A 111105-nucleotide genomic window follows, 5' to 3' on the forward strand; every position below is an offset into this window, starting at 1 on the left:
TCCCAACACCAAAAAAAAAAAAAAAAAAAAAAAGCATAAATTCCATGACTACAGGACTTATTAATAGTGCTCACTGCTATAACTCCTGCATCTAGAACACTGTCCATCTCATTATAAGTAGATCTTCAACAAATGTTTTCTACATAAATATGTGAACATGTATGATATATATTCACACTATGAAGATGGAAATTGTACCTGGTTTTCCAATACATAATCTCTCATGGGATCTAAAAAGGATAAAAAGCTATTGCTAGTAATCAAACAAGATAAATCCTTCACAAGAAGAAAGGGAAGGAAAGAATTACTGTTTTAACTTGTTGCAAAAATAAAACACAGGTTAAATCAAATTTTAATTCACATAAATTTTTAATCAGTCAAGTTAATGAAAATATCAAAATTTCTGAGTTAGTGTATGGCAGCAGAAGTTTAACTTTTGTTGCAAATAATACAGTATTTGGTATTTCCATCATCAACAAGCTATGCTGCAGAAAGAGCAATTGCATTAAATCTTAATTCATCAGGGTCACGTTCCATAAACTTCTTGCAAACTTCTATGGCATCCTATGGGGAAAAAAAAAGTATAACTTTTCAGTTTTTAAATATATGTTTTACTTATGAATGATAAATAAGAATTTCACATTTTTCTGGTACTAATTTTATACTGCAGACTTATTTTTCCAAATGAAAAATACAAAACACCAAAAGATGGAACAGTTGATGGCCCAACTTGCTTAGTACAAAAGTGTAAGATATAGCAAGTATTCGTTCTTAAAATTTTTACCTTTTAACCTGAAAATTACATATCTCACTGATTCTAAGCAACTTGAGAAAAGAGTGAATATATATGATATATATTCATACTATGCAAATGGAAATTATGCCTGGTTTCCCAGTACATAATCTCTCCTGGGATCTAAAAAGGATAAAAAAAGCTATTGCTAGTAATCAAACAAAGGATAAAAAAAGCTATTGCTAGTAATCAAACAAGATAAGTCCTTCACAAGAAAGAAAGGGATTTAAAATCTTAGAGATTTAAAATCTCTAAAATTTGGATCATGATACAACTCATGGTATCTTGAGACTCAAATATAGGATATAGTGAGTGACTCTTTCAATACTATTCTTGTCTTTTTTAAATTTAACAATTGTTCACATAAAGAACACAAGCAACCTCCTTATCTGTTGTAGATTTTAAATACTAATTCAAATTTTTGTTTTTTAGATTTTCTGAAAAGAGCAAGGACAAAGAAACATCCAGATTCAGAGAAAATATTATACAAATAATCTTTAGAGATGTCTTAAAGATGACAGGAATATAATTTATACTCAAAATAGGCCAACATGTTTTATCATTACCTCTAATAAAGTTTCATCACTAGTTTTCCCATGGTTAATAGGAAATGGTTTCCGTCCATCTGTGGAAAATAGACAAAAAGTTGAATGCTTAGCTGTTTTTACAAGATAATGGACTTTACCTCACACTTTCCTTTTCCTGAGACAAGAAAAGTTAAAAGATACATCCTAAAACAAATATTTTAAATGTGTAACCATGAATATTTTTTAACATTAAAGGTTAACAGAATACTCATTCATTCATTTTGCAGTACTGGGTATGGAACCCAGGGCCTCACACAGGCTATGCAAGTATTCTACTAATGATTTAAATCCCTGGTCCTTTTTAAAGTTTTTTATTTTGAGGCAGGGTCTCACCAACTTGTTGGGGGTGGCCTCAAACTTTCAATCCTCCTGCCTTAGCTTCCTGAGTGGCTGGGTTTATAGGTAGGTACCACCATGCCTGACCAAGAATATTCTTAGCACCTTGTTTCCACATTTAAAAGCCTAAATTATTTTTATGAATATAATTTATTATAAATGAATATTGGTTTTAACTTCCTGAAAATTTATAAAATTAGTAATTTTTTGGAAGTTATGAACTCAGTTTTTATCCCCAGAAATATAAAAGATATGTATTTTTGCTTTAAAACTAAGTCAGAAGATCTTAAATAAGACTGTCAAGTTTTTTTCAATGAAGGGAGTTATACTGTCATAGCTTATGTATTTTTACTAACTATGTACCACAAATACAGTAATATAAAGCAACAATTTAAATACCTACAATTATTTTACTGACCACCAAAACAACTAACCAAATTGACAATCATCTTGAATAAGCTGGTATTTTTTTAATATTATGAAAAAAATAAAAAGTCCAGAATCATAAAAATTCTTGTTAACCCAAAGTTAAATGATACTACTTTTTATGCAAATGTATAATCTTAGATGTCTAATTTAATTGGTACTTAATCAAGTTCAATCCACAAAACACAGTACTTTCTTATAATACCATGGTTTCTAAACAATAAAAATTTCTGGATCAGGACTGGGATTGTGGCTTAGTGGTAGAAAGCTTGCCTAGCATGTGTGAGGCACTGGATTCGATCCTCAGCACCACATAAAAATAAATAAATAAAACAAAGGTATTGGGGCTGGGATTGTGGCTCAGTGGTAGAGCGTTCGCCTAGCATGGGCAGGACCCAGGTTCAATTCTCAGCACCACATAAAAAATAAAAAAATAAAAAGGCATTGTGTTGTGTCCATCTACACCTAAAAAATAAATATTAAAAAAAATAGTTTTAAAAAAACAAGGTATTGTATTCATGATTTACAACTAAATATATATGTGTATATTTTGAAAATTTTTGAATCAATATGCACAATGATAGACTTTGATTAACAGATACTACTATTAAAGAAAAACAAGAGTGAAAATGAACAGATATAAATTTCCATGTAAAGTGACATTAATTTAATCATATCATCAGAATACATGCTGTATATTTTTGAACTAAGACATGTAGTTTCAAAATACTAAATAAGTAATATCCTTACATTACAGTGCCTGGGACTTAATTCTTCTTCTTCTTCTTCTTCTTTTTTTCTTAAGTTTTTAAAATTGTAGTTGAACACAATACCTTATTTTATTTACTTTTATGTGGTACTTCACATGTGCTAGACCAGTGCTCTACCACTGAGCCACAACCCCAGCCCTTAATCCTTAAAGTCTGTAAAACCCAAAAGGAAATACTTTCCTCTAAGTAAATATTACGTATGAATGCTTAGTTATCCATATTTCTATAAAACATATTCTCTTTATTAATTGAATTATATATTTCTTAATAATACATCATAGAACAACTCCTTAAAATATCCTTTTCTAGCAAAAGCTTATTCCTCAGTAGCTCATTTATTCTAAAGTTATAAGACTCTATTACATTCTTGATGTGCTACCTTCATTTTATATTATTTTATCTTTTAATTTTTACATAAAAGCAAAAGTATAATAAACATTGTAAGCTACAGGTTTTCCCTCCTTTCTTTTTTTTCTTTTTGATACTGAGGACTAAACTCAGGGGTGTTTTACCACTGAGTTATATCCCCAGACCTTACTTGCAATTCTCCTGCCTCAGCCTCCTAAGTTGCTAGGATTACAAGTGTGAGCCAGTATGCCAGCTGGTTTCCCTTTCTTAACAAAATTTTTTATGTATGTATTTAATTATTTATTTTTCCTGGTTCTCATCACTCATTTCTTCATTCATTAGAACCTACTGAGTGATTTTCTTTCATATGCAGATGTTGTTTAATGTAGAATTACTTTCAAACATTATTATAGACTAAGATTATTAAATAATTGATCTTGAAATGTCAAAAGAATATAAACAAAATGAAAGCATATACTACTTTGTTATAATAACAGTTTAGACCAAAGATTAATTATGATTTTATTATATTTCTAGTCTTGAGGTTATGCTAACAATAACCAATGGTCCAAATCCAGCCCCTTAGCCTATTTTTATACCTTCCTTAAAAGTGGTTTTTACATGTTGAATAAGAAAAAAAAAACAGAAGAAGAAAGAGAAAGAGGAGAAGGAGAAAGTGGTAGAGGAGGAGGAGGAGGAAGAAGAAGAGGAGAAATGATAAAACAATAAACAAAACCTAAAACATTTGTTACCTAGTCCTTTAGAAAAAAATTTGCCAAAACATTAAAATGCAAAAACTGCCATTGTTTGGTTGGAACAATAGCAGTTTTTACATTTTAATGTTTTGGCAAATTTTTTCATAGACCTTGAAACTTCCATTTCCCAACTACTTTGGGTGTAATTTAAGCAAATGCCTATCCTAGAGAAGAACAAATGAGGTTAGAGACCATCAAACCATACAGAGCCTTTTAAGACCAGGAAAATCTGTATATCTTGTACATGGGTCCAGTAACCAAGACCCTGCAACTTTGGTCTAATTGGGTTGTTCCACTTATAGGCTGGATAGGAAAGAAGACAGCAGCCTAGTTCATTAGCAGTGGCTAACCAATTCATTCAGATCTTGTCTTTTGGATAATCTGATCACAAGACCCCAGAGATAGCTGCAGGCAGTAGAACTGTACAAAAGATCTTATAAACACCATAAAACAAATGAGAAAGCCTAGTATAAAATATCCTCAGATATCCAAGATATCCAAGGCTAATCTCAGATATCCAAGGACAGCCATCAATGATGGAGCTCATAAAACTATACAAAAAAATAAAAACTTTGAAAAATACTGCCTATGTGTTAAAATGGAATGTGATATTTTAAAACATAAAAGTTCAGAGAACAGCTAGGTGTGGTGGTGGATGCCTGTAATCCCAGGGACCCTGGAGGCTGAGGCAGGAGGATCACAAGTTTAGTAAGCCTCAGGAACTCTGCAAGACTCTCAGTAATTTAGTGAGCTCCTGTCTCAAAATAAAAACTAAAATTGATTGGGGATGTAGCTCAGTAGTAATAAAGGCTCCTGGGTTCAATCCCCAGTACCATAAATTCAGAGAACAGTGGGCTGAAAGTATAGCCCAGCAGTAGAGTGTATGCCTAGCATGCATGAGGCCCTGCACCAAAAATAGATAATAAATTAATTCATTTAAGTTTTTTAAAAAATCAGAAAACTAAAGAGTTCTTTAAAATTAGAAATGATAAAAGGATTTAGAAATTTGTAACAGATTGGAAGAAAAGTTCCAGAGACCAAAACAAGAGACTATGATATACAGGAAAGAAAAATTAAGGAATTCCAGAAAGACAGAATAATGGAAAAGAGAATCCAATGGAAAAAACAAATAATTCCCACATTGAAGCACAAGAGTTTCTAGATTGAAAAGATCCCCTGAAGCCCAAAATTATTGATATAAACAGACCCAAGCAAGACATATCATCAATAAAGAGAAATACCATGATGATAATGTATACAAGGCATAGAACAGAAAAGAGAGCACTGAGAGAGGTATCGCCAAGAAGGGAAAGTTAATAGAATGCCAGATGTTCCAATTCTAAGTATTGAGAAACTCAGACCAATGAAAAAGAGCCCAGGAGAAACTTAGCATTAAGTACATTAAAATAAATAAATAAAAATTAAAAAGCCAGGCATAGTGGCACCAATAATTCCAGCAACTTGGAAGGCTAAATCAGGAGGATCCCAAGTTTAAGGCCAGCCTGGTGAATTTAGTGAAACCATCTCTCAAAATAAAATATAAAAGGGGTTGGGATGTAGTTCAATAGTCGAGTAATACACACACACACACACACACACACACACACACACACACACACACAGCAAAATAAAACCATTATTAACTGGAGAAATAAAAAGGAAAAAAAGTATGTTTGGCTCAGCTAAGAATAATGTTTCTGTGGTAAAAATAAACAACAACCCTAAGTATCCTGGGAGAAGAGTAAAAAGAAAAGTAATGCATTTTTTTTTGTGTGTGTGTGTGTGTGTAATTGAGAAAGAGAAATTAACTAAAGAGGACAATAAAAGAAAGCTAAATCCTTATCTTCCATTTGGAGAATTCAAAAAATAAAAATTAGGCAACTTCTACCTCCAGCCATTATGGAACTATTGGTGTTAGATAGGGCTCCCACTGGAAATAACTAAAAGCCTAGGCAAAAAGTAAGCCTAGACTTATTTTTAGACAATGGGTAACAAGTTGCCCATAACTATAAGTACATCCTACAATAATACTAGCTTTCTTCTAGGAAACATTTACTGAACACCACTGCAGAAAAGAGACACTCAAACACAGCACAACTATTTCAATGACATAAAGAGAAAGAGAATGGATTTCAAGGAGGCTAAGGCAGCTGAAATTTGCAAATGACCAGAAAGCAAGCTCTGGAGAGCTCTTGATTTCTCTGGGCCAGGCCAGGATTGGTGAGGCAGATGACGGTGGTAAGCAGTGGGACTGGAACTAAGCTTGCGACTGGTGTGGCCAAGAAGTTGTTTACATTAAGGATGAATGGATAAACCAGAAAATACACAAGGGTCATGGGGACAAGATTTTTCAGCTTCAGAAAACAGTCACAAATGTGGAGAAGAACAAAAGAATAAATCTATGGCAATAGATTAGAATTGGAAGTGTTTTAGTGTTTTTTGTTTATTTTGTGATGTTGAGGACTCAAACCCTGGGCCTCATGCATGCTAGGCAAGCACTCCACCATTACTGAGCTACAAATTCAGCAAAGAATGAGAAGTATTAATATAAATGAATAATTGTTAATATGCAGAGGCTAGAAATACATGTAATTGTGTGCATGCATACCCACATTCACATATGCATGTGTTTATATATAGTACATAACCATATTTCTAGCTGTATTCTCTGGGAGAACTTAGAAGTATTGATACCTTAGTAGCAGTGAGCACATCCAGTATGCTAATCTTGGTTCTAATCACTATTTTACATTAAAAAGAACACAGGTTCCTTAGAGAAGAGGCTAAATATAGGACAAACAGAACAGAAAATAAGAGCCTGAAGCATTCTGTTTCAAATGAAAGAAACTACTCAAAGAGTAACAATGACATATCAACAAGATGCAAGACGCAGCTTCTCTTCAAAGGCCAAGTCTGGGATGAATTCAGCATCAAAATATGAAATGTAATATCTTCAAGCCCTTTTTTCTTGCTTTATTTTTTAATGTTTTATTGCTTTATGAAAATGTTTAACCCTAATAACCCTCTAGATGACCTAATACTATATAAAGAAGCAATTGCCCTTAAACTGCACTCTGGCCTACTTTTCTATTTTACAATTAAATATCTTTTCCACATTAAAATACACACACACACACACACACACACACACACACACACATATACACACACACACACACACGGAATGTAATGGGCTGTAACTTTTTAAGTAAAGTGTGAGTTCTGGGGCTGGGGATGTGGCTCAAGTGGTAATGTGCGCTCACCTGGCATACGCAGGGTGCTGGGTTCGATCCTCAGCACCACATAAAAATAAATAAATAAATAAATAAAAATAAATAAAGATGTTGTGTCCACCGAAAACTAAAAAATAAATATTAAAAAAATTCTCTCTTTCTAAAAAAAAAAAAAAAAAAAGTGAGTTCATTCTGATATAGATGAGTGAATGAATGAATGAGAAAAAATGATGTCAGAGAAATGTATTTTTTTTCTTTTTTTTTAATATTTATTTTTTACTTTTAGGTGGATATAATATCTTTACTTCATTTTTATGTGGTGCTGAGAATCGAACCCAGTGCCCCATGCATGCTAAGCAAGCGTGCTACCACTTGAGCCACGTCCCCAGCCCCTGGAGAAATGTATTTTAAAAATCACCTTAGGAAGGAAACAAGAATATAAAGAAAGAGCTTATAGAATGGGAGAAAATCCTGGCTAGCTACTATTTTGACAGAGGATTAATATGCAGAATACCAAAAAAACAAATAACCCAATTAAACAGACACTTTTCAAAAGAATATATACAAATGGCCAACAAATATACACCATTAGTAATTAGGGAAATGGAAATCAAAACTACCCTGAGATTTCATCTCACTCCAATCAAAATGGCCACCATAAAGAATACACACAATAGTGGAGAGGATGTGGAGAAAAGAAACTATTTTACACTACTCATAGGATTTTTATTTTTTTTTTTTTGAGAGAGAGAGAAAGAGAATTTTTTAATATTTATTTTTTTATTTTATGGAGGACACAACATCTTTGTATGTGGTGCTGAGGATTGAACCCGGGCTGCACGCATGCCAGGCAAGCGAGGTACCACTTGAGCCACATCCCCAGCCCATAGGATTATTAATTAGCATAACCCCATGGAAATTGGCATAGAAGTTCCTAAAAATATTAGCAATAAGTCAGATGTGGTGGCACACCTGTAATCCCAGAAGCTGAGGCAGAAGGAACACTAGTTCAAAGCCTCAGCAACTTGGTGAGGCCTAAGCAATTTAGCAAGACCCAGTCTCAAAATTTAAAAAGGGTGTGGCTGTGTTAAGCACCACTGGGTTCAATCCTCAGTACCAAAAAAAGAAAAAAGAATAGGATATGACCCTGCTGCTCACTCCTGTTTAATTCTTAGAGAATTAAAGTCATCATACTATAGCAAAACATGCATATCCATGTTTATAGCAGCATAATTCATAATAGCCAAACTACAGAACAAACCTAGGTGTTCATCAATGGTTGAATGAATAAAGAAAATGTGGTATTTACACATAATGGAGTTTTATTCAGCCATAAAAAGAATGAAATGAAATTATGTCATTTGCAGGAAAATGAATGTAACTTGGAGAACATTATGCTAAGCAAAATAAGCCAAACTCAGAAAGCCAAGAGTTATGTTTTCTCTCATATGTGGCAACTAAAGAGGAAAAAGGAAAAGAAAGGTGGGGATGGATCTCACTGAAGGGAGATCAGTAGAGTAGAAGAAAGAAACCAGGAATAGGGAAAAGACAGGAAAAGGGGAAATACTAGGAAATGAAATTGGCCAAATTGTATTGTTAAGATTGTGTGCATGGGGGCTGGGGATGTGGCTCAAGCGGTGGCGCGCTCGCCTGGCATGCGTGCGGCCCGGGTTCGATCCTCAGCACCACATACCAACAAAGATGTTGTGTCCGCCGAGAACTAAAAAATAAATATTACAATTAAAAAAAAAAAAAAGATTGTGTGCATGTACCAATATGTAACAACAAATCCCACCATTATTTACAACCCATATGTACCAATAAAAATATGGGCAAAACAAGAAAAACAAAAAGTGACAATACATACACAGCAAATGAGAGGTAAGAAAACTAAAGATCACAGTATGCAGAATTACTGAAAAGAACATCCCCTTTTTGTTTCTTTATTTGGATTTTTTTTAACTCAGAAGGTCCTACAAAGAAGCATAAGACTCATAATTATAAGATCATGTACACCAATCATGAAACATATATAAGGAGTTTCTTCCATCTGAATAACTCAGTTAAAATTATGAGTATTTCCTGGCATATGCCCTGAAATAGTCCAAATAACAGTAACATTAAAAGAAAAAAAAAAAAGTTCAGCCATAGGCCAAAACATCAAGTAACTAATTATGGTACTTTGACATAAATCCAAAGGAACCATTACCAGTAACCAGAGACTTGTAAAAATCTTTTTAAAAATCAGATAGCCTACCATAGGGACAGTATAATGGATTGAAAACTAGTAATATTTAGTATATAATAGTATATTTAGTATATAATACAAGTATATTTAGTATATAATACAAATACTAGTATATTTAGTATATAATACAAAACCTGGTCTTGAGGAATATTACACATCTTTCAAAAATAAAGGCAGTTCACCCAGATATTTTCAACAAGTAACTCAATAATTTAATAAGGATGATTTCCAGAAGTTTCCTGTAATGATTACTTTTCTGCTTTGCCAAAATGCAAAGACAGTATGTAAACTTTCTTGAATTATAAGATACTTGAACATCAAAACAATTATTTTTTCTTAAAAAATATTAAAAAGAAAACTGCCATTATGTAAACTCAATTTTATAGGGTAATCATTTAATTTAAGTAAACACAATATATATCAGCAGTCCTGTTTATCATAAATAGAAACTTTCCCATTTACCATTTTGATCCCCAAGATAAATTAAAATAGTTCTTACCTAATTCATAGAGGTGCCCATCTACATGAACTAATGCAATAAAATGAAGATCTACTTTTTCATCTATACTTGGTGCCTGGAATAGGAGGGAAAAATACGTATTATATACATTAGTAGTCAATCACTTCAAGGACATATATACATACACAAATAATACCAAGTGACTGAACATTTACCCAATATAACTCAAGGCTTAATCCTTGATATGATGGACAGAGTGACCATGTTTGTGACAATGTGTTCATCCATCAATAAGGAAAACACAAACTAAAAGCATATTTCTCTTAGTCTCAATTGATCTAAGTCTTGTTTACCTTAGAAGCCCTACTGTCAGCACAATGCCTGGTATATTGTATGTACACAATACATACTTGTTTGAGTAAAATGAATGCATGAATGAATTGTGTAATTTTTAAAATTTAAAAGCCTTGGGTTTTAATATTTCATAAACAACTAAAGCAACACAAGTTAAAATTTAAGACATCAAGAAAGCTAGTTGGGTTGTCATATTAAACAAATTAGAGTAAATAAATGAATGTTAAAAATAAAATAAGACATCTAATACAAAATAAAAAGACTAGGAAACAAAAACAAAAACAAAAGCTAGCTGGTTTCCTTAATGACTTGAATTTAATAATATCATTTTTTGAACAATGTAGAGTAAATAATCATAAAATAAGTATTTGAACTCATTCTAGATTAAAAAGCTTAAAAATGAATAAATGCAGGGAAATAGCCTTGAAGATTAAAAGGGGAGAAGAAAAGAGGATAAGAACAAATTAAGATACAATAAGGAGCTGGGGTTGTGGTTCAGTGGTAAAGTGCTTGCCTAGCAGATGTGAGGCCCTGCGTTCAATCCTCAGCACCAAATACAACTAAAAAATACATTAAGAAAAAAAAGATGCAATGAACTGGGCTAGGGTTGTAGCTCAGTGGTAGAGAAGTTGCCTCACATGTGTGAGGAACTGGGTTTGATCCTCAGCATCACATTAAGAAATCTAACAAATAAAGGTATTAAAAAAGGAATTATAAAATAAGAGAGAAATGAAATTTAAAGAAACGTACAATGAACTGTAGCTAGGACTTTTCTCTTGCTTTTTTTGACTCTTTTTTTTTTTTTTTTTGGTGCTAGTGATTGAACCCAGGGTCTTATGTTTGAGAAACAAGTACTCTACCAACTGGCTATACCCCAGCCCCATTTTTTGGAATCTTAACAATTTGAAATTTAAACTATACCTAGGTTTTTTTTTAATTTACCAAATTTAATTTGCATAAGTAATATTTACATATCTTAGACATTCAAATAACTAATGTAAAATTGATACACTGATTAACTAATACTTTCTATGATATGTACAACTAGTACTAATATATGTTAGCTATACATCAATTTGAAATGAAATACAATCACTGTTAAATACAGGTAGAACAAAAATTTTAGAGATAAAAGTTTTCAAAAGGCATAAATTTTATCTTATATCACCTTAAATGGTTTTAAATAACATAGTAGTATCTTGACTCAAAAAATACGCTTTTTTCATGCTCAATAATTATATATTTTCTATTAATTATAATGTGGAATTTTCTGATGCAGAAAAGGTAGAGATTAAATGTTACTATTTTATTCATTACTGTATTTTATTTTCTAAGATTTATAGAATGCTTCTAAAATATTTGCCAATACAGTGTCTCATCTAATCTCTCAGTGTTCTACTGAGATTATTTCTCTCAAATTATAAATGGAAGAAATTGGCAAATATGGCAAACTAGCTCCTCCTAAATTCATCAAGAACTAAAGAATTACACAGTAGAAATCAAAGTTTTTATCTAGTTTTACTATTGCACCAACATAAGACTCCTCTCTAGTGTGGTCGGGTATTGTGGTTGCTCCTCAAATGCCTGGGAAATGCAACGAAGTTTTGAGATAGTCCATTCTATAGTTAACACATTTTTATTAAGAGTTTTATTACAATGAGACTACAAAAGGTCTCCAGGTATTTTCAATCATCTTGGAAAAAGATCTAATCCTTCTTTAATACAATATGTGTAAAGTCAGTGATAGTGAGTTCCCTTACTTTCCTGGTTAGGGAATAAAAAAAAATTAGTAATCACTTAATCCAATATCTTCATTTCATTCATAAATACAGGAAAATCCAATTTTTCAAGCCCAAACCTAGGCAATCTACAAATTACAAATTCATTTCTGTAAGAAAAATGCTAAAAAGAATTCCTTATTTAACTAGAAAAAAAATCTTCTTTTATTCATTTTAAGATAATTTTACAATGATAGTATAAAGGTTTTAAAATCTTTTAAACTATTGTGTTTTCATAAATTATCTTAACATCTTAAGAATTATTATTACATAGCTTTTGTTTTTCATGTTTTGCCAGTAAATACAACCATGCTAGTGGTAAAGACAGTATACTTGGAGTCAGAGAACTAAATACGTGCCCAAATCCAGGAGCCTTGCTTGGGTTTCTATCCATTTAGAGGTTTAAGAAAGATATAACTGTTAAGTGTGTAATCTGTTAAGTGTGTTATAAATCTTATATAATATTACAATATTAATACAAACATTTTCACAAATATGAGTAGTTATCAAAGTAGTGACTCAAAATTTTGTGACATTGTTCCTTTTCTCCAAAATGAATACTAAAAATATAAAACTCTACAGTGGGTATGAAAAGCCTTCAAACTATTATAAAAGATTAGTAAAGCTCAAAATGTTTAAGCCTCTACAAAATCTAAATCTTCATTTTAAGACTTTTCCTTTAATCAACTTCAATTAATCTAAATTTGCAATTATTCAACTGCTTAAAAATTATTCCACTAAAACCAAGAATAAAAGAAAATCCCAACAAGTCTTCTGTTGAAAAAAAAAAGACCAACATATAACTATACAAAAATCATAAAACAGTGGCTAAAGATTGGATCATTTGCCTATATTTATATAACTTTAAGTTTTTATTTATATAACTTTAAGTTTCCTAGTTTAGAATATAATACTTGTCTTGGTTAAAAAGTGATATAACAAATCAATTAGAAATCAAACACTAAGTATAAATTTCACATTATAAAAATGCAGTTTAAATTTAATGGTATTTAATATATACCAAGCACTGTTCTAAGTGCTTTTATGTTTTATTGACCAATGAATCATCATACAAACCCAATAAGGTAGGTAATATGATTTTATCCATCTTACTCTCAAAAAAACTAAGAGAAGCATTAAGTAAGTGTTCTAGGTTACATTGCTAGTAAATGATGGGATTTAGGATAAAATCCAGGCAATGTGACTTCAAAATCTATGTTCTTAGCCACTATGCTATGAAAATACTTATAAAGCTATAAAGAAATAAAATTAATATGTGCAAAGATGAACATTACATAAAACCATAAAACTGGAAATACCAAATTTTATCACGTGCTCATTTACATTTAGAATGGTTTTAGTACAAAAGAAATTATTCCTATGTAGAATTAAATCAATTGTGCCCCAGTCAGAATTTACAAAATTATGATTTTATTCTATTTATCAAGTTCACCTTGTAATCTCACTGTGTTAAACAACATATAGCATAATACGAAGCAACAAATATCAAATGGATGAATGAATAAAAATGACAAATGAGTACGGTAACCCAATGAATGTAATGAAATAGAGACACCGTTTGTTGATACTCATCACAAATGGAAGGCTATTTGATGATTTTGCTGATAATTGGTGAAAGCAAATGTTTAAGGAAAAGTGTCAAGACTCCACTTTGCAGTTTGAGTACAGCTCTAGAAGGGTAAATAGGGGGAAGAAAGAATCTTTGACGTCATATTTTAATTGTTTTAAGAGCTAAAATACATGCATAAGCTTATACTAGCTTCAAAAGTCATGATGATTTATAGAAATGTCAAGTTTCTTATAAATGTATAGCACACATCAAAGATTTCAGATACTTCATTTTTAGATAGACTCTGCCAAACCACAGTTATTGTCTTTAAAAGTATAGAACATCAGAAAGACAAGAACTGTACTTGCTTAATTCTGCAGTTTATTTCCATTGTCAGAATTATCAGAATTCCATTGTCAATCTCAATATTTAAGATAATTAGGAAGATTACAAGAACAAATGTACTTTTTAATAGTTTGCTAATCTTTTTAGCCTATAAAAGTGAAACCATAAAATTTGCAGGAGGCCTACATTGATACACAGGAGAAAAATCTTCACCTCCTACTTGGAAAAGATCTTCAGAAATTAAATAGGCAGGGAAGATCAGATCAAGATTAAACCAGTACCTGAGCCACCTCAGGGAATAAAACAGCTTAGATGAAATACCCTACACCATGAAGAATTTAGATTAAGGATAGAGTAAGTAAAGTGACCCCAGAGCATGGCAAGAGACTAATGCTGTACTCAGAAACATGAAAAATAAATAAATAAAGCAATAGATGGCAAAGAACTCAGAAGGAACACAGCATTTGTTGACCCAAGTCAACTAAATGAAACCAGAAAGCTGAAGGGTAAGAAAACACACATTCACTTTAACAACTGAGAGGAACTTAAACATTATCACAAATGTCGATCAGAACTCATCAACAGGCAGGAGCCCTTATTTTTGCAGGGTATGGAGTGGAAAGATGAATGTTCACCAAGGCAGTGGTGAAAGTCAAGCTAGACTGCAAAGCACAGAGTTATGCTTGCAATCTTACTTGGGGGGAAAAAGCTAATGGTTGAGTGAACCAAGAGAAAAGCCCTTTGAAGACTGAAGACGTTTAAGGGGGGAAAATAAAAGGACTGCCCTTGCCACTGGAAGAAGAGATGGAAGATTGACTACACTTACAACAGAATGGAGACCCAAAGATGGTAGGCGTAAGAAGGGTCGCCAGCGACGAAGACGGAGAGATGGACTGGTAGCCTTTGCAGGGCCTACATGGTTACGTTTGACCCAGGGCAGGGATGCATGGTGACACAATGATGAGGACTTCGTTCTGCAGTGGCTAGAATGAGGCTGTGATGAGGATGGCGAGGAGGACTACATAATTAAAAAAGAGAATATTTTACTCAGACCACGTTACTGGGTGATCATTTTTTTCTTAAAAGCAACGTATGGTCATACTTGTATTCATATGATCTAGTAACAATCATATAGTAAAGGATCACATATGAATATTGTTTAAAAATGGGTAAAGTGGAAATATATAATCAAGTATCAGGTTATATGCCATAGTTTCTTATATGTACATTTTAAATACTGGCATATCCTCATCTGCTATACAGCACAGATTCATGGAACTGAGTTATTTTAAAGCCACTAAAATGGAATCATTATATTAGATCGTTTTTAAAACTGTAACACACATACACGCACACACAAACACAAACACATAACACATACAAAACATAAAAAGAATAATGGGTAGAAGAAAACTATATGTCAATAGGCATTGGTAAAATTCCTTAGAGGGTAGAAACCAAGGTGGCGGGGGGACTTTAAAATCTAAATAAGAATGAAATAAACTTCTCTAAATATGATGACCTGAACTAACCTCTTATTTAGGCTGACAAGCTACCATGGAAATTATCATGGCCTATTAATCATCTTTTAGTAAACAATACTATCAGTTAAAATATGTATCACTTATTTTATGCCAGGCACCGTTTTAAGCACTTTACACACATCAATTCATTTATTCTCCAATGGCCTGTGACATAGATATGACTATTCCCATTTTACAAATGAGAAATCAGTGTACAAGTAGTCTAAGTGACCCAACCAAGGTCACACTGCTGCAAGTAGTAGGGCTGGGACTAAATCCCAGGATATCAGGTTCTAGATTCAATGATCTTACTCAGTATGACGTACAGACTCTGATCAAGAGAAAGATTTTTAATGCTAATTTATGAGATTAGAGTCTACTGAGCAGAAGAGTGATTCTAATAAAATTAGATGTATGGGGAATAACCTTTTCAAACACTACTTCTACCAAAGCCAAATCTGGCCTGATAGTTTTCCACAAAATGTACATGGATACAAAAACTAATAATAGTGGTAATCCAGATGATCTTACAAATGTCACCTTGAATCAATAACACCACTATATTAAATTAAAAATGATTTAAAGCAATATGATGAAATTATAATCAGTAAAATCATAGTGAGAATAAAAAAGAATAGTCATAAGGCTTTGATAATAAATTTCACTAACCATGGTGTAGTCTGAGTTTGCTCTGAATGACTCTAAAACCTTTTTTAATCTTTTTTTTTTTTTTAGTTGAAGATGGACACATCTTTATTTTTAACGTGATGCTGAGGATTGAACCCAGTGCCTCACACTTGCAAGGCAAATGCTTGACCACTGAACTACAGCTCCAGCCCTCTGCAACTCTTTTTAAGTTGGTACTTTTGATCTACATAAACAATACATTAACCTAAAATAAAACTATCATTTTGATGGGGGTTTTAAAAAGTTTGTGAACAGCTGCTCATAAGAATCAATTAGAAACACATAAATGATCCTATACATGGTTCTATGTTGAAGTAAAGGTACATATAACAAAATGTCTACTCTCACAGACATAGTCTAAGCAGAAATTTGTTATATTCAATCTACATTTAAATAGGAGGAAAAGGGAAAGGGAAGTTAATAAAAGGAAAAAAGAAATGGAGTAGAGAGAGACAGGAAGGTAGAGTTGATGATGAAGAACAGAAAAAAAAAATCTTTCTAAGAATCTGAGGAAGACACATTATTAAAAGAGAATTATAAACTGAAAGAATGTGAATGGCACAGGTAAAATTGGAAAGGTAGCTCTGGCCAAGAATTTAATGTGAGAAAAGGAATGAAAAGAGAAATAGCAGAACATGTTCAGAAGACTAGATTGTCAGGTCTGGATTTCATTTTACTCTTTCAGGCTAGCAAATTGGCTATTACTTTTTCATAGGTGTTAGCAGGACATGAGACTCCTGGATCAGAGAAAAAAAACTTTATAATTCATAGTACAAGGTACATGATCATAAATATGCCTGTGTCAATTCACATGAGCACAATGCAGAGGGCCCAGAGGGATGGCTGCACATGCAGCAGGCTACATGACAGGAGAGGAACATGGAGCTGGGGAAACCCACTGTCATACAGTAAGCAGTAAGCAAACCCACATTTGTCCTGGAAGCGAAGACATCGTCTCTCATAGTTTAATTTGTTTACTACCAACACACTTGTGAAACGTGGTATTTCCAACTTCAAGCAGTGAGGCCTCCTTCTTCTGCCATTTTTTAAGAAAAAGTTTAAAACTTTAAAAAAATAATTTCATACAAAGAGTTACAAAAACAAAATAGTACAGGAAATACTCAGATATGACTTTTTACCACCATGTGCTTTATTACCTACACTTATACTCTCCTCCTCTCTACATAATTTTCCCCTTGAAGCTCAAATTCCTTATATAAAATTTCCACAAAACCTATGCATATCCTCCCATATACTTTAAAACACCTCTAGATTACCTATTATAATACCTAATAAAATGTATATCTAAAGTTTTAAACATATTTTAAGGAATAATAACAAGAAAAATCTTCACACATTCAATGTGTTCAATATTTCAAATAATATTTTCAATACAGGGTTGATTAAATCTACAAATGCAAAATGTATATGGAGGGACAACAAAACTTCAGTATTCCCTATGTCTAAAGAATTCTCTTAGAGTAACTGGAGTGAAGTTATCACTCCAAAGTTTTAATATTGATATAATACTTTCATCTGAGATTCCATTCATATTTTAATTTTGTCAATTAACCTAGCCATGTCCTTTATAGTACTCCTCCACCATACCCTCCACCCCTTTCCCAAGGTCTAATATATAAGCAGATAGAGAATTTACTTGTCATGTTCATTTATATCCTTTAGCCTGGAACATTTCTAACAGCTTTCTTTGTATTTTATGAACTTTTAAATATCCTTCTTTATTTTTTAAAATAAAAATGAAGAGTAAAAAGTCATACTCTGTGACTTTATTTCCATTTCTTGTTCTATTGTATTAGCTAGGACTTCTAGTACCACAATGAATTTCATTGATTTCTTTTATCTTTATTTCTTCTTTCTGCTTTCTTTGGGTTTAATTTGTTCTTTTTTTGCTACTGTAAGGTAAAACTTCAAGTCACTGACTTGAAGTCATTTTTCTTTTCCAAGGATGTAATGATATAGCTTCTCTCTAACCTGTTTTTTCTTTTCTACTATAAGCATTTCTTGCTATGGATTTCTGTCTAATTTGTACTTTAGCCATATCCTAGAAATTCTGACATTTTAAAAATTGTCATTCAATTCAAATTGTTTCCCAATTTCCTTTATGAGTTCCTTTTTGATCTATGAGTTATTCAGAAGAATTTAAATTTTTATATATTTGGAGACTTTCAATTATTTTGGGCATTTCTTTTTTATTCATTTCTTAATCCCATCATTATTAAACAACAACAACAAAAATTCTTTGTACAATTTAAAATTTTTTTGTGATTTATTTCTTGAAACAGAATATGGTCTATTCTGGAGAATATCCCATGTACATAAAAAAAAAATACATTCAGCTGTTGCTGTTTATGTATTCCATAAATATTCAAAGGGTTAAGTTGCCAAGCTACATGACAATGTTGTTCAGGACATCTATGCCCTTACTAGTTTTCTTTGTCTATTGTTCATGAGATGAGTACTGAAATATTCAACTATAAATGGGGATAAATACTATTTCTCCCTTCATTTTTATCAGTTATTTGCCTCATATATGTAGAGATTCTGATTTTAAGCTGCATATACCTACTATGTTATGTGAATATCATGTTTTCTTGGTGAGGTAACATCTTTATCCTTATGTCTTTCTTTATCACTGGTAGTATTCCATGTTCTGAAGTCTACATCACCTAATGTTAATGTGGCCACTCCATTGATTAATATTTGTAATACACATCTTTTCCCGTTCTTTTAACTATTATTATCTTTCTATGCCTTTTATTTAAAGTGACTTTCTAGGGCTACAGATGCAACTCAGTAGTACAACACTTGCCTAGTGTGTGCAAAGTTCTGGGTTCAATCCCTAGTGTTGCTAAATAAATAAATAAATAAAGTGACTTTCTTATAGACAGCATTTGAGTGTTTTGTTACTAAAATGACCATCTGTTTTAACTTGCATGTCTACGTTTTTATCATTTACATTTTATCATTTGCATAGTATTGTTTTCTATGGTTGAATTAAAATCAACATTGTCAGTTCGCTATTTTCTCCATCTGTTCTTTGTTGCTCTTTTTGCCTTTTTAAAAGTCAGTATACCTTCAAGTAATCTTATATCACCTTACATGTAGTATAAAAACCTCATGATAGTATTTGTGCTATTGTCAAAATATTTTTTGTGTGTGAGGGGTGGGCAGGTTACTGAAGATTGAACTACTAAGCCACATTCCCAGCCCTTTGTTTGTATTTTACTTAGAGACAGGGTCTTGCAGAGTTGCTTAGGGCCTCACTTTTGCTAAGACTGGCTTTGAACTCAAGATTCTCTTGCCTCAGCCTCTTGAAACACTGGGATTACAAGCATGCACCACCACTCCTGGCTTATGCTTAAACATTTTTATATGTGCTATAAACCCATAATACATGGTTACATATTTTATAGACAATTTTCTTTTAGAGCAATTAAAAATGAGAATAAAACTTATTTTATATTTACCTTCACTTGTTTTATTTCCAGTACTTTCCAAATCTTTGTATAGATACAAGTTTCTTTCTGGTATTATTCTGCTTCTGCATGAAGAAATTCCTTTATATTTCTTGTATTGCAGGTAATAGATTCTCTTAGTTTTTGCTTGTCTTAAAAAAGTTTCATTTCAGCACTTAAAAAATATTATCCCACTGTCCCAGTTTGCAAATTTCTGAAGAAAAGATTGCTCTAATCCTTATCTTTGTTTCTCTGAATCCAATATATCTCTTTCTTCTGGCTGCCTTGAATGTTTTTTAAAATTATCTTCAGTTTTCAGCAGTGTGAAAACTAAATGTGTTGTGATGTGTTTGTGTGTGTGTGTGTGTGTGTGTGTGTGTGTGTGTGTATGCACGCATATGTATATGTTTGAGGTTAGGGGTATTTATTCTACCTAGTGTGTCTGAGATTCTTGAATACATGGTTGGTTGTACTCAATTATTTACGGAAAAATAGTTGGCCATTGATTCTCCAAATATTTTTTTTCTATACCAAGACGTCACTCCTCTATCCGCTTCCTGTCATCCCTCTCTCTCCTTTTGAGATTCCACTTTCATGTATTAGATCAGTTGAAACTGCCCCACAGTTCTTATATATTCTGTTTTTCTGGGGGTTTTTTTCTTCATTTTTCACTATTTCTTTTTTATTGTCACTCATTCTGGTACCTTCTAGTGATTTATCATCATATTCACTGATTGTTTTCTCGATTTTGTGGCACCTACTGGTGAACTTCTTAAAGGAATTCTTCATCTCTGGTATTATGTTTTTCATTGCTACCATTTCCATTTGATTCTTATTGTTTCCAACTCTGCTGATGTTATATGTTGGTACATAATGTCCACCTTTTCCACATGAGCCTTCAACATAGTTATTTATTTTAAATTCTGTCTGATAGTTCCAACATCTGGATCATATTCAAGTTTGGTTCTGTTGATTGCTTTGTCTCTTGACAGTATGCTTATGTTTTTGTTTTCTTCTTTGTCTTATAATTTTCTGGTTAAAGGTTGGGTAATTGGGTGTTGAGCATTGATACTAATTTATTTAATAAGCCTAAGAATGGGCATGCCTCATCTTCTGCTAGGACTTTAGTATGGAGGACAATTCAATCTATTCAGGAGTTGAATTTCACTGCTGCTATGGTTACCCTTAGCCCAGCACTGGCTTAAAATTTATCTATCATTACCTTGTATTTATGGTGGGATATGGGTTGCTGGATTCTTTTTCAATGCTCTTGTTTCATCAATAGTTTTGGGATATTCCTTAAAGCTAATGCCTCAGAAGAGGTCTTTCTTCATGTTATTGACTTATATCCATACTTTTGATACTTGTCTATGGTGCTTATAGTCTAATGATGGAGATATGGAAGCATTCTTTATTCATCTGGTTCAGCCTCTGTCACAGGCATTTCCTTTGTCCCTGAATATCAAGGACAAAGCTTTCTGAGGGATCCTCTCCAGTGGTAGAAGATATCTCATACAGAGATTTCTAGGAAGTAGATCAATTCCCAGGAAGGACTTTCTGTCCCAGGATCCTTAGGCTTTGTTCTACAGGAGATTAGAATCCAGGCTAGGTATCTTTCCCACAGTGGCTGCTGCTCCTCTCCCTCAGGCCTATACCATAAGTCTCTTTCCTGCCTTTTCCACAGTCTATCTCCATGATAGACTCCACATATCTCATGAGTACCCAGTGAGGTATGTGGAAAATGGGTGTGAGCTCTCCCCATGGGGCTACTTACAGGGATTTTTAAAGTCTTATGATAGCCTGTAGTTGGTCTTTCATAATATGTTCAAATTTCTAGCTATTTTGTTGTTTACAATAGATGATCAGATTCTTCATGCTGCCTTTTTCATTATCCATGTATTTTGTCATCTATCTCAATAAATATAGCTCTAGGTAATTTTTCATGGCATATTACATAGAGGTACTATAAAGACATTATTGCACCAGAAAGACGTTTTTGCATCTTTAGATTGTTTTTGGATTTCTACAATTATAAACAATGCTTCAGTGAAAACATTCACACAAGTATCTTTATATGTTCATCAGTCAATAACTAACAATGAGTGTTTACTATTACCTACCAGAAATTCTAAAATATAGATGCTATAGAGCCTCACAATAATCCTATAAGTAAAAATTACTATCATTTCTAAAGATGAAGATATATTTTTTGACAAAACTCTTATCAGATTATCTATGTGTGATTTTAGCCTTCTTTTTGCTCATCATATTTTCTAGTATAAGCTTATATAACAAAGGAAAGAATGAAATAAGAACAGAAGATAGGTCCAAAAGTACACCCTATAAAGTAAGTTTCATACATCAAGGACTGTGTCTGCATGTGTTTATTTGGCTACATTAAAAATAGGATGGCACATTACTATATCATGCTTGTTTTTTTGTAACTATTAGTGGAATGTTCTTTATCCAAAACGTTTGAGAACATTTCAGACAGATTTCAGAGTTTACTGAACTTGGGAATATCAGCATAGATTTCACCAGCTGAGCATCTTTAATCCATTTCATATTCTGGGTTTTTTGGATTAGGGATGCTCAAGCCTGTACTATGTATAGCTCTTGAACTGTGAAGCTTTTAATCACTTATTGCCACAGTGCCGGCATATTAAGCATTTATTAAATAAATGTTATTAACCATTAGAAACAGTAGGCTAAATTTTTAATCTAATCATACTCATTCCTACCTTCTTCTGCTAAAGGATATATGTACAGTCTGCAACTCTATAATTTCTAAAGATAATTCATAATATAGACTGTCTGTACATCATATACATTTTCAAGTCCAAATAAAGCTTAATTTATATGACAATCCAGAAAAAGATTTCCAAGCAATATCTTTTATTTGGTATAGAATCTTTATATTCTTAGATTTGCTTTTTAGAATAAGAAAGATTAGACACACACCAACTTTTAAATCTTCATAATTTTGGCTGGAATGCAATTTAAACAATTAACCTAATTTAAATTAACCTTGCTTTTAAATATGAAAATTGAAGCCATAGCCTTAATCTTGGACCAAATATTTAATTTTTCAAATTAACTAGAAGTCTTCCATACTTACTAGAAAAGATAAAATATCTACAGTTAAGTCTTTCAGAAAGTTGTCTTTCTTGTACGCTTTCTTATTTTCTATAACTCACTTCTTCACATTTTTGGTTTTAGTAAGGGGTCCAAAATTACTAACAATTACTATTTCATTAAAACTACTAATGGGCTGAGTGAGGTAGGAGGTTCGGTAGTTCGAAGCCAACCTCAGCAAAAGCGAGGCACTCAGCAACTCAGTGAAATCCTGTCTAAATAAAAAATACAAAATAGGGCTGAGGATGTGGTTCAGTGGTCGAGTTCAATTCCTGGTACCAAAACAAACAAAAAAAACTATGAATGGGTTCAATCCTCAGCAACTCCAAAACAAACTTTGAAAGTACTAATGACACAGTATTTTCCAGGACTTTAACACTGAACTGTGTGCCCTCAGCTGACTGTATGGGTATTGTAAAAGCAAAATGTGATTTCACATACATCACTTTACATGTAATATATAGGCATACCTCAAAGACATTGTGGTTTTAGTTCCCGATTACTGCAATAAAATGAATACTGCAATAAAGCAAATAGCATGAATTTTTCTCCAGTACATGTAGAAGTTATGTTTATACTATAGTATATTAAGGTATACAACAGCATTATGCTTAAAAACACAATGTAAATATTACTTTAAAAATAAGTTATTGCTCGGATTGAGGATGTGGCTCGATGATAGAGTGCTCATCTAACATGTGTGAGGCCCTGGGTTTGATACTCAATACCACACATAAATAAAATAAAGGTATTGTGCCTACCTACAACTAAAACAAAAATTTAATAATAATTTATTGCTAAAAATGCTAATAATCATCTAAATTGTTGAAAAAATGGTGCTGTTAGACTTGTTTGAGGCAATGTTACCACAAACCTTCAATTTGTAAAAAACACAATATATGCAAAGAGCAATAAAACAAGGTAGCCTGTAAACATCTCTCTCTCCATTATAATTCCAAGAAAATCTAGAACTGGCTTTTTGGAAACAAGAAACAAGAATAAAATAACTGAAAGAATAAAATCCAATTCCTTTATTTTTTAAGAATTTTAGTTACTTTTATTTTATTTTTTTAAAATATTGTTAGTTGTAGATGGACACAATATTTTATTTACTTATTTTTTATCCAGTGCCCCTCACGTGCTAGGCAAGCGCTCTACCACTGGGTCACAACACCAGCCCAAATTTCACTTTCTTATTACACTATCATTAGAAATCATAGGTACCAGAGCTGGGGATGTGGCTCAAGTGGTAGTGCGCTCACCTGGCATGCGTAAGGCCCAGGTTCGATCCTCAGCACCACATACAAAAACAAAGATGTTGTGTCCACCAATAACTAAAAAAAATAAATATTAAAATTCTCTAAGAAATCATAGGTACTTTTATTGACCTATTGACAAAATTCGCACTTGATCATGACAATTTAACAGTTATTTCCTGAATATGGTGTCCTTTCAGACTTCAGAAATATCACTGAGTCTGAAAAATAAACTCCAGAAAGGAAAACAATGGACAATGTTTCTAGGGCTGCCAAATTCTACAAAAATATTATAAATATGCACGTACATATATGTAAGGACACTTATGAGCACATGCATGAGAATATGTACGTACATATAAAACTTTAAAAATTTAAAATCAAAATTATAAATTAATTCTAAATATATTTCTGTAGGTTTTTTATTTAATTTCAGTACAATATACTGAATTAGAGTAAATTCAAAGTTTATGTTTAAAACAGAAAAGTGAAACCAAATCCATGCAAAAGATGCAAACTATTCCATGTTCAGCTGGCAGTCAAACATGAGTTGGATATCAAAGTACACAAAATACCACTACATATTTCATGGAAAATCTAGAAAATGGCAAGTCTCTTCATTTTGCTTACCTAATAAGTCAAGATGCCCACAGATTTCAAGATATTCTCACTTTGGTTTATAATTCCCCATGTTAAAAGTCTATTAATATAATGACTTATATCTACATGTTATATCAAATTCAAACTTACTATTGTTAAGTCATCTAAATTAAATCCCCAAAATTATTTCGTTACAATTTGAGAGCACCCCCAAATCATGTTCTCATTTATTAAAAATGCAAAAATCTTAAATTCTAATAATATTATTCTCTATTACGGAAAATTCTGGTTTAAAACAAAACAGAAAAACCTCACCATCCCCAAACACAACCTCAACTTCTATTTTTATCATTGAAGGCATTTTTAAATAGAAGAATAACATCTAATCAGATCTGGTTGGTAAACTGGTAAATTCAGTCTAAGAATTTTCTTTTAAAATAATTAACAGTTTAGTATCTCCATTTCTAAACTGAGAATGGGAAAAAAGAAACAGAAAGAAGTAGAGGAAGAAAACAGAACAAGGGCAAAATATCTGTTGAGGGAATGAGATGCAAAGAAATAATAACAAAAAAAGAAGAGAAATACAAGTCAAAATGTAAGGATCTAGTACAAAAGTTCTAGAGAATTTCTGTTTTAAAAATGAAACAAAATGGGGTATAGAGAGTAAAGGAAAACAAAACAAAACAAAAAATGACCAGAAAGTTATTTTCAAACTTCTTGACAAAACTAGACTTACATAGCTTAAACAGCAAGATACATTTCATCAGAGTTCCATTTACTGTTTCCATTTGACTCTCCAAGATAATCAAGAACTTAAATTTTATATTTTATAAGAACTAAGTTCTTCCTAATTGCTTGAGTCTTTCAAAGTGAAAGTAGAAATAAATCCCTAAAAAAGGGATATAACTATGTGAGTCCTTTAATTTACGTGTATGCAAATCATTTTTGGCTTATTGAAATAATTTCTGCTGTTTTTTAATGCCAACATAATAAACTAAAAATTACCCTTCAGAGTAAACTGAAGCCATACAAACTATAGTTACACAGCCAATGAAGATGAAACTCCATTTTCGACAACTCTAAAAGGATTTTTCTGAAATTCTCTCTCTCTCTCTCTCTCTCTCTCTCACACACACACACACACACACACACACACACACACACACACACACACGCTTGTCCTGCTTCCATAGATTCCATATCTGGGGATTCAAATAACTAACAATCAAAAAAATATTTTTCAAAAAAATTAAATCTGTACTGAATATATACGGACTTTTTTTTTCTTGTTAAATGAGCTTCATGCAAATACTAAGCCACTTTACACAAAGGACTTGTATAAAATGAGTGCCTCAGTAAAAGTTAAATAACCTTTATAAAGGGATTTAGTATCTATGTAGGTCCGTCAACCAGCCCCCACCCTAAAAGGATTCTGAGGGACAACTGTCATGAGGAATATTTAAGTATACATGATTATATTTTTTTAAAAACAGCAGAATGCATTACAATTTTATTACATATATAGAGCACAATTTTTCATATCTCTGGTTGTATACACAGTATAGTCACACCAAATCATGTCTTCATACATGTACTTTGGATAATAATGACCATCACATTCCACCATCATTAATTACTCCATGCCCCCTCCCTACCACTCCAACCCCTCTGCCCTATCTAGAGTTCATCTATTCCTCCCATGCTCCTCTCCCTATTCCACTATGAATTAGCCTCCTTATATCAAAGAAAACATTCAGCATTTGGTTTTTTGGGGATTCGCGAACTTCACTCAGCATTATCTTCTCTAACTCACAGATTGTTTCTTTTGCAGAGAAGAAACCTTTTAGTTTGAGTCCATCCCATTTATTGATTTTTGATTTTAATTCTTATGCCACAGGAGTCTTATTAAGGAAGCTGGGGCCTAATCCCACATGATGAAAATTAGGGCCTACTTTTTCTTCTATTAGACGCAGGGTCTCTGGTTGTATTCCTAGGTCCTTGATCCATTTTGAATTGAGTTTTGTGCATGGTGAGAGATAGGGGTTTCATTTCATTTTGTTGCATAAGAATTTTCAGTTTTCTCAGCACCATTTGTTGAAGAGGCTATCTTTTCTCCAATGCATGTTCTTGGCACCTTTGTCTAATATAAAACTGTAGTTTTGTGGGTTAGTCTCTGTGTTCTCTATTCTGTACCATTGGTCTACCAGTCTGTTTTAGTGCCAATACTATGCTGGTTTTGTTATTTATTGCTCTGTAGTATAGTTTAAGGTCTGGTACACTGATGCCACCTGCTTCACTCTTCCTGCTAAGGATTACTTTAGCTATTCTGGGTCTCTTATTTTTCCAGATGAATTTCATGACAGCTTTTTCCATTTCTATGAGTAATGCCATTGAGATTTTGATCAGAATTGCATTAAATCTATATAATGCTTTTGGTAGTATGGTTATCTTGATAATATGAATTCTGACCCTCCAAATGCAAGGTAGATCTTTCCATCTTCTAAGGTCTTCTTTGATTTCTTTCTTGAAGGTTCTGTAGTTTTCATTATATAGATCTTTCACCTCTTTTGTTGATTCCTAAGTATTTTATTGTATTTTTTTGAGGCTATCGAGAATGGGGTAGTTTTCCTCATTTCGCTTTCTGAGGATTTATAACTGATATATAGAAATGCCTTTCATTTATGGGTGTTGATTTTATATCCTGCTACTTTGCTGAATTAGTTTACTTGTTCTAGAAGATTTCTGGTGGAGCTTTTTGGGTCTTCTAGGTATAGAAACATATCATTGGCAAATAGTGCCAATTTGAATTCTTCTTTTCCTATGTATATCTCTTTAATTTCTTTCGTCTGTCTAATTGCTCTGGCCAGTGTTTCAAGCACTATGTTAAATAGAAGTGGTGAAAGAGGACATCCCTGTCTTGTTCAAGTTTTTCGAGGGAATTCCTTCAATTTTTCTCCATTTAGAATGATGTTGGTCTGGGGCTTAGCATAGATAGCCTTTATGATGTTGATATATGTTCCTGTTATCCCTAGTTTTTCTAGAGTTTTGAACATAAAGGGGTGCTATATTTTATCAAATGCTTTTTCTGCATCTGTTGAGATGATCATCTGATTCTTATCTTTAAGTCTATTGATGTGATGAATATATTTCTTGAATTTCCATATGTTGAACCAACCTGAAATGAATCCCTGGAATGAATCTCACTTGTTCATGGCGCACTATATTTTTGGTAAATTTTGTATTCAATTTGCCAGAATCATATTGAGAATTTTTGCATCTATGTTCATTAGAAATATTGGTCTGAAGTTTTCTTTTTTTGACGTGTCTTTGCCTAGTTTTGGAATCAGAATGATGTTGGCCATAGAGAGTTTGGAAGTGCTACCTCTTTTTCTATTTCCTGAAATAAACTGGAGAGTACTGGGATTAGTTCTTCTTTAAAGGTCTTGTCGAACTAGGCTGTGTATCCATCCGGTCCTGGGCTTTTCTTGGTTGGTAGAATTTTGATGGCATTTGCTATTTTGTCACTTGAAATAGATCTGTTTAAATTGTGTATATCATCCTGATTCAATTTGGGCAAATTATATGACTCTAGAAATTTGTCGATGCCTTCCATATTTTCTATTTTTTTGGAGTACAGGTTTTCTTTCTTTTTTTAATATTTATTAGTTTTCGGTGGACACAACGTCTTTATTTTTTTTTTATTTTTATGTGATGCTGAAAATTGAACCCAGTGCCCGGCGCATGCCAGGTGAGCGCGCTCTCGCTTGAGCCACATCCCCAGCCCTGGAATATGGGTTTTTCAAAATAATTTCTAATTATCTTCTGTATTTCTGTAGTGTCCATTGTGATATGCCTTTTTCATCGCATATGTTAGTGATTTGAGTTTTCTCTCTCCTTCTCTTTGTTAGCATGGCTAAGAGTCTGTCAATTTTATTTATTTTTTCAAAGAACCAACTTTTATAATTATATTCTTAAAGTCAGAAGTTAACCATTGCTTACCCAGTGACCACTAAGCCTTCTTTTATAGGTTAACAACACTAAAATAAATTGCATATTCCACTGTAAATTAGATACAATTTTATTCATGCTTTCAATTCATAAATTTTTACTAAAGATATTTGAAGTGTAATTAAGCACACAAACATTACTATATACCAAACAAACAAATATTTAAAAATAAAACTTCAACACTGGCAATGGCAATTTATGAAGCTGTCATCTCCTCTAGAATAGATCTTTGAAGACACAAACTGTGTAATGTACAGCGCCTAGCACAGTGCCTGACACAAAAGGTGCTCAAGTAGGTTGTTTAATTGATCAAATTAAAGAAAGACAATTTCACAATATAATAACAAAAAATTAAAAAGCCTTCTCACTTTAACTCAGTAATTTCACCTATTTTTAAAGAAGGATCCTGGAATGCATACTTGAATAAAGAAAGATAATATGAAGTTATATTTTTAAGGTGAAAAACTGAAAATAATCTAAACATCAAAAGTTAAGGAAATATAAGTAAGTTATGGTTCTATTTAACATGAGAGTGATTCATGGTCACAAAAAAATTCATGAAAAGATTTTAATGAAACAGGAATAAGATCATGATAAAATGTTAAGAAAAATCGCTTGCTCTCAAATGTTTATAATATTCTTTAAAAAGATTGGAATTGAATACTACAATTAAATGCTTATATATTTTTTTTGCTATACTTGCTAATACTGGTATGTTCATTTAAAAACAAATAGTCCTTTCTGTTGGTTTTTTAAAATAATTATTATTACTATAAATTTACATGGAGAGTTCTACACAGATGTATGCATATATACAATTATAGTAATTTTAAAATCAGCAATTATCTTTCCATTAAGACATTCAACTGTATAGAGTGCAGGGCCACACAGTACCATAACATACATGTAGATCAACATCATAATTGATGGAAAGCTTATATATTATCAATTTTCTAACAAAGCAGTTATAAATCAAATAATAAAACCACTAGAGAGAGATGAAATTTGAGAGTAAACTAAAAGCTATCAATTTACTGTTTCTCACCAATCTGTTTCCTGTCCCAAGAAGGGATATAAAGATCACTTAAAACTACTACAGCTGGGCACAGGGGATGCCTGTAATCCCATTGGCTCAGGAGGCTGAAGCAGGAGGATCCCAAGTTCAAACCAGCCTCAGCAAAAGCGAGGCACTAAGCGACTCAGTGAGACTCTGTCTCTAAATTAAATAGAAAATAGAGCTGGGGATATGGCTCAGTGGTCAAGTGCTCCAGAATTCAATCCCCAATACCAAAAAAAAAAAAAAAAAAAAAAAAAACCCAAAAAACAAAAACAACATCAACAAACTGCTACAAAGCACTACAAAATCAGCTTGTCAAACTTTTATTGAAAGTTTGTGTGAACATAGGCGGTACGAGCTAAGAGGGACTAGAACTGGTATCTACAGGGAGAGGACCGGAACTCAAATTCTGGTTCTAATACTCAACACTTATGTAGCCTTGGGCAAGTCACTAAACTTTTCTATGCCTAAACTGCTTAATCTGTAAAAGAAGGATAATAGAAATACCTATTCCTCATAAAGCTGTTATAGGAATTAATTGGCATATAATCTCAACCATCCCCATAGCATTATTAAAGAAAAGCAAATCCAATAACAATCTTTATTCTCATTATTTAGAAGAGTACAAAAGGTGATTGTAGCAAGTAAAAATCAAAGGGAAAAAAAGTCTCTCCTCCACCAATAAACTAATTTCTTCATAGCCAATTGTTTTTTTGTTTTGTTTTTGGTACTGAGGATTGAACTTGGGGTCACTCGGCCACCGAGCCATATCCCCAGCCCTATTTTGCATTTTACTTAGAGACAGGGTCTCACTCAGTGGCTTAGCACCTCACTTTGGCTGAGGCTGGCTTTGAACACAGGGTTCTCCTACCTTAGCCTCCCGAGCACTGGGATTACAGGCGATTACAGGAGTGCACCACCATGCCTGACTCTATTGTTTTTTTAATCTTCCCAAGGTTATTGAAAGATAAAACCAATACCTATTTCTTTTTAAATTTTTTAGTAGTAAATGGACACAACATATCTATCTATCTATCTATCTATGATGCTGAGGATCGAACCCAGTGCCTCACACATGCTGGACAAGTGCTCTGTCGCTGAGCTATAGCCCCAGCCCAAAAGCAATATCTCCTTAAGTATAAAATAATGAAAGATAAGTGAAGTAGGACTTCTGTCCAAATTCCTAGATTACTAATGTCTGCCAGACAATCATGGTGGGATAGTGTAACCAGGAAAAACATATAGTAAGTAGTTACTCTATGGCAGCATACCATAATCAATTTTCTGAAAAGATTATTATATTTTTGTGGCTCAACTTACTGATTTCTCATTTAGACTACAAGTCGAAGCAAGCAATAAGGCACCTGCCTCCCTTCCATGAAAACGTTCTGACAATGTACCAATGATGTCATCAATGATGTCAACAAGTTATATTGTTACTATTACACTATATTATCAATGGCTCCTCTTCTTTTACTCATTCTTCAGTCCTGTAAGACCCAAGGATTAAGTTACTTTACCACTATTCTTCTATAGTGTTCTCAAGGATCTAACTACTACCCCAGCACAAAAGACTACAGATATGTCCCCTGAGTTTTAGACTCCGACACAGATGATGCAATAAACTAACCTGAAACTCAATATGCTGAAAATTAAACCTATTATCTTTGGTGGCTTTACATTCCCAAGCTTTTCTTGTCTGTCTTCATTCTTGCCTGTCATTCAGATTAATTTTTCTCAATGCCTAATAAAATAAAATTAGCACCTGATATTTATTGAACACCTATTAAATGCCAGGCACAGTTTTTACAATTAAATCACTAATCTTCACAGTAATTTCACGTGGAAGACGAGTATTATCTCTATTTCACACTGAAGAAAATATCTTTCGTAAGCTAATAAATGGTAGAGTCAGTTTAAAACATAACACATTGTGCTCTTGCCATGAAATTTCCTACTGAAAGCTACATACATTCATTATTATCATGGAGACAGAAAGTAAACATGACAAACAAGTCCACATTCACATGGAACTTGGAGTCTAGTAAGTGAGCAGAATAAACAAAACAAAGAAAAAGCTTCTTATATAGACTATTAAAAAGGGCCCGGAAGAAAATAAACAAGATTTTATTATAGAAAATAAGACAGGTAGACCTACTAACAATGATGTTGAAAGGTGACTTCCTTGAAAAATGATTTATAAGGTAAGACCTAAAAGATCAGAAGGCACCAATTCTATAAAGAGGAAAAATATACCCAGAAGGCTATTGGGTTATAAAAAAAGCATAAAGACAATATAATTGGCTGAATTTGTGTTTCCCCAAAATTCATGTATTGATGCCCTAATCACCAATGTGACTGTGTATTTGGATTATATCATATGGATGGGACCCTAATCCAATAGGACTGGAGTTTTACAAAGAGACACCAGAGCCCCTGTCCATATGTCTATCTGACTCTCTGCCCCCAACACACAAAGAGAAAAGGCCATATGAGGATGCAGTGAGAAGGAATCTGTTCACAAGCCAGGAAAACATGCCTCAGTAGAAGACAATCTTGCTAGCACCTGCTAGCCATCACAACTGTGAGGGAAAACAAATTTCTATTGTTTAGGCCACCGAATAAATTGGAAAACCCCAAGTTTTTTGTTTAAGTTGTAATAGACACAATACCTTTATTTATTTATTTTTATGTGGTGCTAAGGCCGCCTCATTCATACTAGGCAAGCACTCTTCCCCTGAGCCACCATCACAGCCCAACCTAGTTGTTTTGTAGGAACTGATAAAAACCAGTATGCTGAAATGTAAAGAGCAATGGAGATAATAATACATCAAAGACTCTCAAGCCCACAAATAATAGATAAACCTGAAATAAAATAATAAAAAAATAGTTCCTGGTAGGAAGGTTTGAGCTCATGGATAAATGGACTTGAAAATATTTGGTGTGAGTTTTTTTTTCCCAGTGACTGAAAGTCATTAACACAGTTACAGAGGCTACTATAGTCCCACATGGAATGTACGAACAGTACCACACAACAAATAACTGTTAATAAAATGTAAACTGTGCCCTACTGAATGAAAAATAATAGCTAATATATATGCTATTTATTCAGGAAACTACAGAAAAGTAAGATTTGGACCTTTTTAGTGGTCTTTTTTTAACTTCATTTTTATTTTTTAGCTGTAGTTGGTGCAATACTTTTATTTATTTTTATGTGGGGCTGAGGATTGAACCCAGGATCTCGCACATGCTAGCTGAGTGCTCTACCATTGAGCCACAGCCTCAGTCCTTTTTAGTGGTTCTTATACAACCAAAGATGGTTCTGACCTAATCCTGGTAGTTAAATATGTATTAATGCCTATGTGCAAGAAATGATGTTGGATATGGAGCATATGCAATTGAATCAGACACTAATCCTAGGCCTAAGAGTCACAGTGAAGAGATATGATACCACATTTCTTTCTATTTTTTTTTGGGGGGGGGGGTGTACCAGGGATTGAACTCAGGGCACTTGACCACTAAGCCACATCCCAGCTCTATTTTGTATTTTATTGAGAAACAGGTTCTCACTAAGTTGCTCAGCACCTCACCATTGCTAAGGCTGGCTTTGAACTCGCAATCTACCTACCTCAGCCCCCTGAGATGTTGGAATTATAGGGGTGTGCCACTGTGTCCAGCATGATACCATATTTCATCAAATTAAAGAACTAACCATTTTAAAGGCATCATTTTATATACCACTAAGATGGAATAACACCAAGTAGACTATGACATCAATTTTAAGATATAATTAAACCTTAAAATATGGAGGGGGAAAATATACATGTGTATTGATACTGGGGATTGAAGCCAGGAGTGCTTTGAAACTGACCTACATCCCTAGCGCTTTATATTTCTTATTTTGAAACAGGGTCTCACCAAGTTGCTGAGGTTGTCCTCAAACTTGTGATCCTCCTGCCTCAGCCTCCCGTGTTGTTGGGATTACACGCATATGCCACTATGAGTGGCTTAAAATATACATCTTAAATAAATGAAAAAGAATATGAAAATAAATAGCTAAAATGGAAAGAGTTGGAGAAGTCACAGGAGCTCACAGAAAGGATAAAATATATACAGGTCTAATAACCAGGGAGCACTTCATGTAGTAGGGCATATTTAAGTCCACTTTTGAAAAAGATGGAACGACAGAGATTGAAGGAAGGAATATTTTCAGAATGAGGGAAATGCCAGTAGTAAGGATTAGAAGGAATAAAATGAGAGATTGCTACAGAGAAATATTTATAGAGATACACTGTTAAAAGCCAGAATGACCAGGATTAGGGGAACCTTGAATGTAGGTAGGCTAAAGAGGCTGAAATTGGCACATAGGTTGGAGGAATCACTGTCAAACTCTTTTTTTCAACTTAATACATTTTAGGGCAATAATATACATAAAACAATTGATTCAGGTTATATTTTAGGAAAGATAATTCAGTAGAATTGTACAAAAATAAATGAAAATTAGAATAAAGACCAAGAATCTGCATAAGAAACTGACACTCCAAATAAGAAGTTAAACATATCTAGATTTGATTAGTTACACTGGGAAAAAGATATGGTGGAACTATTTTAACAAACAGAAAAAATAAAGGAATGAAAAGTTTACACTCAAACAAGAACAAGTGCATTCTTGTTATATTGGTGAGTCACTCAGGTGATGTCCAACAGGGATCCAAGATGGTAAAGAATGAAGAAGTTGAAGTCTAGAAAGAGACCATCATCCAAAAAGAGGTAAACTCATAATTTAGATGAAACTCCAAAAAGGAAGCAAAAGAAGGTACTACAAGTAAATATTTTTGAGGTGAGCATGCATTTAAAGCACTTAATTGCCTTATTACAAGCAGTTGTTTTCATATCTAACAATAATCTTACATTGACTCTTTATTGCTAATTTGAACACTATAAATCTGCAACGCGAACATGCACAGAATTATAAAAAGCAATACAAAAAACAAGGCATTTCATTAATTTTCAACCTCCCACTTATGTGTGCGCATTTATAAGCTTAGTAAAAATAATAATCCACATGTATGAAAGCAGCTGAAATAAAGGTATTGATGTAATTATAGAGAATTAATATTTCATTTCCTAAGCAGTTTTAGCATGAACATTCAGTTATTTAGGTTGATCTAAGAATAATTGTAGTTATATTATCAAACTATCTAAAAAAATTTGTTTTGAAAACAGCATATTTGAAAATCAGCATTTTTAAATTAGGCAATTTTTCAAGTATTTTGAAAGCATAAAGGCAATGCCATCCTGTACACACAAAAGTAAGGTCTCAAGTCACACACAGAATAAGAAGAAAAATCTATAAGTCTATGATGTTAAAACTTAATTGCACTGCAAACACACCAAGGGGCTTCAATTAAATTCTATTCATTTTGACTAAAATATTTTTTGACAAACTGTCCTCAAGAGTGATAGAGTGAGGGTTGAAGGAAAGGAAAGAAAAAAGGTAGAAAAGAAGAAATGGAAGGAAGAAAAGGGAAGGAGAATCAACTCAGTAGAGCTAGCTAACAGTGTATAGGTGGTGAATACCATCCTGGTGCCCCCAAACAGATTCACTAAGCAAAGACAAGGAAGGAAATGGGTTTGTAATGGAAGCTACCATGACATAGACTGTTGAATATCATATGGCCTGTCTAACTGTGCATATATTTTTTCAGAATATATGAATGCTAAAGGAATCTGATAAGGAAGAAGCAGACTACCCGTTAGCCAAAGTAAACAGCACACAATCTGTATTCTGTATAAATGCTTGTATGAACTGAGAAGACAGATATTGAAGTATCATGTTAACAGCTTGTCAAAACATTTCTTGTGTTACTACTATATGACTGATTTTGCATTAGCAGATTCTCTCAAAGGAAAAAAAATCAAGTAACATTTTAAAATTACTTACTGCACAATAACACTACAATTAAATTTAAACAGAGCAAAAAAAATTTTTTAAAAATGTGAAATACCTCAGTCTGACCTTCATGGGCACTGGTCTCATGAGTAACTCGAATAGCCTGTAATAAAAATACAAGGTATTTATAGAAACAAATGACTGTATCCACTTTTTAAAATGAAAACAATAACAAAGCTAAAGGTTAACACTGAAAGTCTTTTAAAGAAACAAAAAATTGGAGGAAATTTAAGAATAGCTTATTACTAGATATTTCAGAATGATAACTGAGAAAAGAAATGAACTGCTGAACTTTTTACCCGCAGATCTCTGAAGACTTAGAAAACAGAATGGATGATTATGTATAATTTCCTTGGTGTAAGCAGGGTTTATTGAACTTATTTGTTGGAACACCTAACACTTTATTCACTTGAGAGAGAATAAAGTGAGCATCTCAGAGAGAAACTGAAGAAGCTTATCTATTTCTCCAAGTTCCATACAGCTCTGGCTGTGCATGCTTAAACATGCATTTTTCAGTTGACAATTTAGAAATGTGGAGTAAAAAGCATGCATTTATCAGAAGCTAGAGAATTTGGTTCCCTGACCTTTAAAAAACAAAGAATGCTCTTGTAATACCTATGATCAGCAAAGATGCAGAGAAAATGGGTACAATAGTAAACTGTAAATGAAAGTACAATCTTTATGAATGGCAATTTGGCAACAAGTATCAAAGCCTTAAAAATATGCAAACTGTATGCTCCAGCAATTTTTCTTGCAGGAATTTATATATTTACATTATACATTATAATATATAATTAAGGATGTTTGCAAAGATTTAGTTATAATGATGTACCTTACAATATTTTTTTAGATAGTGAAAAAGAGGGGGAAAACTATTAAATTTCTAAGAATATTTAACTGGTTTAAAAAAAAGCTATATAATGAAAAGATATGCACAATTAAATGATAGTGCCAAATACATATTTACTGGTATGTAATATATTTTTAATAAGTTAAAAAAGCAAGGGCTGGAGATGTGGCTCAAGCGGTAGCGCGCTCGCCTGGCATGCATGCGGCCCGGGTTCGATCCTCAGCACCACATACAAAGATGTTGTGTCTGCCGAAAACTAAAATAAATAAATAAATAAATATTTTTTTTTAAAAAAAGCAAGTTATAAAACAATATCACAGTGTGATCAAATTTTTTTTACATATTTATTTTTTAGTTGTAGTTGGAAACAATACCTCTATTTCATTCATTTATTTTTATGTGGTGCTGAGGATCAAACCCAGGGCCTCACGCGTGCTAGGTGAGCACTCTACCACAGAGCCACAACCAGCCCTCAAGTTTTTTTAAAAAATATTGTATATATACATATATGCTCCCTATAAAAATTACTAATGGTACCTATCTTTGGAGGGATTACTGATAACTTTCATGTTGTTCATTTATTTTTATTTTTTATTTTTGGTCCTGGGGACTGACTCCCAGAACCAACTTGTTCATTTGCTACAACCTTCATTGATAAAATAAAAGAATGACAAGAACTGATATTTCTTCTAACACTATTATAATGCTATCTATGAAATGATACAGTTATTTAAACTAGATTATATGGCCTGGCTATTCTAAAACAAAACATGGAACCTGTTTTTTCCTTTCATGTTTAGCCTTCTTCCAAATTCTCAGTGAAAGACACATAGGATATTGCCAAGCATGTATTTATGATAATCATGGAAAGGTAAGGAATATTCAATCTTAAAATGCTTTATTAATTTGCAAACTCTATTTGTTTATTGAATTTTAGACACAGAAGTGGCAATTTATCAATATTTATGGATATTTCAGTTACCTGAAATATACCAAAACTTTTTTAACTGATATGATAAATTCATACTTTGTCAGCACTGTGGTTTCAAGACAAATCCCCCAACAGAATCTATAATCCCACAAAACTTTGCCCATATATAAGATCAAGACAGAAAGAAGGTACCGACGTCATAGTTCTCGAGGTATCTGGCTCGTTCTTCAGGGCTCATTGACACTGACTCCTCCAAGAATTTTTTCAAGGTTGATCCAGATTCTGAGAATATCAAAAAAGATAAAATTGAAAATGTTTGATATCACAGACACTGGTAAATAAAGATAATAGAAATTTGCTATCATTCAGGGAAAATCCTTTCATTGGTAAGTTAGGAATATAAGAATCTTGGGATAAATGATAGGGCCTAAGTCATATGTTCATTTGCTAAAAGCCTCGATTAATGAAATAAAAGAATAGCAAGGACTAATATTTCTTCTAACACTATAATAAATTCCCATTACAAAAGAGAGAAGGGAAATGTTTTATTCTATAGTTTGAAAAAACAGAATTAGAGCACCCTCTACTGCTCAATGAAATTAACCTATCTTAAGGGAGAAAAACAGCAGTAATGAAAAGTATTTACCAAAGTGCATCTTGTCTTTATTGTTCGCAATAGCATGGATCAGTCCAATTGTTCCACAGGCATTGCTGATTGTTTGCTTCATGAAATATACTGATGATGTAACATCCTGTCCCTGAGATTTTATTTTTTCCTCCTCTTCTGTTCTGAAAACTTCATACTATTTTAAAAAAGGTCAATAGTGTACATGTAAGAAAGAACACATTAAAAAGGACTCTATAAAGGAAAAATAGAAATGATGAAACTTATTTTAAAGGAAGAAAAGGGCCAGCACAGTGGTGCACACCTGTAATCCTAGCTACTTCGGAGGCTGAGGCAGGATTGCAAATTCAAAGCTAGTCTCAGCAATTTAACAAGGCCCTAAGCAACTTAGCGAGATCCTGTCTCCAAATAACAAATAAAAAAGGGGCTGGGGGGGGAAAAAAACGGGCTGGGATGTGACCCCGTGCCATGGTAAAGCATTCCTGGGTTCAATCTCTGGAACAAAAAAAAATACAGTAAAATAAAATAAAAGGTTTAAAGTAAAAGAATTAATTTATCATCTACCAGACTAACAAAAGATTGAATAACAATATGCAGGTAATATCCAGTAATGATAGGACATAGGGGAAAAGGCATTCTCATATGCCATTATTAGAAGACATTTGTACAGCCATGCTTGAGGATTAAGTATACACATTCTCCAACAAGCAATTTCCTTTATAGAAGTTTGGTTTAAGACATAATCTTTCAAATGTACAATTAAGGGTGGCAATGTAGCTCAATACTTGATGCTTGCCTAGCATGTACAAGGACCTAGGTTGGATCCCCAGTTCTACATAAGAAACATATATATGTTGTATCACTTTAGGATGTTTTTGTACAATTATATGTATGTACATATATAATTGTGTGTGTGTTACGCAGTTTTAGGAACATAAAGTAGAAAAATTCTAATTCTAGCTTTGGTTAATATATTATAGTATATATTAATAGAATACTATAAAGCATTTTAAGATGAATAAATTATAGATCTACATATTCTGATCAAAAGTCTATATATAATTATAATGTTATCAGTCAATATATTAATGTGATTTCCATTTATATTTTTAAAATATTTACTTTATATGTGCATTAAAAAGTCTGAAAGGGGCCAGGAGTGGTAGCACCCGCCTATAATCCCAGTAGCTCAGGAGAATGAGGCAAAAGGATCAATGCCTGCCGCAGCAACTTAGCAAGGTGAGACCCTGTCTCTAAATAAAAATACAAAATAGTACAGGGGATATGCTCAGTGGTCGAGTGTTCCTGAGTTCAATCCCTGGTAACAACTACAAAAAAAAAGTCTGAAAGGTATAAAAAACTTAAGAAGTTATCTTTAGGCCAAAAAAATTACTTAAAGACTTTTCACTTTCTAACTTTTACATTTTTTTTATTGTTCACCACCAGCAAAACCCTATTCCCTTTTTGATAACCATACTATATGAACAATCATACACTATCCATAATTAACATTCTCAGAGATCTACAATAACTGGTTATAAAAGCAATCTCACATAATGATAAATATCAAAACTGTGGGCTCTACAGCTTATGGTACCTGGGCCCAAAACCTGGCTCAGCCATTCTTACCTATGCAATTTCAGCAAATTACTTAATGTCTCTGAACCTCAATTTCCTGATTGCAAAAAAGGGTTTAAAAATAATAAAAGAGAATGAAAAAATGAGAGAGGAGAAGAAAAAGGCAAAGAATATAAAGATGATTTTATTGTTGTGTTTATTGTGTTTCTATAATTTTCAGATTTCAATAAGGTAGGAGTCAGCAAATTATAAAACATGCTAAATCTGCCCACTGCCTGTTCTGTAGCTATTTTCAAGGCAAAGTTTAATAGCTAGAACAGAGATTCTAAAGCTTCCAAAGCCAAAATAATTATTATTTGGTCCTTTATAGAAAAATTTTGATGATCCCTGTAATAAAGGACACAAATGGTATCTATAGAAAACCAAGAATTTAAAAACTGGTTCTGGGCTGGCGTTGGGGCTCAGCAGTAGAGTACTCGCTTACCACATGCAAGGCCCTGGTTTCGATCCTCAGCATCACATAAAAATAAATAAAGGTATTGTGTCCAACTATAACTAAAAAATAAATTAAAAACTGGTTCTGTGAGGCTGGGATTGTGGCTCAGCAGTAGAGCGCTCACCTAGTATGGGCGGGACCCGGGTTCAGTCCTCAGCACCAAATAAAAATAAAGGCATTGTGTTGTGTCCATCTACACCTAAATAAATAAAATAAATTAAAAATAAATAAATAAAATAAAAACTGGTTCTAAAGACAAATGTATGTATGCTTTAAAAATATGAATTTCATGGGCTGGGGATATGGCTTAGTTAGTAAAGTGCTTGCCTTGCATACACAAGGCCCTGGGTTTAATCCCTAGCAACACACACACACACACACACACTATATATATATATATATATATATATACACATATATATACACACACACACATATATATATAATATCATGAATGTGCTTTTATTTTTTTAAATTTTTTTTAATTGTTGATAGACCTTTATTTTATTTATTTATATGCAGTGCTGAGAATCAAACCCAGTGCCTCACACATGCTAGGCAAGTGCGCTACCACTGAGCCACTACCCCAGCCCTGATGAATGTGTTTTTAAATAAAAGATTTAAGCTACATTTTCAGAATAAGTAAACCTTAATTCACTGAAAGGAAATGAATTGATAAGAACTGTGGAAAGGTTCCATATATTAAGGTCTTAATACCAAAATGTTTATACGGTCCTACAGTTTAGTTTGTTGATTAATAATGTTCTTTACTGACAAAAAAAAATAAGATCTGATAATTTCTAAATATTTAATGTTTAGAAAAAAATCCTAAAATAATAAAAAAGTACAAAAAAAAAAAAAAAAGAAAGAAAGAAGTTATCATAGACCAAAGGAAAAAGAACACATAGGGGAAAGAGGCAAGAGACACAAATACCACGGAGAAATAAATTTATGACTTCTTTATGATTCACTACCTGGCAAGCATTATTATAAAGAACATATTCAAGGGCTGAGTTGTAGCTCAGTGGTAGTACACTCGTCTTGCATGTGTGAGGCACTGGGTTCGATCCTCAGCACCACTTAAAAATAAATAAATAAAATAAAGATATGTATATATATATATACACATACATACACACACACACACACACACACACACACACACATATTTAAACACCATAACTGACTTTATTTAAAGGGCAAGAAATATCCATGACAATTCCCCTGCTATGAGTATGTTTTAGTTATTCCCTACAAAATTTTAAGAAGCATCAAAGCTAGGCACAGTGGCTCAGGCCTGTAATTCTAGCAACTCCAGAGGCTGAGGCAGGAGGATTACAAGTTTGAGGCCAGCCTCACCAATTTAGTGAGACTCTTAGCAATTAGGCAAAACACTGTCTCAAAATAAAAAACAAAAAAGGACTGGAGATGTAGTTCAGTGGTAAAGCATTCTTGGTTCTAATTCCCAATAACAAAGCAAAAAAAAAAAAAAGTGGCAAAAGTGGCAAATGCCCAATGTTCTCTCTGATAAGCTGATGCTGATCCATAATGGGGGAGGGCAAAAGGGAGGAAGTATGGGGGGCAGGAAAGAAAAGGAAATGCAAAGGACATTATTACCCTAGATACATGTATGACTGCATGTAAGGTGCGGTGCTACAATTGTATACAATGTGCTGCAATTGTGTACAATGAATCAAAATGCTTTCTGCTGTCATATATGCCTAGTTAAAATAAATCAATTGACTTTTTTAAAAGTGGCAAATACAACATATATTCTCTATATCAGTATATGTCAGCAAAGTACACTCACATATAAATCACTTCCTTACATATTTTAGAATAAGGCACTAATTTTTGCAGTTTTGGTAACCCACTAAAATGGGTTGATAAGGATAATACAGTTTTTTAATACTGATGACTCAACCAAATGAAGGAAATCAAATCTTGCTTTTAAGAAAAAAATAATTAGTTTATTTATTTATTTTTTATGTGTTGTTAAGAATCAAACCCAGTGCCTCACACATGCTAGGCAAGCGCCTGTCACTGATCTACAGCCCCAGCTCTAATTTTTGTTTACTTTTTACCAAAATAGTAGCAAATAAAAATCACTGGTCTGGGGGCTAGGGTTGTGGCTCAGTAGTACAGCGCTTACCTATCATGTATGATAGATACACTTGGTTCAATTCTCAGCACCATATATAAATAAGTAAATAAATGTCCATTGACAAATAAAAAAAAAAAAATCACTGGTCTGAGACATTTCTAATTAGACAAAACTCATTTTGAGCTCATATCACACCAACTAAGGAAGCCTAAGATTCAAGCATCTGATATTTTTTGTAATTTTTTTACTGCTCTTTACAGTTGGGCCCCTGGGATACTTATCTGTTGATTTATTTTAGTCATCAGAAAAGTAAGAAATCACATTGGACTAAAACTAAAAAGTCAAGAGTTTGGTCTAACACTAGATAATTACTAAGAAACTCTTTACTCGAAATTCCTACAGATATTACAAATAATAATATGAACAAATAGCCTTTCTTTTATTAAATAATTTGTTTTGTAAAATGTTTATGCAGAAAAAAATTTATTCAATGTTTATCTTAAACTGAAGCTAATTAGTTTATGGCACAAAGAAAATGATTCAGGAATTTCTAGGATTGAGCAAAGTTTAATTCTTAATTTCTGTGAGATTTGGATCTATTTGTTTCTGAGAAAAAGATTCCTTAAGCATGCACATGCCAAATCATTAACATTTCATTTCTTCCACATTTTCCCAAATATTTATGTCTTCATATTTTTATAACTACAAAGTTCATCTGATTGTTTCTAAGTTTAAAAATAAATATCAGAAGAATACAAACGCAAAAATTGTTTTAAACTGCACTTTAAAGTTTTAACTCCACTATAGACACACCTACATAGACACATGACATCATTCTAGGAAGACTGCAATATGGAGATTTGAATTTCAATACAAAGATCTAAGAATATCTGTTTATAATCCCCAACACATCCTAAGTCTGCTGATTAAGCTATTTAACCTTAGCAATGCCCTGCCAAATAAAGTTTATTTTGAAAATAAAGAATATGTCATCAATTTCCCCTATCACCTTAAAAATAAATAAATAAATAAACAAAGGAAGCCAGGCATATCCTGTAATCCCAGCGGCTCAGGAGGCTGAGGCAGGAGGATTGTGAGTTCAAAGCCAGCCTTAGCAAAAAGCGGGGCACTAAGCAACTCAGTAAGATCCTGTCTCTAAATAAAATACAAAATAGGGCTGTGGATGTGACTCAGTGGTCAATTGCTCCTGAGTTCAATCCCTGGTTCCTCGCACCCCACCAAAAAAAGCAAAGAAAAAAGAAACAAAGGAGGTTTCTTCTTTAAAATATACTGAAAAAATCATGTATTTTATATATCAAAAACTTGAAGACAACTAAAAAAAAAGTGTACAATGAATCAAAATGCATTTTGCTGTCATACTGTTTTACACAGATTTAAGATTTCTCTAACACTTAAAATTTCTAAAGTACATACATCAAAATGTGATTAGATAATACATCAAAACACAATTGAGCTGGACACAGTGGCATACACCTGTAATCCCAGCTACTTGAGAGGCTGAGATGGACCATAAATTTGAGGCCAACCTGGGCACTTAACAAGACCCAGTCTCAAAAATAAAAAATAAAAAAGGGCTGGGGATTTAGCTCAGTAGTACAGTGTTTTCCTAACATTCATGAGGCCCTGGAATTGATTTCCAGCACTGAAAACAAAAAAAAAGGATTCCTTCACTGCCTACATTGATTGACTGTATGCAAGAAGGGCAACACTTAAAGACTTTCATCCATTAATAAAAAACCCTTTATATCTTTATATTTATCAGAAACTTAGTATGTTACTTAACAATTACCTTTTCTGTAATAGGGAAGAGAAGTAACACTGCACAGACTGGTCTTGGTACCATGCTAAGGAGTTCAGGATCCATTCCGTAAACATCGACAAACTGCCAGTCAGGATGTAGACCTAATTGTTTGAGAAACTAAGAAAAGAAAGGGGCAAAAAAACAAACAAGCATTAAAATGTTAACTGGTAAAAGAAAAAAACAGCATAGCATTAATGGGTAAGTGAAATGATCAACATGTACATACTACATATCAAATACATAAAAGGGAACATAAAACAAATATTAATGATGCCCAATAAGGATGTGGTAAAGCAGCGTATATCAAAATACCAAGTATACATCATAAATACATGTAGTCTCTACTTATCAATTATACCATATCAAATGTGGGGGGGGAGCAGTAAATCATTCTTTCCATGAGTGGGATGAGACAGCAATTTATTTATCACATAACAAACATTTAAAATTCATAGAATACGAAACAAACTTCTTTTCAAAATCTATTACTTTGAAATTGAATATAATAAGCCAAATCTTAACCAAATACGTACAAGTTGGCTTGACTGATATGTTAAACTCATTTTCAATCCCTGATTATTTTCCCCCTAATATCGGGAATTGAACTCAAGGGCACTCTACCACTGAATACATCTCGAGCCCTTGTTATTTTCTATTTTGAGACAGGGTCTCGATAATTTGCCGAGGCTGACCTTAAATTTGTGATCCTATGTCAGCCTCTCAAATCACTGGGATTACAAGCACGTACCACCACACCAAACTCTAGATAAGCTTAACAAGCAATGTAGTCAATTAAAGAATCTCTCTGGGCATGAAAGAACTTACAAAATGAGAGAAAATCTTTGCCAACTGCTCCTCTGACAAGAGATTGATATCCAGAATATATGAATAACTCAAAAACTTTACCACCAAAAAAAGCAAGAGAATTTGGAGCTAGGATTGTGGCTCAGCAGTAGAGTGCTTACCTAGCATGTGCGAGACCCCGAATTCAATCCTCAGCACCACATAAAAACAAAATAAAGGAGGCTAGGGCTGGGGAATTGGCTCAAGCGGTAGTGCACTCGCCTGGCATGCGTGCGGCCTGGGTTCGATCCTCAGCACCACATATAAAACAAAGATGTTGTGTCTGCCGATAACTAAAAAATAAATATTAAAATTCCCTCTCTCTCTCTCTCTTTAAAAAAAATAAATAAATAAAGGAGGCTAGGATTGTGGCTCAGCGGTAGATCACTTGTCTAGCATGTGCGAGGCCCTGGGTTCGATCCTCAGCACCATATAAAAATAAAATAAATACAATAAAGATATTGTGTTCAATTACAACTAAAAAATGAATATTTAAAAAATAAATAAATAAAAATAAAGATTTGTCCAACTACAACTAAAAACAATATTTAAAAAAAAAACAAGAGAATTTAACAGATATTTTCCCAAAGAAGAAACACAGCCAACAAATATATGAAAAAAATGTTCAACATCTCTAGCAATTAGAGAAATGCAAATCAAAACTACACTAAGATTTCATCTCCAGTCAGAATATCAATTATCAAGAACACAAATAATAATAAATGCTGATGAGAATGTAGGGGGAAAGGTACACTCATACATCACTGGTGGGACTACAAATGAGTATAACCACTCTAGAAAAAGAGTATGGAGATTCCTCAAAAACTAGATATGGAAACATCATATGACCCAAATGTCCAACTCAAAAGAACCAAAATCAGTATACTATAGTGATACAGCCACTTCAATGTTTATAGCAGCATAATTCACAATAGCCAGATTATGTGATCACTCCAGATGCACATCAATAGATGAATGGATCAAGAAAATGTGATATAAAAACACAATGGAGTTCTACTCAGTCTCAAAAGAATAATGAAATTATGGCATCTGTCAGCAAATAAGAGATGGAGAACATCATGCTAAGTGAAATAAGCCAGACTCAGAAAATCAAGGGTCAAATGTTCCCTCTCATATGTGACAGCTAGAACAAAATAAGGGAAAGAAGATGGCAAGAGGAAAGGAGTAGGGGATTGGATATCATCAATAACATGAATAACTAAAAAAATTTACCACCAAAAAAAAACCAAACAAGCCAACCAATAAAAAAGCAAGAGAATTTGGGGCTAGGATTGTGGCTCAGCAGTAGAGCGCTCAATGGAGAAGGAGGAGATCAAGAAAGGAGGAGGAGGAATGGGAAAGGGGAAGAAATATGGAATGAATAACAAAATCCCATTATATGCTTCTGTAAATATACCACAGGAAATTTCACCTTCATGTATATGTATAAAATACCAATTAAAAATAAATAAAGGAGCAAATGGAAGATCAGTAGAGAAAGGAGACTAGGCAGAGGGAGCCAGGAAAGAAAGGGGTGGGAAGCAGGGACTGAAATCAAATTCCATGTATATAAGATTTTGTCAAAATGAACTCAACTACTATGTATAACTGTAATGCTCTAATAAAAAAAATTTAAGAACCTCTCTTGGCAGAATATGCTCAACATCTATTACGTTCATAATTGCATCAAGTCACATACAATAGTCTGGGCCCTGGAAATCAATGGATAACCTATATTATATTCATTCTTCACCTGATTCCTATTAATGTCTTCAGATTTAATAAAGTTCACTAACACACTCCAAACTATTTTCCTTTCCCTTCTCCAAATTTCCTACTTAAAGTCCTTTTCAATAGTCAACTTTATCTAGTAACCAAAAAGAATAAAAGCTGATTTCAAACTCAAGGGAAAGAACTCTTTTTAATCCCATTGCTTAGTAATGTACCTGGACAAACCAGAGATACTGAAACTATATTTCTTGAACTAAACTAAAAAGTATATATGGCTATTTTATTATAGATAACCTAGCTAGTCATCTATGAACATGTGTCAGTTAGGCTTATGTTAATAACTAATTTTTTTTTTTTTTTAAAGAGAGAGTGAGAGAGGGGGGAGAGAGAGAGAGAGAGAGAATTTTTAATATTTATTTTTTTTTTTAGTTCTCGGCAGACACAACATCTTTGTTGGTATGTGGTGCTGAGGATCGAACCCGGGCCGCACGCATGCCAGGCGAGCGCGCTACCGCTTGAGCCACATCCCCAGCCCAATAACTAATTTTTAATATATTTGTTTATTTTATGTTAATTAAAGAGGTAAACAAGACACACTTGGCTCTTAATCTAAAACTTAGCATTCATTTAATCAACTCTGAATACTACCTACAAAGGAGCAGTGGCTCTAAAAGGTACCATTAAAGAAAAATATCACAAACTCTGATTAGAGAATTTAAATTTATTTGCTAATTTTTTTGTATGCACAAAGTCATACTATTATAAAGTTATAAAACAATATTGTTCACATGACAGCATAATTTAACATCTGTGGTGCAAATTAAAAACAACAAACATTTTAGTGAAAAAGTAGCCTGGAAAAAATTGGTTCAATTATTGAACAATAAAGGGTCTTCACTATAAATCTACTCAATATCAGCCAAAGATAACAAGTATGCAAGATTCAGGATCTAAAGAAAGCAACTGTAGTGAGAGTGATTAGTATCAAACTGAGGACACAATGAATAATTATTTAGCATATTTATCATAAATTTTAACTTTTTTTAAAACTTTTTATTTCTATCACCAATCAAAGAAATTCAATTCAATAAATATCTATTAAGTACATTAGTTACATCCTCAGGCTCCAGAATGCCTTAAGTTAGACACATTGGAAGTCATCATGAGAATAAAAAATAAAAGCACTATCAAGACTAACTGTCCCTGGAATTGGAAAGAAAAGGTAGAGAAGAGTATTCAACTTTTACCTCTCATTTAAAAAAAAAAATCATGAAAATGTTATACTTTTATCAGCCTGCCTTTGTTTATTTTTATGTGGTTCGAAAGATCAAACCCAGTTCCTCACACATGCTAGCCAAGTGCTCTGCCACTGAGCTACAGTCCCAGCCTTGAAAACCTGTGTTACTTAAAAGGAAACATTATGTTTTAAATTATCATGTGAAAATTTAAGAAAGTTAAGGAAATTTTCTAAAATGGTGTGAACCCAACTTTTTATTTTCTAATATTTTAAAAATGTGCTATTTTTTTTTTAATATTTATTTTTTTTAGTTTTCAGTGGACACATCTTTGTTTTTGTATGTGGTGCTGAGGATCGAACCTGGGCCGCACGCATGCCAGGTGAGCGCGCTACTGCTTGAGCCACATCTCCAGCCCAAAATGTGCTATTTTTATTTCATAATAATTATATGTAATTTGTAAGTTATATATCTATATATGACACTAGTCTTCTGGATTTTCTGTCTGAAATACTGGGTAATAAAATAACAAGAAAATTCGACTGATTAGCTCACTGAATTTTCATGTTTCCACAATTATAGCCAATTGAGAAACATAATTAATAAAATACAACATGTGTCACTGAGGAATTTTTTTAGTTCACTTTTCTTCCCCTTGTGGTATAGAGATTAAATGCAGGGTCTTGTGCATTGTAAGCAAGTGCTCTACCACTGAGCTACATTCCCCAGCCGTATTTTTTTAACAACTATTTTAATTTACAAAGTAATACCAGTTTGCAAAAAAAATAAACAGAAGGACATCTATATATTTTGTGGAGAAGGGTACCAGGGATTGAACTCAGGGACACTTGACCACTGAGCTACATCCCCAGCCCTATTTTGTATTTTATTTATAGACAGGGTCTCACTAGGTTGCTCAGTACCTTCTTGCAGTACCCTATTTTCTAACTTTAGTCACAATGAACTCTTAAGAGTTCTATAAGAGGGGCTGGGGATGTGGCTCAAGAGGTAGTGCGCTCACCTGGCATGCGTGCGGCCCGGGGTTCGATCCTCAGCACCACATACCAACAAAGATGTTGTGTCCGCCGAGAACTAAAAAATAAATATTAAAAAATTCTCCCTCTCTCTCTCTCTCTTTTACTCTCTCTTTAAAAAAAAAAAAAGAGTTCTACAAGAATTATCAATTTCCTCCAGGTTTTTACATGCAACCTATCAAAAAATTGTTAGACCCCCCCCCATCATTTTTGGGGTGAAATTTAAATAACAAAAACTGATTTTTAAAATTTAAAAAGTAGAAGAATAAAATTCACTTTCCTTTCCAATTTATCCAAAAGCCACTTTATTTGTGTGCTTTTTTGGGGAGGGAGGGTTTTTTTTTTTTTCTTTTTTTTTTTTTGTGCTAGAGATTGAACCCAGGGCCTCCCACATACTAAGCACATTTCTACCACAGAACTCACCCTCTGCTCTTCTTTGGTCTTTATTAGTCTACTCATAGATTCTTCCTTGCTACTAATTCATTAATGATTTAAATTATGACAAAAATTATACTTATATAATAACTGTTTCATATTTCTACCAGTAAGAATATACTAGTAGTAACTGCTGAGTGTAGAACAAGAATAACAACTAATAGTTAAATAAGGAATTGCAGCTTGGAAACTAGCACCCCCCGACACACACACACGTTTTGTTATTGGCATGTAATCATTGTACATATAACAGGGTTTTCTGCATATTTGTACATGCATATAATATAACAATATAATTTGGCTGATATCACTTGCCAGCACTTTCCCTCAAAAAAATAATTTTAATGGACTGAGTAAAACACACACACACAAAAGAAAATTATTTAAGCCCAGAATGAGGAAATACTATAAATATTTTATGAGGGAATTAAGAAAAAAGGTTTACTTTACTGCTACAATGGACTAACTACAAATTGTCAACAAGAATGATGCATTGCTAGTCTGCTTTAAAAGAAGCTTCATTCAAGGAAATGTAATAATAGCCTACTATACTGAACAAAGATGATGCAGCATGAACTATGATATCAATTCTGGGAGGCATACTTTATAAAGGTCAGTGACCAAGAGAAGGCGGCCCTAAGAAAGGTGACCAGGAAAAAGGTTTTGGAAGACATCAGAGTTGAAAATTATAGGCATGTTCAGACATCACTTAAATTATTGTGATCCATAACCCCAGATATTTTTAGCAATATCAAAGAAGAGCAATTAGATTAACTCTGTATGGTTTCAACGGGAGAACTGATTATCAACTAGAGGAAGTTATGATAAAGCAGATTTTGTTTAAGTATAAGAAAAAAATATATAATTCTTCTAATTATATATTATTTTCATTACTATAATAAAAAAATTAAACCACCTTAAGAGACAGAATGCTGCTCATTAAAATATTCAACCAAGGGGAGGGGGGATAGTAGAGAATAGGACTGACAGCAGAATACATCAGACACTAGAAAGGCAATATGTCAATCAATGGAAGGGTAACTGATGTGATACAGCAATCTGTATACGGGGTAAAGTTGGGAGTTCATAACCCGCTTGAATCAAACTGTGAAATATGATGTATTAAGAACTGTGTAAGGTTTTGAACGACCAACAATAAAAAAATAAATAAAAAAAAATAAAATAAAATAAAATAAAATATTCAACCAAAAATTCATACATTAAAAATAATTCTGGGAGGCTGGGGCTGTAGCTCAGTGGTAGAGTGCTTACCTAGCATGCATGAGGCACTGGGTTTGGTCCTCAGCACCATATAAAAATAAACAAATAAAATAAAGGCATTCTGTCCATCTACAATTACAAAAAAAAAAAAAATTTTTTTTTTTTTTTTTTAGAGAGAGAGAGAGAAAGAGAAAGAGAGAGAGATTGAGAATTTTAACATTCATCTTTTAGTTGTAGGCGGACACAACATCTTTCTTTGTATGTGGTGCTGCGGATCGAACCCGGGCCGCACGCATGTCAGGAGAGCGCACCACCACTTGAGCCACATCCCCAGCCCACAAAAAAAAAAAAAAAAAAAAGAACTTTTAAAGATAATTCTGGGAAAGATTTTCTAGAGCAGGAAAGCAGCTTTATTAGATCTACCTGTTGAGAACCCCCTATGAACCAGGCACTATTCTTGGTACTTCAGAAATGTCCCTGCTCTCAAAGACCCTGTATTCTGGTGGTAAACAAGATAAACAAGTAAACATATAAACAAACAAGATAATTTCACAAAATAAAAAGCATTTTGAAGAAAATAAAAAAGACTGGATGATAGTACAAATTTGAAGGGGATATTTTAAATGTGTTATCAGGAAAAGATCACTGAGGAGATAAAGTTGAGGCACAGATGTCAGAAAAGAACCAACCATGAATCAATCTAGACTACAATGATTCAAGAAAAGAATGAGGATGTGCAGACTCTGAAACAGGAACAAGCTCCTCAGTCAAGCAACACAGCATTGGCAGAGATGGAGAGTACCACTTCATCCCATCACACCATAAGCTTGCATTGTATTCTAAGGATAAGCAGTGGGGAAGACCATTAAAGTATTTTAAGCAGGGAATCACAAGATGTAATTTGCATTTTTAAATAGCCATTTTGGGTGTTTTAAATCCATGTGTGTGTTTTAAATGTGTACAGAGAACAGGGAGGCAAAAGGAAAAGCAGAACTAGTAAAAAGGCTACCATAATTGTCTAAGCTAAGGATAATGGTGGCTTGCATTATGGTAGCTGAAATGAAGAGAATGGACAGATTTGGGATAGATTTTGAAAGAAGAGTCTATAAGACCTACAGATCAATTGGATCTGAAGAATTAGAGGAAACAATTAAAAACAGCTAACATTCATGGAGTGCATGTTTTGTACCCAGACAATGTTTTGCACATTTTATATTTAGTAGTATGTTTAATCCTTATAACAATCTTACAAGATTAGGAGAGATTGTTAGAAATTTAAAAACTGAGGTACAAAGAGGCTAAATAACTATCTATGGTCTCAGAATTAGTATATGGCAGAGATTTTAATCCAAGAAATCAAATCAATATACTATGATCTCTTCAAAATAGCACAGTCACAGAAGAATCAGTGACATCAACTGGAACACTGAAGAGATGATAGTACACTTAAAAGATTCAGGAAGAAAAGGATTTAGAGGGAGGTAGGAAGATTAAAATCCTGATTTTTTTTCCATATTAAATTTGAGATGTCTATAAAGCATCCTAATGGAGATATCAAAGAGGTAGTTAAATACACAGTTTCCAATTCAATGGGGAGGTCAGGGTTTAGAGGAACACGGAGTCAATATGTGATAACTGATGGTATTAAAGCTATATAACACAAAACATCACTAAGGAAAAAGTGCACATATAAAAGATTAGTAGTCAAGGTTGAAGCCCTGAGGAGCTCCTCAAAAGGTAGAAGGAAAATGATCTAGTAAAGAAGATAGGAAGCAGGGCTGGGATCGTGGCTCAGTTGGTAGAGTTGCATGTGTGAGGCCCTGGGTTCTATTCTCAGCACCGAATATAAATAAATGAATGAAATAAAGGTCCATCAACAACTAAAAAAAATAATTTAAAAAAAGAAGATAGGAAGCAGTAAGAGAATTAGGCAAAACAGAATTATTAGAAAAGCCAAAAAAAAAAAAAGGATGCTAATTCAAGATGAATGGAGTGAGCTATACTCTACCAAATGCTGATAAACCAAGAAATAAGATGACAGAACAGTGACCACTGGATCTGACAAAATGGTGATCACTAGTAAATCTGATAACAGTAGTGACTATGAAATGATGGGAATAGAAGGAAGCTAAATAAGAGTGAATACAGAGGAAAAAAAGAGAGAGACATGAGGAATAACAACAGCCTGAACAATTCTTTGTTGAAAGTTACAAAGCAGGGAAACAGAGATCAAGCAGGAACTAGAAGACAACCAAGAATTTTTTTCCAAAGATTGAACCCACAAACTAGAGAATTCTATATGTTTATGGTAATAATCCAACAAATGACCTCTATTCTACCCTAAATAAAATTATTGTGCTATAAAATACATTTATGTTCCTTTGGATATTATGCTAGAAAATGTTACCCTCTCAATAAAATCACAATTAGAAATTATTCTAGAGGGCTGGGGATGTGGCTCAAGTGGTAGCGCGCTCGCCTGGCATGCGTGCGGCCCGGGTTCGATCCTCAGCACCACATACCAACAAAGATGTTGTGTCTGCCGAGAACTAAAAAATAAATATTAAAAATTCTCTCTCTCTCTCTCTCTCTCCCCCCTCTCTCACTCTCTCTTAAAAAAAAAAAAAGAAATAGAAATTATTCTAGAAATTATTCAATACTAAAAATAATTATTTCTAAAACAACAGTATTATATATATATATATATGCACACACACACAAATGTGATATATACTATATATAATTTGCTGTGCTATACATAAATCACACACCAAAAAATCACATGAAAAATCTAGTATGGCCGTATCTGACATATAATAGTCCATACAATAGACTCTACTTCTAAAAAGAGTTATAATTCTTTTTTTATATTAAAAAAATTTAGTTATAGATGAACCCAATATCTTTATCTTGTTTATTTTTATTTATTTTTTATGTGGTGTTAAGGATCGAACCCAGTGCCTCACATGTGCAAAACAAGCACTCTGCCACTGAATCATAACCCCAGCCCCAAGAGTTACAATTCTTGATGCTTAATCATTTGTAATTTTTTGTTAGCATCAAGCTGCTTTTACCCCTTTAAATATGCAAATAAGGTAGAACTTAAAATGTTTATAATTTTTTATCACTTTACTGATTTTCTTCTAAGTTTCCATATGTGGCATGACAAAATATCCTTAAAAGAGGTTGTGAGCATACTAACCAATAAGAGAAGTCACTGCTTACCACATCTACTGAGATACATGATTACTAGCTCATGTCTAACAATTAACATGTTGACAAGTGATGGCCATTCCTATATAACACCAGGCATTAATACAGTATAAAACAGTATTTGCTCAAACTAAGAGTTAGTAATACATGCAACTACCAGAGGTAATAGGGTAAGATCAAGTAAGTTTCCTGATCCCATTAGGCTGAGAAAATAAGAATGGGGATGAATATTGTTATTGGAGTTTATTAATTCTTCAAATCTTAAGTCAGTTAATTCAATTTCTATTCACTTTCTATTCTCTGTTCTGCACAGGACACATTGAGAATAAAGAATCACAAAGATTTGGGTTAAAACTAGCCATTTCTTAGATGTATTTTATAGTTATATGAAGGTCATCTAGGAATAAGGCCCATTAGCACTAAAATCACAGAATGAGTTTCCAGTTATATAAGCTTATATGTCATTAAAACAATTGACAACACTATTTAGAAACAGTTATTTAATCTATTAATAGTTTTTTAATCGATTAATTGACTTTTGAATGGCTTGGAAATATAAGGATAAGCTACTCTTAGTTGTAATATATTATCCTTTTTTATTGCTGATGATATGCTCTTGGTAATTATTTTGAGAGTCTGGGAACATTTTGTTGAAAACTTCTATACTCATGTTCATGAGTGATATTGGTGTATACTTTTTTATTATGGAATATCTAATTTTAGTGTCAGGATAGTGCTGGCCATAAAATGGGTTGAAAAGTGTCTCCCCACTTTCACGTTCATGTAGAATTAGTATTATTTGTTCCTTTAAATGATCATCCCAAGAAAAGCATAAAAATTATTTGGAAAAAAATGAACATTCATTGATTCATAATAAAAATATCAACAATATAGGAAAAATTGGGAACATCACTATCTAATAAAAAGCACCTACTAAATACTTACAGCTGGCATATTTAATGAGTGTTTAAATGTTTTCTAAGTAAGATCATGGGCGTGTCTTTCTCCATCGTATTCAGCTTTGTACATGCAGTCCTAACCAATGGAACAGGGCAAGAAAAAGAAAGACATACAGAAAAGGAAGAAATAAAATCATCTATTACCTGGGCATGGTGGCACATGACTATAATCCAAGCAACTTGGGAGAATGAGGCAGAAGGAACACAAGTTACAGGCTAGCCTGACTAAGTGAGACCCTGCCTCAAAAAATAAAATGGGCTGGGGTGTAGCTCAGTGGTAAAGCACGAATACCACCCCAAACAAAAAATCTTTTCATAAACAACATGATTATCTACATAAAAATCCCAAGGCAGTTATAAAAGTGGAAGGGCGGCGGGAGGGTTGAATTAATAAGTGTATTTATCAAGGGAGCAGGATACTAAGATATTTTTAAAAATTAATGTCTACATATAACAATGGACAATTCAAAATACAAATTCTAAACAGTACCATTAACAGCAGCAACAAAAATCACTAATTACATAAGTATAAATCTAACATGTTGAAACTAAAAAACACTGATAGAAATCAAAGATGACCTAAATAAAAGATGAGATGCACCTCCTTTATGGATTACAAGACTCAATATTATTAAGACATTAACTTCTCCCAAAATACATCTATAGATCTGACACAATCACCATTAAAAGTTTTTTATAGGACTTCTTATAGAAATTGACAATCTGATTCTAAGATTTATATGGAAAGGAGAAGTAACTAGAAGCCTGAACAATTTAGAAAAAGAACAAAGCTGGATTCATAATATTTGATTTGAACACTTGCTATAAATCAAAACAGTGTGGTAATGGTAAAAGAACAGATACATATATAAATGGCGCAGAAAAATGTCCAGATATACGGTAAACTAATTTTTCATAAAGATGTAAGAAAAGTTTTGGCTTTGATCTGAAAGAAATATGCTTTTTTCGTACGGCACTAAACCAGAAATTGCAAATACAGATTTCTTCAGCCTTAAGATTTTTCTCTTGGCAAAGCGGACAAAGTGTATTAGTGAAAAATGATCAACAAACTTCAATGAGGGCTGGGGGGACAAATGAAATTAACATCCATAGGAAAAGATACTAAAAGAATATTTGCTAGATTTTAAGTTTTCAATATTTCTAGGTTACTAACAAGATAAAAGTTGTGGTAATAATCACTTCAAAGGAGTATAATAAACCTAAATAAGAAGATAAAGAGGGTTGCTGCTTATATTATGTTAAAGCCTATCTACTTTCCTTATATAAAGAATTTTCTGCAAGCTTTGAAAACCAAGAAATAATTATTAAAGTACATGATGAATCTTTATTCCTTGGTGATAAGAAAAATTAAAGGTAAAGAAGAGTATAGCACATGATAAACTAAGAGGGTAATATAAAGTAAACAAGCTGTTGAGAATGAAATAAATAGGAAAAGAGAAGACACATCTGAGTAAATCAAAATTTTTTACCTTATAGCACTTATTCTTTTAATTGAGTGGCTGGAAGATGTTTCCTCTTCCTCCCCAATCCCCACTCATCAATACCCAAAACAGACTTCAACAAGAGTGGCAGATGGCAAATAATGGTGTGGGAACTATTGAACTGTGCTTCCAAAGGCATGAAAAGTAACTAAATGTCCAGTTTCAAAAACTTGGAAGGGAAAGGGGGCGTGGCAGGAAAGAGAAGTGACCTGATGGGGCAAGAGAAGATGATTGGAAGATGATTTCATAGTGCAGGAGGTGGATGAAATTACAAGGACTGGGTGGGCGAGTTTACAGAGCTTGGAGTCAGGAAGTGTTGGCAAATTAGTCACCCAGAAAGTACCGGAGTAGGACAATTATGGAATCGGCACTAGCAGGAGGCGAAACGAGGAGGAAGAGCAATTGGAAAACAAGGTGAGTCCCTCAAACCTGAGCCCGAGGCCCCAGGAAACCAGATGCCCGGGAAAAGGACTAGCGGAGGGGCTGAGACGCCAGGAGCATCTTCAGGAGCCAGGTGGCAGGGAGACGGCCTGAAGGGGAGGACCCGCCCGCAGCCGAGTACGAGGGGCTTCGCGGAATTCAATCCCAGCATCCTGGGGAACGTGGAGGTGAAGTCTAGCAGCTAAGCTGGCCGAGAAAACAGAAAGGACTCCGAGGTCCAGGGCGACAGACACCTCACTCACCTGGTTGGTGACCTGAAACGAAACAGACAACACGACTTAGAGACAAACTGGCGCGGACTAGCTGCAGCAGCCCGCCTCCCTCTTCTCTTCCCGAGGCCCCCGGGCTTGGACCCCAGCCGCGCTCACCTCAGGATTGGCCTCCAGCGGCAGCCAGCGTTGACCCTCCATGGCCGCTCAGCCCGGCCCCTCTCCAGTTCTGACAGCCACCGCCGCCGCCGCTTCCGCCCCCGCGCGCCTTGACCTGGGACTGTCCAATCCGCCGCCCCGCCGGTGAGTGCCGAAGGACGAAGAAAAGCTCGACAACCTTCTCGCGACTTTATCACTCCTGGAAGAGCAAAAGCCCAAACAGTATATTTTAAAATGGTATACAGTATAAAATTAATTTCTTTAAAAGATGTTATATCCCTATTTGAGAAAAACATAATCTGAGTCCACTGAGTACTCCCCTCAAACTTGGATTCTCCCTATCCCAACCGAGCGCTCGTGTTATACGCATGCGCCACGTGCTGGCCTGGGACCGCGTGTTCGCGGGTGCCCTCCCATTCTTGCTGGGTCAACCAGAGGCGCTAGGGGGCGCGCCGATGAGTCTTATTCTGCCAGGGCCGGACCAGGTCACAAGGAATCTGAAGGTAGCTAGGCTAGAGGACGACGCCCTTGAGCCCTGGAGTCGTGGTCTGGTTGCTGTTGCTGTTGTTTGTGAGGGTGCAGAAGTAATGCATTGGCCTTTTCTGCTACGCAGAGTGGTGTGTATGTGTGTGTGTGTGTGTGTGTGTGTGTGTGTGTGTGTGTGTGTGTATCCTCTTAGGCTTGACAAAAAATGTTGGAATACCATACTCAATCGGACATTATACTAAGTGTTGGGACACAGAACTGAGTATGCTACAGTGTAGAGTAGGTGGACAAGAAAATTGTCACAATAAAGCGTGATAATACAAGGCAATGATAGCACAAGGTTCGCTAGCCCTACAGATAGAAGTGCAGTTAAAGGGGAAAAGGAGTGTCCAGAAAACTATCCTGGACACAGTGAATTCCTGGACTGAATCCTTAAAAAAATAATAGACAGTAGCCCAGCAGAGAAGAGGGTACTCTGAAGAAGGGAATTGGCATTGTGGCTGCAGAGCCTGCTAAAATAAATAATATTGGTGATGCTAGAGAAATAAGCAAGGGCAACTGAAACAAGACATCTGGACTTCATCCTTATAACAGCAGGGAAACGGCAAAGGATTTTTTAAAATTTTTTTTATTATAGGTGGACACAATAACTTTATTTTATGTAATGCTGAGAATCAAACCCAGTGCCCCATGTATGCCAGGAGAATGCTCTGCCTCTGAGCTACAGCCCCAGCCAGGAAACACCAAAGGATTTTAAGAAGCATTTTTAATGTCTCTTTTCCATGGAACTGTAAATTCCGAAGGCGAACTGTAATGTCTTTCTTGTTCTTCATGTTATTTCCTCAGGACTTAACCCAGTGCTTATATATATACATATATACGTATATATACACACATAAATTCATATATATGTAATATATGAATTTATGTAATATATTCATATATATGTAGGGATGAATAGCATAATTAGATATGCAGAAATAGCATTTGTCAATAATGTGAAATTTTGCAAAAGATTAATGCTGAGAGAATAAAGGCAGTAGTCATGGAGCTATAAAGTAGCAGATGCATATTACAAAGCTCTTGTTCTACTCCTTGGTTGAGAAGGAGTCCTCCCTCAGTGATGATTCCAGAAATTTGGCCTGGGATTGAGTGAATATTACCACTCTGTACCCAGAAGAGGGAATTCAGGGAGAAAGGAGCAAGGGAAAAGGATAAAGATAATGTTATTATACTGAGCTTGCCTTCCTTGAGGAACTTCAACTCTCCCATTCATGTTCCTATAACTACTGTTCTTCCATTCACTGGCATTTCCAGTCCTCGGCTCCTCTTTCTCCTTTTCTAGCTGATAGATTGCTGCTGTTCCATTTAACACTGTGACTTGGTAAACCTGACAATGTCCAGCTCATGATCATTTGAGTTGCATGGTCAGGCTCTCGGTCTCTACTAGGGCTCAGTAACATATCAGGGGCTAAATTTTCAAATGACTTGGTATCGTAAGAAAAGCTTTGCTCCAGAATGCTGAGGTTCTATTATATGACTCTTATCAGGATTTGCCTAAGATTCCACATAATATCCTTATCTACTATAGACATCTCTCACACTATTGAGTCAAAGGAGTGAGACAAAGGGTCAAATAGTGAGGCAACTTTCATCTCAGTATGGATAGTCCTGCTCAGGAACCTTCTGAAACTGGCAATCTTCTAAGTCACACAATGAATGTGTTGGAGCTATCTTCCCAAAAGTGGTATACATGGTCTCTAAAAGCCAAAAAGACCCACCAAGTACTCTGTCATTTTCCTATTAATAAAGAGATAGGTTAGAGAGGTTGTCCTAGCATGCCCCAGAACTTTGGACACCTAAAACTTTACAAATGTAGCAGGCCTCTAATCTTAATATGCTTTAACTTCCACCTTCTGGCATTGAAGTACCTACCATAACATGAAGGGCAGTGTTTCTCCAACTTGAATATACATGCAAACACCTGGGGAGCCTGAAATGCAAGTTTCTGATTCAATAAGTCTGAGATGGGGCCCAAGATTTGCCATTATTGGTGCCAATTTTTTAACCCTCCCTTTGTTCATAGTCCTTGCCATATAACTTTGGAATTTTTTCTACTAGGGGACAAATTCATTATTAGTGGGGTCTGCTTTTTGAATTTGCCTTGTTAAAATATATCTAAAACTCAGGAATCAACATTCCCAGAACTTCTGCAGTCAACCACACATGCACAGAGTGGCAAATGAAAATTGAGGGTAAGCAAGGCCATACTCTGCCTTCTTGTTGCACTTTTCATACCGGAAACTAGTGCCCATATTTTGATCTATTTAGTGTTACATTTTTCTGCTTTTTGTAAGTGATTTCAATGTTTATAAAGTCCTTGCTTGTAGTTTCCAAGCATAACGATGAAGTACTGCCTACTGTTTCAAAGTATAAGAAAACTCTGATGTTCCTTGCAGAGAAAATAAGTTTGTTTAGATAAGCTTATTATAGGCTTTGAGTTATGGTGCTGCCAGCCATAGTTTAGTGTTAATGAATCAATAATATATATTGTAACTTTAAAGGGAAATGCCCATAAAATAAGGTTATGTATTGATCAGCTAATGAAATGTGGACAGAGGCTCCCAGAATCTAAACTATTTCCTTAGGAACAATGGTTCTGTTGGTATACATAATATCATCATAATGGAATTTTTTAATTAAATATTTTACAATTTTATAATAAATATTGTGGCATGCCTATACATACTGTCATTGAGACTTGCCATTTATTTATATAAATCCATGCACTTTCACTTTCAGTTGCCTTAGGAGTATAATTTTAAGGGAGGAAACTGGGAATTTAAGCCACTAAGTAACATCCCCAAACTTTTTCTTCCTTATTTTGAGACAGGATCTCAGTAAGTTGTTGAGGGCCTTGTTAAGTTGCTGAGGATGGCAAGTTTGATTGCAAGATCAAACTTGCACTCCTCCTGTTTCAGCCTCCTGAGTTGCTGGAATTATAGGTGTGTGCTACCACACCTGACAATAGCAATATAATTCTAATGGTTGCCAAAGAACATCAAGATTTATCATCATTTTATCACACAGTTTCATTTTTTTCAGTAACTGATAAAACATACAACCTCAGAATTCAGTAGTTTCCATCCAAAGACAGAAAGAAGTTTTGACATATTAATGTTTGATGCCTTAACAAGAGTACTTGAAACTTAGAAACTGCTATCTCATCCTTATAAATTCACTTTTTATTTTCTGAAGGATTTGGTAATTTCTTCACTCTTAAACTGAAATGAGCAACTATTTTGCTTTATCTATTATTAAAGCAAAAATCTGAGATTAGTTAAATTTAACAAAGTTCATTTAAACAAGAAAAGATTCTACAACCAGGAGGCATTCTGGACCAGTTGGTTCAGAATGCCCCATATCACCATATGTGCACATTACATTTTTTTGTAAGAAAAATCAAAGTGACATACCAAAACAACCTAATTAGCTGCAATTGGCATTTGACTTATAGGATGATGAAACATTTGCTTTATTTGGACATAGTTTTATAATTTTGCCACCTGTGGTTGGCTAATACTTGATTGCTTGGTTACAAGGGTACACTCTTAGGTTACAATTTGTCTACAGGTCAAGCTAGGGTATAGTTCACTATTTACAGAGGCCACTTTAGGTCAAACTTTATCACCCAAGCATGGAGACAAATTGAGGCCCAACTTAAACTGAGTTTAACACTACTGAAAGCTATCCACTTCTTTTTTAAAAATATTTTTTAGTTGTCAATGGACCTTTATTGTATTTATTTATATGTGATGCTGAGAATCAAACCCAGTGCCTCATGCATGCTAGACAAGCACTCTACCAGCAAAACCCTAGCCATTACCCACTTCTTTTGAAAATTGTAAATTATTTGGTTGCTTTGCAAGAAAACATAGATGTGATCATTCCTCCAATAATCCATATCTGTTTCATCAATACAATTTAAAACACACTGTTCTGTTTTCATGCCTATTTCTACAATGGATATTTTTGTTATACCAAATCATAAAATAATCTTTTTAAAGATAATTTGAATGGCAATTATACATAATAATTATAGAGGCAGTAATAATCATGACTTAGTAGAAGTGTTGAAGAGCTATGACCACATTCAGGCACACCTGCAAAAACAACTGAGTCACAAGTGCTGCTTGGGTGAAGAAGCCATCTGATGCAACATGCAGTAAAATTTCTTGACGTGTTAATGTGAAAACAAGAACGTTTAAGAATTGATGAAATGCAGTATGAATTTCATGTGAAAGTTTTCTAATTCCATTTTCATTAGAGGTTCCAATATAACTATTTTGCTTTCTTAATTGTTATTAATATGTGAGTAGGCCAGGCTTTGCCCCAAATCTAAGAATTTTAAGCCTTGCTTTAAGCTCTTTAAACCCTTAGGATGCAATATAAGTGATCATGTTTATTCCCAGTTGTACATCTTTGCTTATACTGTCCATTGATTGCCGTTACCATCCCACCACCATCACTATTATCGCCATCACAAAACACACACAAGCACTCAAAATTTTTTTTGTGTGTGATACTGGGGATCAAACCTAGGAGTGTTTTACTACTGAGCTGCACCTCAGTCTTTTTTTTTGAGACAGGGTCTTGCTAAATTTGCCCAGGCTGGCTTCACACTTGTGATCCTCCTGCCTCAGCCTCTGAGTAGTTGAGATTACAGGCATGTATCACTGCTCCTATCAAGCACTCATGTTCTTGAATAGCCTGGTGTACAACACATTCGGTCAGCAGAAAGCAACTGAAAGGGCTGGGGTTGTAGCTCAGTGGTAGAGTGCTCACCTAGCATGTGTGAGGCCCTGGGTTCAATCCTTAGCACCACATAAAAATAAATAAGTAAAATAAAGATATTAAAAAAAAAGAAAGAAAGCAGCTGAAAAGGGTTTCAGTAGGTACACTGGGAATCTGGGATCTCTCTGAAATAAGATTGCAAACAAAATTAAACCAGACCATTGAAGTGCTAGTTAGCTTTTAGCTAACCGATGTCATGTAGCACTCCTGAACTCCAATTTTCTTATCTTTAAAATAGCTAGAATATATGATCTAGATAACTTATGGGCTTCTTTGGAGGATTGAATATCACGATGATGATAAAGCAACCAGTATTTGTTCAGGAACTTGGCTATTTGCTTTACATACATAATCATATTTATGCTATATAAAAGCCTCTTGAGACAAATAATAATAGCTCTATTTTTACAGATGAAAAGCTGACTCTCCGAAAGACTAACTACTGTAGTCACACAGAGAAGTGATGAAAGAAGGACTTAGATTTGGGCCTGTAAAGCTCCTAGCACTTCACTGATACTCTCTCCACTCTCTTAGTTTTATGGTGCTACTGTGAAAAATTACCACAACTCTACTTACTTAAAACAAGATAAATGTGCACAGTGGCACACACCTATAATTCCAGCGGCTCGGAAGGCTGAGGTAGAAGGATTGTGAGTTCAAAGCCAGCCTCGGCAAATAATCGAGGCACTAAACAACTCCAGGGAGACCCTGTCTCTAAATAAAATACAAAGAAGGGGTGGGCTGGAATTGTGGCTCAGTGGTAGAGCACTCGCCTAGCACATGCGAGGCCCTGGGTTCAAACCTCAGCACTACTTTAAAAAAATAAAATAAAATAAAGGTATTGTAACCAACTACAACTAAAAAATAAATATTAAAAAAAAAAGATTGGGAATGTGGCACAGTGGTTAAGTGCCTCTGAGTTCAATCCCTGATACCAAAAAAAAAAAAAAAAAAAAAAAAGTATCATTCTACAATATGAAGTTCAGACTTCTTAAATGGCTATCACTGGGCTATACTTAAAGTGTTGGCAGGACTGTGCTTCTTTTGGCATCTATGTGGAAGACTCTTGTTTTCTTTCCTATTCCAACTTCCACAGGCTGTCTGCATTCTTTGGCTCTTGGTATCCTTTTATATTCAAATCCATCAAAAGCCAGTTAAATCTTTCTCACATGGTATTACTCTGATGCTATCTCTAACCAGTCTGCCTCCATCTACCACATTTAAGGATTCTGGTCATTACATCTACTCACCTGACTAATCCTGGAACATCTCCTTTTAAGACCAACTGATTAGCAACCTTAAATTCCCAATACTATGCAACATAATATATTCATAGATTCTGGGGATTGAGAAGCAGACATCTTTGGAAGGCTATTATTCTGCTTACTGTGTTCATTGATAGTATAATATCATATAGTATAGTAATATGTAAATATGTTTAGCGAATATTTTTTTTGTTTCCTTAGCATTTTTAATCTAAGTTGTGTTACACCATCCTTACCTATATTTCCTATAGGTATATCTTTCACCCCTACTGGTGCTAGTGACTTTACCAATGACACAGTTCAACCCCTTACAGACAATAGGAGCCATGGAGCAAAAATAGTAATATATCACCCTAGAACAAAGAGTTGTCCTAGGCTTGTGCATATGACCCAAGCTGGTTAATCAGTCTTTCTCTGAAAATTGAGATTGAAGGGTAGGTGGCTGCTTCTTTTCCCTTGGATCATGAACTGTAATTTGATCCCAAAGATGCTGGTGGCCATATGTTTATATGCACTGTTCCCCTTCCCCAGCAGCTCATGGAAAAATCTAAGAAAATGCAGCCACAAGATAAGCAGATGGTAGCTGAGAAACAGAGACTGGGCCCTTTGCTATTCAAATCTCACAATTCTGTTGTCTCTGCAGCACGTTCTACCCTTATATTTCAGAGATGGAAGCTATGAGACAATAATTCCTGCTATTTTGCTTATAGTAGCTTGAATTGGATTTCTATCACTTGGCATAAAAAAGCCCTAAGAGGGCTGGGGTTATGGCTCAGTAGTAGAGCGCTTGCCTCATATGTGTGAGGCACTGGGTTCAGTCCTCAGCATCACATAAAATAATAAATAAAATAAAGGTATTGTCTCCATTTATAACTAAAAAAATTTTTTTAAAAACCCCTAAGATAAAAGCTTAAATTGAAGTATTTCTTGCTTCACATGTGTCAATTTTGTTTTCCCTATTACACTGTAACCTCTGGATCAAAAAAGTTCATGACATAGTTCTGTAGACTTCCTCCTATGCATATAATAGTACTAGGTTTACTGCAAGACCACCATATTTTCTGATTTATATGTCCTACTTACATGTCATGAGATGACATTAAATATAAGGTAAAACATGTATTAAATATAAGACAAAAGTTATACTCATGCACCTTAAATTTTAGCATTTTCCTTAACACTATTCATAAAATTCATATTTTCCAAGTGTGAAACTTGTATACGTTCTGATCTCTGGTAAGACCAAGGTCTTAAAAGTAAACAGTTTATCAGATATGTTGCTGGAATGTCCAGAACACAAGATGGAGAGTAAGAATTGGCAGAGATTTCCTTAAATACTACTGATATTTTATTCTCCCTAAATTAGATCCATTGTTTTAGGAAAGGGACACTCACACTGAATAATAAAATAATCAACAGTTTTAAATGAATGAATGAAAAATAGAGAAATAATAAATATTAATTTTTAAAATATATCTTTTTTAGAACATTTTTACAGTCAAAATTTGTATTGTGTGTTATTTGCACATGCCCTGAGGAGCATAAATATGATGGCAGTCAAGAGCTAAGGGGAAAGATTTCTTGACAAATAAAACAAATTCACTGAACAACTGGATGTGCAATAGCGTTCTATCTTTTCATCTGAATTCCATAGGAAGGAAATCTTTTGATTATTTCAGGGACTATGTTCCCAAGCTAATTAGTACATTTAATGAGAGCTTCATTCCAGATATTGTTTTAGTTGTTGAATTAACCAACATAATTCTCCAACAACACTATGAGTGTTGTTTGTAGTAGGCAGGATTCCAGAAATGCTCAACTCTCAATAATTCTCATCCTCTGATTCTTTCTTTTTTTTTTAGTTGTTGATGGACCTTTATTTTATTTTATTTATATGTGGTACTGAGAATCGAACCCAGTGCCTCACACATGCTAGGCAAGCGCCCCACCACTGAGCCATGAGCCCTCCCCTGATTATTTCAATGAACACTAATCTAGGTTCTTCTCTGAAGGAACTTTTCAGATGTAATTAAAGTCATGTATCTTAGTGTTACCGCTGTTGACCATGATGAGTCCTTACTTACCCAGTGTTGAAGAATAACACCAGAGAAGCACGCCAAGGCAAGGTCAGAGTGGAAATTAGAAGTTTATTAAAGGACAGCAGAAAAGACTTCTCCCGGAGAAAGAAGGGGACCCAAGAGATGGAATCCGTAGAAGTGAGGTTGTTTCCCCTTTTTATAGTTCTTTCAGAGATGGAATGTAGGTGGGAAGGCCCGAGGGATGGGACACAGGTGGCAAAGAAGTAATCTGGTCAGGAAGAACTTCTGAGTCCGCATCTTCAAGTTTGCTGGGGGCTGTTCATTAACACTTCTTTGGGATGGGCCTTGGACTTTTCCCGGGCTTCGTTAACATTCCAAGAGTTGTTCAACTTTTCCCAGAATTCATTCTAAACATGGTCTCCATTTTGGATCTTACTCAATATTAGACCTGATTTACCTAACTTAACTGACTACCTAACTTTAAATCTGGCTTCATTAGGAAGGTTATTCTAGATTATTTGTGTATGTCTGAACTAAACATTTCAATCCTTAAACATAGAGAACTTTCTCTGGCTGGAATCAGATGTGGTTAAAAAAAAAAAAAAGGCAGAGGAGAAATGCTGCAGAGGGAGAGATCAGAAAACACGGAGAGGTTTTTTTGGCTTTGAAGATGGAGGTAGGGAGTACATGTCAAGAAAGCTGAGAATCCTCATCTAAAACCAGCAAGAAAACAAATGTACAAAACTGAATTTTTCTAACAATTTAATTTTTTATTTTTTGGTACTGGAGATTGAGCCCAGGGGAACTCTACTACTAAGCTACATCCCTAGCTTTTTTTTTTTTTTAAGACAGGGTCTTGCTAAATTGCCTTAAGTGGCCTGAAACTTGAGATTCTCCTGCCTCAGCTTCCCGAGTCACTGAGATTAACAGGAGTGTGTCACCAGACCTGGTTCTTTTCTTTTTTTCTTTTAAAATAACGATTTGAATCTGAAAGCATATTCACCCCTTTAGCCTCCAGAGAGAAATTTCCCTCCATCATCTCACCAGTACATTTCTAGATTAGAAACTAGAGCCCTGATTACTAACTTCAACCACAGCACTTGATTAGATTCTAGTTGGGGGAAGGAATAACTTTCAAGAATAGTATTGAAATGATTGGGAATTTTAACTTAGCCCATTTATTAGACAATCCTATTTCATCAATGCTAAATTTCCTGAATTGTTATTATTTAGGAGAATGCCTTTGTTTTAGGAGATATGCACTCAAGTATTGGGGAATGAAGCAGTCTCATTACTATGTACATAAGCAGTGATAAAACAAGAGTGTAAACTCTTGACGGTGAATGTGGATGAAGGACATAGGGATGTTCATAGAACTATTTTCGAAACATTTGAAAAAAATATGTTTCAAGTTTTTAAAAATAAGTTGGCAGGGGAAGGAAACCCCTCTGTATATTTTGTGTAGAATTCATTCAAATTCAGTAAGAGAAAGAGGCAAGACCGGATGAGAAGGTATTGCTGTAGTTATGTTGTGCCCTGGAGTTTAATGACAGGAAGGATGAAGAATCGCATCCTCCAGTCTCTCCCTCCAGTGAAGTAAATCCCAGGGTTGAAAGCACATGGTTCCCATAATCATCTCCTTCGCGGGACAAAAATCGAAGGTAGTGGGTGGGTGTGGTCGTGCAGATTTCAAGTTAGGTTAGGCTAGAACAGGCGGTCTCGAGTTCGCCTTAGCATAGAGACTACTCTGCGCCCCGCCCCCGACTGGAAGAGCCCATAACTGCAGCCTAGGATCGGGGGAAGAGCGTCCTGAATGTAATTAATCCTTCTCTTCGCTAGATGTCTCCTAAGTCTTCAGCCTTCTTATCCATATCAACCTCCATAGTACTGAATCTTTACTTAAAACTGATGCTTACTTAAGACAAAAGTTGAGTTCCGCAAAGATGTTTCTTTCCACTCCCTACCCACCGTCCGCTGCGTGCGCTGGTCCCCGAAGGGCCGGAAGCGGAAGTGTTGGCCCGAGAGAGCCTCCGCCTGAGGCTGCGGGACCAGCTCTTCGCCTTTGCCATGGAGGCGTCTCGGTCTCAGGAGCCGATCCTGGATGCTAAATCGCAGGTGAGACTCGGCCCGGAAGGGGAGGGGGCAGAGGACCCCTGAGCAAGCAAGATCGTCTCATAAATTGTGTTTTCTGCTTCCGTTTCAGGTCACCAACCAGGTGAGTGAATGGCCCTCCTGCCTTGCCCTCAGCCGGCCTTTGCTGGTCAAGGGCTGGCGGCCGCTCCCGGCCGGCCTGCAGCTGGAGACCGGCGTCTCATCGTGCGGTGCCCTGTCCTTGCATTTCATAACCTGTGTCCTCAAGCCGGTGTTCTCCAGCCCGCATCCCTGCATTGCTCTTTCCCCCGAGCGCGCGAGGTGATGCCGCTGCCATTGCAATTTAAGCTTCTCCAGCCAGCGCTAGTGCAAAGTGTACAAAGTCTTGTTCTTCCTTAATTAGGCGACCTGTATTCGAAGGTAGGAATACACTATTTTAGAATGTGATGGGCACATAAGAAATAACTAAAATTTACAAAGGTAGCACCGATGACGTTTCTTGCACTTGAGAAAGGTTATTTTGAAGATGGAGTATAACTTTTTAACCTTTCAGAGTGTGTGTGTGATGTATGTTGAAAAACAATAGTTTTTTCAAGAACATCTTAGTTCCGTTTCTGTTTCAAGTGTTTGCAACTAATAAACTATTTTTGGACAAATTACTTATAATGCTCCTTGAAGAAGAGTCCTAAAACTAGAAGGTTTGGGGTCAAGAGTTATCCAGATCCATATAAAATATAAAAAAGGGCTGAGATAAGAAATAATGCAAATACAGGAGCCAAGAGAGGTGTCCATTTACTGCTCTGTCTTTTGTCTCCCTCTGATCTTGCAGGTTGCTTTTGAGGATACTTGAGAGATAGGGGAACTCAGGGAGATAGTAATCAGTCCTCTACATGGCTTTGCTCAGTTACATAGTCTTCTAGAACTAAAATTAAGATGTTGACATGGCTCTTTTTTCAAGGTTGTACGGGAATCTCTTGTCTTTTCCTGCTCTTAGAAACTGCCTCCTTTTCTTGGCTTATGGTCTCTACTTTCATCTTCAAAACACATCATTTCAACCCCTGCTTTCTTCTCTGACTCTGACCTTCTTTATTCCCTTTTACAAAGACGCTGTGATCACATTGAACTTCCCTGGATAATCCAGAAAAGCCTTCCCATCTCAAGATCCTTGATTTTGTTAAGTCTTTAATATTTGTTTTATCACATAGGGTAACTCAGTGTTCAGGGATTAGGACATGAACATGTTTGCGTGACCATTAAGTCTGCTATACATCCCATCCATACATTCATTCAAAGGTTATCTGATTTTTTTTCTATGCAGGAAAAGCCAAGATAATTTACAAACATCATTTGATTTATAATGAGTTTATCAAGAGATTCCTTTTTTTTATTAAGAGAGAGTTTTTTAATATTTATTTTTTAGTTTTTGGTGGACACAACATCTTTATTTATTTATTTTTTTATGTGGTGCTGAGGATTGAACCCAGCACACCATGCATGCCAGGCGAGCGTGCTGCTGCTTGAGCCATATCCTCAGCCCACCATTGTTTTTTTTTTAAAGTTCAGAAACAAAGTTGGAAATATAATTTTAAACAAATAAATTATAAAGTACCTTGCAATAAATCTATTAAAAGAAATCAGAGCTTCTAGTTTCTGGACCAGTATATAAGAAATTTACCCTTTTAGGACACAGTATTAACTTTTAGTAGAAACTAAAAGCTGAGCTTACTGAAAAATCAACAATTCTCTGATCTGTCAGAGAAGTAAGAACACCGGGCAAACGTTAGTTTGGTAGCAGACATGAGTTTTTAGAATGCCTGCTACATGTCACGCACCTGTCTAATCTTTCAAAATAGGACAGACAAAATTCTTCCACCCACAGCCTTATGTTTTAAAGTCAATATTAAGAGCTGCATTTTTCCAGTCCTGATTTATGCCATAACAACACTGAACAATCATTGACAGGAACTAATAAAGTATTGAAGCAGCTAGTAGTTTATAAGCATGTAGTCTTTGGAGTCATGCAGACATTGGTTTCTCTTCTGATTCCAGAACTGTGTGACCTTGCACACATTACCTTAGCTCTCTGAAATTGGGATTTGTCATTTACAAAATGGAAATAATCCATAATGTTATGCTGACTCACTGAGGCATTTAATACATGTAAATTACAGAGCACATCACCTGACCATCACGAACACTGATGAAATCTTAAAACTACATCATTATTTATGCTAATGTAAGGTTTGAGCTTGAGGACTATGGTGAGGAAAGAAACTGGAATGATTCTCACGTGTGCCTCAACTAATTATGCAGATCATGTAACCCATCTTGCATTTGAGGATTTTTTTGTTTGTGGAATGAGGAAGCATCTGGAACAGGAAAGGAAGTAAAAGATGCTTCAAAGTGTTTTGAATTGCCAGAACAAAACTTAAACCTTTTATGAAAACCAATACTTCAATATCATCTACTTATATTATCCATTCTGTAGAGGTTTTTTTTTCCACTTTTTGCTTTTTTTTTTTTGTAAATATGACAATGTTGTTTTATAACTCTATTTGTGTCCCTTGTTAATTGTTTCTGAAATGATCTTAAATGAAGATACTATATTTTATGACCTGCATTGAAACTAAAAGTTGAGTTGAGAGCAGTAAAATTGAATAATATTTGCATTCAAGGCAATGATGTTACTAATTTATTGTTTTATACTGTTTTGTTAAAGCTTGTCGATTTTCAGTGGAAACTGGGTATGGCTGTGAGCTCCGACAGTTGCAGATCTCTTAAGTATCCTTATGTTGCAGTGATGCTAAAAGTGGCAGATCATTCTGGCCAAGTAAAGAACAAGTCCTTTGAAATGACAATTCCACAGTTTCAGGTTTGTAGTTTAACTCATTGAATTTTAGTATAATTATTGCTTACGAAGTGTATAAAATCTTTCTTAAGGGAAATTTTCAATATTTGGAAATTGATGTGTTTTACATGTATTAGCAGATACAAAAGATGTAGATTTTTTTCTTTGAAAATTTAATAAATTATTTTTAATAAAATTGCTAAATTTATGTGTTGTGCCATTTAATTACTTTTGACAGGTATCCTTTGTTAGTATAATTAGGAAATTTCAAGAACAATGTCATGATTTAATAAAAATATACGTGGTATAAGGATTATTATAGTGAAGCTAATGAACATATCCATTAACACAAATAGTTAACTCTTGTGTGTGTGTGTGTGTGTGTGTGTGAAGACACTTAAAATCTACTCTTACCAACCTCAACTAGATAAAATACTGTTATTAACTATACCCACCATAACTGTACATTAGATTCCTAGAACTTTTATAACTGAAAGTATATACTCTTTGATCAACATCTCTTTGTTCCCCATAACCTCTCACAACTGCCATTCTACTCTGATTTGACTTCAACTCTTCGATTTTATATAAGTAAAATCATGTAGTATTTGTCTTTCTGTGTCTATCTTATATTACTTAGCATAATGTCCTCCCAATTCATGCAAATTTTTACGAATGGCAGGATTTTTTATGGCAAAATAATATTTCATTGAGTGTGTGTGTGTGTATAATATGATACATAATACATACATATATTGGTGGTATAAACATTATATTTCAAATAGTAGATTTTATATAAGGGAATTAAGCATCCAGATTTTGGAGTCTATAGGCAATCCTTCCTGGAGCCAATCCCCCATGAATACTGTGGGACCACGGGGGTGTGGGTATATATAACATTTTATTCAGGGGACAAATTTATTTATTTTGGTACTGAGTATTATACCCAAGAATGTTAACCATTGAGCCACATCCCCATCCCTTCTTGTTATTTATTTTTTTGAGACAGAGTCTCACTAAATTGCTTAGGTACTCACTAAGTTGCAGAGGCTATCTTTGAATTTGTGATCCTCCTGCCTCAGCCTCCCATGCTGCCAGGAGGGGACAGCTGTTTTTAAGACATTCTTTATGTGGTCTAAAGGTAACCAGGCAAATACATAAGAGAGCTAAGGAACAGTCTTTCAGCTTCTCCCCTCCATCCCCCATTCCCTATTGGTGCTGGGAATTGAACCCAGAGCCTTGGCATATGATAGCTCTACCATTAAGCTACATCCCCAGCCCCATCTTTGGGCTTTTGTTAGCAGCGATTTTGACCATCAATATGTATTTTTTAAAGAATAGTCACAATTTATTATGTTTTATGACATTTTCATATAAGTTCAAATAAATACTCAAGTAATAGAAAATTAAGGCCAAGATAATAATGAAAATGCAAATGTGTAAATCAGAGGGTATCCAGTTGCTGCAGTTATGTTTCACATTTGCCTCCCAGGTTTCTAGCAGGTACTGAAGAAAAAGGAAAACAGAATTTGATCCTAACTGCGATTTTTTAAAAGAGAATTCTACAGAAGATCAACCAAACCACAATCATTTTTTTAAATGATAGAGAAATAAACTTCTACCATTTAAGATATTGTCAATGTTGGGTCTCTTTTATTGAAATTGAACTCAATCTTAAAGTAACCCCTGTGACCCTGAAATGGTTGAAAATGGTTAGGGACCCATAATGAATCTGTCAATTTTTTTTTTATTTAAGTGTCTAGGATAGTATTGGGTATTTAATAAATCTTTCTGGTGTAATCTTCATAAATTTTCTCCTGCTTTCTAAAAAAGTAGTAAACTAATCTGATTCTACAATAATATTTTTGTGTGTAGTAACTAGTTGTACTTGTTTGTTTCACAGCAGTCTTTATTAGTTGAGTATGTAACATTAAAATGTAAACAATGTTAGACAGCCCCTAGTAGTCAGATGTAATTAAGGGAACTACTTAAATATTCTCTAAAAACAAAATTAATATTTTCCCCTTTCTTTCCAGAATTTCTACAGACAATTCAAGGACATTGCTGCCATTATTGAAACTGTGTGAAAACTGTTTATTTGGCTAATAAATTGCTATCATCATCTAAAATAATGGATTTCATCTTCTGCAAAAAAAACTACATAAGGATCAAATATTTATTGAATTAAAATTATACTTTCATTTTTCTAAATAAAAAGTGAGATAAATAGGAATTAGTGGTAATTGATGTATAAGTTTGTCAGTGTACTAGAAGCTATTGAATTGCACACTTCATGATTTATTTTATGGTACCAGGGATTGAACCTAAGGGCACTTAACCACTAAGCCACATCCCCAGCCCATTTTATTTCTTAAAAATAATAAATGATTGTTATTTTTAAAATAATTTTTAGTTATAGATGAACACAATATATTTATTATTCTGTGGTGCTGAGGATCAAACCCAGTGTTTTACGTGTGCGAGGCAGGAGCTCTACCACTGAGCTATAGTCCCCTTATTTTTTATTTTGAGACAGGGTCTAAGTTGCTTAGGGCCTTGCTAAGTTGCTGAGGCTGGCTTTGAATTTGGCAATCCTCCTGCCTCAGTCTCCTGAGCCACTGGGATTATAAGAGTGCACCACCACACCTGGCTTGAACTGCACACTCTAACGGGTGTTCTAGTATATGAGTTAAGTATTTAAAAAGTCAAAACCATAATTGAAGGCGGCACAAATTTATATATTAGAACATTGTTTTGAAACTTATTGGCAATGGAATTCGCTTTCTAAATAAAATATTATATGGAGTCCTATCAATAGGTATTAAGCAGAAAAGTAGGATTTCATTAAGGTAAAAAGTTACAAATACGATTTTATAGCATTCACGTAGGCAATCAGAAGAGCACGGTTTATTTTCTCTAATACTTGTAATTGGTTTAAGATTGACCATTTTTCTTTTATATTAGCCTAGATTCAGTTGATTCTGTATTTTTAGAAAGTCCACTGCAGATATTCTGGTTTTTGTAGCACAAAGCAGGATGTCACCTGGAAGCCCCTGTACATGCCATGTCTACCTTCAGTCATCTTTCTGTCAAGTGTATGCAGCAATATAAAGGCTGCTTGCTTTCCTGGTCTTTCCTAATTTCACACAAGCATTGGGAGAAAATGAGAACCATTTGACACAGGAATCTGGTCAGTTGGGCTTCAGAAAAGCAAGAATTTTTTGCTGAGTAGTTTTGTTCTGTTGGTAGAAATTGGGAATATTAAAGTTCTTCTGCAAAACACTTGTATATAGGAGTATATCCTTTGAAATGTAATACTTAAAAAAAATGCCTAATGTTCATCCAGTTTCTTTGAGCATACAGGAAGACTATTTCCCAGCTTTCCTTGTAATTAGACTGGAACCACATAGTGAGGTTGAAGCCAGTAAGATCTGGATAGAAATATCATAAGCCATTTCCAGTCTTAGTCATAAATTGTTCCTTCACATCTTCCAAGTTTTCTCCTATGCTTAAGTGTTGCAATTAAGAACTTCAAAACCTTCAAAAAAAAAAAAAAAAAAAAAACGAGGATGTAGTTCAGTGGTAGAGCACCCCTGGGTTCAATTTATAGTATCAAAACAACAAAAACCCTCTAAAGCAAACTAAAAGATGGTTCCCTAAATCACTGTTGGAGGTGGATTCCCCACAAGCCTGATTTGCATCATCCAGCAGTGTAAACTAGAAACAAACTTCTGTTGGGGTGAGCTGGAGAGATTTTGGAAGTTTACAACAGCAAGTAAGCATAAACAATAGCCTACAATATGGAGATTTTTACTGTGGTATTTCCAGTTGCAGAAAAAGTAGTGACTCCCCATTTTAGTCAGCTTTTTGTTTTGTTTGTCACGGTATTAAACTCAGGGGCACTCAACCACTTAGCCACATCCCCAGCCCTATTGTATTTTATTTAGAGACAGGGTCTCAATGAGTTGCTGAGGATGGCTTTGAACTCGTGATCCTCCTGCCTCAGCCTCCAGAGCCGCTGGGATTACAGGCCTGCCCCACTGCACCTGGCTCCTAGTTTTAGTTATTTTTGAGACTGAGGCAGGAGAATCCCAAGTTCAAGGCCAGCCTGGGCAATGTAAGATCCTGTTTTAAAATTTATAAAGGGCTGGATATGTAGCTCAGATATAGAGTGCTTGACTAACATACATGAAGCCCTGGGTTTGATCTCCAAATGCCACACCAAAAAAAAAAAAAAAAATTGTTTGAAAATACACAATTTTTTAAAACACTTTGTTTTTTCCCCCACATTTTCATTGGTACATCATAGTTGTACATATTGATGAGATTGTTGTTATGTATTCATATATGCATACAACATAACAATATAATTTGGCTAATATCACTCCGCAGTACATTCCCCCTCCCTTCTCTTCTTCCACCCTTTGGTCCCTTTCCTCTCTGCTGATTCCCCTTTAGAAAATACTTGTTTTTAAGTTTTGAAAAGTTCTTGTAGTTCTTTTTCCAGTATAAAATTTTCTTATAACAAATGGAAAGTGCTTAATAAGTTTCTTGTGAAATACTTCTTCAACCTGTGTATACAAATTTGTTCTACATCAAACATTAACCCTAGCTGTGGTGTAAGAATGACGACTCCAGCTGGGACTAACATCTTACCTCTATTTCTTCTTCTGATTCTCCATGTTGGAAATTTATGTCTTCATCATCCCTGTCAGCATTTCTGCTGGTGTGCTGGGTGAGTCCACTTTATTTTGTTGTTGTTGTCAGCTAGAAAGAGACTACTATGAGGAGCACTGACCAGCCCCTGCTGCTGCCCAATTCCATATATTCAGGATCCCACAATTTGATGAGGTAGTTATCTGTGTTGAGTAGCTGCCACACATACTCTTGATCCCACCTTCTGGGTAGTAGTAGCACATTTAGGTTTCTAGAATTAGGAGAAATCAAAGTCCCCATCTCTCTTCTTCCATCCTATGGGATACCAGCTTCCTCGTACTCCTAGAAGTTAAAATGGTATGGTTCTCTGTAACTGCACTTAAGATCCTTCTATCTCCCACCCACCCCGGTTTAACATCTTTCTCAGTCCCCTTTGCATCTGTAGTGTAGCATTTCCAAGTTTAAGGTTTTATGCAAAGGCCCAAAATTAGCCCCTGGCTCAAACATTGTGGGTGATAGACTTGAAATAAATTTAAATTGCATGCTTAATCTTTTGAGTTTTAAAAAAATAAGTTTTTTTTCCTTTTTCAAAATATAGTTTTACACTACTTTGGTTGTAGATGTCTGTTTTTGCTTCTTATGAACTTAATCAGCTTCACTGGGCTGGACTGGGAGTTGACCATTGTCAATAATAACAACATTTCTGTGGGAAAAATGTGTTTCAGTTTTCAAACACTTGATTAAATTTCGGGAAATCAACTTGTTCTGAAGTTGGGAAATGTAATGTAAATGTAAATGAACTTTTAGTTTTCAAATGAGGGTAAGTTACCTGGAGCTTATCGAGAAAAATCAAATTTTTATATATATTCTACAATCATGGGTTAACATAAACATCAGGCCTATTTGGAAAGAAGGCAAAATGGTCACATGTTTAAAGTGATTGAAACTAACATGCAACTTGGTACCTTACTTTTTAAAAGTGCTTCTGCAAAATTGTCTTTTCAGACTAATTTTTTAAGTTGTTGATAAACCTTTATTTTATTTATTTATATGCAGTGCTGAGAATTGAACCCAGTGCCTCACACATGCCAAGCGAGTGTGCTACCACTGAGCCACAGCCCCAAATCCTCAAACAAATTTTTTAAAAAATAAACTATCTTTTAGAAGTTTTAGATGAATAAAAAGTTGTGGAGATAGGACAATAATTACCATATGCCATATACCCAGTTTCTCCAATTGTTAACATCTTACATGTATGGTATGTTAAGTTATAATTAATGAACCAATATTGATAAGTTAGGCTTGTTAGCTTTTACCTAATACTCTTTTTTTTTTAAGAGAGAGAGCACGCAAGAGAATTTTATTATTTATTCTTTAGTTTTCGGTGGACACAACATCTTTATTTGTATGTGGTGCTGAGGATCGAACCCAGGCCGCACGCATGCCAGGCGAGCGCGCTACCGCTTGAGCCACATCTTTAGCCCCCTAATACTCTTCTTCGATCCTAGGTTATCTATCCAAGACACCCACATTACTTTTAATTAATTATCTTGTCTCCTCTTTAAGTTCCTCATGTCTGTGGTAGTTTCTCAGAGTTTCTTTGTTTTGATGACCTTGACAGTTCTAATGATTGCTGGGCAGGTGTATTTGTTGGATGCCCCTCAGTTGGGCCTTGGGAAGGAAGATCACAGACATAAAGTGCCCTTTTCTTTACATTCTCTCAGGGTACACACTAGCAAGATGATTTATAAATTTATGCTGACCTTGATAACCTGCCTGAAGTAGTGTTTGTCATGTTTCTCCATATCAAGTTTATTTTTTAAACTCTTCTTTTCTGTACTTTACTCTTTGGAAGGAAGTCACTGTCTACAACTCATATTTAAGGAGTGGAGAGTTAGGACCTCTCCCCTACTTTATGATAAAGCATCCACGTATTTCATTTGGAATTTTCTAAGGGAAGTTTGTCTCTTCTCCAATTAATTTATCTAATAATTTTCTTGTATCAATATGGCCTCATGGATATTTATTTTTATAATTGAACATTTTTTTATTGCTCAAATTATTCCAGCTTTGTTCATTAATTCTATCAGTTGGTTCCTCTGTTCCTACACTCCTCTCTCTTTTAGAATTTCCTTACTTTCTAACCCTACAACATACTCTAGGCTAATCTTGTGCATTTTTTTCCCAGTCCTAGAATTATCCATTTCTTCCAGGAACTCTGACTCTTTTTATTGGATAATGGTATTAGAAAACAAGATCTGGCTACTACATCTGCTCTGTATTTTAGATTTTGAGAACATTCAAAATGTAGAAGTCAAAAGGAAAAAGTTCTGCTCTTAAGATATGTCAGGCCACAAAGCCTATCCTTTGTTTTAGGATCAGTGAGGATGATGCCCCAGACTTTGTAAATATTATCACTTCAGCTTACAATTTAACCACCTAGAAAACAGGTCAAAATAATACGTATGAGATCAAGAATGCAAGAAAGGGGAGGTGGACCAGGTTGATGGCTTTAGTAGCTCATTAGGAGAGATCATCCAAGTCAGAGGATCCCAGGATTTGGGACTTCCTATCTTTTATACTGTTTGGGGTGAATGGAATGGATGAAAAGGAAGGTGAGGAAGAGTATGTTAGGGTGGGAGGCCGTCGCTCTGAGTGACCAGCATTTTTCCTCTCCTAATCGGTTGAGGCACTGTCAGTCATACCCCCCATCCCCATTGGTCTGGCTACTCTTTAAGTTGCTGAAGATGGTAGCCCCAATCTTGAGAGTAGTAAAAATGCAACCAAATGTGTCTTCATGCATAGACGTGCCTTCCTGTACCCCATGGGTAGAGCTACGCTCACCTGTTCCTTTGTGATATTAATGCCAAGGCCAATGTCTCGGCTTGGCATCAGAATCACGAGCCACCACACACCTTGTAGATTCAAACAGCAATTCTTTATTCCAGCTCTCACACCGCCTCCACACAGGTCCAGGGGCAAACGTGTTCTGCCGTCTCCCGCACAATCCACCTACTCCATGAGGCTATCTCCAAATCCCATTTTAATCTCACGAGAACTCAACGGGAACAAGCAACAGGAACACCCTAATCCCAGCAATAATCTTCAACCTCTAACTTCCCTAAAACCCATTATCTTAAACTGGCAATGCCTTAAACTCAAGGAGCCGGTTACTTCCTCAAACCTGATCAGCTCTAAACCCCGATCCGCCTTGGTCCTTGAGCAAGGTCACCTTATTAAAGCATGCATGCAATGTCCCATCGAATGTCCTCTAAGCAGCATGGGGTACGCTTGGCAAGGAAATTTCGATGCTTCATTCCTACTTGGTAATGGCCCTCAGCATATTAACCCATTGCCCTGTTTGGGATAGAATGTTCCATGGAAACCCCTTTGTGTGCCCCCTTCTCTTACTCTGCCCTTGGGTGTGGCCTTCCTAGATATCAGTGAGACATCATGAAGCTAGACTCAGCCCCTTGAAACCTGACCCCTTGCCTCATTTGAATGGCTTCTCCTCAATAAAAGGGGTCAGCACGTGCTCTCTCTCTCTCTTTCTGCAGACCCTTAAGGTCAGAGGAACTGTCACAGGAACCCCAAAGAAAAAGGCATTTCTGTCTCTTGTGTGGTTATTTCACGCAGCCCAGTAACCCTGGAGTGACCCTGAGTGTTTTTGTTGCCAGGAATATGACATGTTAGTACTCGAGGACCCACTCTTACAAGAACAATTTTCAGAATAAAAGAAACATAATTATCAGTTATGTCACAATACAGAAGTAAATTGGGAAATCCCTGAGCAAACAAGGACATATGGTCACCCTATTCTGATCATGCAATGATATTCTTACTTGAACACACACCCATACTTTTATTTCTCCTTACATCATCAGGCCTATTCAAGGATGCAACATTGTAGTCCTAGCAGTAGGTTTAGTCTTGGCCAATCTCAACTCATGCTAGTGTGTTTGCTAGTTAATATCTTTAAAAATATGCTGATATTTTGAAGATATCGATATCTATCCATCCATCTATATCTGTCCATATCTATGATCTGTCTATATGAACTAATCATCATTGAATGTCATAGCATCACTTACTCAATAATTTGTGTCCAGATCAGAATATTGAGCTGATCATTGACCAAAAAAAAAATTGTAATAGACTTTATTTTTTAGAGCAGTTTTAGGTTTGCCGCAAAATTAGGTGGGAAGTATATGAAGTTCCCATATATTTCCACTACCCCAATACCACATACATATTCTTTTCCATTTCGATATCTCTCACTGAAGTGGTACATTTGTTATAATTGATGAACTTACATCGACACATCATCATCACCCAATGTCTATAATTAATGTTAAAATACATTCTGGGTGGTGTAAATTCTATGAGTTTGGACAAATGCATAATGATGCATAGTATTATGCAGAATAGTTTTGCTGCCCCCAAAGTCCTCTGTGCTCTGCCTGTTCATCCCTCCCTCTCCACAAGTCTCTGGCAACCACTGTTTTTTTATTGACTCAATAGTTTTCCTTTCCTAAGATGTCATATAGTTAGAATCACACAGTATGAACCCTTTGAGATTGGCTTTTTTCAGTTAGTAATACATATTTAAGTTTTCTCCATGTATTTTCATGAATTGATAGTTAATTTATTTTTACTACTGAAGAATGTTTCATTAAATACTCAATACTGGTCCTATATATTGAAGATTAGAAGGAGAAAAAAAAAAGGGTTGTCTCCTAGGCCTCAAAACATGTAAAAATCTAGTAAAAGATTATATCTAAGGGTGGTAGGTACTGCTTTATTTAGAATATGGATTTAATTCATAATAGAGACCTGATATGGCTTATACAGTTCAATAATGTTTATGCATTCCTTGATGGATACTTTGTATAGATAAATGATAGATGTTGATATGACTTACACAGTAGATGTTTTTTTCTCTTTCACTTAAAAATTTGAGCTGGTGTAGTTGTTCTCCCTTGTAAATTATTGAGGGATTCAACTCTTTTATGTAGTTGACCTGTCATTCTCAACATGTGGCTTCCATCTTATAGGAAATATGAGGGTTCCAGTTTCTATCATCACACCAGCAATCACAAGGGACAAAGGAAAAGAAGAGGACATACTAGTCCATTTAAACTCACACTCTGTATGTCTCACACCAAATTCTCATTTCATTGACCATAACTTATTCATGCAGTCAGAACATAAATATAAAGAGACTGAAAATGCCTACAGCTTGGAAGCTCTGCACTCAGTTTAAAGTTCTATTCTTATGCCAGAGGGGAAAAATAGATTCTACAGAAAACTAGCAACCTTTGTCACACTCTTTGTCCACAAACTATAAGCATCCTTCTTTCCTTCTGCAGGATGTGCTCTCTTTCCAAAGAGCGTGGAAATTTTTTGAATCCATTTGGACAGAACCTTGTCTTCCAAAACTTTGTTCCCTCCATCTGTACATGTAACTTAGCTTGAGCTTTTCTCTCTCTTAAGGACTTCATCAAAAGTGGCAAGAAACAGCCAAAAAAAACCAATGTTCTGACACTTTTTCTAGCTACTTTTTCAAGTGCAGTGATTTTTATCTGCTGGGGAGAATAAGGAGAATATATATATATATATGGTGTGTGTGTGTGTGTGTGTGTGTGTGTGTGTGTGTGTGTGTGGTGCTGGGGATTGAACCCAGGGCCTTGTGCATGTGGGGCAAGCACTTTACCAACTAAGCTATATCCTCAGCCCTTAGCTGAGGCTTATTACTAGCATTTCATGGATGGGCAGCAGAGACACTAGACATCATACAATGCTTAGGGCATTCTTGAACCACACAAAAAAATGTTCTACCCAATATTTCAATAGGACAGCTTTTGAGAAACACTCATCCTCTTAGAGGTATAGGCTCTATAGACATGTGCTACCATATGTTGACAATTTTACCAGATGTTGTTTCATAACTTAAGAGTTACCAGTCTTAAAGTCTACAGTATGTTCATGACTTGATGCCTGCTAATGCCTCCTGCTATCGGTTTTATAATAGTAGCACCTGACTTTTAGGTACAAATTATATATTAGCACATCAGTTCAGCTGCCATAGTAGTAATTCCAAAGTGGTTTAAATAATACAAATTTATTCCTCATGTCTAAGCTGGCAATTCTACTTGAAGAGGAAAGGGGCCTAGGCTTCTATCTATCTTTTAACTATTGTTCTCAAAGTGCAGACTACTTAGTGATTTCAAGAAGTTTGCTCCAACTCTTAGCTTCAAATTGCACTAGAAAGGATGCTTTAGATTTTAACCCAGAAGTTTCCTTTATCAGTTCTGCTTATACCCCATTGGTCTAACTCAGTTATATAGCCAAAACTACGGGCAAGGAAAGCTAGGAGTTATACTCTTTAACTGAGCAAATCTGTGCCTAAATAAATGCTCCATTACTGTAAGACAGAATGAAGAGGTATTGAAGGACAAATAGCAAATAGTTTCTGATGAAAGTTTTAAAATCAAGTTATGTCCAAGTATTACATGAGTGTAGAATAGATCCAAGGGGTTGCTAAAGGCTTCCTAGAGGCTCTCAAGAACCCTATGAAACAAAAATAAATAAATAAATAGGAAGGGGCTGGGGATGTGGCTCAAGTGGTAGCGCGCTCGCCTGGCATGCGTGTGGCCCGGGTTCGATCCTCAGCACCACATACAAAGATGTTGTCTCCACCAAGAACTAAAAAATAAATATTAAAATTCTCTCTTTAAAAATAAATAAATAAATAAATAAATAAATAAGAAAATTAAAAATTATATATTAATAAGATACTTCAAAATACATCAATGATAACCATTTTAAACAATATTTTGTTTTCATATTTTATTGGTGTTTATAATTATGCATAATAGTTGGATTCTTTGTTACATAGCCATACATGCACTCAATATAGCAATATAATTTGGCCAATATTGTTCCAGTATTTCCACTTTCCCTCTTCGGCTCCCTCTCCCTTGTCCCTTTATTCTACTCAACTGTTCTTTCTTGCATTTTCATGAGATCCACCCCTTTCTTTCCTTTCTTTTTCTTCTCTATCTTCAACGTATGAGAGAAAACACATGACCCTTGACTTTGAGAGTTTGGCTTATTTTGCTTAACACAATGATCTCAAGATCACCCATTTTGCTGCAAATGACATAATTTCATTATTTTTGTATTTGAATAAAGTGCCATTTTGTATGTATACACCACATTTTCTATATCCATTTGTCTGTTGGCAAAAACCTAGGCTAGTTCCAGAATTTTGCTATTGTGAATCGTGCTGCTATAATCATGGCTATGCATGCATCACTATGGTATGATGACATTAATTCGTTAGGATAAATGCAACATGTATGTGACTTGATGCCTAACTGCCTAGTATAGCTGGGTCATAAGGTGGTTCCATGCCTAGTCTTTTGAGGAAATCTCATACTGATTTTCATGGTGGTTGTACTAATTTACATTCCTATCAATAGTATAGAAGTATTCTTTTCCCCCATATCCTCTCCAGAATTTATTATTGTTTGTATTCCTAATGGCTGCAATTCTGACTGAAGTGAGAAAATATCAGTGTAGTTTTGATTTACGTTTCCCTTATTGCTAGTTATGTGGAACTTTAAAAAATTTTTTTTTGCCATTTGTATTTCTTCTTTTGAGAAGTGCCTTTTTAAAAAATTTGATAGTTGTATATGCACAGCATGGCTTTATTTTATTTATTTATTTTTATGTGGTGATAAGGATTGAGCCCAGTGCCTCACATATGCTAGGCAAGCACTCTGTGACTGAACTGCATCCCCAGACTAGAAGTGTTTTTTTAGTTCATTTGGCCATTTACTGACTTGGTTGTACTTGGTGGGAGTTTGAGTGCTGAGAGCCATTGCCACGTAGGAATGACGTGTCGAAATTTCCTTGCCAGCGTACCCCATGTTAAATGGACTTGCCTTGGAAATTCGCTGTGACATTGCATGTGTGTTTGAGAAAGGTGACCCTGCTCAAGGACAAGGGTGGATCCAGGTTTAGGGTGTATCCTGCAGGTTTTAGGAAGTATCCCGGTTTAGGATAATTTGAGTTTAGGGCGTTCCCGGTTTAGGACAATCTGGATTTAAGGCAGTTCCAGGTTTAAGGTTATTGCTGCTGGGAATAGGGCGTATCCTGCTGCCTGAGTTCCTGTTGAGTTCTCCTGGAATTCAGAAAGTATTTGGGATTAAAAGCCTGGTGGAGTACATGAATTTTGGCGGGCAGAACTTGGATTTCCCCAGAACGTGTGTAGAGGCCGGTGTGAGTTCGGGAATAAAGAATTGCTGTTTGAATCTACAAAGCTGTGAGTGGCTCATGATTCTGTGCCCAGCCAAGAATGCGGCATTTGGTGGTCCGTATGCGGAACGTCTGAAACTTGGAGGTAAGTGAAATTGCTCGCCCCTGAGGGAAGGCGAGAGAATGGGTGACCATTTCAAAAAACAATGTGTTCTTGTTTTGATTTATTTCGTTTTTGTTTCAAGCTGCCTATCCCTAGAAATTTCTCAGGCAAACTGGGAAAAATGGTTGGCTCAAGGTTTGAAGTTTGTCGGCCCTGAGGAAGAGAAATTTGATTTTTTATTCAGTTTTTGTTTCATTCAGTTGCAGTTTTGTTTTGTGTTATCTTATTGGGTTGTGTTATCTTTATAGTAGATTAGAAATTAGTAAAAAACAAACCGAAAGAGTGTTAAGTAAATTGTTAGAGGTTCAGACCATGGAGAAAGACATTTTAGATCAAGCAAAAGAGAAGGTCTCTCGAGCTAGTCAGACAGAGGAAGAAAATTTAAAGGAAAAGGGGTTATTAGGAAAAAGGCCACAACAAGAGGCTGTTACTAACTCCGTTTTATTACCAGAGAGCGTAATTCAACCAACAGCCCCACCGATGGAGACAGCTGAGTGGCCCTCAAACTCCGTAGTTGATAAGTGGGATCCTGAGACAGGACCTCAAAGATTAGCATGCCCTGTACTTGAACAGGCAGGAGGGCAGCGAATTCACCATGCTTTAGATTTTAAAACAGTGAAGCAGTTAAAGGAGGCTGAAACAACCTATGGTCCCCAAGCTCCCTTCACGGTAAGCATAGTCGAGTCCATTACTAACTTGGACATGACGCCAGCAGATTGGGCTAGCATGTGTATCTATGCTAAATGGAGGACAATATTTGTTATGGAAGGTTGCCAATGAGGAATTTTGCACAGAGACAGCTAGGCGAAATGCAGCAGCCGGTTACCCTCAAAGAAATCTAGATATGTTGTTAGGAAAAGGACCTTATGAGGGTCAACGGCAACAAATTGAATATGATCCTGCTATATATTCACAAATTGCTGCAGATGCAGTTAGGGCATGGAAGACTTTACAAGGACATAGAGATTTACAAAGTCAGCTATCTAAGGTAATACAGAGACCTAATGAACCTTACGCTGACTTTGTAGATAGGCTTATTCAAACAGCTGCCAAAATTTTGGGGGATACAGAACAAGCAATGCCATTAATAAAACAACTGGCTTATGACCAAGCAAATCGTTGCTTTTATTACCAGAGAGCAGAGAGGTTATTAGACCATGGAGACATGAAGATTTAAACACATATATTAAATTATGTAGAGATATTAATGAACAAGGGCAAGTCTTGGCAGGTACAGTACAACAAGCTTTAGATGCCAGGTCAAAAACATGCTACAATTGTGAACAAACAGGACATTTTAAAAGGAGTTGCCCCATAGGAGGAGGGTTTAACAAAACTAGAAATCAAAGGAATAGAATACCGAGTATTTGCCCACGATGCCATAGAGGGAGACATTGGGCTAATGAATGCCGTTCTCAGACCACCATAGAAGGTACTCCCTTATCAAAAAACGGACAAGGATCAGGTATTTACCCATGATATCATGGAGAAAGGCATCAGGCTTCATTGCCAAAAAACGGACTAGGGGGCCCAATTCTCCAGGGCCCACAACCACAAATATACGGGGCAGTAGAGGAACCCAGCAACACCATCAGGGTGGTGCCCAGGACACATTGTTCATTAAATCCCTCATCAGACAAACCCGAGGGAGCGCAGGGTTGGACATCTGCGCCTCTGCCAGAGCAGTATTAACTCCAGAGATGGGAGTTCAAATCATTCCTACAGGAGTAAAAGGACCTCTTCCCCAAGGAACAGTAGGCTTATTATTGGGACGTAGTTCATCTACATTAAAAGGACTTATGATAAGTCCTGGGGTAATAGATCCAGATTATGAAGGTGAAATAAAAATTATAGCTAGTTCTCCAGGAGGTATATCAGTAATTTCACCTGGAGATAGAATAGCACAGTTGTTAATAATACCCAGCCTACATAATAAATTCTCTAGTCATAGTGTAGAAAGATGTTCCAGAGGATTAGGCTCCACAGGTGTAGATTGGGCTATGCTGTCTTTGAATTTAGATTCTCGCCCAATGCTAAAACTAAATATTCAAGGTCATGAATTTAATGGGCTACTGGACACAGGTGCTGACCTTAGCATCATACCTCGTCAAGAATGGCCAAAACATTGGCCATTACAACAAGCCACTCAAATGCTTCGAGGCCTAGGAGTGGCGAGTGGTGTGAGTTCGGGAATAAAGAATTGCTGTTTGAATCTACAAAGCTGTGAGTGGCTCGTGATTCTGTGCCCATACAAGACTGAGGCATTTGAGCTTTTTGAGATCTTCATATATTCTGACATCTTTTTTACTATTTTTATTTGTTCTTTTTAGTTATACACAACAGTAGATTGTATTTTGACATATCATAAATACATGGAGTATAAATTCCCATTCTTGTGGTTTTATATGATGTGGACTTACACTGGTCATGTACTCATATGAACATACGAAAGTAATGTCCAATGAATTCTTTTGTCTTTCCCATTCTAATTCCCCCTCCTTCCTCCCAGTCCACCCTGTCCAGTTTGGAAAAGCACCTTCTCTCCTCTCCACCTATTGTGAATCAGAATCTGCATATCAGAGAGAATATCTAGCCTTAGGTTTTGGGGGGATTGGCTTATTTCACTTAGCATGATAGCCTCCAGATCCATCCGTTTACTGGCAAACCATAATTTCATTCTTCTTTATGGTTGAGTAATATTCCATTGTGTATATGTACCACATTTTCTTTATCCATTCATCTATTGAAGGGCATCTAGGCTGGTTTCTTAGAACTATTGTGTATATTCTGAATTTTAATCCTCTGCCAGAAGAGTAGCTACCAAGATTTTATTCCATCCTGTAGGTTCGCATTTCATATTCTTTCTTTTTTTTTCTTTTTTTTTGTATGGGGGATTGAGCTCAGGGGCACTCAACCACTGAGCCACAGCTCTAACCCTATTTTGTATTTTATTTAGAGACAGGGTCTCACTGAGTTGCTTAGTTTCTGGCTTTTGCTGAGGCTGGCTTTGAACTTGGGATCCTCTTGCCTTAGCCTTCTGAGCTGATTATTCTTTTCCACAGGGAAAACCAGTCATTCCAGCACCAGTTGACAAACATGCTATCTTTTCTTCAGTGTATGTGTTTGGCACAACTGTCAAGGATCAGATGATTGTATCTGTGTGGGTTTGTGTCTTCTGTTCTTTTCCATTAGTCTCTGTGTTTACTGTATGCCAGTATCATGCCATTTTTAATTACTATAATGCTATAATATGATTTGAAGTTGGGTATTGTGAGGTTTCCAGTATTGTTTTTTGGATTAGAATTGCTTTGGTATTCTAGGTCTTTTATTCTTCCAAGTGCACATTAGGACTCATTTTTTTTTAGTCCTGTGGATGTCATTAGCATTTTAATGAGGATTGCATGGAACCTGTAGATTGTTTTTGGTAATGTGCCTAATTTAACAGCATTAAATCTCCCTTTCCCTGAACATGGAAGGTCTTTCCATCTTGTAACGACTTCTTCAATTCCTTTCCTCAGTGTTCTATAGTTTTCAGTGTAGAGGGGTTTTTTGTTTTGTTTTGTTTTGTTTTGTTTTTGTTTTTGTTGTTGTTGTAGTTTGTTTTTTGTTTTGTTCTGTCTTTTGGGTACTGGGCAGGCATGCACCACAGCCAGCCATTATAGAGTTTTTTTAACCTCTTTGGTTGGATTTATTCCTAGGTGTTATTTTAGGCTATTGAAAATGGAATTTTCTTCCTGATTTCTTTTTCAGCAGATTCATTATTGGTGCATAATTAAGGTATTGATTTTTGCTTGCTGATTTTGTATCCACCTACTTTGTTGTATTTGTTTATTACCCCTAGTAGTCTTCTGGTGGAGTGTTTTGGATCTTCTAAGTATAGGATCATATTATCTGTGAACAGTGATAATTTGACTTCTTTCTTTACTTAAAAAAAATTTCTTTTATATCCCTTTCTTGCATAATTGCTTTGGCTATAATTTCTAATACTATATTAAATAGGAATGGTAAAAGTGGACATCCCTGTCTTGTTCTAGATTTTAAGGGAAATGCTTTCAGTTTTTTCCCATTCATTGTGATGTTGGCTTTGGATTTGTCATATATAGTCCTTAAGACGTTGAGGTAAGTTCCTTCTATTCCTAGTTTCTTCAGTTTTTTTTTAAATCATGAATTGGTGCTGAGCTTTGTTGAATGGTTTCTCAGCATCTATTGAGATGACTGTATGATTTTTGTCCTTAGTTTTATTTAAGTGATGAATTACATTTATTGATTTGAGTAGGTTAAACCATCCTTGAATCCTGAAATGAAACCATCTTGGTCATAATGAGTAACATTCTTAATATGTTGTTGAGTATGATTTGCTACTATTTTGTTAAGGATTTTTACATCTAATATCATCAAGGATATTGATCTGTAGTTTTATTTTCTTGGTATGTCATTAGCTGGATTTAGTATGATGGTGATACTGGCTTCCACCCATTGCTATTTTATGGAATAATTTGAGGACCATTGGTATTAGTTCTTCTTTAAAGATCAAGTAGAATTCAGCTGAGAATCCATCTGGTCCTGGACTTTTTCTTTTTCTTTCTTTTTTTAAAAAATATTTTGTTTTAGTTTAGTTTGTTTTAGTTGTTAGAAACAATACTTTATTTTATTTTTATGTGGTACTGAGGATCAAACCCAGTTCCATGCACATGCTAGGCAAGCACTCTACTACCAAGCCATAACCCCAGCCCCTGGACTTTTTTTTTTGTTTTTTTTTAAATGCTGTTACCTCATTGCTTGTTATTGATCTGTTTAGGTTTTATATATACTTTTCATTCAATTTTGGCAGGTCATATCCATTTCTTTTATACTTTCCAATTTGTTGAAGTAAAAATTTACAAAATTGTTTTTAATGATCATTTGGATTTCTGTGATGTCTATGGTGATATCTCCTTTTGCATTTCTAATTTTATTAATATGGGTCTTCTGTCTTTTTCTTGTATTTCTTTTCCTTTGTGTATGTGTGTGTGCATGCATGCTGGGGACTGAATGAGAACATACAATGCAAGCACATTACCACTGAGCTACATCCCAGCCCTTCTTTTTCTTTTGGTTAGTTTGGCTAAGGTCTTATCAATCTTTATCTTTTTGAAGAGCCAATTCATCAGCCGGCCCCAGCAACATCTAGCTGATTGGCTCCTCTGTGGTGACGCTCATTGGGCTGTTTCCTTGCCCTTTCAGACCACGGAGCTGCTCATTGGGGGACTTCTTTGGCTCTGCCAACGTGACCCAGCCAATCGTCCTCGAGAGCAGGAGGATATTGGGAGGTAGTGAGGCTTGTGTGGGGGTGAGAGTCTTGTGAAAAGCCGGTGGTGGCAGTTGGGCTCTGAGGGTTTTTTCCTGAGGAGCTGTTTTGTTTGGCGTTTGTAGTTTTAAAAATAAATTTAGTTTCTTTTGACAAGTGGCTCTTGAATTGTGCCCAGCCAGACTGCAGCATTTGGTGGCCTGTATGGGGAGCGACTGAGGGTAAGTAAATTGCTCGCCCCTGAGGGCAGGGCGAGAGGATGGGTAGCCATTCTAAGATTCCTCTTTTGTTTTGCTTCATTTTTGTTTTAAGTTGCGTGTCCCTGGAGATGAGTGAGACGGAAGAAAAACCGCTCACATCTGAGGAAAAACTATTTGTGTCTGAGGAACAGATAGGGCGAAAGAATGGATGGACATGTCAGGAAGATAGAAAGGCTGATATAATGATTTTGTGTGGTTCCATTTTTATTTCATTCTGTCTCAGTTTTGTTTGGTGTCATCTTATTGGGTTGTATTATAGTAGAAATACAGGATCAGCAATTAGTAAAAAACAAACCGAAAGACTGTTAAGTAAATTGTTAGAGGAAGGAGGCATCTCAGTAAAATCAGAACAGTCAGGGCATACGTTGATACAATAAAAAATGTAGCCCATGGCTTTTTAAGGAGGAGTTGTTAAATATATCACAGTGGGACCATCATAGTGAAGATTTAAAAAGAATAGAAAAGAAAAGCCCAAGAACTCTGCCAGTTGGCACATTGACATTGTGAGTGTTGGTATCTGGTTTGCTTAGTACAAAGCCTTCAGTTCAGACAATGGTAGAGGAAGGAGAAGACATATTGATTCAAGTAAAAGAGAAGGTCTCTCAAGTTAGTCAGAGAGAGGAAAAGATTCAAGTAAAAGAGAAGGTCTCTCGAACTAGTCAGACAGAGGAAGGAAGTTTAGAGCACAAAAAGCTGTCAGGGGGAAAGTTACAAAAGGAGACTGCTACTAACACCTTTCTATCACTAGAGGGTGTAAGGGTCCAACCAACAGCGCCACCTCTACAGGAGACTGCTACTAACACCTTTCTATCACCAGAGGATGTAAATGTCCAACTAACAAGGCCACCTCCATATGCTGGGAGGCCCCCAACCCCCGCAGTTGATAGTTGGGATCCTGAGACAGGATCTCAAGTATTAACATGCCCTGTATTTGAGGTAGGAGGGCAGCGAATTCACCATGCTTTAAATTTCAAAACAGTGAAGCAGCTAAAAGAGGCTGTAACAATCTATGGTCCTCAAGCACCCTTCACTGTAAGCTTGGTCAAATCCATTACCAACTTAAACATGAAGCCAGCAGATTGGGCTAATATGTGTAAAGCTGTGCTAAATGGAGGACAATACCTGTTATGGAAGGTTGCCAATGAGGAATTTTGCAAGGAGACGGCTAGGCGAAATGCAGTAGCTGGTTATCCTCAGAGAAATCTAGATATGTTGTTAGGAAAGGGACCTTATGAGGATCATCAGCAACAAATTGCATATGATCCTGGTGTATATTTACAAATTGCTGTAGATGCAGTTAAGGTATGGAAGGCTTTACAAGGACATGGAGGTTTACAAGGTCAATTATCTAAGATAATACAAGGACTTAATGAACTTTACGCTGAATTTGTAGATAGGCTTATTCAAACAGCTACCAGAGTTTTTGGGAATACAGAACAAGCAATGCCATTAATAAAACAACTGGCTTATGACCAAGGGCATCGTTGGTGCAGAGATATCATTAGACCATGGAAACATGAAGATTTAAACACATATATTAAATTATGTAGAGACATTAATGAACAAGAGCAAATTGTGGCAGCTGCAGTAAAACAGGCTTTAGATGCCAGGCCAAGAACATTCTACAATTGTGAACAAACAGGACATTTTAAAAGGAATTGCCCCATAGGAGGAGGGCATAACAAAACTAGGTATCAAAGGAGTAGAATACCGGGTATTTGCCCACGATGCCGTAGAGGGAGACATTGGGCTAATGAATGCCGTTCTCAAACCACCATAGAGGGTACTCCATTACATTGGGCTAATGAATGCCGTTCTCAAACCACCATAGAGGGTACTCCACTATCAAAAAACGTACAAGGACCAAGTGTTTATCCATGATATTGTGGAGAAAGGCATTGGGCTCCATTGCCAAAAAATGGACAGGGGGGCCCAATGCTCTGGGGCCCAAAACCACAAATATATGGAGCACTGGAGGAACCCAGCAACCCCATCAGGGTAGTGCCCAGGACACATTGTCCATCAGATCCCTCAGCAGACAAACCAGAGGGAGCGCAGGTTGGACATCTGTTCCTCTGCCAGATCAGTACTAACTCCAGAGATGGGAGTTCAAATCATTCCCACAGGGGTAATAGGACCTCTTCCCAAAGGAACAGTAGGCTTATTATTGGGACACAGCTCTTCTACTCTAAAAGGACTTATGATAAGTCCTGGGGTAATTGATCCCGATTATGAAGGTGAAATAAAAATTATAGCCAGTTCTCCAAAGGGTATATCAGTAATTTCACCAGGAGATAGAATAGTACAGTTACTAATAATACCAAGCCTACATGATAAATTTTCCAGTCGTGCTGTAGAAAGAGGTTCCAAGGGATTAGGCTCCACAGGTGTACATTGGGCTATGCTTTCTTTAAATTTAGATTCTCACCCCATGCTAAAACTGAATATTCAAAGACATGAATTTAATGGGCTACTGGATACAGGTGCATACCTTAGCATCATCTCTCGTCAAGAATGGCGAAAACATTGGCCATCACAACAAGCCACTCAAACGCTTTGAGGCCTAGGAGTATCCTGAGGATACTCCAGGATGAATTGGAATTGATTTACTATCATTTACTATCCCTGCACTGAATCATGAAGGTCCTGACCAGAGATATGAATGGAAAGTATTCCCTCAATGGATGGCTAACAGCCCAAATATGTGTCAAATTTATGTTAACAAAGTAATTGCCGCAGTCTGGCTGGGCACAATTCAGGAGCCACTTGTCAAAAGAAATGAACTTTATTTTTAGAACCACACATGCCAAACAAAACAGCTCCTCAGGAGAAAACCCTCAGAGCCCAACTGCCACCACCGGCTTTCCACAAGCCTCTCACCCCCACACAAGCCTCACCACCTCCCAATATCCTCCTGCTCTTGAGGCCGATTGGCTGGGTCACGTTGGCAGAGCCAAAGAAGTCCCCCAATGAGCAGCTCTGTGGTTTGCCTCTTTTCTCTTGTAGCTTTTCATATTTTCTCTTTGTTCTGTATATTGGATATCTTCATAACAATGTGTCTTGGCGTTGGTCTACTGTGATTTTGTGTGCTACGTGTCCTGTATGCATCTACAATTTGTATATCTGTTTCCTTTTTTATTTCTGGAAAGTTTTCTATAATTATTTCATTCAGCAGGTTACTCATTCCCTTGGTTTGAATCTCTGTACCTTCCTCTATCCCGATGACTCGTAGGTTTGGTTTTTTTATGTCATCTCATATCTCTTGGATGTTTTTCTCGTGATTTTTAACCAGCCTTTCTGAGTTGGCTAGACTCTTTTCAAGATGATATATTTTGTCTTCATTATCTGACGTTCTGGCTTCTACTTGTTCCACTCTGTTAGTGATACTCTCAATTGAGTTTTTAATTTGGTTTATCATTTCCTTCATTTCTAGAATTATTGTTTGATTTTTTTATATTCTCTATCTCCTGATAAAGATGCTTAACTTCTTCTTTTATCTGTTTATGTAATTCATTTTCAATGTGTTCTTTCACTGTTTGGATTTGCTGTCTCGTATCCTCTTTAAGTTTCCATTCCATCTGTCTAAGGTATTCCTTGAGTTCTTTATTTGACCCTTTTTCTGCTGACTCTAAGTCCTCCTGAATATTTAGGCTGTCCTTCATTGTTTGTAGTCCTTTTCTTCCTTGCTTTTTTATGCTGCTCGTGTTACTTCTTGTTCTGTTTGACTGCTGAGTTACTGTTTACTCTTATAAATTTATTTGATGCTTGGGAGGAAAGATATTAGAAGGGCAGGGAAGAAGTCACTAAAGAGAATGAGGGTAGGCAGGTAGAATTAAAGGAAGGGGGAATAAGAAAATTGAAAAGAAATGAAAAGACAAAAGAAACAGAAACAAACAAACAAAAAATTAGAAAATGAAGAAAAAAGAAAAGAAAAAATTTTTTTTACAAAAATAATAATGATAATAAAAAATGAAAATTAAAATTAAAAAAGTAATAATAATAAAATAAGAAAAATTAAAAACATTAAAAAAAGTTAAAGAACAACAACAAAAAAAATTGAAAATGAAAGAAAAAGGAAATAAAAAGAAAAAGAAAAAAAATGATAATAATTATAATAATAAATGTAGTCCTAGAGTTCGATTAACTTCTCTTCCAGTAGGTGGAGCTGTGCCCACTGGGTCAAGCTTCACCTCTCAATAGGTGGGAACCAATCACTGTGTAGCAGCTCTTCCTCCCAGACTGAGCGGGTCTCTAATCCTGAGTGCCTAGGGCCTTCTCTTGTGGTTCCTCAAGCCAGGTGGTGCTCACCTGTGACGCTCACCACCATACTGGCTACACACCAGGTCTGCTGCTCCTGGGAGCCCTGTTTACATTAACGCCTGGGCTCACTCTCCCTATTTGCCTCTCTCAGACACTAAGTTTGTAGAGCTTGGGGCTGAGAACCCCCAGCGAATTTGCTTGCCCTCTGGTAGCCATGCCCCCGGTAGCTGGTGCAAGAGACCTCAGTTGTCAGCACTGGTTGGAGCAGTAGCCGGGAGTTCCGTGCCGTGAGTCCCGCGCCACTCCTGATTCCCTCGGTCTGGCTATCGTGCTCACAGGAGAGCTGGGAGGGGCCCTTACGGGAGAGCTAGGAGGGGCCCTTAAGGTTTCCCCTGCTGTGTGTTGAGAGATGGCTAGGGTATTACACACCTGTCTCGCTGGTTTCAATGCAGTTATCTCTTCTGCCCGTGACGTCAGTTCTCGCCAAGGTGGTATCCCATGCAAATGGTGACTGTTTGTTCCCTTTGCCAGGTGACCAATGCAATGAGTGGGTCCTGACTGTCTCTCCCAATCCCAGTTTCAATCCTGTGGCCACTGCCTATGAAGGCTCTGTTGGCTTTTACCTCTGTAAGTTCAGAAGAGCCGACCAGTTTTTTCAGCGGGATCCTTAGTGCTGAGTCACAAGAAGCAGGCGAACTGGAGCTTGAATGCAGCCGATCCAGGCTCAGTGTGTGTTTTCTGAGGGGCCCAGACTGTACACCCCAGATCCACATCAGCTCAGCATTGCCTAGAGATCCTGAACAAATAGCCTTTAGACAATTTACGCCTCCCTATGCCCGCGCAGTTGAATAGGTCAGAGACTTGATCTCTCCGTGCCTGCCGCCATGTTAGATCTCCTCAATGATATTCATGTTACCCTTACAGGTTCCTGGCATAAGCATGTTCTTGGGATTATACAAACTGCTGCTTCTGTTTCCAGTCCAGATTTCTAGAAATGAAACCCTGCCGCCGTCGCCTCTGCCTCTGGGCCGCGCTCACATGCTCACGGGCGCCGTGCTAGTCCGTGATCTTAGCGGCACCGCGCGGCCTCCGCCGCTCCTTGGCCCAGTGCCTGGCCCCCGGGACCCAAGTGGCTGCCACTGTAGCTCTCCAGCCCCCTCCTCCGGAGCACGGGTCCCCGCGCAGGGGGATGCAGAATTACCCCAGAGCAGGCTCTTCCCGAAGGTGCAGTGGCGAACTTGCGACCAAGGCGCTCGAGGCCGTGGTCCAGCCTTTGGAGGACAGGGCTCAGCACGCAGCCCAGTTCCAACCTCTAGATGCGGCTTCTGGACAATGTAGACAGAGCCATCAAGATAGCAAGCAGAAAGCAAATTGCGGCTCCCACGGAGAGGATTTTCGGCACCGAAACCACAGCCCAGCCAACAATCCCAATCCACAAACTCTCCCTGTATAGAAAATATTTAAAAAAAAAAAAAAAAAAAGGCGGGGCGCACTGAGCTTTCTTTGCCTCGGGTACTTATAATCCACTGCTGATTACATATTCAGCTTCTCTGCCTGGAGTGAAGTGAAAGAGGAAGCAGATAGGAGCAAAGCGCCTGCGGCTCTTAAAATATATTGTTTAGTTTTCATATGTTTGTATAGTTTCTATAGTTTTTAATTTTTTCATATTTCTAATCTCATTCCATTATTGTCAGAAGGAGACAAGGAAATATTTTGATTTTTCTATTTTTATAAGAGTTGTTTTGTGTCCTAAAATATGATTTGTTTCAGAGAAGGTACCATGAGCAGCTGAGAAGAAAGTGAATTTGGCTGTGTTGGAGCAATATTATATAGATGTTCACTAAATTCATTTGATGTGTGTGTGTGTGCATGAGAATGTGTGTGTGTGAGGGTTGACTCAGGATTGGACTAAGGGCATTCTACCACTGAGTTACATTTCCCTCTGTTGTTTTTAAATTTTTATTTTGAGACAGGGTCTTGCTATGTTTCCAAAGCTGATCTTAAACTTGTCATCCTCTTGCTTTAGTCTTTCAGTTTTCTAGGATTACAGGCATGCATCACTGTACCCAGATTGATTTCAATTTTTTTTTTTTAGGTCTGTATGATCTTGGTTGAGTTTATGCCTGGATGACCTGTCTGTTGGTAATATCCCAATGTTTTTGTCATAGGGTCTATCTGATTTGTTGTTGTTATTACTGGGGATTGAATCAAGGTACTTCACCACTGAGCCACATCCCTAGCCCTTTTCATTTTTTATTTTTAGATAGGGTCTTGCTAAGTTGCTTAGGGCCTGGATAAGATACTGATGCTAGTCTTGAACTTGTGATCCTCCTGTCTCAGCCTTCTAAATTGCTGGGATTACAGGCATGGGCCACCATACCTGGTATCTATCTGATTCTTTAAATCAACTAGTGTCTGTTTCTTGTAATTAGGTGTACCAACATTTGGAATATAAATATTTACTATCATGACTTCTGGATGGATTGTTCCCTTTATTCCTATGGAGAAATTTTCTTTGTCTCTTCTGATTAATTTTGGCAGAAGTCTGCTTTTTCAGTCATGATAATAGCTACTCCTGCTTGTTTTAGGGCTCTATTTGCATGGCATATCAATGTCTATGCTTTTACTTTCAGTCTATGACTTTCTTTGCCTGTAATGTGAGTCTCTTGCAAAAACATATAGTTAGTCTCAGATGGTTTATTAATTACTGCAATTTTGATTTATTTCTAATGTTTAATTTGGTCCCATTTCTCATTTGCTTAGCTACTCTTCAAATGAAATTTGTCCATTTATGAGGTCTTGCATTTGTTTTTCTTTTATTTTTTTTCTGGTGTAATATCTAAGTGTATTCTGAAGTGGCAGCTTAGTAGTTATTAATTCTTTTATTTTTATTTATCTTAGAAGGTTCTTATTTCTTCTTTGATTATGAATGATAGCTTTGTTTTGTATTGAAATCTGGGTTGACAGTTATTTTCTTTCAAGGCTCAGAAAACATCATTCCTAGATTTTAGAGTTTGTATTGAGAAATCAGAAGTAATTCTGATTGGTCTACCTCTAAATATGACCTGACGTTTTTCTCTTGAGACTTTTAAAAATTCTGTCCTTGTTCCATATGGTCAGTATTTTAATTGTAATTGTGGAAAGATTCTTTTTAAATATTGTGTATTTGAGGTTCTAAAGGCATCGTGTATCTAGATGCTCTTATAATTTCCAAGGTTTGGAAATTGTCTTATTACTTCCTTGAAGAGGTTATCTCTACCTTTATCCTGCATCTCACAATCCTCTTCAATTCCAATGATTGTTTAATGTTCAAAGCTAGCCATTTTGTCTTCAAGCTCTGGGATTCTGTCTTCTACCTGGTCTATTATTAGACTTTCAACTAAACATATTATTTGACTTACTGTGCCTTTAATTTCCTAGATTTCTGTTTGATTTTTTTTTCAATATCTTTATCTCCTTGAATTTCTCATTCATGTCCTGTACTGAATTGTTTAATTGCTTCATTTTTCTGTGTTCTCTTGGAATTTGTTGATCATTTTAGTAATCATTCTTTGAATAGTTTAACTGACATTTCACTCATTTCAATATCTTTGGAGTCAGTTGCTGGTGAATTATGAGCTTTAGGAAGTGTAATGTTAATATATATATATATATATATATATATATATATATATATATATATTTCTTGTATTCCTATGTTGAATTTTGTGCATCTGTATTTTTCTTCAACTCTTTCATGTGGGCCATTTTAGGTCACAGTCTTCTCTAGCCAAAGTGTTCTGGAATATCATATTGTTGTGATATTTTCAATATATTTCCAAGTGGTTTATAGCATAATTTCTGTTATGATTTAGGTTTGAGGTGTCCCCCAAAAGCTCATTTGTGACACATGCAAGAAAATTGAGAGGTCAAATAATTTAGTTATGAGAGTTTTAACATAATCAGTGCATTAATCCCCTAAGAGGGTTTAACTGGGTGCTAACTATAAGCAGGTAGGGTGTGGTTGGAGGACGTGGGTATTGGAGGCATGCCTTTGGGGTATATATTTTGTTCTTGATGAGCATATCTCTCTCTCTTTCTCAATGTTTCTTGGTGGCCATGTCCTGAGCTGCTTTCCTCTGCCTCACTCTTCTGCCATAATGTTTTGCCTTACCTCAGGCCCTGAGGAATGGAGTTGGTCATCTATAGACTTAGGTCTCTGAAACCATGACCACAAAATAAACTTCCCTCCTTTAAAATTGTTCTTGTCAGGTCTTTTGGTCAGAGCAGCAAAAAGACTGACTACAACAATTTCCATCCTAGTTTATTGGTTATGATTAGTGTATTTTTTTTTTTTGATCCTGAGGATTGAACTCAGGGGCCCTCAACCACTGAGCCACATCCCAGCCCTATTTTGTATTTTATTTAGAGACAGGGTCTCACTGAATTTCTCAGTGTCTTGCCATTGCTGAGGCTGGCTTGAACTCAAGATCCTTCTGTCTCAGCCTCCTGAGCCACTTGGATTACAAGCAGGCACAACGGCTCCCAGCCTGATTACTGTATTTTGATACAGTGTGTTTTGTGTCAGAGCTTGATAATCATTCTTACCCTGTAGGTTTCACTAGTGTGGATCTTTTGTAGATTAGGTAGTTGTATCCAATAGAGTATGTAGGGTACAACCTCTTTGATTGCTCTTCAACATTTAACAACTCTGCATATTCTAAAGGGTTAGGGAGCATTCTGGATTGAGACCCCCAACACCATTGTAAGTCCATAGTGTTTTTTACTTCTTTGTTATGTTTTTTACTTCTTTGTTAACAAAGAAGTAAAAAAACAGACTATGAGTGTGACCTGAGGGCCAACCTAGCCATTCATACTTGGGTCCTGGTTATTGGTTTGAGGTTTTTACCTCCCCTATTCTTTGTATTAAAATGTTACTGAAGTTTGATCATGGGTAGTTTGTATGTGGAACAAGGCACACTCTCTCTTGGCTGGGTATTGGGTACAGCTCAGCAGTAGTCTCTACCCTGTGAACTCATAGTGCCCCAGTAGATCCCAGAATCTCTCAGAAAAAGAAGCAAACCACAGCAGCAGCAACAACAGTGAACAATATACAACATTAAGGTAAATATCCAGTGCCTACAACGACAACTACAACATTACCCTGGAAACAGAAATGGCAGGAGCAGCAATTGATAATAGCAACCATAATATATGGTCATTTTTTTTTGGTACTGAGTATTAAGGTAATACCTGGCATTAAGGTAAATAGCAGCTGTCAACTACACCATCTATAGTATTGATAACTGCAACATGAATGGTGGGGGCAGTAATTATATGTACCAAATATTTCTAAAAGATGGTAAAAGTAAAGTTCATTAGGAGAAAAGAGAATGTGGTAGAAAGGTAAAAGGAAGTTTAGAGGGGCTGGGATTGTGGCTCAGCAGTAAAGCGCTCGCCTCCCACATGCGAGACCCTGGGTTCGATCCTCAGCACCACATAAAAATAAATAAGTGAAATAAAGGTGTTATGTCCAACTATAACTAAAATATATATATATTTCTTTTCACCCTATAAGTTCTTACTGTACTGTGTTGATTGGTTCATGGCAAGGCGCTAAGCAACTCAGTAAGACCTGTCTCTAAATAAAATACAAAATACAGGTGGGAATGGGACTCAGTGGTTGGTTCTGGTCTTACTGAGTTGCTTAGTGCCTTGCCATTGCTGAGACTGGCTTTGACTTTATGATTCTCCTATCTCAGCCCCCCAAGCCACTGGAATTACAGGCATGCACCACTGCATCCGGCTAATTTTAATGAAAAATGAAAGGATTTTCTCCACTGAGGTTATCAAACCTGTTGGTAAAGATGGATGGTCACTGCTTGTGGCAGACCACCCTTCTTTTTGTTTATTCTTGGCCAAGTATCCCTTAGGGTTGGGCTTGGTAACCCTTCCTTTTTTTGTGCTGCTCTCTGAGCTGACAGCTAGAGAGGGATAGAGCTGAAGCTGGTCAAAATAGCTCTTAGCATCCTTTCTCACCTGTATTAGGTAGGATGGAATAGGAAGCATTGTCAACTGGAGTTCTGTCTGGACAGACTATATTGCACTCTCAGGTTGAGGCTGCTGCAGAGCTATAAATGGGAAGTTCTGGCAGCTGGAGTTTAATGAGGTCTTTTGGACTTTTTCAGGTGGTATCTGCTCTGGAGAGATTAAATCAACACATCTCCAGGGTCAGGCAAATGCTGATCTCTGCTGGGTGTCTGCACCTCAAGGGCCTCCCAAGATTTCTCATAGGGTGGAGGAGCCAACCCACCAGAGGTCTTGCAACCCTACCATCCCTAAGTGTAGTCTTACTAGACTTAGTCCCCGAATGTAATCATGCCCGCTTGTTCAATTCCCTGACCTTCTACCATTGATCACGTAAGTGCCAGGCTCAAAGGGAAAGTGAGTTGCACTCCCCTCCGCATCTCTGACTTGGAATCTCTTGGGTACGTTCCTCTTTGTGCCTGTTTTAATCACCTGATGCTACCAAGATATACCCTAAGCCACACTGTAGGCCTTGTCAGGATAGCATGGCAGTATTTATTGTGATCTCTCAGGCTTCCACAGCAGCAATCTATCTACAACATCGCCTCCTCAAGATGGCTTCTCTCCTCAGTTCACCACTTGCCAGTTGAGAAACATGAAGCATCTTTTAAACACCAGCTTGCTGTGCACCCTCTGATGCTCAGACTACTTTTCTGTTCCACAGGTTTTTCCATGCTATTATGTTTCTCTGTGAGTTATCCTTTCCCTCTGTGGTTAACAGGCATTGAGGCCACTTCTACCACCAGCTTGGCTCCAAGGTTCTCTCTCTTGTCCTTTGTTTAATGCACCTGTGTAATCTGGATCTAAGAGTCTCTGACTGTCCAGTATTAAATTTCAATGAATTCCCTTTTTTACCCACCTTGATGTAAGGAAGTACTCCTGCTGCTTGAATCCTAAGCCACATTGCAGCTGAAAATGCAGCCTTTCTCTAATCCATCTCTTGAATCTACCAAAAAGTAGTTTACACATTCAAGTATAAATTTAAAATTCATTATTGTAAATCCAAACTTAATTGTTTGGTATTGCCTTCTTTCATTTTTTTTATTGATTGCTTTAAAATTATGTGATACATATACTGGAATACAGCAATTTTGACATTTCCATAGAGTATTGGCATTTTCAGGCAAATCAAAACACAGTTTCAAGAAAAACAAAAAGTTACTTAATACCAATGGAAACTTACATATTGCTGAGGGGAGTACAAATTGGTTCAACCACTTTCAAAAATGATTTAGATTATCTTATAAAGTTTAATTATGTAGGTCCTATGATGCAGTAGTGCCACTGGTAGAACTCTTACTATTTATCTTTCAGAATGTTCATAGTTTCCTACTTATAGTAGCAAAAATCCATGAAAGCCCAAATGAACATTGACCGGAAAAATCATAGAGAAATAGTTTTATGTTTTTATAATAGAATATTATATCATAGAGAGTGAACTGAAAACATATTAAATTTATGAGTGAATCTTAATAATTTAATATCTAATAGATAAGTGTGTATGTAAAAACTTGTGTAAAAAACGGAGAACAAAACAAATATTGAAGATGGTGGTCACTACCAGTTTATAAGCTGGGGAAAAAACACAAGACGGGAGAAGAGCCAGAAGTAGATTGGAATTGCTAGTACTTGCTGGTAATGTTCAAATCTTCTGTGTGGGTGATTTATCATTAAATAAATATGAATACACAAAATAAAATAAAGAGGAGTGTATTTAGATCAATGCTCAAAATATGCCACAAACTAATGATCTCAAAAATATTACCACATCCAATTTTGTGCTTCTGAAGTTAAAACAAGCAACAAAACCTATACTATATATAGTTATTACTGGATTTAGGAAGACTCAAGTGAGTCTACTAGTCCAATATCTGTAGCATAACTTTTTAAGTTTAGAAACTCAATCTAAGCCGGGTGCGATGGTGCATGCCTATAATCCCAGCGGTTTGGGACACTGATTGCAAGTTCAAGACTAACCTCAGCAACTTAGTGAGGCCTGAAGCAACTCAGTTTTCTATTAAAAAATAGAAAGGGCTGAGATGTGGCTTAGTGGTTAAGCACCTCAGTGCCCCTGGGTTCAATACCCTGGTACAAAAAAAAAAAAAAAAAAAAAAAAAGAAAAAGAAAAAGAGAAAGAAAGAAACTCAGTTCAGCTAGTGATCTTGCCTCAGGATGAATAATTGATAATCCTGATCAAACTTAGTGAATTTGGTATATAACTAAAAATCCCTATTTGTCTTAATTTATACTGAAAAATACAATGGCCAAGTAGACTATAATGGTTATGTTATTTGTTCACTTACCAAATACTTACTGAACATCTCCTATATATCAGATAGTTTGCTAATCACTTGGGATATGGTGGTGACAATTTGCACTGAGCTTATCATCTATTGATAAAGACAAACATATAACAACTCATAATTATGAAAACCAGCATATTAGCTTGTTAACTTCTTTTATACAATGGGGTTTAGTAGAAAAGTTTTGAAGACTGAACATATTGAGTTAACTATGGATGTGTCCTGGGCAGTGGGTCTTAACCATATCTGCTTACAGCTTTCTGTCATTTCTATGGACCAATGACTGCTGTGTTTCTTAGTTATCTCTTTCCAAATGGGAGTCTTAATTATGTTATCCTTACTTGGGTCGCCATTCCTCCAGTGTACACAAGGGCAGAAGTGTGGGAAGATACATTGACTTTCAGTTCCTTAGTTGCTGTACTACTTGGATCTACATTTGGATATGATAAAGACAATTGTGCATCACATGGAGATCCTGCACTTTGGTCATGTTTATTTTCACATGTGGTAGGAGTACTGCCATATTTGGATACCAGAGGAGCAATCCTTGGCAGAAATGGCCAGCTATGTTCTTCAGTTGGAAAGTAAGGATAACAACTCCTAGGGTTGCTGTGAAAATTAACTATTCCATGTAAAACACAGTAAACAGTGAAAACATGTTAACTCTCCTTGAGGAGCACACATCTGAAGGATCTCAAAAAACATGAAATCAGAGAGTTGGAAATTGTGCAAGCTTGATGCATACATCAGCACCAAAAACAATGTCTTTACCCAGCAGGCCCAAAGTACGTCTATCAGGTGGTCAATCTAACCTTTCTTAAGGTGCTTAGTAATACACTGACTAATTCTCAGGGATTTTTTTGGGTCCCATTTTCTAATATTATCTGCTTGCTCTCTTTTTTAGATGTGTTATGGATTCAATACTCAGTTTTTCTTCCTCCTTGTCTTCCAATATGGATCATCTGAAAAATTTTGAAGTGTTTGGAAATAATACATACATTAAGAAGAGTTAGAATAACAGTGAAGACCTCAGGACACATTAAAAATATTAGTAGGAAAATAGTAAATTCAAGGTGAGTTCAATGCAGAGATGTATGTATAGGGTACGTCCTATAGAATGGATTCTATTAGGTGGCAAACTTGGGTTTTCTAAAACATACAGATATATATCTCCCAACGACTCAATGGAGTCATTATAATGTAAAAACAAAGATATAGTTCAATATAAGTCCATTTTATTAAAAGAAAGAGTAATGAATTTTGGCTATGGCCTTAGCTAATACAGAGAGTACTCTGATTAAGGACAATATCCAGACACAAGGTAAAAGAGAGTTTCTTATCAATGGATCCAAACATTAGTGACAATATTGTAACCAAGCTGGGTTTAGTGGCACATTTCTGTAATTCCAGCAACTTGGGGGGCTGAGACAAGAGGATGCAAATTTTAGGACCACCTTCACAATTTAGATAGGCGTTTAACAAAGTAGCAAGAACTTAAAAAAAAGTTGTAATCAAAATCCTAAATTGTAGTTATAATCAATTGTTATAGATTCTCAAATTTTAGTGCTTAGGAAATACTTAAATTTTATTAGTAATGTCTTTATATAACCATTTCTTATGTTGGAATGCAAACTAGTCAAGTGATTATGTTGGTGGTCTTCATTACCATCCTGTTTTTCTAACTCATTAGGAGAACTCACAGAACTCAGTGTTTACTCTGTTCATGGCCCTGAGTATGATTTATGACAGTGAGAAGATATAAATTTTAGTCATCAAAGGGGAAAGGCTCTGGGGGAAATTCAGAAGAGATCTAATTAGTTGTCTCCTAGTGGAGTCACAAAGGACACATAGTGCTTAATTCTTCAAATAATAAGTGGTGCCAAAATGTGTGGAAAATGCTGACTATGTTTGTTAGAAACTCAACACCTAGGGTTTTTAATGGGGACCTGTCGGAGAAGCACATTCTACCTGGCATGTACCCAAATTTCAGGCTCTGTGAAGGAAAGCAGATGTGTACTTAAATTATATCATTTCTACAAACAGTTTAGGCACAGTGAGCCACTCATATCTGTCAATGTTTGGGACCTTTTAGAAATAAAAATTTCCAGAAATGAGCCAAGGGCTAACCTCGTAAGCAGGCATTTTTAAGGATAAGCAGTCAGGACCGCTGTGTCAACTCTCTTCTGCATGGAGACAATGAAACTTACCTAAAAAATTTGGAAGTCCCTCTCTACCTCTGCTGTTATTATTGTACCTTGCTACATAGCTTCTTATAATTGCCTAATTGTCCTGATTATTTCATTAATTATAAAAAATTAATGATGCTAACATAAACTTAACCTATGTATTTTTCTTACAAAAAGTTGCAGAATTTAAGGATTAGAAGTTTTCAAATTTAAAAAAGGATGCCAGTTTATGTGTGCCATTATATAATGAAAATTTAGCATTTCATGTGAACTTCTCACATGAGTGTTGTGATTTTACTGGGGCCCATATTTCTGTTGTTTTTTTGTGGTACTGAGGATTGAATCCATGGCCTCACGTGTGCTAGGCAAGTATTCTACCACTGAACAATACCCCCAGCTCCTAGGTCCTGTGTTTGTAAAGGGAGATATTGTAGCTTCTGATTTAACCACCATTTCACAGCATGCAGAAATACTGAGTATAATAGATTGCATATCTTGATTAACTGGAACTAGATTTATTTTCTTTTGAATTACAAGAGCCCTAGGAGAAAGAAGCTATTAAATCTTTCACTGGTTATTATTTCAGCATATGAAGAACATTTGTTAAAAAGAAAAGCATTTCAGGTCTTAGTTTTTCACACTTCTGTAAACAAGGGCTATTATTTATTGTACAATTAAAGAACTGTTACTACCCAGACAATAATAACCGCAGAGGTAAGGAGCTTTCAGATTCTAAGCCATGATGATGCAGACAGCAGGTCTGAGCAATTCAGACAGAAATTAACATGCTGGCTTGTAGGAATTTCCAAAGGAATGCTAGGGTAAATGGGGAAGCCAAAAAAAGCAGACCCTGTTTACTTTCTTCTTCCAGTATATGGACTCTCTTCACACACTATAGAATTTGCTTAGTTTGGAAAATCAAGAAAGGGATGTTTTTCACCTCTACCTGAAAACATCACCACTATGGGGGAAAAACTTGACTTCTAGTATAAATATTTAATCATTAATCAACTATTTGCTTGGTGATTCCTCTGTACTACCATATACCCCAAAAGAAACAAATACTGAACAAAACTGACCATACACTCTAGTATCTAAGATGCTGCTGTGTCATGACTTTTGAACAGTGAGTATAAATCACCAGAGGCTCTTCTGCCTACCTGCGGTATTTATTTAGTATTCATTGTGTAACAAACTTTCCTTCTCTAAATTGTTTAGCTGACTAACACACACAGGCGCTGTCCTAAGTGCTTTACAAATATTCACTGATTTTATCCATATAATAGCCCTATAAGGTAGATACTGCTATCCTCTTTATTTTTTACACATGTGAAAACCTAAATGAAAAAATACTATACAATATGCCCGTGGTCATAGTTGGATGCCCATCCAGACAGTCTGATTTTAGGAACAGAGCTGTTATCTATTAAGCTATGTTTATAAAAGATATTTATATTTCTCAACATCCAAAGAAACATAAAATAGATTCACATGATAAACCTCAGAAGGAGCCAGAGACTTCTTTGAGCATATGGAGAGATTACTGTGTCTTGTACTTGAGTGCATAAATTTAAGATCTGTGACTTACTAGAACAGCTCACTTTGAAGTCTTAAACTTCATGACTCAACAGCTTTAAAATAGCACCTAATAAAATAGGGTTCATTTAATCCAGTATGGCTGCTGACAACTCAAACAGTGTCCAGGCCAAAAATCTCTAATTAATTGGAACAGTAATTGTTTTCCACATTAAGTTGGCAACCACAGTAAGTTGATATAGTAACCATTTTTTCCAAATGGAAACACATTTTTTCCATTCCAGAAGATTTTGAAGTGAGCATACAAATATTTAAGAGAATTAGAACCATCGTACTGATAATTTTGTGTCAAAAGGAATATGTATATATTTAATATTCAATGTAATTTTATAAGGTAATTTGTTCAGACTTCTAACTCCAATCCAGGATACATAATTCAGTAACTGCTTCAGACTTGAGAGTTTAAAGTGATAGCTTGCTCAATTTATGTGTGGTACTAGAATAATTAATCTGTTAAATGCATAGGAGTTATTTAGGTCCAGGAAAGACTTTGTTTATTGATTCAGATTAAACAAATGAAGTATTGATAAATGAAACTAGAAAAATTAATTTTATAAAATTTTTAAGTCTTTGAAGGTATTAAAGTTTGAAAAAGAACCAAAAATTATGAAGTCTCCTTACAAGGGACTGACATAAATGTCTTTTAATTTTTAAACTGATTTTGAAAGTTGAAGATAGAAGATTTTGAATTTATAATTTGCATATAGTAAATATAAATTTTAAAAAACAAACTTTAAAAATAATATAATCTAAGTAAAAGTCCATATACATATATATTTTCCTTTTTCTTATTTTGGTACTAGGGAATTGAACTTAAGTGCTCTACCACTGAAGTAATTCCCCAGCCCTTTCTATATTTTATTCTGAGACAGGGTCTTGCTATGTTGTTCAGACTGTCTTTGAACTTACCATCCTACTGCCTCAGTCTCCCTAGTTGCTAGACAAAAATAATCTTTAAAACATTTTTTTTTCAAGTTATAGATGGACACAACCCTTTTATTTTATTTATTTTTATGTGGTGCTGAGGATTGAACCCAGTGCCTTGCATGTGCTAGGCAAGCGCTCTACCATTGAGCCATAACTCTAGCCCCCCAAAATAATCTTTAAGAGTACATAAAAGTTCATGCCAAAATCCAACTGAACTGCAGAGGAAGACAATTAGAAAACAAAATGACAACATTGGGAGGGAAAAATAAATTTGCAAACTAAATCTCTGATAAGGGGTTAATATCCAAAATATATAAGGAACTCCCTCAACTCAATGGCAAAAGAACAAATAACTTTTTAAAAATGGGCAGAGAACTTGAATAGACATTTCTGTGATGAGATAGAAGTCTTGACTATAATGACTCCATTTTGTTTAGTGACTCCATTTTGTGAAACAGCCATGCCATCTAGAAAAGTCATGACTGGGGCAAGTGGTTTTTCCTTTTGTGGAAACCCTCAAGAATACAGAACTATCTAACTGGGCTCTGTTTCTGTAACTGAGGTAACTGGGCTCCTGTTTCTGTAACTGGGGTAACTGGGCTTATTCTGATTGGCTGAGCCTACCGCTGCCTGACAGCAATCTCCCACTTCTGTGACTTGGCTTGCTTGCGTTGGCTAAAGCCCCTAATGTCCCTTTTGTGTGTTTTTTGGCTTAAGTATGAGGCCAAACTGAAGGTAGTGTGCCACTCTTACCATCTCGATTTTAGAGAGTAGATTGTCTGCCGCTGACCAGTAATAAAGGCTTAATTGGAATGGCAATGTGTGGTCTGAGAGTTATTTGAGGGTCTCGGTATCAGTATAACATTTCTCCAAAGAAGACATACTAGTAGTCAACAAGTATATGAAAGATACTTAATGTAATTTATCATCAAGAAATTCCAATAAGAACCACAATGAGATAACATTTCTCCCATGTTAGTATGGTGTGTTAGATTTTGTCACTGGGATGAAATACCTGAAAAAAATCAACTTACAGGAGGAAAGATTTGTTTATTTACAAATTAACTAATTTATTATTTTTTTTTGGTGTGGGGGGGCAGGTACCAGGGACTGAACTCAGGAGCATTCAGCCTGAGCACAGCCCCAGCTGAATTTTGAATTTTATTTAGAGACAGGGTCTCACTGAGTTGCTTAGTGCCTCACAGTTGCTGAGATTGGCTTTGAACTCATGATCCTCCTGTCTCAGCCTCCAGAGCTGCTGGGATTACAGGTGTATGCTGCTGGGCTGGGCAGACAAGATTGATTTAAGAGGCTTCAGACAATGATTGGCCAGATCCATTATTTCTGGGCCTGCAGTGAGACAATCTATCATGTTGGAGGGGTTTGGAAAAGGAAAACTCCTCAGCTCATGGCAACCAGAAAGTAGAGAGAGAGAGAACATACAAGGAAAGAGGCAGAGGACACACCTCCAGGACATACTTTCAGGGCATACCTCCAGAGACCTACTTCCCCAAACTAGGTCCCACTGCCTATAGTGTAATCACCTTCCAATAATGCCATTAAATTATTATTACATCAGTGGATTAATCACTGACAAGGTCAGAGCCTTCACAATTCATTTACTCAAACCCTTCCTTTGAACCTGAATGTATTGGAGATCAGACTGTCAACACATGAATCCTTGGAGGACATTCCAGATCCAAATCATGGAAATATTTTTTTAAAAACAGATAACAAGGGCTGGGGTTGTGGCTCAGCGGTAGAGTGCTTGCCTAGCACATTCGAGGCCCTGGTTTTGATCATCAGCACCACATAAAAGTAAATAAATAAAATAAAAGTATTGTGTCCAACTACAACTAAAAAATAAATATGAAAAAAATAGTTAAAAAGTACTGGTGAAGATGTGGGAAAATTGGAATCCTTATCTAATGTTGGTGGGGATGTAAAATCATGTACTTATGGATAACAGTAGGAAGGTTCTTTTAAATATTCAAAGTAGAAATAAAATATGATTCAACAATCCCACTTATGAGTATTTATCTAAAATAGTAAAAAATGTTAAAAATATAATTGCATTGCCCTGTTCACTGCAGCATTATTCACAGTAGCCAAGATGCAGAGATAACAAAAATGTCCATCGATGAACAATGAATAAAGAAAATTTAGTGCAGATATACAATGAAATATTAGCTTTAAAAAGGAAGGAAATCCACCATATGCAACAACACGAATGGACCTTGAAGACATTATGACATGTGAAATAAGCCAATCAAAGACAAAAACTACGTGATTCCACATATCAGGTATCTAAAGTAGTCAAAACACATACAAACAATGGAATGGTGTTTGTCAGGGCCTATCAGCAGGGGAAATGGGAAGCTGCTATTCAATGGGAATAATATTTCAATAATGAAAAATAAGTTCTAGAGATCTGCAATATAATATTGACCTATAGTTAATAATAATACTGTATTATAGATATATTATAGTTAATAATACTGTATTATTATAGAAGTAATCTGTATTGCACACTTAAAAATTTAAGAGGGTTAATCTCATGTAAGGTTTTCTTACCACAGTTTTTTAAAAGATGGTACCAAAGCTACCTCAGATACTTTGTTACCCAACCTCTGTTGCATCTAGGTCAACAGCATATGTCTGACCTTGGCCCAACAGATATGTCAGCCCAGACTTAAAGTCATAAACTAGTGACATGAACTTTGATTACTGTACCAGAAAAAAATGGCAGTTTCACAATTTTTATATTATTTTGCTAAATGCCAAAATTATACTAAGACTTTCTAAATTAAAACTGTTAAAAAATGTGAGCAATAAAAATTACAGTGTGGAGGGTTAGAATGTAGATCAGCAGTAGAGCACTTGCCTAGCACACATGAGGCTCTGGGTTCAATCCCCAAAACTAAAACAAATGAAAACCAGTTGGAACTAAATATCTTACATTTCAAATACGAAAATGTACAGTCATATTCAAACATCAAATGTGACATTTATAAATATATAAATATTAAAAATATACTATAAGAGGGCTGGGGTTGTGGCTCATTGGTAGAGCACTTGCTTAGCGTTTGTGAGGCACTGGGTTCAATTCTCAGCACCACATAAAAAAATAAATAAAGATATTATGTTCATCTACACCTAAAATATTTTTTAAAAATACTATGACAAATCATTTGTAGATTTAATGAATATAAAAATATTATGTAAAGTAAACCATACACTATGTGAAAAGTAGAAAAATTAATTATTTAATGATAAATTTGAAATGAAATGTTATCTACTTTTCTTAAAAAGGGACTTAAAAAAATAAAATATGTCAAGAACAGGGGCATGAGATTGACCAAATAATGCTATGTAAATATATGAATATACCACAGTGCAGTTCACTTTTATTCTTTTAGTTGTAGTTGGACACAATACCTGTATTTTATTTATTTTTATGTGGTGCTGAGGATCAAATACAGTGTCTCGCATGTGCTAGGCAAGCACTCTACTGCTAAGCCACAACCACAGGCCCTCATCTTTATTTATATCAATAAAGCACTAATTTTTAAAAAACTGAACAACTAGAAGGAAGACCAATAGAGTAGAGGAAGAGGAACAGTGGGCGGGAGGTGGGGAAAGAAAGAGGAAGTACTGGGGACTGAAATGGAGCAAATTATATTCCAGTATTATGTATGGCTCTAAAATATTAATAAAGAAGAGAAAATCACGAAAAAAAAACCATACCTAAACTAGAAAAAAGAAATAAAGTATGTCAGAGGTTCCATTATTGTATTACCATTATACTTTATGCAAAAATTTTTAGCTCATATTTCAGTCTTACATACTTCCTACTAGTTGACCAAATGATAAGATACATGTGATTCTATTAGCTTCAAATGATTTTCTTTTGATCAATATCTTTAATAAACTCTTTTATTCTTTTTTTTAAAAATTTTTTTTAGTTGTAGTTGGACACAATATCTTTATTTTATTTATTTATTTTTATGTGGTGTTGAGGATTGAATCCAGTACCTCTCACATGATAGGCTAGTGCTCTACTGCTGAGCCCCAGCTTCTGTGCCTAATAAACTCTTTTAGTCTTATTCCAACACGTTCATTGTATTTTTTTTACTTAATAGTTTATTTTGACATAATTTTGGACCCATAGAAAACTGCAAGAATGGTACACAAGATTCTTATACATTCTTTTTTTTCTTTTTAGAGAGGGAGAGAGAGAGAGAGAGAGAGAGAGAGAGAGAGAGAGACAGAGAGAGAGAGAGAGAGAGGAGAGAGAGAGAATTTTTTTTTATATTTATTTTTCAGTTCTCGGCAGACAAAACAACTTTGTTTGTATGTGGTGCTGAGGATCGAACCAGGGCCAGACGCATGCCAGGCGAGCATGCTACTGCTTGAGCCACATCCCTAGCCCCATCTCATACATTCTTTACCACTTCACTACTGCCTGTA

The 111105-nt window shown here is 35.5% G+C and overlaps 2 protein-coding genes across 6 annotated transcripts; one reads left to right on the forward strand and one right to left on the reverse strand.

Moving 5' to 3' along the window:
• Positions 1-350: 350 nt before the first annotated feature.
• Uchl3 (ubiquitin C-terminal hydrolase L3) lies at positions 351-57213 on the reverse strand. Of its 2 annotated transcripts, XM_078015784.1 has the most exons (9): positions 57087-57213; positions 44093-44221; positions 38126-38282; positions 37676-37761; positions 35754-35801; positions 14830-15021; positions 9996-10071; positions 1360-1418; positions 351-564 (listed from the first exon to the last, which is right to left on the reverse strand). In XM_078015784.1, the coding sequence occupies exons 1-9, from the start codon at positions 57126-57128 to the stop codon at positions 481-483; spliced, it is 873 nt and encodes a 290-aa protein (XP_077871910.1). In that variant the 5' UTR covers positions 57129-57213; the 3' UTR covers positions 351-480. The 2 variants fall into 2 exon arrangements, with proteins under 2 accessions (XP_077871910.1, XP_005324860.2); XM_005324803.4 differs by lacking the exons at positions 14830-15021; positions 57087-57213.
• Positions 57214-67726: 10513 nt separating this feature from the next.
• Commd6 (COMM domain containing 6) lies at positions 67727-72902 on the forward strand. 4 transcript variants are annotated; one of them, XM_005324804.5, is made up of 4 exons: positions 67727-67845; positions 67934-67945; positions 70541-70693; positions 72706-72902. In XM_005324804.5, exons 1-4 carry the CDS (start codon positions 67798-67800, stop codon positions 72754-72756), a joined length of 264 nt encoding a protein of 87 aa, XP_005324861.2. In that variant the 5' UTR covers positions 67727-67797; the 3' UTR covers positions 72757-72902. The 4 variants fall into 4 exon arrangements, with proteins under 4 accessions (XP_005324861.2, XP_077871911.1, XP_021581764.1 ...); XM_078015785.1 differs by lacking the exon at positions 67934-67945; XM_021726089.3 differs by lacking the exons at positions 67727-67845; positions 67934-67945 and adding an exon at positions 67964-68241.
• The last annotated feature ends 38203 nt before the right edge of the window (positions 72903-111105 follow it).

Source organism: Ictidomys tridecemlineatus, chromosome 6, assembly GCF_052094955.1.
Source record: "Ictidomys tridecemlineatus isolate mIctTri1 chromosome 6, mIctTri1.hap1, whole genome shotgun sequence".
Classification (NCBI taxonomy): Eukaryota; Metazoa; Chordata; class Mammalia; order Rodentia; family Sciuridae; genus Ictidomys; species Ictidomys tridecemlineatus.

Coding starts and splice junctions, on each gene's coding strand:
- Uchl3 (XM_078015784.1), bottom strand. CDS start 57,128: ATGGAGGGTCAACGCTGGCTGCCGCTGGAGGCCAATCCTGAG. Junction 44,222..57,086: donor CGCTGGAGGCCAATCCTGAG/GTGAGCGCGGCT, acceptor TTCTTTTCTTAG/TTTCTCAAACAATTAGGTCT. Junction 1,419..9,995: donor TGGGCACCTCTATGAATTAG/GTAAGAACTATT, acceptor TATTTTCCACAG/ATGGACGGAAACCATTTCCT.
- Commd6 (XM_005324804.5), top strand. CDS start 67,798: ATGGAGGCGTCTCGGTCTCAGGAGCCGATCCTGGATGCTAAATCGCAG. Junction 70,694..72,705: donor TGACAATTCCACAGTTTCAG/GTTTGTAGTTTA, acceptor CTTTCTTTCCAG/AATTTCTACAGACAATTCAA.